This window comes from Coregonus clupeaformis, chromosome 9 (genome assembly GCF_020615455.1).
Source record: "Coregonus clupeaformis isolate EN_2021a chromosome 9, ASM2061545v1, whole genome shotgun sequence".
In the NCBI taxonomy this organism is placed as follows: domain Eukaryota; kingdom Metazoa; phylum Chordata; class Actinopteri; order Salmoniformes; family Salmonidae; genus Coregonus; species Coregonus clupeaformis.
In genome coordinates this window covers 3138770-3273851 of record NC_059200.1, presented here as the reverse complement: position 1 = coordinate 3273851, position 135082 = coordinate 3138770, and the positions used below count along the sequence as shown (strand labels likewise).

At 43.6% G+C, this 135082-nt stretch overlaps 7 protein-coding genes across 7 annotated transcripts; 4 read left to right on the top strand and 3 right to left on the bottom strand.

Moving 5' to 3' along the window:
- Positions 1-18888: 18888 nt before the first annotated feature.
- umodl1 (uromodulin-like 1) lies at positions 18889-41173 on the bottom strand. The gene is made up of 18 exons (XM_045222739.1): positions 41140-41173; positions 40644-40868; positions 39982-40224; positions 39588-39668; positions 38905-39014; positions 38603-38789; positions 37865-38005; positions 37711-37762; positions 37297-37388; positions 30636-30896; positions 28464-28576; positions 27994-28213; positions 27592-27729; positions 26825-27444; positions 26404-26564; positions 24069-24305; positions 23706-23869; positions 18889-19076 (listed from the first exon to the last, which is right to left on the bottom strand). Exons 1-18 carry the CDS (start codon positions 41171-41173, stop codon positions 18889-18891), a joined length of 3267 nt encoding a protein of 1088 aa, XP_045078674.1.
- A 1239-nt stretch (positions 41174-42412) lies between these two features.
- On the top strand, positions 42413-48202 carry LOC121573576 (zinc finger and BTB domain-containing protein 21-like). Its single transcript, XM_041885665.1, has 2 exons — positions 42413-42543; positions 43795-48202. Exon 2 carries the CDS (start codon positions 43800-43802, stop codon positions 46875-46877), a length of 3078 nt encoding a protein of 1025 aa, XP_041741599.1. The 5' UTR covers positions 42413-42543; positions 43795-43799; the 3' UTR covers positions 46878-48202.
- Positions 48203-59666: 11464 nt separating this feature from the next.
- On the bottom strand, positions 59667-61405 carry LOC121573575 (autophagy-related protein 101). Its single transcript, XM_041885664.2, has 2 exons — positions 60777-61405; positions 59667-60643 (listed from the first exon to the last, which is right to left on the bottom strand). The coding sequence occupies exons 1-2, from the start codon at positions 61026-61028 to the stop codon at positions 60242-60244; spliced, it is 654 nt and encodes a 217-aa protein (XP_041741598.1). The 5' UTR covers positions 61029-61405; the 3' UTR covers positions 59667-60241.
- Positions 61406-61636: 231 nt separating this feature from the next.
- LOC121573574 (C2 domain-containing protein 2) lies at positions 61637-82263 on the top strand. The gene is made up of 13 exons (XM_041885662.2): positions 61637-62844; positions 63591-63686; positions 64149-64268; positions 75685-75786; positions 76015-76131; positions 76409-76520; positions 77802-77910; positions 78104-78168; positions 78409-78524; positions 78688-78868; positions 79167-79411; positions 79540-79843; positions 81131-82263. The coding sequence occupies exons 1-13, from the start codon at positions 62527-62529 to the stop codon at positions 81391-81393; spliced, it is 2148 nt and encodes a 715-aa protein (XP_041741596.1). The 5' UTR covers positions 61637-62526; the 3' UTR covers positions 81394-82263.
- A 5544-nt stretch (positions 82264-87807) lies between these two features.
- prdm15 (PR domain containing 15) lies at positions 87808-101658 on the top strand. Its single transcript, XM_041885661.2, has 25 exons — positions 87808-87881; positions 89160-89196; positions 89627-89720; positions 89916-90069; positions 90192-90344; positions 90566-90668; positions 90828-90914; positions 91611-91838; positions 91961-92114; positions 92727-92848; positions 93053-93147; positions 93278-93365; positions 93596-93763; positions 94287-94384; positions 94490-94621; positions 94766-94906; positions 95397-95560; positions 95765-95844; positions 96060-96179; positions 96608-96739; positions 96957-97040; positions 97157-97332; positions 97878-97958; positions 98058-98261; positions 100330-101658. Exons 2-25 carry the CDS (start codon positions 89166-89168, stop codon positions 100861-100863), a joined length of 3423 nt encoding a protein of 1140 aa, XP_041741595.1. The 5' UTR covers positions 87808-87881; positions 89160-89165; the 3' UTR covers positions 100864-101658.
- Positions 101659-104434: 2776 nt separating this feature from the next.
- LOC121573572 (receptor-interacting serine/threonine-protein kinase 4) lies at positions 104435-118071 on the top strand. Its single transcript, XM_041885660.1, has 8 exons — positions 104435-104763; positions 110599-110890; positions 111961-112109; positions 112385-112434; positions 113310-113468; positions 115169-115275; positions 115873-116113; positions 116322-118071. The coding sequence occupies exons 1-8, from the start codon at positions 104582-104584 to the stop codon at positions 117626-117628; spliced, it is 2487 nt and encodes an 828-aa protein (XP_041741594.1). The 5' UTR covers positions 104435-104581; the 3' UTR covers positions 117629-118071.
- A 1066-nt stretch (positions 118072-119137) lies between these two features.
- LOC121574323 lies at positions 119138-120675 on the bottom strand. Its single transcript, XM_041886939.1, has 2 exons — positions 120585-120675; positions 119138-120178 (listed from the first exon to the last, which is right to left on the bottom strand). The coding sequence occupies exons 1-2, from the start codon at positions 120649-120651 to the stop codon at positions 119199-119201; spliced, it is 1047 nt and encodes a 348-aa protein (XP_041742873.1). The 5' UTR covers positions 120652-120675; the 3' UTR covers positions 119138-119198.
- Positions 120676-135082: the final 14407 nt, after the last annotated feature.

Below are 135082 nucleotides of genomic sequence, written 5' to 3'. Positions count from 1 at the left end.
CTAGCAAAATGTATAGCGCATAGAATTAAAAAGGTATTGTCGGATATTATTCATTCTAATCAGACAGGTTTTTTACATGGAAGATACATTGGAGATAATATAAGGCAAGTATTGGAAACAATAGAACACTATGGAAAATATGGGAAACCAGGCCTGCTATTCATAGCAGACTTCGAAAAGGCATTTGATAAAGTTCGACTGGGGTTTATATATAAATGCCTGGAGCATTTCAATTTTGGAGAATCTCTTATAAAATGGGTCAAAATCATGTATAGTAACCCTAGGTGTAAAATAGTAAATAATGGCTATTTCTCAGAAAGTTTTAAACTGTCAAGAGGAGTGAAACAAGGATGTCCACTATCGGCATATCTATTTATTGTGGCCATCGAGATGTTAGCTATTAAAATCAGATCCAATAATAATATCAGAGGATTAGAAATACAGGGCTTAAAAACAAAGGTGTCATTGTATGCTGATGATTCATGTTTTCTTTTAAATCCACAACTAGAATCCCTCCACAGCCTCATAGAGGATCTAGATACATTTTCTAACCTCTCTGGATTACAACCAAATTATGACAAATGTACTATATTACGTATTGGATCACTAAAAAATACAATTTTTACATTACCATGTAGTTTACCAATAAAATGGTCTGATGGTGATGTGGATATACTCGGAATACATATCCCAAAGGAAATAAATGATCTCACTTCAATACATTTTAATAGAAAGTTAGCAAAAATAGATAAGATCTTACTACCATGGAAAGGAAAATACCTGTCAATTTGTGAAAAAATCACCCTGATTAACTCTTTAGTATTATCCCAGTTTACCTATTTGCTTATGGTCTTGCCTACGCCTAGCGAACAGTTTTTTAAATTATATGAGAAAAAAAATATTCAATTTTATTTGGAACGGCAAGCCAGACAAAATTAAAAGAGCATATTTATATAATGAATATGAATTCGGAGGACAGAAGTTATTAAATATTAAAGCATTAGACCTATCACTAAAAGCTTCAGTCATACAAAAGTTATACTTAAATCCGAACTGGTTCTCAAGCAAATTAGTAAGATTGTCTCACCCAATGTTCAAGAAAGGCCTTTTTCCCTTTATTCAGATTACAACCTCTCACTTTCAGTTATTTGAAAAGGAAATAATCTCCCAAATGTCACTATTTCTAAAACAAGCCATAGAAAGTTGGTTGCAATTTCAATTTAATCCTCCAGAAACGACAGAACAAATAATGCAACAAATATTGTGGTTAAATTCAAATATACTAATTGACAAAAAACCTTTATTTTTTGACAGAATGTTTAAAAAAGGTATAATCTTCGTAAATGATATCATCGGTAGGACTGGTGGAGTTATGTCGCACATGCAGCTAATAAAAACATATGGAAATGTCTGCTCTACCCAAAATTACAACCAAATAATTGCAGCCTTACCGCAAAAGTGGAAGAGGAAAGTGGAAGGGGGAGAAAGTAAGGAACTTGTCTGTCGGCCTTGCATTAAAGAACATAATTGGTTAAGGAAAACTGTGATAAATAAAAAAGTATATCAGTTTCACTTAAGGACCAAAGGATTGACAGCCGTCCCATATAGATTACAAAATAGTTGGGAAGAGATCTTTGACGTACCGATCCCATGGCATAGTGTTTATGAACTGACACGCAAAACGACACCGGATTCAAAAATTAGAATCTTTCAATTTAAATTATTATATAAAATTCTTGCTACCAATAGAATGTTATTTATATGGGGGATACAATCTTCCCAGCTCTGCAGGTTTTGCTGTGAAGAGACAGAATCATTAGATCATTTGTTTTGGTTCTGTCCATTTGTAGCTTGTTTTTGGACACAGGTCCAGGAATGGCTAAAGGATTGCAATATTTACCTGGAACTAACCTTGCAGATAGCATTACTGGGTGATCTGAAAAGTCATAGTCAATCAATCAATAATATAATAATACTTTTAGCAAAAATGTTTATTTTTAATTCACAATCTGTAGAAGCAATGAGAATAGAAAGGTTCAGAATTTTTGTAAAACATCACAGTACGGTCGAAATATATATGGCAAATAGAAATCCTATATGGATGGTGTTAAGAGATAGATGGGAGGTATTGAATAGAGTTGAAGGATGGGACTAATAACAAATAACAACAAATAATAACAAAGATAGCTAATAATGTAAGCATACTGTGTCCATAATAAGTATATAGGTTGTATGTTGGGAGCTTTTGGGAAGGAGCACAGTTAGAAAGATATGGCAAACCGGATGGACACCATGAAAATGATCGGAGAGGTTGAGAGTAGAAGAAGTTCAGGAGCAAAAAATAAAAATAAAAATATATATATATATAATAGAATTATTGTAAAATGAACTCTGTCCATAAGGTGTAGATAGTAAGTATAGACCGGAAGTAGACGCCTGGGCATTGTTGTTCACTAATTTACTCCAAGTAGGGAAAGGATGGTGGGGTTGAAAAGTAATAAAGGGGAGTATATATATAAAAAATAAAAAAAACATGGGGGATTGGAAGTGATGCAGACAATTACATTGATAGAAGATACAATCTATCTGCAATATTAAGCTGATCCATTCCCCCCCCAAAAAAATAAAAAAATATATAAAAAATATATATATATATAAAAAATAGAGAAAAGATAGAAAAATAAGTTTAAAAAAAATATATTAATAATAATTATATTGAGCTCTACTCCCGCTGCCACCCGTGTTTACTTGTAACGGCGGTCATAATGCCCATGTTTACATTTCTTTGTCATGTTGCTTTTTCAAGGTGCAAATGGTAAATGGATTTACACACCCACACCTAATCTCAGTTCACACCTTTTATCATATTATCATCATTATTATAGGAGCACCAATGAATCCTCCCCAGTATTAGAGAGCACAGTGTTGACCCGTATTGACCACAGGATTGACCTCTAACCTAGTGACTGTATGGCAATCACCGTCTTCCCTTAAGCTTACCGTATGCTTCCCAGTCTAAACAGTTTGCGCATATATTATGCTGACATTTTGTGCCGTTTTTGTTTGTTTTGGTGTTCGGCAGCGTTCGGCAGGGGTATTTTCGGCTGTTGCCGAAGTCCACATGCTGTGGGTTGATGGAGGGAGCAGTCGTCGGGTGAGGTTGTGTCTCTCTCTGGCGGGAGGTAAGCTTGGCTTATATGGCTTATATGGTGTCGAGTAAAGCTTAAACTATGTAGTTAGATTGTAGTTAGGTTTTGTAGGTAGTTATCATAGGTTATTGTATTTAATTATTGTAGGTAAGTATTGTATTCGGCTGAGCCCGGTGAAGCACGAGGCTAGCTAACCCACTGCCTGGACTAGCTAGTGGGTAGCTACTGGTAACTATTAGCAACTGTGGATAGTTGTTTCACGCTTGAGAGTACCTGTAATTACGCCAGCTAGCTGCCTACCATTCAGCTGTTTTTCTAACCTCATTGTCTGAAGCGTTAACGTTAGGTAGTTAGTAGCTACTGTGCTCGAAATGTAGCTAGCTTGTTGCTACCTGGATAGCTAATAAACAATAGCTGGAACGACCTAGCGAACAGACGCGAACTGGCTGAGTCGATTCAGTGGCTAGCTTTGCACTTGGCTAGCTAACAGTAGCTGCTAGGGGTAAATTATAACCTACATTTGTATTTTGTTTTTACATACTGGTAACCAGAGTCGTTCAAGGGAAATCGGGACATGGGTGACTAGTTAACGTTAGCATGGCTCTCTCTGTGTTCGTGCCGTGGGAGGAGGGGTTTTTTTGTTGGCAGAAAGCAATGGCTAGCTAGTATGCTAACTATTCCAGCTAACTAACTGGCTGAATAAGTTGACGACGGACTCGCTCAAGCTGTCGGGACTAACCCACAACGTTAGACACGGACACAAATTATCTGTTTGGCGTGTTGACACACTGGTGGTTTGTTGCGGCCGAGTATTGGTGCTAAACCGTGTTGTTGGAGGCTGGCATGCTAGTTGGCTGTGGCGTCATAGGATTCGGTGCCCTGGACGGTTTTCACGGAAGAATACTGTACCAAGTAAGCTAGCTGAATAAACTAAGTTAGTCTATTCCTAGAAAACATTGAACCGCTGTAGTTTCCAACAATTATAGTTTCTGAGGGAGGCCCCGCTCTCTCGCTTTCCCAGATGTTTAGTTCATTTCATTCCGATCTCCTTTGCTGTATTATTATTGTAGCCATTTTCTGTAGCCTGTCAACTATGCATCTGTCTATCCCTGTTCTCTCCTCTCCGCACAGGCTATACAAACGCCTCACACCGCGTGGCTGCTGCCACTCTAACCTGGTGGTCCCTGCGCGCACGACCCACGTGGAGTTCCAGGTCTCCGGCAGCCTCTGGAACTGCCGTTCTGCGGTCAACAAGGCAGAGTTCATCTCAGCCTATGCTACCCTCCAGTCCCTCGACTTCTTGGCGCTGACGGAAACATGGATTACCACTGAAAACACTGCTACTCCTACTGCTCTCTCCTCGTCTGACCATGTGTTCTCGCATACCCCGAGAGCATCTGGTCAGCGGGGTGGTGGCACAGGAATCCTCATCTCTCCCAAGTGGACATTCTCTCTTTTTCCCCTGACCCATCTGTCTATCTCCTCATTTGAATTCCATGCTGTCACAGTCACTAGCCCATTCAAGCTTAACATCCTTATCATTTATCGCCCTCCAGGTTCCCTTGGAGAGTTCATCAATGAGCTTGACGCCTTGATAAGTTCATTTCCTGAGGATGGCTCACCCCTCACAGTTCTGGGTGACTTTAACCTCCCTACGTCTACCTTTGACTAATTTCTCTCTGCCTTCTTTCCACTCCTCTCCTCATGACCTCACCCTCTCACTGCCCCCCCCCCCCCTACTCACAAGGCAGGCAATACGCTTGACCTCATCTTTACTAGATGCTGTTCTTCTACTAATCTCACTGCAACTCCCCTCCATGTCTCTGACCACTACTTTGTATCCTTTTCTCTCTCGCTCTCCTACAACACTACTCACTCTGCCCCTACTCAGATGGTAATGCGCCGTCGCAACCTTCGCTCTCTCTCTCCCGCTACTCTCTCCTCTTCCATCCTATCATCTCTTCCCTCTGCTCAATCCTTCTCCCTCCAATCTCCTGATTCTGCCTCCTCAATCCTCCTCTCCTCCCTTTCTGCATCCTTTGACTCTCTATGTCCCCTATCCTCCCGGCCGGCTCGGTCCTCCCCTCCTGCTCCGTGGCTTGACGACTCATTGCGAGCTCACAGAACAGGGCTCCGGGCAGGAAAGGAGGAAAACTAGACTCCCTGCGGACCTGGCATCTTTTCACTCCCTCCTCTCTACATTTTCTTCCTCTGTTTCTGCTGCTAAAGCCACTTTCTACCACTCTAAATTCCAAGCATCTGCCTCTAACCCTAGGAAGCTCTTTGCCACCTTCTCCTCCCTGCTGAATCCTCCCCCCCTCTCTGTGGATGACTTCGTCAACCATTTTGAAAAGAAGGCTGACGATATCCGATCCTCGTTTGTTAAGTCAAATGACACTGCTGGTCCTGCTCACACTGCCCTACCCTATGCTTTGACTTCTGTCTCCCCTCTCTCTCCAGATGAAATCTTGCGACTTGTGACGGCCGGCCGCCCAACAACCTGCCCGCTTGACCCTATCCCCTCCTCTCTTCTCCAGACCATTTCCGGAGACCTTCTCCCTTACCTCACCTCGCTCATCAACTCATCATTGATCGCTGGCTATGTCCCTTCCATCTTCAAGAGAGCGAGAGTTGCACCCCTTCTCAAAAAACCTACACTCGATCCCTCCAATGTCAACAACTACAGACCAGTATCCCTTCTTTCTTTTCTCTCCAAAACTCTTGAGCGTGCCGTCTTTAGCCAACTCTCTTGCTATCTCTCTCAGAATGACCTTCTTGATCCAAACCAGTCAGGTTTCAAGACTGGTCATTCTACTGAGACTGCTCTTCTCTGTGTCACGGAGGCTCTCCGCACTGCTAAAGCTAACTCTCTCTCCTCTGCTCTTGTCCTTCTAGACCTGTCTGCTGCCTTTGATACTGTGAACCATCAGATCCTCCTCTCCACCCTCTCCGAGTTGGGCATCTCCGGCGCGGCTCACTCTTGGATTGTGTCCTACCTGACAGGCCGCTCCTACCAAGTGGCGTGGCGAGAATCTGTCTCTGCACCACATGCTCTCACCACTGGTGTCCCCCAGGGCTCAGATCTAGGCCCTCTCCTATTCTCGCTATACACCAAGTCACTTGGCTCTGTCATATCCTCACATGGCCTCTCCTATCATTGCTACGCAGACGACACACAACTAATCTTCTCCTTTCCCCCTTCTGATAACCAGGTGGCGAATCGCATCTCTGCATGTCTGGCAGACATATCAGTGTGGATGACGGATCACCACCTCAAGCTGAACCTCGGCAAGACAGAGCTGCTCTTCCTCCCGGGGAAGGAATGCCCGTTTCATGATCTTGCCATCACGGTTGACAACAACGTTGTGTCCTCCCCCCAGAGTGCAAAGAGCCTTGGCGTGACCCTGGACAACACCCTGTCGTTCTCCGCTAACATCAAGGCGGTGACCCGATCCTGTAGGTTCATGCTCTACAACATTCGGAGAGTACGACCCTGCCTTACACAGGAAGCGGCACAGGTCCTAATCCAGGCACTTGTCATCTCCCGTCTGGATTACTGCAACTCGCTGTTGGCTGGGCTCCCTGCCTGTGCCATTAAACCCCTACAACTCATCCAGAATGCCGCAGCCCGTCTGGTGTTCAACCTTCCCAAGTTCTCTCACGTCACCCCGCTCCTCCGCACACTCCACTGGCTTCCAGTTGAAGCTTGCATCTGCTTCAAGACCATGGTGCTTACCTACGGAGCTGTGAGGGGAACGGCACCTCCGTACCTTCAGGCTCTGATCAGTCCCTACACCCAAACGAGGGCATTGCGTTCATCCACCTCTGGCCTGCTGGCCCCCCTACCTCTGCGGAAGCACAGTTCCCGCTCAGCCCAGTCAAAACTGTTCGCTGCTCTGGCACCCTAATGGTGGAACAAGCTCACTCACAACGCCAGGACAGCGGAGTCACTCACCACCTACCGGAGACACTTGAAACCCCACCTCTTTAAGGAATACCTGGGATAGGATAAAGTAATCCTTCTACCCCCCCCTTACCCCACCCCCCCAAAAAAATAAAAATAATAATAAAAAAATAAAAAAATAAAAAAATAAAAATAAAAATATTGTAAAGTGGTTATCCCACTGGCTATAAGGTGAATGCACCAATTTGTAAGTCGCTCTGGATAAGAGCGTCTGCTAAATGACGTAAATGTAAATGTAAATGTACGCCCCCTCGTCTGTGATTGATCCACAGTAGGGATTCTTCATTGAAGTGTTTGTTGTCGTTCAACGACAGACGACTAGTTTTCATGCACATTTTCTTACTTGAGAAATACTAGACCAAACATGTAAAATTGCGCGACTAAAGGTGACAGCATGCTTCAGTTCGGCTGACGGCTAGCCGAACTCACAGACACGCTTAAAAGACCTTCGCTTGAAAAACTAGAAAAAAGCGGCAATAGTACTGTTTGTCAATTTTGAGACGGCGTAGCCAGCATACACTTCCTCAAAATAGTCAGAATTAATCCAAGAAAAAATTCAAGAAATTTGTCATTACGTTTTTGCCGAGGAGATCTTAGTCGCGCAATTTTACATCTAACTAAGCTGTTTGATGCAGTATTTCTCAAAGACAAATGTTGCATTAAAACAAATCGTCTCTCGTTGAATGACAACAAAGACTTTATTGAATAATCCCTACTGTTGACCAATCAATGACGAAGGGGTTGTGGTGTACCGTGGACAAGCCACCAGGTGGAGACTCGTCGAGGCCTGGTGACAGACGGAGTCTTCATCACACGGCGGTGGCTCCCTCTGCTGGACGTGCCAGGTCTCGACAGGTCCTCCGGCCAGGACTACTTGGGTCTGATTGAGGCTGGTGAGTTATCAAAGGGCTGATTGCTCACCAGCCGTACAGGGCCCATAAAGCTGCCAGGAGGGCAGCACACGGGAGGGTTGGAGGTAGTGAGAGGTTACTACCGGACAGACGTCCTCGCGGTCTGATAGAACCGAGGGGCTCGGTGTTCTACCCCAGAGGAGACAGCATTCACCGGAGCCCAGAAGGCTGTAACCTGGAAGAGGTCTCCTGGAGGAAACCGGTTTCTTTTATTTTTCTTTATTGTTTTAAATAAACACCCTTGAAACTGAGGTATCACACTTGTGTCTGTGTCTGATCTGTGTAAACATCTTGATCAAACCCCCTGGTCCGCCACAAGTGGTGGAGAATGCGGGCAAGTCTGACAACGTGGTCAGACCAGGGTTGACGTTTACGCAGAATCAGCATGGATGAGTTGATAGCTCTGTTTGTTCGGGCCCAACAAGCGCAACAGGACATTCAGGAACAAATGCTGGAAGAACAGCGTCTACAGAATGTCCGCCTGCTGGAGGAAGTCAGGAAGCTACGAGGAGAAAAGCAGACCGAATAGCATCCCAATCAGTTTTTAATCAAGTTAACGGAGGATGACAACATTGAGACCTACCTCTGCACGTTCGAACGGACAGCACTCCGAGAAGGATGGCCCAAGGTGAAGTGGGCGAGTCTGCTGGCCCAGTTCCTGTCCGGAGACGCCCAAAAGACGTGTTATGACCTCAACACCGACTGTCTCAAGAGGGATGTACTCAGCCGCTACAGGTACAACCTGGCCCATCAGGCCCAACTGGTCCACGACTGGAGGTTTGTGGCCGAAGCTTCCCCCCGAGCCCAGATGAGTGACCTACTGCGCATCACCAGGGCATGTCTCCTAACCGACGTGGGCCACCCTCCCCGTTATCGACAAAGTGGTCATGGATCACTTCTTACGGGCGCTACCACATGACATGAAGAGGGCGGAGACCTTGGAGGACCTCTTGGGAACCGTGGAGATGCACCAGAATACCGAGGCCCTGCTGAAGGGGACGCAGGCAGAGTCCGGGAGCCGTTGGAGGGGACGGAAGAACGACCCCACCACTGTACTCCCCAATCCGACAGTCAGCCAGGCTAAAGGACTGCAGACCCGTGGAGAGACAGCCGGGGGAGAGTCGATCCGCCGCCGACGACCCCAAGTGGATGAAGACCAAAGGAGGTGTTTTGAGTGTAGCGCCCGGGGACACCTCTCATGGAATTGCTCGGGTCGAGAGGCCCCAGAGATAAGCCGGGCCATGCAGTAAACTATGTCACATCCTGTTGGGCCCACAGCGAACCACCAGCCCCCATGGTCCTGGTGAAAGGTCACGACACCCACGCTTTGTTGGATTCCGGGAGTGTGGTAACGCTCGTACAAGCGCCTGCTGGCCCATCCGACCGACCGTGGTGAGGAGATGTCCGTCTCCTGTGTCCACGGCGACACCAAGCAGTATTCGACCGGGCATGCCACCATCGTGACGCCACAAGGGAGCTGCCAGATAAGGGTGGGTGCCGCACCTGAGTTGTCCACTGTTCGCGGCACTGTGGAGGCACAAGCTGGGAAAAAGAGTACGAGCCGGCGACCGACAAGAACGGGGACGGACTGTCGCCTGCGCGGCCCAGAAGCAAGCAGTTGCCAACCCAGTGTCTACAGACCCGGAGTTGGGGTCCGAGGGGGCGCCGGAACCAACCTCACCTGGTGAACAACCGGAGGAGGAGCCCAAGCGCCCCCTCCTTGATTTCGAGGGACCCTCTGAGATACCGGCCCTGAGCTCCTGAGGGGACAGTACGGGACAATCCAGTGGGAGGATCCGAACATGAAAGCCGCCGCGGCCCAAGTGATAGCGGTGGATGGCCAGCTTCTTCCGGCGGTGAGTGACTGGCGATACCCCCATTTCCAGATCAAAAATAACCTGTTGTATCAGTTGTCGCACAAACATCGAGGAGTCCCACAGCGCATGGTGCAGCCCCATCGTGTTGGTGCCCAAACCAGACGGTAGTCTGCGTTTCTGCAATGACTTCCGGGGGGTGAATGACATCAGTTTGTTCGACGCCTACCCCATGCCGAGGGTGGATGAGCTCATCGACCGGTTGGGAAAATCCCGGTACATCAGCACCCTGGACCTGACCAAGGGATATTGGAAGGTACCCTTTGCAGCTTCCTCCCGGGAGAAGACGGCGTTCTCGACACCGAATGGCTTATACCAATACCGGGTCCTCCCGTTCGGTCTCCATGGAGCCCCGCCCATGTTCCAGCGCCTGACGGACCGAGTCCTCCGACCCCACCAACAGTACGCAGCGGCCTATTTGGATGACATCATCATCCACAGCCAAGGTTGGGAAGAGCACCTGACGCTCCTCGAGGCAGTACTGGACGCGCTCAGGCAGGCCGGGTTCACCGCGAATCCCAAGAAATGCAAGCTGGGGTTTGAGGAGGTGGAGTACCTGGGGTGTTTCATAGGACGGGGGAACGTCAAGCCCCAGGAGAGGAAGGTCCAGGTGGTTCATGACTGGCCCGTTCCCCCAGCACCAAGACACAGGCCGGTTTATCCCCAACTTGCGGCTATAGCCTCCCCCCTTACCGATCTGACCAGGGCCCGCCTCCCAGGAAATAGTGAAGTGGTTATTTCTTAAATTATCTTAGATTAATTCCGATGATTTTGAGGATGTGTACTGGCTACCACATTTTAAGGGCCATGGCTAGAAGGGATCCAGCTTTTGTCAAATTAATGTCCGATTTGACTATTCGTAACAGGTTAGGAGAATTAGGTTAAAGTTAGGAAAAGGGTTACGGTTAGCTAAAACGCAACAAAAAAATGTACTTTTGACATTAATTTGACAAAAGCCGGATCTCACCTAGCCATGACCAGTCTCAAGAGTGATAAACAGTAATATTGCCGCTTTTTCTCGTTTTTCAAGCGAAGGTATTTATTTTAACGGAGTATGCGAGCACAGATGTTCACTTCGCCTAGCCAAGCTTTGCTTGGAGCAAACCGAACCTATATACAGTGAGGGAAAAAAGTATTTGATCCCCTGATGATTTTGTATGTTTGCCCACTGACAAAGAAATTATCAGTCTATAATTTTAATGGTAGGTTTATTTGAACAGTGAGAGACAGAATAACAACAAAAAAATCCAGAAAAACGCATGTCAAAAATGTTATAAATTGATTTGCATTTTAATGAGGGAAATAAGTATTTGACCCCCTCTCAATCAGAAAGATTTCTGCCTCCCAGGTGTCTTTTATACAGGTAACGAGCTGAGATTAGGAGCACACTCTTAAAGGGAGTGCTCCTAATCTCAGTTTGTTACCTGTATAAAAGACACCTGTCCACAGAAGCAATCAATCAATCAGATTCCAAACTCTCCACCATGGCCAAGACCAAAGAGCTCTCCAAGGATGTCAGGGACAAGATTGTAGACCTACATAAGGCTGGAATGGGCTACAAGACCATCGCCAAGCAGCTTGGTGAGAAGGTGACAACAGTTGGTGCGATCATTCACAAATGGAAGAAACACAAAATAACTGTCAATCTCCCTCGGCCTGGGGCTCCATGCAAGATCTCACCTCGTGGAGTTGCAATGATCATGAGAATGGTGAGGAATCAGCCCAGAACTACACGGGAGGATCTTGTCAATGATCTCAAGGCAGCTGGGACCATAGTCACCAAGAAAACAATTGGTAACAGACTACGCCGTGAAGGACTGAAATCCTGCAGCGCCCGCAAGGTCCCCCTGCTCAATAAAGCACATATACAGGGCCGTCTGAAGTTTGCCAATGAACATCTGAATGATTCAGAGGAGAACTGGGTGAAAGTGTTGTGGTCAGATGAGACCAAAATCGAGCTCTTTGGCATCAAGTCAACTCGCCGTGTTTGGAGGAGGAGGAATGCTGCCTATGACCCCAAGAACACCATCACCACCGTCAAACTTGGAGGTGGAAACATTATGCTTTGGGGGTGTTTTTCTGCTAAGGGGACAGGACAACTTCCCCGCATCAAAGGGACGATGGACGGGGCCATGTACCGTCAAATCTTGGGTGAGAACCTCCTTCCCTCAGCCAGGGTATTGAAAATGGGTCGTGGATGGGTATTCCAGCATGACAATGACCCAAAACAAACGGCCAAGGCAACAAAGGAGTGGCTCAAGAAGAAGCACATTAAGGTCCTGGAGTGGCCTAGCCAGTCTCCAGACCTTAATCTCATAGAAAATCTGTGGAGGGAGCTGAAGGTTCGAGTTGCCAAACGTCAGCCTCGAAACCTTAATGACTTGGAGAAGATCTGCAAAGAGGAGTGGAACAAAATCCCTCCTGAGATGTGTGCAAATCTGGTGGCCAACTACAAGAAACGTCTGACCTCTTTGATTGCCAACAAGGGTTTTGCCACCAAGTACTAAGTCATGTTTTGCAGAGGGGTCAAATACTTATTTCCCTCATTAAAATGCAAATCAATTCATAAAATTTTTGACATGCGTTTTTCTTTTTTGTTGTTGTTGTTATTCTGTCTCTCACTGTTCAAATAAACCTACCATTAAAATTTTAGACTGATCATGTCTTTGTCAGTGGGCAAACGTACAAAATCAGCAGGGGATCAAATACTTTTTTCCCTCACTGTATGCAGACGCCTTTAGACCTGCAATGACGCCTCTCAGCACAGATTTCAAAGTTCATACTGTATATAAATGTTCAGAATGGAATGTTGAGAATGAAATAATCTGTACTTCAGCAAGTAGATGATAATGATAACATACAGCGCAATTATCCCTGCCATTGATAATAATTATGGTATTAAACTAAATGCATTAATAAGACCTCTTACAGTAGAAAGTGGTGAATATCCTCACCACCAGCAGTAATTATGTAGTTGAGGTGCTTATTTTGCATTTGTATTTATTAAGGAGTGAGTGTCTATATGTATGTGTGTATGTACCTCTGTGTGTGTCTCTTCACAGTCCCCGCTGTTCCACAAGGTGTATTTTTACCTGTTTCTTTTATCTGATTCTACTGCTTGCATCAGTTACCTGATGTGGAATAGAGTTCCATGTAGTCATGGCTCTATGTAGTAGTGTGCGCCTCCCATAGTCCGTTCTGGACTTGGGAACTGTGTAGAGACCTCTGGTGGCATGTCTTGTGGGGTATGCATGGGTGTCCGAGCTGTGTGCCAGTATTCCAAACAGACAGCTCGGTACATTCAGCTTGTCGATACCTCTCACAAAAACAAGCAATGATGAAGTCAATCTCTCTTCCACTATGAGCCAGGAGAGACTGACATGCATGTCATCAATGTTAACTCTCTGTGTACTTTTAAGGGCCAGCCGTGCTGCCCTGTTCTGAGCCAACTGCAATTTTCCCAAGTCCCTCTTTGTGGCACCTGACCACACTACTGAACAGTAGTCTAGGTGCGACAAAACTAGGGCCTGTAGGACCTGCCTTGTTGAGAGTGTTGTTAAGAAGGCAGAGCAGCGCTTAATTATGGACATACTTCTCCCCATCTTAGCTACTGTTGTATCAATATGCTTTGACCATGACAGTCTACAAACCAGGGTTACTCCAAGCAGTTTAGTCACCTCAACTTGCTCAATTTCCACATTATTCATTACGAGATGTAGTTGACGTTTAGGGTTTAGTGAATTATTTGACCCAAATACAATACTTTTAGTTTTAGAAATATTCAGGACTAATTTATTCCTTACCACCGTTTCCGAAACTAACTGCAACTCTTTGTTAAGTGTTGCAGTTATTTCAGTTGCTGTAGTAGCTGACGTGTATAGTGTTGAGTCATCTGCATACATAGACACGCTGGCTTTTCTCAAAGCCAGTGGCATGTCGTTAGTAAAGATGGAAAAAAGCAATGGGCCTAGACAGCTGCCCTGGGGAATTCCTGATTCTACCTGGATTATGTTTGAGAGGCTTCCATTAAAGAACACCCTCTGTGTTCTGTTAGACAAGTAACTCTTTATCCATATTATAGCAGGGGGTGTAAAGCTATAACACATATGTTTTTCCAGCAGCAGACTATGTTCGATAATGTCAAAAGCCGCACTGAAGTCTAACAAAACAGCCCCAACAATCTTTTTATCATCAATTTCTCTCAGCCAATCTTCAGTCATTTGTGTAAGTGCTGTGCTTGTTGAATGTCCTTTTCTATTAGCATGCTGAAAGTTTGTTGTCAATTTGTTTACAGTAAAATAGAATTGTATCTGGTCAAACACAATTTTTTCCAATAGTTTACTAAGGGTTGGTAACAGACTAATTGGTTGGCTGTTTGAGCCAGTAAAGGGGGCTTTACTATTCTTAGGTAGCGGAATGACTTTTACTTCCCTCCAAGCCACATTCTAGTAGGCTTAAATATGGCAAATAGGAGTGGCAATATCGTCCGCTATTATCCTCAGCAATTTTCCATCCAAGTTGTCAGACCCCGGTGGCTTGTCATTGTTAATAGACAACAATAATTTGTTCACCTCTTCCACACTCACTTTACGGAATTCAAAATTACAATGCTTGTCTTTCATAATTTGGTCAGATATATTTGGATGTGTAGTGTCAGCAATTGTTGCTGGCATGTCATGCCTAAGTTCACTAATCTTGCCAGTGAAACAATTATTAAAGTAGTTGGCAATATCAGTTGGTTTTGTGATGAATGAGCCATCTGATTCAATGAATGATGGAGCTGAGTTTGCCTTTTTTCCCAAAATTTCATTTAAGGTGCTCCAAAGCTTTTTACTATCATTCTTTATGTCATTTATCCTTGTTTCATAGTGTTGTTTCTTCTTCTTTTTATTCAGTTTAGTCACATGATTTCTCAATTTGCAATACGTTTGCCAATCGGTTGTGCAGCCAGATTTATTTGCCATTCCTTTTGCCTCATCCCTCTCAACCATACAATTTTTCAATTCCTCATCCATCCCCAGGGATTGGGCCCTGGCTGGTAATAGTAAATAAACGGACAATGTGCTGAAAGTAAGAGGGAGAGAGAACATGAATTAGTAATGGTTTGAAAGCCCAGGGAGATGACATACAGACAGACAGACCAGCAGTTAGGGTGATAAATGTTGTCTGTGCTTCCTATCCAGCACAAAGACAGACAGACTCAGATAGATGGACTGAGGATGGAAGAGAGGAGGAGGAGGGGAAGGATGAAGGGGAAAAAGGAGGACAGAAGGATCAATTTGCAGCCATTACATGGATGTTTGGCTCAGCTGCCTCCGAGGATACTGTTTATTGGGATGTTAAAAAGAAAGACATTACTCTTCTGTGGCCCCGCCTTGTCCCCACGTTCCATGTAATATGTTTGAAAAGGACTCTCCAGACACTCATAGTGGTATTTAACGATTGGGGTTCTTTGGAAATTCAGTGCAGTGTTTTCTTATTCACTATGTGAATGTGATGGATGATCCAACACATCTGCACACCACGGGGGTGAAAGAAAACCCTGTCCTGATATCCCTAACAAGGTAGTCCAATGTTGTTAAAGTCAGATTAATTGCTAAAGGAATCCCTAAATAGTTAATTAGATCGGGGGAAGAACACCTACTTGTTAATTTTTGGAGTGAAATTAAATCAACAAAATTGCAGAAGTGGATAATTGGGAATCAAACCTATGGTGCTGAAAATCATTGGATGAATTTGATTGAAGGAGGATGTTATCATACTGGTGGGTATTTAATCTACAGTTCACTGAGCTTACAATGTGGGTATAACTGTAACAATCTAGTATTTTTGTTTTCTTTTGATGGGAGTTTGTTCCTTTGATACTTTGCCTCAGATCACTGTTTCACCCTCCTTCCTCCATCCCTCCCTTCCTCCATCCCCCCTCTCATCCTCCCTACCTCTGCCCCCCCCCCTCCCCCTCCTCCCTCCCCTCCCTCCCCCCTCCCTCCAGTGCACACTGAGGCTGTGCCAGAGTTGTTTCCATAGAAAACGGGTTGCCTTGCCAGTAAGAAGGTGGGGCTGGGGCGGCGGGGGAGGCTGTATGGGTTAATTGGGGGTGGGGTTTATATGAGTCCGCGTCCACACAGATTGTACCCCCCATCCCACCACCCTCCAGGTCTCCAGGGTACGCCTCTCAAAGAAACCAACCTCCTGTTTAACATTTATCCCTCCTTTGTGTGTCACAAAGGATTCACTTACTGGGATTATCAGCACTCATTACCAGAAGGCTCTGCGGTTTGAATTGAACTGGAAGAGATTTGATACTGTGAAGTGGTGGTGTGAAGTCATCATACACATGATGGGCCCGGCCTGCACATTTACACATGCACGCAGCACAGACATATAGACCACCAAGTCTTTGATGTATTTGATAAATGTGCCATACCCTAATGTAATGTTAGCTAATGTCAATCACCCAAAATGTTTATAGTGTGACCATATATAATTCATGATATCATAACACTGTGAAATCACAACATCTGTTGTCCTACCTATGTAAAGGGGCCATGTTTTTAAGTATTTTTATGCAATGACCCAACAGTGTCCTCTAGTGTATGGATCATTACAGTACTTATAATAATAATAATATGCCATTTAGTAGATGCTTTTATCCAAAGCGACTTACAGTCATGCGTGCATACATATTATTATTATTTTTGTGTATGGGTGGTCCCGGGGATCGAACCCACTACCTTGGCGTTACAAGTGCCGTGCTCTACCAGCTTCTTAGATTGGATCACAAACTCAACATTTCACCTCATAAATAAAGATTGGGGGAATATTCTCTCCCTCTGCTACAAATTCATTTTTATTTCTAGGGGTTTGTTTATTAACATATTTCACATATTTCAGCAGGTCAATATTTCAGGAAGCGGCAGCTATTGACTTTAGAAGACTTCAGGATATACTGATGAAATACATGCAATTTCCATAGATATAAATGGTAGATTTTCTCAGTTATAGAAAAATATCAGTTTAAAATAAAATGAAGTGATTGGAGTATATATTATGATATTTTTTAAATAAGATTCACTATACAAATCTGATCTTAACTAGACAACATGAATTTCCAAGGCAAACAGTGCTTTGTATACAGTACAGTGAGGGAAAAAAGTATTTGATCCCCTGCTGATTTTGTACGTTTGCCTACTGACAAAGAAATGATCAGACTATAATTTCAATGGTAGGTTTATTTGAACAGTGAGAGACAGAATAACAACAAAAGAATCCAGAAAAAACGCATGTCAAAAATGTTATAAATTGATTTGCATTTTAATGAGGGAAATAAGTATTTGACCCCCTCTCAATCAGAAAGATTTCTGGCTCCCAGGTGTCTTTTATACAGGTAACAAGCTGAGATTAGGAGCACACTCTTAAAGGGAGTGCTCCTAATCTCAGCTTGTTACCTGTATAAAAGACCCCTGTCCACAGAAGCAATCAATCAATCAGATTCCAAACTCTCCACCATGGCCAAGACCAAATAGCTCTCCAAGGATGTCAGGGACAAGATTGTAGACCTACACAAGGCTGGAATGGGCTACAAGACCATCGCCAAGCAGCTTGGTGAGAAGGTGACAACAGTTGGTGTGATTATTCGCAAATGGAAGAAACACAAAAGAACTGTCAGTCCCTTGGCCTGGGGCTCCATGCAAGATCTCACCTCGTGGAGTTGCAATGATCATGAGAACGGTGAGGAATCAGCCCAGAACTACACGGGAGGATATTGTCAATGATCTCAAGGCAGCTGGGACCATAGTCACCAAGAAAACAATTGGTAACACACTACGCCGTGAAGGACTGAAATCCTGCAGCGCCCGCAAGGTCCCCCTGCTCAAGAAAGCACATATACAGGCCCGTCTGAAGTTTTCCAATGAACATCTGAATGATTCAGAGGAGAACTGGGTGAAAGTGTTGTGGTCAGATGAGACCAAAATCGAGCTCTTTGGCATCAACTCAACTCGCCGTGTTTGGAGGAGGAGGAATGCTGCCTATGACCCCAAGAACAACATCCCCACCGTCAAACATGGAGGTGGAAACATTATGCTTTGGAGGTGTTTTTCTGCTAAGGGGACAGGACAACTTCACCGCATCAAAGGGACGATGGACGGGGCCATGTACCGTCAAATCTTGGGTGAGAACCTCCTTCCCTCAGCCAGGGCATTGAAAATGGGTCGTGGAAGGGTATTCCAGCATGACAATGACCCAAAACACACGGCCAAGGCAACAAAGGAGTGGCTCAAGAAGAAGCACATTAAGGTCCTGGAGTGGCCTAGCCAGTCTCCAGACCTTAATCCCACAGAAAATCTGTGGAGCGAGCTGAAGGTTTGAGTTGCCAAATGTCAGCCTCGAAACCTTAATGACTTTGAGAAGATCTGCAAAGAGGAGTGGGACAAAATCCCTCCTGAGATGTGTGCAAACCTGGTGGCCAACTACAAGAAACGATTGACCTCTGTGATTGCCAACAAGGGTTTTGCCACCAAGTACTAAGTAATGTTTTGCAGAGGGGTCAAATACTTATTTCCCTCATTAAAATGCAAATCAATTTATAACATTTTTGACATGAGTTTTTCTGGATTTTTTTGTTGTTATCCTGTCTCTCACTGTTCAAATAAACCTACCATTAAAATTATAGACTGATCATGTCTTTGTCAGTGGGCAAACGTACAAAATCAGCAGGGGATCAAATACTTTTCCCCCTCACTGTATGTATTTAAATGTATCAATGTTGAAATAATTGAAGAGACCTTGATGTCATCCAAATTAATAATGAATTCTGCCCTTCTGATACACTAAGTTGTTTAATAATATGCCTTAATTTCTATTAAACTATCTCTATTGACCTCTTCATTTCTGACTACTAGGCAACAGGCATTGCAGCTTGAAGAACTTAAATATCAACTTTAATATGTCTTTGAGTTCCCTAAATCTAGCATAAAAGTGTTCCAGCACTAAGTATCGAAAACATGATAGGTAAAGTTATCTTGCTTGGGTTTGAGGCTGAAGCTGTAGGTTCCAATTCGCTTCCTGTGGTAGAAGAACAAGGAAGAGAGACTCCCGATAAAGAGGAGGAATAGTCCTATTCCCAGTAAACTGTAGCCCACCAGACGAAGAGTATCAGCTCTCTCTTTGACGGACACTGTCAGAAAACATGTCAGAATACATTAACTCCACAATATGTACAGTTGATCATCCTATATATCATGTAGCCTCGTACAAACCATCCTGAGCCTTTTTGTAAAATGTGTTATAAGATTGCAGAACACATTCATTGACTATAGCTCAGCATTCAATACCATAGTACCCTCCAAGCTCATCATTAAGCTCGAGGCCCTGGGTCTGAACCCCGCCCTGTGCAACTGGGTCCTGGACTTCCTGACGGGCTGCCCCCAGGTGGTGACGGTAGGAAACAACATCTCCACTTCGCTGATCCTCAACACTGGTGCCCCACAAGGGTGCGTGCTCAGCCCCCTCCTGTACTCCCTGTTCACCCATGACTGCGTGGCGAAGCACGCCTCCAACTCAATCATCAAGTTTGCAGACGACACAAGAGTAGTAGGCTTGATTACCAACAATGACGAGACAGCGTACAGGGAAGAGGTGAGGGCTCTGGGAGTGTGGTTCCAGTAAAATAACCTCTCACTCAACGTCAACAAAACAAAGGAGATGATCGTGGACTTCAGGATACAGCAGAGGGTGCACCCCCCATCCACATCAACGGGACCGCAGTGGAGAAGGTGGAAAGCTTCAAGTTCCTTGGCGTACACATCACTAACAAACTTAAATGGTCCACCCACACAGACAGTGTGGTGAAGAAGGCGCAACAGAGCCTCTTCAACCTCAGGAGCCAAGAAATGTGGCTTGGCACCTAAAACCCTCACAAACTTTTACAGATGCACAATTGAGAGCATCCTGTCGGGCTGTATCACCACCTAGTACGGCAACTGCACCGCCCGCAACCGCAGGGCTCTCCAGAGGGTGGTGCGGTCTGCCGAACGCATTACCGGGGGCAAACTACCTGCCCTCCAGGACACCTACAGCACCCGATGACACAGGAAGGCAAAAAAGATCATCAAGGACATCAACCACCCGCGCCACTGCCTGTTCACCCTGCTATCATCCAGAAGGCGAGGTCAGTACAGGTGCATCAAAGCTGGGACTGAGAGAATGAAAAACAGCTTCTATCTCAAGGCCATCAGACTGTTAAATAGCCATCACTAGCACACTAGAAGCTGCTGCTGCCTATTGAAATCACTGGCCACTTTAAGAAATTGAACACTAGTCACTTTAATAATGTGTACATATCTAATCTCATATGTATATACGGTATTCTATAATATTCTACAGTATCTTAGTCCATGCCGCTCTGTCATTGCTTGTCCATATATGTAAACTCAGCAAAAAAAGAAACGTCCTCTCACTGTCAACTGCGTTTATTTTCAGCAAACTTAATATGTGTAAATATTTGTATGAACATAACAAGATTCAACAACTGAGACATAAACTGAACAAGTTCCACAGACATGTGACTAACAGAAATTGAATAATGTGTCCCTGAACAAAGGGGGAGTCAAAATCAAAAGTAACAGTCAGTATCTGGTGTGGCCACCAGCTGCATTAAGTACTGCAGTGCATCTCCTCCTCATGGACTGCACCAGATTTGCCAGTTCTTGCTGTGAGATGTTACCCCACTCTTCCACCAAGGCACCTGCAAGTTCCCAGACTCCCTGTAGCGCTGTCTTAGGCGTCTCACAGTATGGACATCGCAATTTATTGCAGTCCTCATGCCTCCTTGCAGCATGCCTAAGGCACGTTCACGCAGATGAGCAGGGACCCTGGGCATTTTTCTTTTGTTGTTTTTCAGAGTCAGTAGAAAGGCCTCTTTAGTATCCTAAGTTTTCATAACTGTGACCTTAATAGCCTACCGTCTGTAAGCTGTTAGTGTCTTAACGACCGTTCCACAGATTTAATTTGATTAGGAGGGATTTTAGACCTTTCCTCCATACAGAATCTTTCCAGATCCTTGATATCCTTTGTCTGCGCTTATGGACTGCCCTCTTCAATTCAAACCACAGGACTTCAATGGGGTTAAAGTCTGGATACTGAGATGGCCATTGCAAAATGTTGATTTTGTGGTCAATTAACCATTTCTTGATGTGTGCTTGGAGTTATTGTTTTGTCTTGCTGGAAGATCCACTTGCGGCCAAGTTTCAGCATCCTGGCAGAGGCAACCAGGTTTTTGGCTAAAATGTCCTGGTACTGGGTAAAGTTCATGATGTCGTTGACCTTCACAAGGGAATCACGTGAATCCCTCCGAATGTGTTCTTCAATCTCATAAAACATTTTAGAAAAAGACTCAGTGCCGTTATCCTCGCAAGGTGAGGTATTGAAAGGTATTGAAAACAGGGGTGCCAATCATTTTGACCCCTGTCTTTTTGAGAGAAACAAATATTACTAGTTAAACAAAATCTCTTTGTCTGAGCAATTGTATTAGTATAAAATAATATACTTTTCCATTTTTTTTTAGCATACAATATAGCTTAGTATTTTTATAATTTATTTTATACAGTCTTTTTGCTCATCTTTATCAAGGGTGCCAATAATGTTGGACTTGGCTGTATATGAAATTCTGGATATTCTGGATATTATCAGTAGCCTAGTCATCATGTTGTCACAGTATAGCTTATTTTGATGCAGTCACACTTAAAGAGCATTTACTGTACCTTTGTGTGATCTAAGGAATGGTCCACAGAATGCTTTTGCTGTTCCAATTAGATTGGATAATCTTTCTGTCCGCTCAAAGCAATCCTGACAAAGGAAAAGATTATGGAAAAAGAACAGCATTGAACTACACTTAACAAAAATATAAACGCAACATGCAACAATTTAAAAGATTTTACAGAGTTACAGTTCAAATAAGGAAATCAGTCAATTGAAATAAATTAATTAGGCCCTAATCTATAGATTTTACATGACTGGGAATACATATATGCATTTGTTGATACCTTAAAAAAAGGTAGGGGCGTGGATTAGAAAACCAGTCAGTATCTGGTGTGACCACCATTTGCCTCATCCAGCGCAACACATCTCCTTCGCATAGAGTTGATCAGGCAGTTGATTGTGGCCTGTGGAATGTTGTCCCCCAATGGCTGTGTGAAGTTGCTCGATATTGGCGGGAACTGGAACATGCTGTCGTAAACGTTGATCCAGAGCATCCCAAACATGCTCAATGAGCGACATGTCTGGTGAGTATGCAGGCCATGGAAGAACTGGGACATTTTCAGCTTCCAGAAGTTGTGTACAGATCCTTGCGACATGGGGCCTTGCATTATCATGCTGAAACATGAGGTGATGGCAGCGGATGAATGACACCGCAATGGGCCTCAGAATCTCATCACGGTATCTCTGTGCATTCAAATTGCCATCGATAAAATGCAATTGTGTTAGTTGTCCGTAGCTTATGCCTACCCATACCATAACTCCACCGCCACCATGGGGCACTCTGTTCACAACGTTGACATCAGATAACCGCTCGCCCACACAACGCCATACATGCTGTCTGCCATCTGCCCGGTACAGTTGAAACCAGGATTCATCCATGAAGAGCACAGTTCTCCAGCATGCCAGTGGCCATTGAAGGTGAGCATTTGCCCACTGAAGTTGATAATGAAGCCGATCTGCAGTCAGATCAAGACCCTGGTGAGGATGACGTGCATGCAGATGAGCTTCCCTGAGGTGGTTTCTGACAGTTTGTGCAGAACTTATTCGGTTGTGCAAACCCACAGTTTCATCAGCTGTCCGGGTGGCTGGTCTTAGACGATCCTGCAGGTGAAAAAGCCGGATGTGGAGGTCCTGGGCTGGCGTGGTTACACGTGGTCTGCGGTTGTGAGGCCAGTTGAATGTACTGCTAAATTCTCTAAAACGACGTTGGAAGTGAATTATGGTAGAGAAATTAACATTCAATTCTCTGACAACAGCTCTGGTGGACATTTCTGCAGTCAGCATGCCAATTGCACACTCAAAACTTGAGACATCTGTGGCATTGTGTTGTGTGACAAAACTGCACATTTTAGAGTGGCCTTTTATTGTCCCCAGCACAAGGTGCACCTGTGTAATGATCATGCTGTTTAATCAGCTTCTTGATATGCCACACTTGTCAGGTGGATGGATTATCTTGGCAAAGGAGAAATGCTCACTAACAGGGATGTAAACACATTTGTACACAACATTTGAGAGAAATACGCTTTTTGTGCGTATGGAAAATTTCTGGGATCTTTTATTTCAGCTCATGAAACATGGGATCAACACTTTACATGTTGCATTTATAATTTTGTTCAGTATAATTAAACCTTCTCTGAGTAGAGAATTTTTAAAGAGCCTTTAGGTAGTCATATCAAAAGGGTTGAACACAGTGGCTAAATTGAAATGGAGATACTCGGAGCCGGACTCCTTCACCTTGGATCAAAGGAAGAGCCAGGCTGAGCCGAGCTCCAGCACCTTACGGGTCCAAAGAGGAGTAGGATAAAAAGCAGGATAAAAGTAGTAACCCTAACCCAAACCCTAGAACAGTAATACATTGTACTTACAGCAGTTACCCTAACCCTAACTCTAACCCTAATCTTGGCATAACCCTAGCCTTTTATTCAACCCGCCAGGGCTTCCCCACCTCCGAATACCCAATTTAACCCCTGGTTGAACAGTAAATATAGACATCAAAGTAAATACTGTATACTTGAGTAGTACAGTATGAATAAAGCTGGACAGATACTCACAGGCTGGCAGGTGGCCGAGCCAGTCTCGATACAGATCTGAATCTGGCAGTGCAGGTAGATGACATTCAGGTTGACGTAGGAGAAAATGCGAAGAGACAGGCGAGACTTGCTGGAGTTGCCGTTCTCCACGACTGTGGTGTATGTGTTTGGGAGGGGACAGCTGATGAGAAAGAGAGAGACAGATTACTGGCAGAAAGCTTAGAAAGTACCCAAACATATCTGAATCTTCAAGCAAATGTCCATCCTCGGATGGACAATACATCTAAATTATATTCTATTATATTCCATGCCACTGAATGAAAACCTAGCATCTAAGCTAACTATGATAGGGCACTTTCAAAAGCAATTGTAGAACATACCTGTTTTCCAGGAAAACATAGGTTGTTGGTTCCAAGGAGTTGCTGCTCTGGGTGGCCCAGCACTTGTTGATGACCACTTTGATCTGGGCAACTGTGGAGTCAACGCTGACCTCGACCACAACGTCCTCCTCAGGAGACATGCTGTGGTTCTGGGGGAGGGGGGACATTCCACTCAGGAGCTGAATCATCACATGGAACGTCCCTGAGCCCATGACGGCATCTTTGATCATATCATACCTGTCAATACACCGTAAGATATTATGTAAATAAAGAGCAAAATATATAATGGATGCTGAATACTCAAATACACTGTATATCAATAAGAGAGATATTTGCAAGCATGTATTTGAGTAGTGATGTAAAATTGGGTTCTAGACATTTTTAGTCTAGCTGTGCAGTGATTTGTGGGAGTTAAAAGGTGGAGTGAGGTGGATGTGACATTTAACATTTAAGTCATTTAGCAGACGCTCTTATCCAGAGCGACTTACAAATTGGACCATAGTGATATACAGCACCAGTCAAAAGTTTGGATACACCTACTCATTCAAGGATTGTTCTTTATTTTTACTATTTTCTACATTGGAGAATAATAGTGAAGACATCAAAACTATAAAATAACACATATGGAATCATGTAGTAACCAAAAAAGTGTTAAACAAATCAAAATATATTTTATATTTGAAGTCTGGAATGCTTTTCCAACAGTCTTGAAGGAGTTCCCACATATGCTGAGCTGACTCATCCCAAACCATCCCAATTGGGTTGAGGTCCGGGGATTGTGGAGGCCAGGTCATCTGATGCAGCACTCCATCACTCTCCTTCTTGGTAAATTAGCCCTTACACAGCCTGGAGGTGTGTTGGGTCATTGTCCTGTTGAAAAACAAATTATAGTCCCACTAAGCCCAAACCAGATGGGATGGCGTATTGCTGCAGAATGCTGTGGTAGCCATGCTGGTTAAGTGTGCCTTGCATTCTAAATAAATCACAGACAGTGTCACCAGAAAAGCACTCCCACACCATAACACCTCCTCCTCCATGCTTTACGGTGGGAACTACACATGCGAAGATCATCCATTCACCCACACCGCGTCTCACAAAGACACGGCGGTTGGAACCACAAATCTTAAATTTGGACTCCAGACCAAAGGACAAATTTCCACCAGTCTAATGTCCATTGCTCGTGTTTCTTGGCCCAAGCAAGTCTCTTCTTCTTATTGGTGTCCTTTAGTAGTGGTTTCTTTGCAGCAATTTGACCATGAAGGCCTGATTCACACTGTCCCCTCTGAACAGTTGATGTTGAGATGTGTCTGTGACTTGAACTCTGTGAAGCATTTATTTGGGCTGCAATTTCTGAGGCTGGTAACTCTAATGAACTTATCTTCTGCAGCAGAGGTAACTCTGGGTCTTCCATTCCTGTGGCAGTCCTCATGAGAGCCAGTTTCATCATAGTGCTTGATGGTTTTTGCGACTGCACTTGAAGAAACTTTCAAAGTTCTGGAAATGTTCCATATTGACTGACCTTCATGTCTTAAAGTAATGATGGACTGTCGTTTCTCTTTGCTTATTAGAGCTGTTCTTGCCATAATATGGACTTGGTCTTTTACCAAATTGGGCTATTTTCTGTATAACCCCCCGACCTTGTCACAACACAACTGATTGGCTCAAACGCATTAAGAAGGAAAGAAATTCCACAAATTAACTTTTCAGAAGGCACACCTGTTAATTTAAATGCATTCCAGGTGGCTACCTCATAAAGCTGGTTGAGAGAATGCCAAGAGTGTGCCAAGCTGTCATCAAGGCAAAGGGTGGCTATTTGAAGAATCTCAAATCTCAAATATATTTTGATTTGTTAACACTTGTTTGGTTACTATATGATTCCATATGTGTTATTTCATAGTTTCATCATTTGTCATTTGTTTTATCATTTGTTTTTCAACAGGACAATGACCCAACACACCTCCAGGCTGTGTAAGGGCTATTTTACCAAGAAGGAGAGTGATGGAGTGCTGCATCAGATGACCTGGCCTCCACAATCCCCGGACCTCAACCCAATTGGGATGGTTTGGGATGAGTCAGCTCAGCATATGTGGGAACTCCTTCAAGACTGTTGGAAAAGCATTCCAGAATTTAAATATAAAATATATTTTGATTTGTTTAACACTTTTTTGGTTACTACATGATTCCATATGTGTTATTTCATAGTTTTGATGTCTTCACTATTATTCTACAATGTAGAAAATAGTAAAAATAAAGAAAAACCCTTGAATGAGTAGGTGTGTCCAAACTTTTGACTGGTAGTGTAGGTAAGGTAACCATGGCGCCTGGTAGAGCGTACCCTGTGGTGCTGTAACCAGAGGAGATGATGATGCTCCTCCTGAAGGTACATATGATGGGGACCTTCAGCCGTACTGTGGAAACCCTTGTAGTGTCGTCGGGCAAGAGCTGAGAGTTCATAGAGTTGTACAGATTCACCTGAGCAGTGTAGTGAGTGCTGTTCTGAAGTGCAAAAGTTAACAGGAGTATGGGTTAGTTATTTTATTTTCTAACAGACCATGAGGACAGTTCAATCTAGATTGGTCATCCAACACCTGCACCTACAAGAGACCATGGTCACAGGCTGCATGTTTTTAATGTATAGAATAAATGCTGCATAAATAATGGTCACTTTAACCTGTTAAATCCAGGTCTGTTCTGTGCATTATAGAATAACCTTTTATGTAGCCAAAACACACCAGAGACTATGCTCTTTGTGACACAGGGGGGCAGTAGGTAGCACCCTCTAGCCACTGGCTCACATGTAAAAGCTGTGTGTTACACTCATCCCAAGCCACCGTCAGCTGGACGTGGCTACTGTTCCCTCCGTTCACGCCACACTCCTGTCTCCCTAGGAACAGGGAAGAGTCCCCGATGTGCCCCGCCCACAGGAAGTCCCTGGCCACCGTCACTGTGATGGCACTGGGCCTGCACTCCACTGAGATGGCTTCCGTATAAGAGACCAGAGGAGCCAGAGATGTAGGAGTCTCAGGCTGCAGACTGGTTTTGATGAGACCGCTGGTCGTTGTTGTAGGAACTTCAGTGGTGGTTGAGGTTGTAACTGGGGCCATGGTTGTGATTGTGACTACAGTTTTGGTTGAAACTGTGTTGTTGATTCTAACTGTATTGTTGGCAGTGGTTGTAACTGGTGAGTTCATTGTAGCTGCATCTGTATTGTTGGTTGTAATTGAGGTTGTATTGTAGGTGGTAGTGGTTGAAACTGTATTGTTGGTTGTAACCGGAGTGTTTGTTGTGGTTGTGGTTGTGGTTGTAGCTGGAGCTGTGGTCGTCTGGACAGCTGTCGTGATGGACATAGGTGTGGTTGTGGTTGTGGTCAAAGGAGCTGTAAGGCAAAAAATATAAGACAATTACAAGTTGAACTGTAGTGAACTGATTAGGCAGTGAGAGAAGAATACTCTAGTAACCATATCCAGATACATCTGAATTTAGACTATCAAAAAAGTTAAAGCGTTTACTCCCTTTTGTCTACCTGAACAGCCCCGTCCCGGCCTGGAGGGGTTAGAGTCCGTGAATCCATCCAGACAGAGACAGCTGTAGGAGCCCCAGGTGTTAGTGCACATGGCCCATGGGGAGCAGTCCATGTCCCCTGTACTGCACTCATCAACATCTGTTTGAAACAACAACAAAAATCTGGTATTGAAAATCAGGTTAACCGTTTATGCAGATTGGTATCACTAAATGTGCTCTCCATTTAATGCTAACAGAGAGTTATCTTATTTCATACTCAACCTATATTTAACCAGGAAGTCCCATTACTACAAATAATCATTTTCATGGAAGGCCCATTGGAGACCTGGCACATTATCTTGTGCACATCCTTTTATCAAAATCAAAGTATTCTTACAACTGTACAAGGTTAAGACAGCGTTACCATCTATGCTGGTGTTGTTCCTGTCAACAGTGTATCTGGAGCTGTTCTGTAGGGCCTGCATCAGAGCAGAGGACCCGTTCAGGATGTCCTGGGACTGACTGGGTGTGAAGATTATGGTGAAGTTCACTACTACACTGCCAGGGGCCAGGCCTATGATCTGAAACCTCACATCTCCTGAGTTCACCAGGGCCAGAATATCAGGAGGGAGAGACTGGAGGATCTGTGGGACAGTTAGAGGTGACAGGGTGTTTGTGTCAGTGTCATTTGATAGAAACTACAACATTACAACATGTAACAACTACAACATGTAGGAACTACAAAACATGTTTAAGTGTCTTTATTTTTATTTTTGAAATCATTCATTCATTCCAGGTTCTATAAGTGAGGACAATGACAACATTCAAACATTCAACATTTGTAAACATTCAAAAAACATTCATCAAAGCATCTGTTGTGTGGTAGTCTCCTACCTCTTCCTCAATACTAGGACTAAGATTCTGATACTCCTGGCTAGTGGGGTCCAGCAGGGCATCAGTGAACTGCATATTGGTCAGGCGAGCTGTTGCTCCAAGTGTCTGTGCAGCTGTGAATGGGATACACACATCCAGTCAAAGCACCGCAGTAACTAGAACAGTTTCATATCTGCTATAGAAGTCAGCATAATGTGAAAGTGCTTTCGTAAGTACAACCAAATCATATTGCTGTGTCAGTGTCTAATGAATAATAGAGGGGTTTCCTCTTGTCCTTGTTCAGATGGCTTTGGCCAGCAGTTCACTATAGGGCACACCATATCAGCCTCCTTACGCATAAAGTACATATACAGTGCCTTCGGAAAGTATTCAGAACCCTTGACTTTTTCCAAATGTTGTTATGTTATAGCCTTATTCTAAAATGGATTACATTTTTAAAATTCCACAGAAATCTACACACAATACCCCATAATGACAAAGCGAAAACAGGTTTTTATAAATTTTTGCAAATGTATTACAAATAAAAAACAGAAATACCTTCTTTACATAAGTATTCAGACCCTTTGCTATGAGACTCGAAATTGAGCTCAGGTGCATCCTGTTTCCATTGATCATCCATTAGATATTTTACAACTTGATTGGAGTCCACCTGGGGTAAATTCAATTGATTGGACATTATTTGGAAAGGCACACAACTGTATCTAAAAGGTCCCACAGTTGACAGTGCATGTCAGAGCAAACACCAAGCCATGAGGTCGAAGGAACTGTCCGTAGAGCTCTGAGACAGGATTGTGTCGAGGCACAGATCTGGGGAAGGGTACCAACAAATGTCTGCAGCATTGAAGGTCCCCAAGAACACAGTGGCCTCCATCATTCTTAAATGGAAGAATTTTGGAACCACCAAGACTCTTCCTAGAGCTGGCCGCCCGGCCAAACTGCGCAATCGGGGGAGAAGGGCCTTGGTCAGGGAGGTGACCAAGAACCTGATGGTCACTCTGACAGAGCTCTAGAGTTCCTCTGTGGAGATGGGAGAACCTTGAAGAAGGACAACCATCTCTGCAGCACTCCACCAATCAGGCCTTTATGGTAGAGTTGCCAGATGGAAGCTACTCCTCAGTAAAAGGCACATGACAGCCCGGTTGGAGTTGCCAAAAGGCACCTAAAGACTCTCAGACCATGAGAAACAAGATTCTCTGGTCTGATGAAACCAAGACTGAACTCTTTGTCCTGAATGCCAAGCATCACGTCTGGAGGAAACCTGGCACCGTTTTTCAGTGGCAGGGAGACTAGTCAGGATCGAGGCAAAGACGAACGGAGCAAAGTACAGAGAGATCCTTGGAGGAAACCTGGCACCATCCCTACGATGAAGCATGGTGGTGGCAGCATTGTGCTGTGGGGATGTTTTTTAGCGGCAGGGACTGGGAGACTAGTCAGGATCGAGGGAAAGATTAATGGAGCAAAGTACAGAGAGATCCTTGATAAAAACCTGCTCCAGAGTGCTCAGGACCTCAGACTGGGGTGAAGGTTCACCTTCAAACAGGACAACGACCCTAAGCACACAGCCAAGACAACGCAGGAGTGGCTTCGGGACAAGTCTCTGAATGTCCTTGAGTGTCCCAGCCAAATCCCGGACTTGAACACGATCGAACATCTCTGGAGAAACCTGAAAATAGCTGTGCAGCAACGCTCCCCATCCAACCTGACAGAGCTTGAGAGGATCTGCAGAGAAGAATGGGAGAAACTCCCCAAATAAAGGTGTGCCAAGCTTGTAGCGTCATACCCAAGAAGACTCTAAGCTATAGTCGCTGCCATAGGTACTTCAACAAAGTACTGAGTAAAGTGTCTGAATACTTATGTAAATGTGATATTTCAGTTAATTTTTTATTATAAATTAGCAGAAATTTCTAAAAACCTGTTTTTGCTTTGTCATTATGGGATATTGTGTGTAGATTGATGAGGGAAAAAAACAATTTAATCAATTTTAGAATAAGGCTGTAACTCAACAAAATGTGGAAAAAGTCAAGGGGTCTGAATACTTTCCAAAAGGCACTGTAGCTAAAATATACTGCATCAGTTTAAGTATATACACATTTTAAGTGATATTACCATAACAAAACTGAAAAAGATGACAGAAAGTTGATATATGAAACACATTCTTCACATGGTACTTACCAGTCTTAACCAGCAGCAGCAGGCTGGCCCCCTGGCTCCCATAGGGACAGGGAATGACAGTAACGTTGTAAAGAACCCCAGGCTTCAACAATGTCACCTCCCAGACTGACAGCCCCGTCTCCCAGCGTCCCCTGACCTTTGACCCCTCCATTAGCACCACCAGAAAGCTAAGCCTGCTCTGGGATTGGCCAGTCATCCAGGACACGCAGAAGGAGGAGCCAGTGACATTGGAAGCCTGCAGGTTGGTGATGGGGGCGGGGTCTGGGGGAGAGGGGAGAAGGGAGACAGTAATCAATCAATCAATCAATTTTATTTTATATAGCCCTTCTTACATCAGCTAATATCTCGAAGTGCTGTACAGAAACCCAGCCTAAAACCCCAAACAGCTAGTAATGCAGGTGTAGAAGCACGGTGGCTAGGAAAAACTCCCTAGAAAGGCGAAAACCTAGGAAGAAACCTAGAGAGGAACCAGGCTATGAGGGGTGGCCAGTCCTCTTCTGGCTGTGCCGGGTGAAGATTATAACAGAACCATGCCAAGATGTTCAAAAATGTTCATAAGTGACAAGCATGGTCAAATAATAATCAGGAATAAATCTCAGTTGGCTTTTCATAGCCGATCATTAAGAGTTGAAAACAGCAGGTCTGGGACAGGTAGGGGTTCCATAACCGCAGGCAGAACAGTTGAAACTGGAATAGCAGCAAGGCCAGGCGGACTGGGGACAGCAAGGAGTCACCACGGCCGGTAGTCCCGACGTATGGTCCTAGGTGCTCAGGTCTCTCAGTTGGCTTTTCATAGCCGATCATTAAGAGTTGAAAACAGCAGGTCTGGGACAGGTAGGGGTTTCGTAACCGCAGGCAGAACAGTTGAAACTGGAATAGCAGCAAGGCCAGGCGGACTGGGGACAGCAAGGTGTCATCATGCCCGGTAGTCCTGACGTATGGTCCTAGGGCTCAGGTTCTCAGAGAGAAAGAGAGAACGAGAGAATTAGAGAGAGCATACTTAAATTCACACAGGACACTGGATAAGACAGGAGAAGTACTCCAGGTATAACCAACTAACCCCAGCCCCCGACACATAAACTACTGCAGCATAAATACTGGAGGCTGAGACAGGAGCGGTCCGGAGACACTGTGGCCCCATCCGAAGAAACCCCGGACAGGGCCAAACAGGAAGGATATAACCCCCACCCACTCCGCCAAAGCACAGCCCCCGCACCACTAGAGGGATATCCTCAACCACCAACTTACAATCCTGAGACAAGGCCGAGTATAGCCCACAGAGGTCTCCACCACAGCACAAACCAAGGGGGGGCGCCAACCCAGACAGGAAGATCACGTCAGTAACTCAACCCACTCAAGTGACGCACCCTCCCAGGGGACGGCATGAAAGAGCACCAGCAAGCCAGTGACTCAGCCCCTGCAACAGGGTTAGAGGCAGAGAACCCCAGTGGAGAGGGGAACCGGCCCGGCAGAGACAGCAAGGGCTGTTCGTTGCTCCAGAGCCTTTCCGTTCACCTTCACACTCCTGGGCCAGACTACACTCAATCATATGACCTACTGAAGAGATAAGTCTTCAGTAAAGACTTAAAGGTTGAGACCGAGTCTGCGTCTCTCACATGGGTAGGCAGACTGTTCCATAAAAATGGAGATCTATAGGAGAAAGCCCTGCCTCCCGCTGTTTGCTTAGAAATTCTAGGGACAATTAGGAGGCCTGCGTCTTGTGACCGTAGCGTACGTATTGGTATCAACTGTTCTGCCTGCGGCTACGAAACCCCTACCTGTCCCAGACCTGCTGTTTTCAACTCTTAATGATCGGCTATGAAAAGCCAACTGAGATTTATTCCTGATTATTATTTGACCATGCTTGTCACTTATGAACATTTTTGAACATCTTGGCATGGTTCTGTTATAATCTCCACCCGGCACAGCCAGAAGAGGACTGGCCACCCCTCATAGCCTGGTTCCTCTCTAGGTTTCTTCCTAGGCTTTCGCCTTTCTAAGGTTTTTCCTAGCCACCGTGCTTCTACACCTGCATTACTAGCTGTTTGGGGTTTTAGGCTGGGTTTCTGTACAGCACTTCGAGATATTAGCTGATGTAAGAAGGGCTATATAAAATAAAATTGATTGATTGATTGATGTACGGCAGGACCAACTCGGAAAGATAGGTAGGAGCAAGCCCATGTAACGCTTTATAGGTTAACAGTAAAACCTTGAAATCAGCCCTTGCCTTAACAGGAAGCCAGTGTAGGGAAGCTAGCACTGGAGTAATATGATCAAATTTCTTGGTTCTAGTCAGGATTCTAGCAGCCGTATTTAGCACTAACTGAAGTTTATTTAGTGCTTTATCCGGGTAGCCGGAAAATAGAGCATTGCAGTAGTCTAACCTAGAAGTAACAAATGCATGGATTAATTTTTCTGCATCATTTTTGGACAGAAAATTTCTGATTTTTGCAATGTTACGTAGATGGAAAAAAGCTGTCCTTGAAACAGTCTTGATATGTTCGTCAAAAGAGAGATCAGGGTCAAGAGTAACGCCGAGGTCCTTCACAGTTTTATTTGAGACGACTTTACAACCATCAAGATGAATTGTCAGATTTAACAGAAGATCTCTTTGTTTCTTGGGACCTAGAACAAGCATCTCTGTTTTGTCCGAGTTTAAAAGTAAAAGGTTTTCAGCCATCCACTTCCTTATGTCTGAAACACAGGCTTCTAGCGAGGGCAATTTTGGGGCTTCACCATGTTTCATTGAAATGTACAGCTGTGTGTCATCCGCATAGCAGTGAAAGTTAACATTATGTTTTCGAATAACATCCCCAAGAGGTAAAATATATAGTGAAAACAATAGTGGTCCTAAAACGGAACCTTGAGGAACACCCGAAATGTACAGTTGATTTGTCGGAGGACAGACCATTCACAGAGACAAACTGATATCTTTCCGACAGGTAAGATCTAAACCAGGCCAGAACTTGTCCGTGTAGACCAATTTGGGTTTCCAGTCTCTCCAAAAGAATGTGGTGATCGATGGTGTCAAAGGCAGCACTAAGGTCTAGTAGCACGAGGACAGATGCAGAGCCTCGGTCTGACGCCATTAAAAGGTCATTTACCACCTTCACAAGTGCAGTCTCAGTGCTATGATGGGGGTCTAAAACCAGACTGAAGCATTTCGTACACATTGTTTGTCTTCAGAAAGGCAGTGAGTTGCTGCGCAACAGCTTTTTCTAAAAATTTTTGAGAGGAATGGAAGATTCGATATAGGCCGATAGTTTTTTATATTTTCCGGGTCAAGGTTTGGCTTTTTCAAGAGAGGCTTTATCACTGCCACTTTTAGTGAGTTTGGTACACATCCGGTGGATAGAGAGCTGTTTATTATGTTCAACATAGGAGGGCCAAGCACAGGGAAGCAGCTCCTTCAGCAGTTTAGTAGGAATAGGATCCAGTATGCAGCTTGAAGGTTTAGAGGCCATGATTATTTTCATCATTGTGTCAAGAGATATAGTACTAAAACACTTAAGTGTCTCTCCGATCCCAGGCCCTCGCAGAGCTGTGCAGATCCAGGACAGCTAAGCCCTGGAGGAATACGCAGATTCAAAGAGGAGTCCGTAATTTGCTTTCTAATGGTCATGATCTTTTCCTCAAAGAAGTTCATGAATTTATTACTGCTGAAGTGAAAGCCATCCTCTCTTGGGGAATGCTGCTTTTTAGTTAGCTTTGCAACAGTATCAAAAAGAAATTTTGGATTATTCTTATTTTCCTCGATTAAGTTGGAAAAGTAGGATGATCGAGCAGCAGTGAGGGCTCTTCGGTACTGCACGGTACTGTCTTTCCAAGCTAGTCGGAAGACTTCCAGTTTGGTGTGGCGCCATTTCGTTCCAATTTCCTGGAAGCTTGCTTCAAAGCTCGGGTATTTTCTGTATACCAGGGAGCTAGTTTCTTATGACAAATGTTTTTCGTTTTTAGGGGTGCAACTGCATCTAGGGTATTGCGCAAGGTTAAATTGAGTTCCTCAGTTAAGTGGTTAACTGATTTTTGTCCTCTGACGTCCTTGGGTAGGCAGAAGGAGTCTGGAAGGGCATCAAGGAATTTTTGTGTTGTCTGAGAATTTATAGCACGACTTTTGATGCTCCTTGGTTGGGGTCTGAGCAGATTATTTGTTGCGATTGCAAACGTAATAAAATGGTGGTCCGATAGTCCAGGATTTTGTGGAAAAACATTAAGATCTACAACATTTATTCCATGGGACAAAACTAGGTCCAGAGTATGACTGTGGCAGTGAGTAGGTCCAGAGACATGTTGGACAAAACCCACTGAGTCGATGATGGCTCCGAAAGACTTTTGGAGTGGGTCTGTGGACTTCTCCATGTGAATATTAAAATCACCAAAAATTAGAATATGATCTGCTATGACTACAAGGTCTGATAGGAATTCAGGAAACTCAGAGAGGAACGCTGTATATGGCCCAGGAGGCCTGTAAACAGTAGCTATAAAAAGTGATTGAGTAGGCTGCATAGATTTCATGACTAGAAGCTCAAAAGATGAAAACGCCATTTTTTTTTTGTAAATTGAAATTTGCTATCGTAAATGTTAGCAACACCTCCGCCTTTGCGGGATGCACGGGGAATATGGTCACTAGTGTAACCAGGAGGTGAGGCCTCATTTAACACAGCAAATTCATCAGGCTTAAGCCATGTTTCAGTCAGGCCAATCACATCAAGATTATGATCAGTGATTAGTTCATTGACTATGACTGCCTTTGAAGTGAGGGATCTAACATTAAGTAACCCTATTTTGAGATGTGAGGTATCACGATCTCTTTCAATAATGGCAGGAATGGAGGAGGTCTTTATCCTAATAAGATTGCTAGGGTGAACACCGCCATGTTTAGTTTTGCCCAACCTAGGTCGAGGCACAGACACAGTCTCAATGGGTATGGCTGAGCTGACTACACTGACTATGCTATTGGCAGACTCCACTAAGCTGGCAGGTTGGCTAACAGCCTGCTGCCTGGCCTGCACCCTATTTCACTGTGGGGCTAGAGGAGTTAGAGCCCTATCTATGTTGGTAGATAAGAGGAGAGCACCCCTCCAGCTAGGATGGAGTCCGTCACTCCTCAGCAGGTCAGGCTTGGTCCTGTTTGTGGGTGAGTCCCAGAAAGAGGGCCAATTATCCACAAATGTTATCTTTTGGGAGGGGCAGAAAACAGTTTTCAACCAGCGATTGAGTGCTGAGACTCTGCTGTAGAGCTCGTCACTTCCCCTAACTGGGAGGGGGCCAGAGACAATTACTCGATGCCGACACATCTTTCTAGCTGATTTACAAGCTGAAGCTATGTTGCACTTGGTGACCTCTGACTGTTTCATCCTAACATCGTTGGTGCCGACGTGGATAACAATATCTCTATACTCTCTACACTCGCCAGTTTTAGCTTTAGCCAGCACCATCTTTAGATTAGCCTTAACGTCGGTAGCCCTGCCCCCTGGTAAACAGTGTATGATCGCTGGGTGATTCGTTTTAAGTCTAATACTGCGGGTAATGGAGTCGCCAATGACTAGGGTTTTCAATTTGTCAGAGCTAATGGTGGGAGCCTTCGGCGTCTCAGACCCCGTAACGGGAGGAGTAGAGACAAGAGAAGACTCAGACTCAGACTCCGACTCGCTACATAATGGGGAAAACCGGTTGAAGGTTTCTGTCGGCTGAATGAGCGACACCGGTTGAGCATTCCAACAGTATTTCCCTCCAGAAGCCATGAGAAAGTTGTCCGGCTGCGGGGACTGTGCGGGGGGATTTATACTAACGTTACTGTCTGTACTTACTGGTGGCACAGACGCTGTTTCTTCCTTTCCTACACTGAAATTACCCTTGCCTAACGATTGCGTCTGAAGCTGGGCTTGTAGCACAGCTATTCTCGCCGTAAGGCGATCGTTCTCCTGTATATTATGAGTACAGCGACTGCAATTAGAAGACATCATGTTAATGTTACTACTTAGCTTCGGCTGTTGAAGATGTTGACGAACCATGTCCAGATAAAGCGTCCGGAGTGAAAAAGTTGAATAAGGGAAAAAAGTTGCGATGGAAAAAAGGAAAATAAAGTAAAATTGGCAGCTAAAACGCACAGGAAAATGACTCTTCTGTCTCGGGATAAAACGTCCGGGGTGAAAAAGTTTAACGAAAAAAGATGAGTGAGGACAAAACTAAAAAGTTGGTAAATTTGTTGAACACAGAGATTGATTAAACGTTTATTAAAAGTAAAACGTGAATAGTTTGGCAGGTAGCCAAGTAGCAACAAACAGCACAGCAGCACGGAGACAATGCGGAAGCGAGACGGAAGTCACGTAATCAGTCTTGCACGAGAACAACAGAATCAATCTCACCTTCTATGAAATATCATTTTAGCCATCTTGAAATTAGGAATGACTTTGTGAGACTCTCATTTCTTAAAATTATGAGATTAAAGATGTATGTGGAGTACTTTGGAGAATATTATCCAAATAGCCTCAGGGGTTCATAGAAACAGCAGGGGAGTCATTGGGGGAAATTATGTCAACAAAATATTAGAAGTGATATTTAAAAATGTCCATATGCTTAAAACTGTTGCTGTTGTACAATGTATAATGGGTGTGTTATTGATTTACATACAGCATGTGGATGGAGATGGTGGTGATACACTCAGGGACACCATCAGAGTGGGCTCCAGGCTGGTTTGGGGCATAGTGCTGCTCTGCTGGTGATGTGTCTGCCATGCCGGTACAGAGGGGGCTGAGGTGGAGAGGGATGGGGTTGGAGAGTTGGGGTTAGTGGTATGCTGGAATGAGGTGGAACTACTCCAGGATGTGAGAGCTGTACTGATTTCAGGCTTGCTGGAGGTCAATCCAGTACTCCAGGGTGTCACTGTGGCACTGGTCTCAGACCTGTTGGAGCTGGCTTGAACTGGATTATGTGTGGTAGCAGGTATATGGGTGGAGCTCAGTATCATGCCCCTGTCTGTGGTTGTAGCTATGGCTGTTGGGTTTCAGTAAAGCTGGAGACCCAAGACTGATAGCTGGTGCTGTTGGGTGGCAACTCTGTAGCATTGGCCCACCGGAACATATGAGTGGCATTACTGGGCATGGCTGAGGTCACAGGGTCAGCAGCTGAAAGGAGAACGAATAGGTTGAGTGTTAGCTACAAACATTTAAATATTTACAATAATTTCATATAACCCAGAATAAGTACACACCACTCCCTGTCCTTACCTTGGCAGCGTACCCCTGTGTTGTTGAGGTTGAGATCAATGAATCCTGGATGGCAGGTGCAGCTGTAGGAGCCCTCTGTGTTGGTACAGTCTGCCTGACGTGAGCATCTGCTGAGAGCGGCATGGGTACACTCATTCATATCTGAAAGGACAGCAACATAATGTGTAGTAGATACTGTGTACAGGACCTACATTATACATGTGTGTGTGTTTGTGAGTGTGTGTGTGTGTGTGTGTGTGTGTGTGTGTGTGTGTGTGTGTGTGTGTGTGTGTGTGTGTGTGTGTGTGTGTGTGTGTGTGTGTGCGTGCGTGTGCGTGTGCGTGTGCGTGTGCGTGTGCGTGTGCGAGTGCGAGTGCGAGTGTGTGTGTGTGTGTGTGTGTGTGTGTGTGTGTGTGTGTGTGTGTGTGTGTGTGTGTGTGTGTGTGTGTGTCAATGACCAGTTTTCCATTCCAGAGGAAACATGTCACAAGTGAGTGTGAAGGGGAAGTGGAGGCAGAGTAGGTCACCGTGGTGTTACAGATTCAGCTTTTCCTGAGCAGTGTTCTCAGTAACACGAGTACAACTCTAACACATACATCATTATAGCCACCAGAAAACCTAACAAAGTCTAACAAACTAACTGACAGATGTGACCAGCGATATATGGCACTCACTTACAATAGAGATGTATATGGCCCTCGGTATTACAGAAAAGCCTGTGTATTTTACGCCCCACAGTACAGTACAGTCTCCCCTTACCTTCAACTGACACCGAGGTGACTTCTTCAATGTGTTTGAGAAGAAGGTGCAGCTTTGTGATCGTGTTGGACAGGGACAGAGTTTCAGGGGAACCAATCAGCAGAGAGGAGGTGGTTCTAAATGGTCCTATTGGCCAGGAGCTGATGTAGTATACAGAGACGTCATAGAAGTCCAGTGCTCCAGTCACCTGTAAGCCAATACTGAATGGTCAAGGCCTGTACTGGGCACATACAGTGAGAAATATAGGGACTATATAATGGACCGTCATTGAGAAGAACATAGGGAGAGATACAGTAACCTACCACAGAGTGCAACAGCCTTGTGTGGTTCAGGATTCCCCCATCCATGGATATCAGCCGCTGGTAATCTGTCTTCGCAGTCACAATGACGTGGAAGCACCAGCCTCTACTGCCTGAGTGAAATAATAAAGAATACTAGTATGTTTACAATATAATTTTCTGTGACTGTACTATACAGTGACTATACATATCATATCACTGTACTATATACATGACAATGCCCCCAGCCACAAAGCACGAGTGGTCACTGAATGGTTTGATAAGCATGAAAACGATGTAAACCATTTGCCATGGCTGTCTCAGTCACCAAATCTCAGCCCAATTGAACACTTATGGGAGATTCTGGAGCAGCGCCTGAGAAAACATTTTCCACCACCATTAACAAAACACCAAATTATGGAATTTCTCATGAAAGAATGGTGTCTCATCCTGCCAATGGACTTCCAGACACTTATAGAATCCATGACAAAGTGCATTGAAGTTGTTCTGGCTCATGGTGGCCCAACACCCTATTAAGACACTTTATGTTGGTGTTTCCTTTATTTTCGCATTTACCTGTATATCTTTGATCACTATAAAGTTGATCTGGGATGTGTACTCACCTGCAGACTGAGGGTCAGTACAGAGAGAGAGGCCTTCTCTCTGGCAGCACTTTTGCCAGCCTGGGCAGTCTAAGTCCTATTCACACCCTCCACTCCTGTGTGCCTCCACTACACCCTCTGGACAGGACCCTGGTTTAGCAGTGAACTCTCCACTTCTGTTCATAGCTTAATCAATGAGAGAGAGAAAGAGTATCAGATCAAATGTTTACAAAGAGCACTGTAAATAGCAAACTATAACTGTGTTCTTGGTCCACAGCCCCATCTAGTGTTCTTTGTTAGCTGCTCCATTTAAATGGGTTTGCATGACTACTGGTCCTTATTGTAGTAGGGCAGGCCCATGGTACTGATGTACTGTAAATTGTGAAAATGACCAAACTGTTAAATATATTTTTTACACTTTTTAGATACTTCTGTGCTCTCCTAAACATATTTTATTTTCATGTTAAATAAATCCTAAAATACAAGATAGATTTCTCACGTAAAGCACAGTAGCTGCCCACTTGTTCATAGCCATCACAACACCTCAAAACGTCTTTGGTGACATTCATGTACTCAGTCCGATAGGCCTTTTTGTAAAGAGTGACCTCACACATCTTCCAGGGTAGCCAGCCGCCACATGACCTCCTGTCCGCGTAAGAGGTCTTATAGGACAACACTTTACTCACCACCCTGCTCTCATGTCCAGTACACAGGTGGTAGCTGGACATAGACAGGTCATATCCTGAAATAAAGGAATAGTTATATTATATATCTAATGGAGACAATCCATGTTTTTTATGTTTGCAGAATCTAAGACAAATGTGCAGGGCATTCCAAAACAACAGTTACAAATACATAATATTGGAAAATAAGTATTTGCAGATCAATGTTGCATAAATAACAGAATATATGAACACGTACACATAACAGGTTTTCATTTCCACAACAGCGAGCATTCATAGGAGTGCCCGCAGCCAAGGAGTGCCCACAGTATCAATGCAGGTACAGTATAAGAAATTGAATAATTTGCATAGGGCATCTGGTTTAAGAATCACTAAAACATATTTACAAAGATATCATGGAACATGGTAATAAACAGTAGAGCATACACATTATCATATTATTGATTGTGTCATAGCTTCATTTTGCTTATTTTCCTACCTTCAAACAAAGTGTTGTGTCCCCTACAGAGGTCCAGAAAGGCTGCGGCCAGAAAGAGTGAGGACATCCAACTCATCTTGAATAAATGAAATACGGCACGTATTCTAGGACCACGCTGCACGTCCATTTTCAGAGCTGAGTTGTTGGTAACTGTTCTGAGTTTCTTTCCCCTCATCATCCACACCCCCTGATCTCCTCCTCCCTTGCTCCCACAGTCCCCAGAATCTAGATGGAGAGAATCTAGATGGAGAGAGTATACAACTACATGGAGAGGGTTTATTCATTCACATTTGGTTCAAGTGCCATTTCTGGAGTCAAACTTATCCCTTTGAATGTTCCTATGTTGACATAGCATTTCAGAGATTTAAAATGACTGATAATCCCTAACTGCATGCTTATCACCCCAACCAGTTATAATCAAGGCCTTCTATGTATAACCATACAAGGCTTTGTACACACTTGTAGTTTTGCTTTTGTGCACTAGTTGTGTTATGACCTGCCATGGCACTGTCAGTGCCAGCAAACAACATGTTAGTGATGCTAGAGGGGGAAAATGGTGGCTGTGAGTGGAGAGCAGCAGTGTTTGTCCCAGGTGACTTGGTTTCTACTCAGGTAACCATGGCAGTGTTTACTCTCATATCCTCACTCATTTCCTCACCCACAGCCTCCAACAGGCAGGCAGGAGGGGTATTGCTCAGTTGGTAGAGCATGGCGTTTGCAACGCCAGGGTTGTGGGTTTGATTCCCATGGGGGGCCAGTATGAAAAAATTATTTAAAAAATGTATGCACTAACTGTAAGTCGCTCTGGATAAGAGCGTCTGCTAAATGACTAAAATGTAAATGTAAATGTAAAAAATTCCACCCCTTCAGAAAAAGATCTCTATATCTTCTGGAATTTAAAAGGTTTACTCATCACAGCACAATCATTACCGGCTTGGGGATGTTCTACATCTTGAAATTCTAATGTGATGTGAAATTGAACCAAATTAAACAGCATCAGTAATAGGAATGAATCAATTATGATGTTGTGAGGCACTGGGCCATGTAGGCTGTGCTGGAGGGCGGGAGGGTGTGCTCTCAGTGAAGAGGGGTGGCTCAACCTGAGTGGCACAACAACCAAGGTGTCAGCATCACATTAGTTAGTTCCACAGATTATGGTACTGGCCCTAACTGCAGCACCACAATCACAGTGCCTCACCCTCAGTTTCAGGTTGTTCTATCCAGTTTATGCACATACAGTATATATACAAAAGTATGTGGACACCCCTTCAAATTAGTGGATTTGGCTAGTTCAGCCACACCCGTTGCTGACAGGCGTATAAAATCGAGCACACAGCCATGCAATCTCTATTGACAAACATTGGCTTTGATTTGATTTTCCTCAAATTATTGTTGTCATTCATTAGATATATATAAAAAAGAACTTGACCAGTAATAAGAGCAAAATACATTCTGCATTTCCATTCAGTAATTCCACATAATTCAACAGTAGGCTATCCATCTATGGTTTTAGAGAATCACATTCTCGCCAACAGAATATTGATACTTTGCAACTGAGACAGCAATGTTGACGTGATAGGAATATAATGTTTTTTATTTTATTTAATGTGAACTGGTATTGCTTCCCAATGAAATGTTTGAGTCTCAAATAACGAAAATATGACCTGTCACTTTAAGAGGTTTAAATCTTCCTGTCACATCCTACATTCCCGCCTACGGGGTATAAAGCAGCCTATCAGAACGCAGCGCACGTGACGAGCGTTCTATGTGATGACCTCATCCCTGGAGTGGGATGACGTCAAGTTCAAGATGGATGGAATCACGACTACCACACACTCAACAGAATTCTGATATAAAGTCTTGTTCGTGTGCTCCGTGGGAACAGAACGAAGACATAGGGGTAAGTTTAGAAAGCCACAAAACTATCTGGCGATAGTGCCTTATATTGAAGTCTTGTTTGTATGAAATGTTTTTTTCCTGACGTAACTCGAAGGGGGTTTCTTCTTCTTTTATAAACCCCACGAGCAACTGCCCTGTGTGTGCTGTAGATGCTGCGTCTGCGCTGTAACGAGGGAGAAAATAAAGTAGCGGGTGTGTGCGCGCACACTCACTGACGGGGTTTTGACTCTGTTCCTTGGAAAGCTCGGAATCATTCTCAGAATGCGCAGTTCTGATGCAACTTTTCTTTTTCGGAAACATTGTAACACAAAGTGATCATGTGATATCACCGCCAGCAACAGTAACAAACAGACCACGCACTGCGTTTTTTGTTTCCATTTTCACTCATCAATTTAGACCGTAACGAGGAGATACTTGCCAGAGTGATAAAACCAGTTTCAGTTTAACTTATGTGTCATCAGGAATTTTAGCCACGTCTCGCGATGATCTAATGCTTGCTTCCCTGACTTCCCATCAGACACATTCTGTGGATGCGCAGCGTTCTAAACTTTTCTGATATGGAACGTGTCAGACACGTTTATTTATCATGTGGAATTGATAGCCGTGTCCACAGTTGTGTGCGGAAAGGAATGAACGCTGCCTGCGTCCCTGCTAAATATGCCCCCATGGCATGCCATGTCTTCTGATTAAAGACATGATGTAATCGAAATAGAACCTATAAATGCGCATGCGTCATGTTATTTGTGCTTATACCACAGATAGGCCTAGATACAGTAGCTCCTACCAGTAGCTGATCTAAACTACTCAATTACATTTAACGTCCTCTTAGTCAAAATGCTGCTTTACAGAATATATATGTGTTTTGGTATTCTAAAAGGAAGGATTTAATAACTAGCTAAGTAATAGGCTATTTTCACTAATATATTTCTATCAATCAGTTGGCACAGACTGCATCGCAAAATAAATACAGTACTGACAAATATACATGCATTCATCTATATCCCATTCATTCATTCATACATTTCTCAAACATTGTCAAATATGAATTTAGCATAATGCTATTAGATTCTTATACTTTTAGCAACTTTTTTGCTGTTATGTATTTCTTCAGATTCTATTTATTTGTTTGATTTTATGTATAAGCCAATCCATTTTTAGGTAACTCCTTACTTTCACTTTTTTACTGAGAACACGTGAATCAAAATAGGTGCCTTGAAATAAAAATGATCTCCTTTTTGTTCTTGCCTTTCAGCCAGAATGGAGAGTCTGGTGCACTACAGTAATCCATCCCACGGCCTCTCTGTGCTGGGGGTGCTCAATGAGCAGCGCCTGAGGGGGCAGCTCTGTGACACAGTCTTGGTTGTGGGGGATCAGAGGTACAAGGCCCACAGGAGTGTGCTCGCCGCTAGCAGTGAGTATTTCCAATCCCTTTTCACACGGAGGGAGTCTGAGCCTCACAAAGTGATACAGCTGGACTTCTGTGAGCCTGACGCCTTTGAGATAGTGCTGAATTACATATACTCAACCTCTATCTTCGTGGACAGAGGCAGCCTTGCAGCCATCCAGGAGCTGGGCTACAGTCTAGGAATCCCTTTTCTAACCAACATTATGTCAACAAGACCGCATGTGTCCTACTGCGTCTCCAGAAAAAGGCTGTCCTTCTCAGAGGACGATAACGACAGCCAGCCGAGGAGTGTCATTGTGCGCCAGAGCCGAGGTGGTGATGCTCCCGGCCCCGGTCGCTACGGTTCAAATGATCAAGGAGAACAGACTCAAGCTTCAGGACACAGGAAACTAAACGAATCATCCAGGAACACTGCATCCAATCCCAGAAAATCAGCTGAAGCAACTGATGAGGGTTCTAATAGCAAGCCCATCAGTTCATATGCCTCCATCTTAAAGGGGAAGACATCATCACACACAGGGTCATCAGGAAGGCCACAGCTCACCTCCTCAGTCTCCTTCAGTGAATCTCCAACAGTCATGTTACAATCTGATCCAAGCACTAAAGAAGTGGAGGAGGAGCAGAGGCTCTACAGACCCAAACCACACTTTCAGGGCCAGGCAGGGGAGCCTAGCCAGACCATTGACAGGAGTGGCCCACTCATAAAAAGCCTGCTACGCAGGTCATTATCCATGGACAGTCCCGTCCCAGTCTTCTCCCCCACACTGGAGCTCAATAAACTGCAAGGCCGAGAACAGTCTGTTGTTAAGATGGTGGCAAATACAGAGGAAGGGACTCCGACAGAGCACAAACACAGTGTGAAAGTATTTCCGCCGCTTCTTCTCAAGTCAAGGCACCACAGTAGGTATGATGATAAAGATGAAACTCCAGGAAAGGAGTTCCATGTGAAGACCGAGCCTAGCAGCCCACTGTCTGACCCCTCTGAGATCATTAGAATCACAGTGGGGGATTCTCTACCAGTTAACCTCAAAAACATTGAAATGGATTTTGAACAAGGCCCTACTAAGCCATTTTATAATCTCCCTGGAAAGAGAAAGGTGAGGCGAGACAATCGAAGGTACCCATTCAAAAAGTCTAAAGGGGTGAACGAACATGATTTCCTATGTGAAGATGATGAAGACGATATGTCAGCATCTGTACCTCACAACTCCAACATGGACGACAATGATGAAGGCTGGACTGATGAGCCCAGGAAGAGCAAGATGTTTAAATGCTGGAACTGTTTGAAAGTGTTCAGATCCAACGCTGGATTGCACCGCCATGTTAACATGTATCACAACCCAGATAAGCCGTATGCTTGTGACATCTGCCACAAACGCTTCCACACTAACTTCAAAGTCTGGACCCACTGTCAAACCCAGCACGGAGTGGTACAAAACCCTGCTTCATCCTCCAGCTCGTTCCAGCTGGATGAGAAGTTTCAGAGGAAGCTGATTGATATTGTGCGGGACAGAGAAATAAAGAAAGCCTTGCTCATGAAGCTGAGGAGAAATAAGCAGGGTTCGCAGTCTCAGGTGTTTGCCAAAAAAGGTGGCCTGAGATCAAGGTCAAATTTGATATGCCCTTACTGTGGGAAATCGTTTGTGTTTCTGTATCAGTTCAAGCAGCATTTGAAGACACACCCTGCGGAGAGAGACAACCAAGAGACTGAGAGAGAGAGCAGTCTCTACCAAAAGGACCAGCCCAGTCAGAGAGAGAACACAGACACAGGGATTTACTCCTGCAGGCTCTGCAATGAGAAGCTGTCCTCTCTCTTTGAGCTGGGAGACCACGAGAGGGGCTGTCGACACGCAACCGTGTGCCCTTACTGTGGCCTCCGATTCTCCAGCCCAGCGGTTAAAAAAGAGCATGAAGCACACTGCAAGTACAAGAAACTGACTTGCCTGGAGTGCATGAGGACCTTCAAGTCCTCCTTCAGCATATGGAGACACCAGGTGGAGGTTCACAACCACAACATTATGACTGTTAAGGAGCAGCTGCTGAGCCATCGGGAGGAGAACAATGGAGAAGTATCTGACCACGTCGGAAGGCCTCTCCATACCCAGGAGTCTGTGGGAGCGGGGAGCTCCAGAGAGGAAATCATCTACAGTGACTCCTCAGGTCCACCTATGTTAGATTCAGAGGATTCTTTATCATTCGTGCCCGAGGACCTGAATGCTAGCCAGCGTCACAACGACCATCACGGCGAGCTGACAGTGAAGGACGAGCCCATTGAGGAGGCCGTGAGCGAGAGGGAGGACATGACGTCTAGGGCCGCCGTCGAGCCCGAGGAGCCAGGTGTGTGGCCATGCGAAAAATGTGGCAAGCTCTTCGGTGGCCACAAAGACCTTGAGCGTCACCAGGAGCTGCTGTGTCACATCAAACCCTTCATCTGTCACATCTGCAACAAGGCCTTCAGGACCAACTTCCGCCTTTGGAGCCACTTCCAGTCCCACATGTCCACCTCCGATGAACCTGGAGCGAGAGAGGTCGATGACAGGCGCCCTTCGTCTCCCTCCCCCTCACCACCACCGGCGGTCACACAAGCAACTGGACGTCCTGCCCCACAAGTTTCTCCACCTAAACCAGTGGAGGCAGAGCCAGTGGTAGCTAAAGCTGTGGTAGCGAAAGAGGAGGAGAAACCTGGAAGCTCATCGTCAATGCCCAGGACCAAAAGGCCAGAGATGGACAGATCACACAGTAGCCCCCTACCCAAGATGGATAGTGTGGATAATCCCCTCACCCCTCAGGAATCAGAAACCCTTTTTTACCACGCCCCCACTCTCTCTGCCCTCACATTTAAGAGGCAGTACATGTGTAAGCTCTGCCACAGAACATTCAAGACTGCCTTTAGTCTTTGGAGCCATGAGAAGAGCCATAGTCACATTTAAGTGTGTCTCACTCAAACACCTGTACTCTGTTTTGAGCCTCTGAGATGATACTTTATGCTCACAGCATCGTAAGAGATCAAATATAACTCAGCCTACACAATAAATATTTTGAATGTATCTATTGCTGTTGATAGTGGCTTGGCTTCATGTTATGTTTTCCAGTGGCCATGTGTCATAGAGGTGTGAAAGTGAATGTGTGCAATGAACTGCTATTTGCCTCATCGGCTCCATACAATGGTTACTTTGCCTTTGACATTAGGTTAGTACTGTGTAAATCTATTTCAGATAACCCCCTTTGAGTTGTCTTCACCTATAAAACTATTTTGATTCAAAAATTGCTGTACTGTACAATTCAAGATCAGTTACGTGCTTTTGGTTAAGTTGTGAATTTGTGTTGATTGATGCGTGAAGATGACATTATGAAGATGATATTAGTGGCCTCGAGCATCATGTTTATTGATATGCACTTTGCAATTCTGTTCAATATTTACATTGCATATAATGGTCAAATTACATTGATTTAATTGTTGTTATATGAATCTTTATTTTGGATCCTCTGCATTCCATTAACATTTCAGTTGTAATCTGTTTTGTACCATAAAATTATGGTTTTAATATTGTCTATTCGTGTTAATTCTTCTTCATTCAGATTTTGTCATTGCCTTAGTGATATTTCATGAAGATTATACACGAAAACAAGACCAAAGAGCAGTTAGATTAGCAGGGGAATAAGAACTTGGAACGCATGCAGTATTTCAACTGACACTATTTTGTAGATTCTGAGTAAAATAAATAATTTATCTTATTTTCTTCTTTAATATTAGATATCATTAAATTACAGATTATCATTAGTGGATTATTGTGTAAAGAATATGGAAAATATGTACTTTATTGGGAAAGGAGTTTTGTTTACCTTCTGCCCACTGGGTGTGGTGTATGGTAGATTTTGTTGTTGTTTTTTATGATTCATTTGGTACACAAATACAACAGCACACAAGCGACTTGTATAGTAGATACATAGACAGGAGTGAATTTGAATGGGCAAGAACATGGGTATATTGCTCTCTGTCGGCTCAATACCTGTATGATTAAGTCTGAAATAGTTTGTATGAGGTTGAAAATTACACAAGTAATCGTATGAATTGATAGCATAGACTTAGCATATGCATCCTGAGACAATGAAGCACAGTAAGAGTTGTTGCAGATAAAAAATATTTAACTTAGATATTTAGAATGATTTACAACCAAGAGCCAATAAATGTACACATATACAGTATATACAGTACCAGTAAAAAGTTTGGACACACCTACTCATTCAAGGGTTTTTCTTTATTTTGACTATTTTCTACATTGTAGAATAATAGTGAAGACATCAAAACTATGAAATAACTCATATGGAATCATGTAGTAACCAAAAAAAGTGTTAAACAAATCTAAATATATTTTCTATTTGAGATTCTTCAAAGTAGCCACCCTTTGCCTTGATGACAGCTTTGCACACTCTTGGCATTCTCTCAACCAGCTTCACCTGGAATGGATTTCCAACAGTCTTGAAGGAGTTCCCATTTATGCTGAGCACTTGTTGGCTGCTTTTCCTTTACTCTGCCGTCCGACTCATCCCAAACCATCTCAATTGGGTTGAGGTCGGGGGATTGTGGAGGCCAGGTCATCTGATGCAGCACTCCATCACTCTCCTTCTTGGTAAAATAGCCCTTACACAGCCTAGAGGTGTGTTGGGTCATTGTCCTGTTGAAAAACAAAAGATAGTCTCACAAGCGCAAACCACCTCCTCCATGCTTTACGGTGGGAACTACAAAGACACGGCGGTTGGAACCAAAAATCTCAAATTTGGACTCATCAGACCAAAGGACAGATTTCCACCGGTCTAATGTCCATTGCTCGTGTTTCTTGGCCCAAGCAACTCTGGGTCATCCTTTCCTATGGCGGTCCTCATGAGAGCCAGTTTCATCATAGCGCTGGATGGTTTTTGCGACTGCACTTGAAGAAACGTTCAAAGTTCTTGACATTTTCCGGATTGACTGACCTTCATGTCTTAAAGGAATGATGGACTGTCATTTCTCTTTGCTTATTTGAGCTGTTCTTGCCATAATATGGACTTGGTCTTTTAACAAATAGGGCTATCTTCTGTATACCCCCCTACCTTGTCACAACACAACTGATTGGCTCAAACACATTAAGAAGGAAAGAAATTCCACAAATTAACTTTTAACAAGGCACACCAGTTAATTGAAATGCATCAAAATATATTTTGATTTTTTTGGTTACTACATGGGTCCATATGAGTTATTTCATAGTTTTGATGTCTTCACTATTATTATACAATGTAAAAAATAGTCAAAATAAAGAAAAACCCTTGAATGAGTAGGTGTGTCCAGACTTTTGACTGCTACTGTATATATAATAATAAATAAGTGAAAGCAAGATTGTTGCTCTTGGGGAAAAAGTGAGATTTGTAAAATAATTCCCTGTCCTATAACAGAGTCAGAATTTAAATGGTATATTTTGGTTGTTTAAGTGTGTACTTTTTGCTGTTACACCTGGAAAAGGGGTTTTAAAATAAGATTAATTGTTTTTAAACAATGATTTGTTCGTTTCATGATAACTGTGACCTCTATGTACATTTATTGAGGAGACCACTGTAACCACAGATATTGATATTCAGATTTAAAAAATGTAACTTTTTTTATGTTTAAATTCGGTGGTTAGGTTCAAACAAAGTATGTATTTATATTTGTGCTCTGAATTTTATGCAAGATCATTAAAAAAAGAAATTGAGTGCAAATAAATGTAATATAATTTTGTGTATATGGCAGTGTTTGTATAATTGTATACCTATAATTTGTTTGTTTATGAAAATGCATACTTTTAGTATTACTGTGCTATTCCTGCAATAATTAATATTTGTATGGTTGCTTTACATGAACTGCAGCAGTTTTGTTTTTTTCTACAGTTCTTGTGCTTGAATTCTTTCTGTAATAAAGAGGTGATAATGCAGTAGCTGCCTTGGTATTGAGTGTGTATATTGTTTGGATTGCACTTATAAGAAACTAACCCTTGAATTAGGGCTGGGAATTACCAGGGACCTCACAATACGATATTATCACGATACTTAGGTGCCGATACGATATATATTGCGATTCTCATGATTCTATATGTATTGCGATTCGATACTGTGATTTTATTGCGATTAGATGTTCCAAACATATTGCTCACCATATGTCTGCTGCAGAGGGACAAGAGAGAGCCATGAGAAAACAAGTTTTTATCAGGCATTGAAATAAGTGCTGAAAACAAATTGGCTCCTTATTTAAAAAGAAGACGGAGAAGGAAAAATACTGGAGTTTTGGTGCAGGTACAGCCAACTAGTGCAAAAAATATATTGTTCTATTGTCAAAACTATACGATATATCGTCAAAAAATAATACCCCCCCATCACTACCTTGAATCATGATTGTTTTCAGGAGAAGTTGGTATGTGTTTAAATGAGTAATGTCTCTACTTGGCTTTGGTTTCCACTATGGAACGGTTGAAACTGCAATCATGTTTGCACTAGTTGCTCCATTATTAAGGCATGACCAAAGCTGTTACAGATAACAATGCAAAAGAGCTGAACATTCACTAATGTGACCAAGAGAAATGGTGCCAACGTTATTCCTTGGACAGATGGTCACTGCCATGGGTCACAGAGCTGTTTTCAAACTATTTAGCCACTTGGACAGTGGTGACAAATTTTTGGCTGTGAACCAGGAAGTGAATTTGCTGTCTGCTCTGTGGCCCTTGAGGATATAGAGACTGGAAATCCTTTGCTCTCCATTATTGTTCAAGGTCATCCTGTGAATGAAAAATACATGATTGGAGAGGAAACCTTTGCAACTTAGATGAGGAAAAACATCCACACAGCTGAATGACAAATAATGCTTTTGAATAAAGCATCTGGCCTCTCAACCTAAAAAATGCCCTGACTGTTTAGTTCCTAATTCTTTATTTGAAGATTTCCTCAACATCTTTACAACTTGACCTGTCTGATGCCACATGCTTGGTATGCAGTATAGCACAGAGTTTCTAAACCCAGAGGCGCAAAATGGCAAGACTTCCCAGAACGCTTGTGAAACAGACCTAACAGACCAGGTTTATATTGAAGGAGTGCCTATGATTTGAAGGCCTGCACATGTGCAGTTCGGCACGAGATGACCGTTATACCCGACGACGTGTTTCTGCGCATGAGCTTAACTAGCTAACATCGCCATGACATCATCTATAAGTGTGATCAGGGATTTCTATTATCAGTGGCGACCCGTCATTCAGGGCAGGTGGGGCTGTTTTGCATGTTATTTTGTCATTAATACGTGTCACATATCAGTTTGCAAACAATGTAAAACAAAATAAAAATTATAATTGAGTTAATAAAGCCGCATACAAACATGGTCTCTTTTTTGCTTTCTTGAGTAAGGCAGCTCCAAAATACAGGTGTTTCAGCCTAGCTCAGTGCTTTCTGTGGTGGTGGGGCAGCCAGCAGAAAATAAGAAGCGTAGGGGTTGGTAATGTTCTCTAGTTGCGCCATGATTAGCTCAGTGTTCTGTCACTCATAGGGACGCTACGTGATCGCAAAATCTATGGGGAGAGCTCAAAAATTCAAGCCCCTTCGGTGCTGCCATAGAGTTACATTAGAAGTGCCCATCCAAGAAGGCTCAAGGTCATTGGCCACAGATAAAATGACGTCAAATCACCTTATATCTACAGTAGCTTTGATTGGACTGATCATGTCAACATCATACATTTACATTTTACATTTTAGTCATTTAGCAGACGCTCTTATCCAGAGCGACTTACAGTTAGTGAATACATATATATATTTTTTTATACTGGCCCCCCATGGGAATCGAACCCACAACCCTGGCGTTGCAAACGCCATGCTCTATCAACTGAGCTACATCCCTGCCGGCCATTCCCTCCCCTACCCTGGACGACGCTGGGCCAATTGTGCGCCGCCCATGAGTCTCCCGGTCGCGGCCGGCTGCGACAGAGCCTGGATTCGAACCAGGATCTCTAGTGGCACAGTTAGCACTGCGATGCAGTGCCTTAGACCACTGCGCCACTCAGGAGGCTTACTTTCAAAATATTAGCAGTCATCATCATTTAGTCATTTTAGCAGACGCTCTTATCCAGAGCGACTTACAGTTAGTGAGTGCATACATTAAATCAAGTCGACAATCTACTGGCAAATCCTTTTCAATCCTTGTCATATGATAAAACGAATCGGTGCTCATCAGCCATTGGACATAACCATTACACAACAAGTTGGAAATCGCAAATTCAACAATGAGTGGTTTGGAAGGAATCAGTGGCTAACTGCAAGCATTGCAAGGCAATCACTAGTCTGCTATTCAGTGGAGTGGATGTGTGGTCCAAGTCTGTGTTTAAGGGTCTATTTTCCAAGCTTAAAAGGATAAACATTGGCCATGCTGTCAATCCAGCATGACTTTTGCCGCTTTCAAAACAACTGGAAACTCGGAACTGGGAAATCTCAGACTTCAGTGAGTTCAAGACAACTGGGAACTCTGGAAAAAAACGGTCATCCAACTCGGAAATTCCAAGTCGGGAACTCGGGCCTCTTTCTAGAGCTCCGACCTGAAGATCACTAACGTCATGATTCTACCTTATTTTTTTCCCGAGTTCCCAGTTGTCTTGAAAGCACCATAAATCCAGAGAATGCCAGACTTTGAAGACAAAATTTGCCCACAAAGGACCGCCGCACCACCTTCTTGTTCAAGTGAGCATAGCACCTTAAGGTGAGTCCAAAAATGTATTGTATGCTGCTGCATAAATAATGTAATATGCCAGGGAGATACAGTGAGGAGAACAAGTATTTGATACACTGCCGATTTTGCAGGTTTTCCTACTTACAAAGCATGTAGCGGTCTGTAATTTTTATCATAGGTACACTTCAACTGTGAGAGACGGAATCTAAAACAAAAATCCAGAAAATCACATTGTATGATTTTTAAGTAATTAATTTGCATTTTATTGCATGACATAAGTATTTGATCACCTACCAACCAGTAAGAATTCCGGCTCTCACAGACCTGTTAGTTTTTCTTTAAGAAGCCCTCCTGTTCTCCACTCATTACCTGTATTAACTGCACCTGTTTGAACTCGTTACCTGTATAAAAGACACCTGTCCACACACTCAATCAAACAGACTCCAACCTCTCCACAATGGCCAAGACCAGAGAGCTGTGTAAGGACATCAGAGATACAATTGTAGACCTGCACAAGGCTGGGATGGGATACAGGACAATAGGCAAGCAGCTTGGTGAGAAGGCAACAACTGTTGGCGCAATTATTAGAAAATGGAAGAAGTTCAAGATGACGGTCAATCACCCTCGGTCTGGGGCTCCATGCAAGATCTCACCTCGTGGGGCATCAATGATCATGAGGAAGGTGAGGGATCAGCCCAGAACTACACGGCAGGACCTGGTCAATGACCTGAAGAGAGCTGGGACCACAGTCTCAAAGAAAACCATTAGTAACACACTACGCTGTCATGGATTAAAATCCTGCAGCGCACGCAAGGTCCCCCTGCTCAAGCCAGCGCATGTCCAGGCCCGTCTGAAGTTTGCCATTGACCATCTGGATGATCCAGAGGAGGAATGGGAGAAGGTCATGTGGTCTGATGAGACAAAAATTGAGCTTTTTGGTCTAAACTCCACTCACCGTGTTTGGAGGAAGAAGAAGGATGAGTAGAACCCCAAGAACACCATCCCAACCGTGAAGCATGGAGGTGGAAACATCATTCTTTGGGGATGCTTTTCTGCAAAGGGGACAGGATGACTGCACCGTATTGAGGGGAGGATGGATGAAGCCATGTATCGCGAGATCTTGGCCAACAACCTCCTTCCCTCAGTAAGAGCATTGAAGATGGGTCGTGGCTGGGTCTTCCAGCATGACAACGACCCGAAACACACAGCCAGGGCAACTAAGGAGTGGCTCCGTAAGAAGCATCTCAAGGTCCTGGAGTGGCCTAGCCAGTCTCCAGACCTGAACCCAATAGAAAATCTTTGGAGGGAGCTGAAAGTCCATATTGCCCAGCGACAGCCCCCGAAACCTGAAGGATCTGGAGAAGGTCTGTATGGAGGAGTGGGCCAAAATCCCTGCTGCAGTGTGTGCAAACCTGGTCAAGACCTACAGGAAACGTATGATCTCTGTAATTGCAAACAAAGGTTTCTGTACCAAATATTAAGTTCTGCTTTTCTGATGTATCAAATAATTATGTCATGCAATAAAATGCAAATTAATTACTTAAAAATCATACAATGTGATTTTCTGGATTTTTGTTTTAGATTCCGTCTCTCACAGTTGAAGTGTACCTATGATAAAAATTACAGACCTCTACATGCTTTGTAAGTAGGAAAATCTGCAAAATCGGCAGTGTATCAAATACTTGTTCTCCCCACTGTATGTATACTGTAGCTAAGAAAGTAATACTAAGTGTTTGTTGTGTAGTAAGCTATTAGTAGCCCATGTGCCTCACCCTAATAATTTGGTCCCTTTCCCCTCATAATTTAGTCCACTGTTCTGACTTGGTGCTGCACATGTAGTCTATAGCCTGTTTTAGAGAAATGTCATCATCGAATATTGTAAGAGCTTTCATTGTCTGCTTATATGCCCCCTTTATTTATCCTATGGTTCTGACTTGGTGTACAGGGAGAATACTGTAAGAACAGCCCATGTTCTGAATTCTGTCGCTGTACATTTAAAAAGTGCTGAACAACTAGTTATATTGACTACCAGCTAGCCTGGACTATTATTCGGCCAGTCTGCACTGTCTGTACAGCACGTTATCGACCCAGAACATATCCGTTTTTCTGCCGGAATCACTGAATCACTGGATCTTTAACTCTGGATTCATCGCTACCAGCTAGCTGCAACAAAATGGACATTGTGGTTTGGCTAATCATCCTGAGCTAGGCCCATCTCCCGGCTATCTACCTCTCTGTCAACCGGACGGGACCACCTAGTGTTGACACGGAGCCCCTCCGATCCAACACGACTGGTCTGCCGACGAAATCGTCTGATGTGGTTACAACAGGCTTCCCGTTACGACGTCGACCACGAAGATTCCATCTGCTAGCCCCGGCCCGCTAGCACACGCTAGCCGTGGCCTCTTGCTCGCTAGTGCTTTAGCAGCCCCCGAACTACCTCCGAACTATCCTATTGCTGTTCACCAGACCTTATGATAACTCAGCTATACAGCTGATGCCTGCTGGACTGTTCCTTTTTACGGTACCGCATCCTGTTTATGTTTAGCCTCAGCCCAAACTGTGTCGCCATTACCAGCTGTTGTCTTAGCTCTCTCAAATTACACCTGTGATTGCTTTATGCCTCACTCCCATGTCAATATGGTTTGCTTATTGCTGTTTCGGTTATTTCTAATTGTACTATTTCACTGTAGATCCCCCAGCCCAGCTAAACCTGCCTTAGATAGCTCCTTTGTCCCACCCCCCATACACGCGGAGACCGACTCAATCGGTGCCTCCAGTGATGCTATCTCTTTCATTGTTACCCAACGCTTAGGTTTACCTCCACTTTACTCATATCCTTCCATATCCTTGTCTGTACATAATGCCCTGAATCTGTTCTACAACGCCCGTAAATCTGCCCCCTTTATTCTATGTACCCAACGCACTAGAAGACCAGTTCTTAAAGCCTTTAGCCGTATCCTTATTCTAGTCCTCCTCTGTTCCTCTGGTGATGTAGAGGCTAACCCAGGCCCTGCAGCCCTCAGTATCACTCCTACTCCCCAGGCGCTATCATTTGTTGACTTCTGTAACCGTAAAAACCTTGGTTTCTTGCATGTTAATATCAGAAGTCTCCTTCCTAAGTTTGAGTTATTCACTGCGTTAGCACACTCCGCCAACCCTGATGTTCTAGCAGTGTCTGAATCCTGGCTTAGGAAGGCCACCAAAAATTCTGAAATGTCCATCCCCAACTATAACATTTTCCGTCTAGATAGAACTTCCAAAGGGGGTGGAGTTGCAATCTACTGTAGAGATAGCCTGCAGAGCTCTATCATACTATCCAGGTCTGTGCCCAACCAGTTTGAGCTTCTACTTCTAAAAATCCCCCTTTCCAGAAATAAGTCTCTCACTGTTGCCGCTTGCTACAGACCCCCCTCAGCCCCCAGCTGTGCCCTGGACACCATATGTGAATTGATTGCCCCCCATTTATCCTCAGAGTTCGTACTGCTTGGTGACCTAAATTGGGATATGCTTAACACCCCGGCCATCCTACAATCCAAACTAGATGCCCTCAATCTCACACATATTATCAACGAACCTACCAGGTACAACCCTAAATCCGTAAACATGGGTACCCTTATAGATATCATCCTGACTAACTTACCCTCTAAATACACCTCTGCTGTCTTCAACCAGGATCTCAGCGATCACTGCCTTATTGCCTGCATCCGTAACGGGTCCGCGGTCAAACGACCACCCCTCATCACTGTCAAACGCTCCCTAAAACACTTTAGCGAGCAGGCCTTCCTAATTGACCTGGCCCAGGTATCCTGGATGGATATAGATCTCATTCCGTCAGTAGAGGATGCCTGGTTGTTCTTTAAAAGTAATTTCCTCTCAATCTTAAATAAACATGCCCCATTCAAAAAATACAGAACTAAGAACAGATATAGCCCCTGGTTCTCCTCAGACTTGACTGCCCTTGACCAGCACAAAAACATCCTGTGGCGTACTGCATTAGCATCAAATAGCTCCCGCGATATGCAACTTTTCAGGGAAGTTAGGAACCAAGATACACAATCAGTCAGGAAAGCAAAGGCTAACTTTTTCAAACAGAAATTTGCATCCTGTAGCACTAACTCCAAAAAGTTTTGGGACACTGTAAAGTCCATTGAGAATAAGAGCACTTCCTCCCAGCTGCCCACTGCACTGAAGCTAGGAAACACTATCACCACCGATAAATCTACAATAATCGAGAATTTCAACAAGCATTTTGCTACGGCTGGCCATGCTTTCCACCTGGCTACCACTACCCCGGCCACCAACTCTGCACCCTCCGCTGCAACTTGCCCATGCCCCCCGCTTCTCCTTCACACAAATTCAGACAGCTGATGTTCTGAAAGAGCTGCAAAATCTGGACCCCTACAAATCAGCTGGGCTAGACAATCTGGACCCTTTCTTTCTAAAACTAGCCGCCGTAATTGTCGCAACCCCTATTACTAGCCTGTTCAACCTCTCTTTCGTAACGTCTGAGATCCCCAGAGATTGGAAAGCTGCCGCGGTCATCCCCCTCTTCAAAGGGGGTGACACTCTAGATCCAAACTGTTACAGACCAATATCCATCCTGCCCTGCCTTTCGAAAGTACTTGAAAGCCAAGTTAACAAACAGATCACCGACCATTTCGAATCCCACCGTACCTTCTCCGCTATGCAATCCGGTTTCCGAGCTGGTCATGGGTGCACTTCAGCCACGCTCAAGGTCCTAAACGATATTATAACCGCGATCGATAATAGACAGTACTGTGCAGCCGTCTTCATCGACCTGGCCAAGGCTTTCGACTCTGTCAACCACTGCATTCTTATTGGCAGACTAAATAGCCTTGGTTTCTCAAATGACTGCCTCGCCTGGTTCACCAACTACTTCTCAGATAGAGTTCAATGTGTCAAATCGGAGGGCCTGTTGTCTGGACCTCTGGCAGTCTCTATGGGGGTGCCACAGGGTTCAATTCTCAACTCTATTCTCTGTGTATATCAATGATGTCGCTCTTGCTGCTGGTGACGCTCGGATCCACCTCTATGTGGACGACACCATTTTGTATACATCTGGCCCTTCATTGGACACTGTGTTAACAAACCTCCAAACGAGCTTCAACGCCATACAACACTCCTTCCGTAGCCTCCAACTGCTCTTAAACACTAGTAAAACTAAATGCATGCTCTTCAATCAAACGCTGCTTGCACCCGCCCACCAGACTAGAATCACTACTCTCGGCGGGTCTGACCTAGAGTATGTGGACAACTACAAATACCTAGGTGTCTGGTTAGCCTGTAAACTCTCCTTCCAGACTCACATTAAGCATCTCCAATCAAAAGTTAGATCTAGAATCGGCTTCCTATTTCGCAACAAAGCCTCCTTCACTCATGCTGCCAAACATGCCCTCGTAAAACGGACTATCCTACCGATCCTTGACTTCGGCGATGTCATTTACAAAATAGCCTCCAACACTCTACTCAGCAAATTGGATGTAGTCTATCACAGTGCCATCCGTTTTGTCTCCAAAGCCCCATACACTACCCACCACTGTGACCTGTACGCTCTTGTTGGCTGGTCCTCACTACATGTTCGTCGTCAAACTCACTGGCTCCAGGCCATCTATAAATCACTGCTAGGCAAATCCCTGCCTTATCTTAGCTCATTGGTCACCATAGCAGCACCCACCCGTAGTCTGCGCTCCAGCAGGTATATCTCACTGGTCATCCCCAAAGCCAACACCTCCTTTGGCCGCCATTCCTTCCAGTTCTCTGCTGCCAATGACTGGAACGAATTGCAAAAATCTCTGAAGCTGGAGACTCTTATCTCCCTCACTAACTTTAAGCATCAGTTGTCAGAGCACCTTACCGATCACTGCACCTGTACACAGCCCATCTGAAATTAGCCCACCCAACTACATCATCCCTATATTGTTATTTATTTTGCTCTTTTGCACCCCAGTATCTCTATTTGCACATAATCTCTTGCACATCTAGCATTCTAGTGTTAATACTAATTGTAATTATTTTGCACTATAGCCTATTTAATGCCTTACCTCCATAACTTGCTACATTTGCACACACTGTATATATATATTCTGTTGTATTTTTTGACTTTGTTTTTTTACCCCATATGTAACGCTGTGTTGTTGTTTTTATCGCACTGCTTTGCTTTATCTTGGCCAGGTCGCAGTTGTAAATTAGAACTTGTTCTCAACTGGCTTACCTGGTTAAATAAAGGTGAAATAAAAATAAATAAATAAAAAACTACGTCCGTCCTAGCTCGTTCATTAATGTCTTAATCGAAATTACGGATTGCCTTTTATCCGCTCGTTGTCTCCTTATGCCATAGTTTGTACATCTCAATTGTCAGTAGAAACCACAATTGTTTAAGCAAGTCAGCCATATCAGCTATGTTTTTTTAAAAGGCAGTAAATGAGGCTGAATGAACTGTTTCGCTGCCAGACAAGGCTCTGCTGATAGCCAGGTGTAACATTGGTAAGGTGTTGGGACTGCTGTTGGGACAGCTTTATGTAGGCCCTAACAGTTTGTGGACACCGTTTGTCACCGTTATAGTCAAATTAATGTATTGTTTAGTGTTGTGTTGTGTAGTGTAGTGGCTTTAATGGCAATCATCCCAAAAAACATCCCAACATTTACATGCTAAAATCGCCACTGTCTATTGTAGAAGCAGTTTCTGCCTATCTTCATACTGTACTGTCTTTGAATATACTGCACAAATTTGAACCCGTAAAGGACGAGACAGACCAACACGAATGTCGGCCATCTGCAGTAAATCACCTGCTGGGTGTGGAAGAAGCGTGGCGATTCAACGTGTAGAGTCAGGAAATTAACAGAAAATTACGACCGATGTTCTGTGGTCAGATGCAAAAGGACGGCAACCCACTGCGCACGGCCGAAGTTCGTGTTGGTCTGTCTTGTCCTTAATTAACATCAGTAAGCACAGAACCAGGTGGTTTTCTAGAATAACAATTGGGAATGTGAAATTAATTAGGATGACCCATTTTATTTTCAAAAGTGAAACATCTTTCTGCACATTATTTTCTTATAACAGAAGCAAATGTCAAACATAAATAAGATAGTTACTTTACAATTACTTAAAGCAGTTATTAAATGAAAACCTGTTTCAGACAGACTTGCTACTTTTGCAGCACTTTCTTCATACAAAAACATAAAAGCTCAAATTGTACTTGAATTTTATACTCTGTACTATCGGATGTGAAAGGTCATGTTTCAGTGTTGACGAAGGCATTTAGTGAAAGAATAGGGATAGATAACTAGGATCCTAAAATGACTGCTTACAAATGTGAATAAAACGGATTAGACATTTGATGGTGGTACTTCTAGCGTACTACCAGTGCTTCTAACATGAAGCAATTACATCCCATAGTCAATAAAGCCCACAGCCTGGTCCCTGATCTGTTTGTGTTGTTTTGGCAACTTCTATGGTCATCCTACGGTCACAACTATAGGAGTTGGCAAGACAGCACAAACAGATCTGGAACCAGGCTACCCAAAGCCATGTTTTAAGATGCAAATCATCTTGAGGCTCCCTCACAGTGCTAAGGTGTCTTTTATCAGCCTTCTCATGGTGGTGCTCACTGAGGTGCCCAGCGTATCAGTGATCTGAAAAGTGATTTTGTACAGGTAAGGCTGTACGTCTTTGAGGCTGGTGTCGAACACATTGTCCACTTCCGACTGGGTGGGCATCTTGGGTAGGTACTCGTGCTGGTTGATCACCTCCACAATGTTGATCACCTTCTCGCCCAGCTTCTCTCCCACTTTCTCCCGGCAGATCTGTCTCTCCTGCTCGTTGGCCAGGTTGACGACATTGACCTTGATGCTCCAGACCTCCCAGGGAATACACTCATCAGAGAAAGGCCAGCGAGACTTCTTTTTCTGGTAGAACTCCAGTGAAATTTGTCCCATTCCATCAGTCCCATTGCCCATGGCATCCTGTAAAGCACAACATAGATCCAGAGGTCAATGGATGCCAGTAAAAAACAACTACAGCTAGCTACATGTTTTAATATATAAGTTCAATATCAATTTCAATAGCCAAACAATCAGATTCATCTGAGAGGCCTACCTTGAATTCGCCCACTGCTTTCCTGATGACCCTGTCAAGCTCATCTGAAGAAACACGAACAAAACTGAAATCAATAAAGTCGCAGTCAATGTCCTGTGTGCCAACAGTGCCAATGGAGTAGGTGCCCTCTTTCTTGTAGTGAAATTTCCCAGTGCTGCGATGCAATAGGATAGTGTGCAACAGAGCCAACATAGCCTCGTCGACCTGTCTTCCCTCCACCGACACCTCCAGAACCTCTGAACGACAGTTCATGGTGATCTGCTTCCCCACAGCGGCAGATTGAATATATGGGGAAACTAGCAAGCTGTTGAAACACCCTTCAACGGTTGTTTACGTTGCATAAAACTGGCCTAACATCAAAATGAGCTAGCTAGCGGACGTTAGCTGCTACTGTTAGATAGCTATTGTGAGTAGCTAGCTATAACGCGCATCAAACGTTATTTCCCTCGAGCAAGTTCGATGGTTATCAAGAGAACGCGCAACTTTCAGACCCCCTTGATGAATATTGCAAAATATGTTGTTGCTAGCTAGCTATGTTCTTTAAATGTATTTATTCATAATAACTTGCTGACACAAAGTGTCATGTCGTCGTTCATACTAAAGAGGGGAGGAGCCATTTCTGTAAACACAACACTGAAAAATCTACGGATTGTAGTTTGGTCCAATCCGAGCCTTGTATCTCTGCAACGTAACAAAATGTGTAAAAATGTGTATCGATAATAGCTATGTAATTGCAGTTATTTCTGCATCAAAAAGCTGATTTTATTATATAAGAAAATGTATTTGAAGATATAATTGATAGTTTCGAAAGACCCACAAGAGGTTAAAACAAGGCGCACATGGGGTACTTTAAAATATCGCTATGCACTCTGGGAATAACAGTTCATGCCACAAATATTACATTCGCAAGTTTTCGATTTCGGTCATCGTTGGTATCGGAGGTGTTCTGCAAACTTGTGATGAGGATTTATAATTATCATTTGTTTTCCCGTCGTTTAAAGCTGGCAACAAATTACTTTCACTTTGTTTTACACCACGGACGTCAGAAATAATTCATGGATATTACATTTTGGACTACGTGTTATTAGGTAGCATCTATCTAACTTGCTAACTAAGTTAGCTAGCTACTGTACCTTACTATATAGCTAGCAATGTGAACGAGAGAAAGGTCTGAAGCTAGCTAACTGTTATGAAAAGCTCGTAGCTATGTGTAGCTAATATACTGTTGTTGGCTAGCTAGCCAAAGACAGGCATTTGATACAATGTTGTTCAGCTAGAGCTGAGTGGAACTTGCTTAGAAGCTTGGTCTAACTTAACGTACTCGAATAATACTCCGTTATTTTAGCTAGCTAACGTTACTTGCAATAACTTAAAGGAAACCATTTATATTGTTTGCTACCTAGCTAGCATTCTTCTGACTGCAGTTTTCAAACCAGATAGATAGCAAGATTACATCCTTGAGAAGTCTGTCGCCAGCCAAGTTGATCGTCTTAGGTATTTTCGTTGAAAGTTGAGCCTCAATCAGGAACCAGGATATTATTGACAAGAGGCTAACATTAGCTTGCATACTGTTTCAGTGGTTGAACTTGTGCTGTGAAGACTAGCTCCCATTGCTATAATAGCTGGATCTAGTCCTGACAGGGACTTTCTTGCAAAGATCATCATACCATGTTTTTCTACTGGTCTTACTTTCAAGGGGCCATTGTTATTAGCTAAATATATAGCTAGCTAACCAAGTCAGTTGCTGAGGATGCCTGACTCAGAAATGCGTCTTTCAAATGCTGGTTTGGGAGAATTGGACTCAGATAGTCTCCCTTCAAATTCCGGTTTGGGAGACTTGCAGTGGTTTTGCATTGTTACACTGTTCATTGCCTCCATCATTACATTGATACTGTATCTAGTACAGTATTATTACAGCGATCAACGGATACAGACGACTGAGCAAAACAATGTGGTTTCGGAGGAAGCGGACGCTCTGTTGGGATGGGCTCTTTCACTGAACAGTTGGGAAAGTAAATGGAGAGGGGCTTGGTGCAGAGCTTTGAATGACGAATCGAAGAAGTCTGGGGTAAGTCTAGCTACCGTTCGTACGCCAGATGTGTGATAAATATGTTTCCATTACCGGGCGTTACAGGTTAGCTTATACAAAACGCCGCCATGGATTTTTCAAATAACCTGTTGTTGATGCTACTGTGGATTTAAAATCTATCTGAGTTTTCTCTGGTTTTTGTAGAAGCAACTGGACACGGACATTTATAAGATACCATTTCCCCCGAATCGAGAACGAATAAAGTATCGCTAATAGCAGGTTAGTTGAAAAAATCAAGTCCCATGTCGACCAAAGGATTGTTTCACTTACCAAATTACTATTATAAAACTACAGAGCAGACTGTAGCTACACATTTTTTTTTTATTGTCCCTGACAGACGTTACAAAGAATCCACTGTAGCCAAACAAACAAGATATGATTACAGGATCTGTATAAACCTAACACGACCTAAGCACATAGGTGAGCATCGTGACAGCACAAGCTCCTTGTCACGGAATAGTGTCAACAATCTTGATTCCCATACATTGATGCTGTGCCTTGTTGAAACCTCCTCATCTCTCAAGCTACTGTCAAGACTTGAAGCCCCTCTACCTGCAAACTCCCAACATACGAAATTGAAAACGTGATCCATTTCTTCCATGTTCTCTGTCTCTTTACTTGAAACTGTCAAAATGAAGTGTAATGTTGAGATAATGGCAGTTGTTGGGGCATAGGTTATTGCTGATCACCTCCTGACCTGACCTGTGTACTCCTAACTCACACAGTGCCCAGTGCAACTAACATTAGAAGAGGATGGCCTTCAGTCATCAGAGCTGGTGGTTGGCCAAGTGTCCAGCTTCAAGAAGTCTGCTGGTCAGAAGGTAAGATAAAGTCCCTGTGTATCAGACTGGCTCTCATCCAACTAGGAAAAATTGTTTGAACGGTCATCCAACTCGGAATTCCAAGTGGGAAACTCAGGCATCTTTCTAGAGTTCCCAGTTGTCTTGAAAGCACCATAAGGAGACGAGTGAACCAATGACAAGGAGGGTCAAGCAGGGAGAATTGTACCTGCCTTTAATGAGATGCTTCATGTTTGAGATTTCTAGTTGATTGTTCTCACACACTGAATTGGTTCCAAAATAAGCAACACATAGTAACTATTAAGGAAGAAAACCAGGTTAACCAATTGAAATGTGAACCATGTATGCACTTTGCAAGAATACCACAATTATGGTTAGGCATGATTAGCACCAAGCACCTTTTTACCTCAAATACATTTTTGAGTTTTCCCTCGCTTATTGTATGGTACTATTGTAACTGTTTACTGTCTTGTCTTCCCCTAGGCTGCACAATGCAAGGTGATTGGGGACAAGCTTCAGTTCTCCCTCAGTGCCTCACCATCAGCCATGTCTCCAGGAGAGCCCTGTAGGTACAGCGTGAAGATATCTACACTTGAACTGCAGGTAAATGAACACAACAGTTCTGTTCACTACATCTGCAGCTATAATCTATCCCTTCCCATCTCTACTGGAGCAATGCTTAATACAAACAAAGGGAGAGCGAGTCAGAGGGGGCGGGGCTCCTGGTTGTCTCCCTGCGTTGTCTTAATGGAGGAAGCGCTGATTTATTGAACGTGACGCACTTCAGCATAGCTTCTCTTCTGCTACGAGAATCAGATTAAATGGCGAGGACCCAGAGGTTAATAAATGTCCTGGAGACCTTGTTTAGAATGGCGCCGGAGGAGATGGCTGCCGTTTTACGGGCTCCTAACCAATTGTGCTATTATGTGTGTTTTTTCACGTTATTTGTAACTTATTTTGTACATAATGTTTCTGCCACTGTCTCTTATGGCTTACCTGGTTAAATAAAGGTAAAATAACAAGTAACAAATTATGACCGAAAAGAGCTTCTCTATATCAGGACAGCGATTACTCACCTCGTACTGGACAAATATTTTTTTTTAAACGAGTCGGTCGCAAAGGATTTTCTTCAGACACCCGACAAGGCCCAAAACCCTGTCATTCGCATGAGAAAGAGACAGAGATATCAGGGACATAGGTCGGAGTGCCTTGTAAGGATCAGACGGCGAGTTGGTAATCTGCCTCTACTATCAGTCCTATTAGCCAACGTACAATCATTGGATAGCAAAATAGACTAACTACGATCATGGATATCCTACCAACGGGACATTAGAAACTGTTTCACCGAGTTGTGGCTGAACGACGACATGGATAACATACAGCTGGCGGGATATACACTTCATTGGCAAGATAGAACAACTGCCTCCGGTAAGACAAGGGGTGGCGGTCTGTGTATATTTGTAAACAACAGCTGGTGCACAACATTTTATATTAAGGAAGTCTCAAGGTTTTGCTCGCCTGACGTAGAGTATCTCATGATAAGCTGTAGACCACACTGTTTACCAAGATAGTTTTCATCTATATTTTTCGTAGCTGTCTATTTACCACCACAAACCAATGCTGGCACTAAGACCGCACTCAATGAGCTGAATAAGGCCATAAGCAAACAGGAAAATGCTCATCCAGAGGCGGTGCTCCTTGTGGCCGGGGATTTTAATGCAGGGAAACTTAAATCTGTTTTACCTAATTTCTACCAGCATGTTAAATGTGCAACCAGTGGGGGGGGGAATCGAGACCACCTTTACTCCACACACAGAGACGCGTACAAAGCTCTGCCTTGCCCTCCATTTGGCAAATCTGACCATAACTCTATCCTCCTGATTCCTGTTTACAAGCAAAAACTAAAGCAGGAAGCACCAGTGACTCGGTCAATAAAGAAGTGGTCAGATGACGCAGATGCTAAGCTACAGGACTGTTTTGCTAGCACAGACTGGAATATGTTCCGGGATTCTTCCGATGGCATTGAGGAGTACACCACATCAGTCACTGGCTTCATCAATAAGTGCATCAATGACGTCGTCCCTACAGTGACCCGTATGTACAGTACCAGTCAAATGTTTGGACACACCTACTCATTCAAGGGGTTTTCTTTATTTTTTACTATTTTCTACATTGTAGAATAATAGTGAATACATCTAAACTATGAAATAACACATATGGAATCGTGTAGTAACCAAAAAAGTGTTAAAGAAATCAAAATATATTTTATATTTGAGATTCTTCAAATAGCCACCCTTTGCCTTGATGACAGCTTTGCACACTCTTGGCATTCTCTCAACCAGCTTCACTTGGAATGCTTGTGGAGGCCAGGTCATGTGATGCAGCACTCTATCACTCTCCTTCTTGGTAAAATAGCATCCGTTCACCCACACTGCGTCTCACAAAGAAACAGCGGTTGGAACCAAAAATCTCCAATTTGGACTCCAGACCAAATGACAAATTTCCACTGTTCTAATGTCCGTTGCTCGTGTTTCATGGCCCAAGCAGGTCTCTTCTTATTATTGGTGTCCTTTTGTAGTGGTTTCTTTGCAGGAATTTGACAATGAAGGCCTGATTCACACAGTCCCCTCTGAACAGTTGATGTTGAGATGTGTCTGTTACTTGAACTCTGTGAAGCATTTATTTGGGCTGCAATTTTCTAATGAACTTATCCTCTACAGCAGAGGTAACTCTGGGTCTTCCATTCCTGTGGCGGTCCTCATGAGAGCCAGTTTCATCATAGCGCTTGATGGTTTTTGCGACTGCACTTGAAGTCTTAATGTTCCATATTGACTGACCTTCATGTCTTAAAGTAATGATGGACTGTCGTTTCTCTTTGCTTATTTGAGCTGTTCTTGCCATAATATGGACTTGGACAAAATAGGGCTATCTTCTATGTACCCCCCCCCCCCTACCTTGTCACAACACTACTGATTGGCTCAGACGCATTAAGAAGGAAAGAAATTCCAACTTTTTAAGAAGGCACACCTGTTAATTGAAATGCATTCCAGGTGACTACCTCATGAAGCTGGTTGAGAGAATGCCAAGAGTGTGCAAAGCTATCATCAAGGCAAAGGGTGGCTATTTTGAAGAATTTGTTTAACACTTTTTTTGGGTTACTACATGATTCCGTGTGTTATTTCATAGTTTTGATGTCTTCACTATTATTCTACAATTTAAAAAGTAGTACAAATAAAGAAAACCCCTTGAATGAGTAGGTGTGTCCAAACTTTTGACTGTTAGTGTACATACCCCAACCAGAAGCCATGGATTACAGGCAACATCCGCACTGAGCTAAAGGGTAGAGCTGCCGCTTTCAAGGAGCGGCACTCTAACCCGGACGCTTATAAGAAATCCCGCTATACCCTCCGACGAACCATCAAACAGGCAAAGGGTCAGTACAGGACTAAGATTGAATCGTACTACACCGGCTCCGGCGCTCGTCGGATGTTGCAGGGCTTGCAAACTATTAGACTACAAAGGGAAGCAAAGCCACAAGCTGCCCAGTGACACGAGCCTACCAGACCAGCTAAATTGCTTCAAGATAAGCAACACTGAAGCATGCATTCCGCATCAGCTGTTCCGGACGACTGTGTGATCATGCTCTCCGTAGCCGATGTGAGTAAGACCTTTAAACAGGTCAACATTCACAAGGCCGCAGGGCCAGACGGATTACCAGGACGTGTACTCCGAGCATGCGCTGAGCAACTCGCAAGAGTCTTCACTGACATTTTCAACCTGTCCCTGACTGAGTCTGTATTACCAACATGTTTCAAGCAGACCACTATAGTCCCTGTGCCCAAGAACACTAAGGTAACCTGCCTAAATGTCTACCGACCCATAGCACTCACGTCTGTAGCCATGAAGTGCTTTGAAGGGCTGGTCATGGCTCACATCAAGACCATTATCCCAGAAACCCTAGACCCGCTCCAATTTGCATACCGCCCCAACAGATCCACAGATGATGCAATCTCTATTGCACTCCACACTGCCCTTTCCCACCTGGACAAAAGGAACACCTACGTGAGAATGCTATTCGTTGACTACAGCTCAGCGTTCAACACCATAGTGCCCTCAAAGCTCATCACTATGCTAAGGACCCTGGGACTAAACACCTCCCTCTGAAACTGGATCCTGGACTTCCCGACGGGCAGCACCCAGGTGGTAAGGGTAGGTAACAACACATCTGCCACGCTGATCCTCAACACGGGGGCCCCTCAGGGGTGCGTGCTCAGTCCCCTCCTGTACTCCCTGTTCACCCATGATTGCATGGCCAGGCACGACTCCAACACCATCGCTAAGTTTGCAGACGACAAAACAGTGGTAGGCCTGATCACCGACAACGATGAGACAGCCTATAGGGAGGAAGTCAGAGACCTGGCCGTGTGGTGCCAGGATAACAACCTCTCTCTCAACGTGATCAAGACAAAGGAGGTGATTGTGGACTACAAGAAAAAGAGGACAGAGCACGCTCCCATTCTCATCGACGGGGCTGTAGTGAAGCTGGTTGAGAGCTTCAAGTTCCTTGGTGTCCAATCACCAACGAACTATCATGGTCCAAACACACCAAGACAGTCGTGAAGAGTGCACGACAAAGCCTATTCCCTCTCAGGAGACTGAAAAGATTTGGCATGGGTCCTCATATCCTCAAAAGGTTCTACAGCTGCACCATCGAGAGCATCCTGACTGGTGACATCACTGCCTGGTATGGCAACTGCTCGGCCTCTGACCGCAAGGCACTACAGAGGGTAGTGCATACGGCCCAGTACATCACTGGGGCCAAGCTTCCTGCCATCCAGGACCTCTATACCAGGCGATGTCAGAGGAAGGCCCTAAAAATTGTTAAATACTCCGGCCACCCTAGTTTTAGACTGTTCTCTCTGCTACCGCACGGCAAGTCTAGGTACAAAAAGCTTCTTAACAGCTTCTACCCCCAAGCCATAAGACTCCTGAACGGCTAATCAAATGGCTACCCGGATATTTGCATTGTTCCCCCCCACCCCCTCTTTTACGCTGCTGCTACTCTCTGTTTATTATCTATGCATAGTCACTAACTCTACCTACATGTACATATTACCTCATGTACCGGTACCCCCTGTATATAGCCTCGCTACTGTTATTTTACTGCTGCTCTTTAATTATTTTTATTTTGTAGTTGTTTTTTACTTCACTTATTTTTCTTAACTGCATTGTTGGGTAAGGGCTTGTAAGTAAGCATTTCACTGTAAGGTCTAAACCTGTTGTATTTGGCGCATGTGATCAATAAAATGTGATTTGATTTGAAAATACTGGAGGGGATTAGTTCCCAGCTCCCTCACTTCTTGGTTAAGGTGGCCCACTTTCCCTACTACCTCCACTTTCATAATTGGAGTACAATCACAGACCCAATCTCATACTAATGGAATTAAGAATTTTCCAAAAAGTAAAGGTCATGACGTTGAGTGATGGTCCCTCTTTCATGCAAAACAAAGTAGAGATGGCTTGATTCATCTATTTTAGTAGCACGGCCCATAACTGACGTGGCACGATTTACAGTCAAATCTCAGGCTCACCCACAATGTTTACGTAATCAAGCCTTTTTCTCTCTGCTTGAACTAAAGCTATTTTGAAACCAATAAGGTGCTTTACTTGTTGCCTCATTGTGGTCCTGATCGGATTCTGCCATAAATACAAGTCCAGTGAGTGGTTAATTGGATACTTTGGGGATTTTGGCAATGAGGCCCTTTATCTACTTTCCCAGAGTCAGATGAACTCGTGGATACCATTTTTATGTCTCTGTGTCCAGTATGAGGGAAGTTCTAAAATGGATTAAATTGTTTTTTTCTCCCTCATCAATCTACACACAATACCCCATAATGACAAAGCAAAAACAGGTTCTTAGACATTTTTTAATGGAAATATTACATTTACATAAGTATTCAGACCCTTTACTCAGTACTTTGTTGAAGCACCTTTGGCAGCGATTACAGCCTTCTTGGGTATGCCGCTACAAGCTTGGCACACCGGTTTCATCAGACCAGAGAATCTTGTTTCTCATGGTCTGAGAGTCCTTTAGGTTCCTTTTGGCAAACTCCAAGCGGGCTGCTATGTGCCTTTTTATTGAGGAGTGGCTTCCATCTGGCCATAAAGGCCTGATTGGTGGAGTGCTGCAGAGATGGTTGTCCTTCTGGAAGGTTCTCCCATCTCCACAGAGGAGCTCTGTCAGAGTGACATCGGGTTCTTGGTCACCTCCCTGACCAAGGCCCTTCTCCCCCGATTGCGCAGTTTGGCCGGGCAGCCAGCTCTAGGAAGAGTCTTGGTGGTTCCAAACTACTTCCATTTAAGAATGATGGAGGCCACTGAGTTATTGGGGACCTTCAATGCTGCAGAAATTGTTAGGTACCCTTCCCCAGATCTGTGCCTCGACACAATCCTGTCTCAGAGCTGTACGGACAGTTCCCTCTACCTCATGGCTTGGTGTTTGCTCTGACATGCACTGTCAACTGTGGGACCTTTTAGATACAGTTGTGTGCCTTTCCAAATAATGTCCAATCAATTGAATTTACCACAGGTGGACTCCAATCAAGTTGTAAAATATCTAATGGATGATCAATGGAAACAGGATGCACCTGAGCTCAATTTCGAGTCTCATAGCAAAGAGTCTGAATACTTATGTAAATAAGGTATTTCTGTTTTTTATGTTAATACATTTGCAAACATTTCTAAAAACCTTTTTTCGCTTTGTCAGTATGGGGTATAGTGTGTAGATTGATGAGGAACGTTTTTAATTTAATCCATTTTAGAATAAGTCTGTAACGTAACAAAATGTGGAAAAAGTCAAGGGGTCTGAATACTTTCCGAATGCAACATTACTTAAGTCCACTTGTACTGTGCTTTATGTAACACTTAGGCCTACACTGTTTCCAGTCTGACCTAAATCTACTTTTACTGATCAAACCGCTATCAATTTTGCTTAATTCAGGCATTTTAACAGGGTATTTCAGTGGTATCAGACAAAGCCTTTGTTTGGTAACACTGAGTTGGCTGTACAGCCAGAGCAGAGTCTAGGCGTTCTGGGACAGGATGGCCCAGGGCTGTGGCGGTCATGGCATTTTGTCAGCCGCTGAAACAAGCCACTGATGCAGACCTTTGGAACATCTACATTTTAAAAAAGTATATTAAATCCATTTAATATAGCCTACACCATCACAATAAATCCATTATTTATTTTAGACAGCTCTAAAGAAACCTGTTATGAAGAAAATGTAGTCTATTTCAGAAGAACAGCATAGCATACTCTGAGTTGTCCTTATGTTAAGCCCTGATCTGGCTATGCCATATGGCTGTGGGCTTCACTAGTTAATTTAGCAGACAAGATTTGCTTACAATTCCTTGGCATTATTTTATATTATAGTATGAAGAATACAATTAAACATGGCTGAATAAAATATAAATGATATTTTCTCCAACCGTTTTCCTTGGGAGTCCGCACATGTGGCTATTCTGTGTTGAGCGGTTAACAAAGAAACAGGTCCTCCTATATGCTTAATTTAGAGTTATTTATGCAACTTTAGTTGTGATACAAACATGCCCCCCAAAAATATCCATGTGTTGTGCCCTTGGGCAGAATATAATAATATAATTCCCTCCTCCCGGTTGTCAATCGTAGTGCTCCGAAGCACTTCTCACTCTCATGGCTCTCTCAGACAGTGTTGCCAACTCCTCAGTAAGGAAAGTAGCTATTGGCTGTCCTAAAAGTCGCTAAATGATGTCATCACCTAATTTGCATAATTGGCCATGTGCATGTAATTGTGATGGACTCTGTAGGAGAGAGGAATAACGCTGTGGGAGAGACAAAAAGTGAGTAAAAAAACACCCTACATTTACATCCCGCCCTGAATGTAAGCCAGGGCGGGATCAGCCAGCGGCGGCTTCCCGCATGCGCGATTCATTTGCAGTCTGGACGTGGAGGGGTGAACATCTCCTGCTCTGACTGCAGCTGGGAGGGACTGCTACGCGAGGACTGCGCCGCCTGTGAGTGCTTTGGGACGGGCTGCTCGTTGAGAAAAGTAGGAACGATACGTGCTTTCACGTCAGTCTCCAATAACACCAGAAAAAGTCGCTAGATAACACTTTTTAAAAAAAAGCGATGATAAACTATGTTGATAAACTATTAGGCTATTTCTTCACATAAGCGCAGCAATGCACACACAGCAGTAGGCTATAAGCGGGATTGTTCCAAAATGCAATCAATTAGCGGGAAAACACTGTTCTCAAAAGCGACCGCAAATGTGATTATGCATGTAATGCTTTATGCCCAGTCAAAGCCATTCACTGCTCTGGCACCCCAATGGTGGAACAAGCTCCCCCACGACGCCAGGACAGCGGAGTCACTGACCACCTTCCGGAGACACTTGAAACCCTACCTCTTTAAGGAATACCTGGGATAGGATAAAGTAATCCTTCTTCCCCCACCCCCCATATTTTTTTTTTTTTTTTTAAGGTGGTTGTCCCACTGGCTATCATAAATTGAATGCACCAATTTGTAAGTCGCTCTATAAAGGTGCATTTCTATGGTGAAAATGATATTCCCCAAACTTGAAACTCACGTGCCGCCTATGCATGCCAGTTAGGTTCTACACCAGTTGTAAAGTGGATTAATGTGCTTAATTTTCAGAAGTTATTTGGCCACTTTAGTTGTGATACAAACCTTATCAAAACATGAGGTGTGCGACTATGATTTGAAAAAATCCCCCAAAAAGGCATGCACTGTTTCTTGCCCTACTGCACACGCTGGGCATCATTCGCAAGTGATAATATTGTCACCCATCAGACTATTCTTAATTGAATGTCTCCACATATACTAAGTAATATACACTACCGGTAAAAAGTTTTAGAACACCTACTCATTCAAGCGTTTTTCTTTATTTTTACTATTTTCTACATTTTAAAATAATAGTGAAGACATCAAAACTATGAAATAACACATATGGAATCATGTAGTAACCAAAAAAGTGTTAATCAAATCAAAATATATTTTATATTTGAGATTCTTCAAATACCCACTGTTTGCCTTGATGACAGCTTTGCACACTCTTGGCATTCTCTCAACCAGCTTCACCTGGAATGCTTTTCCAACAGTCTTGAAGGAGTTCCCACATATGCTGAGCACTTGTTGGCTGCTTTTCTTTCACTCTGCCGTCCGACTCATCCCAAACCATCTCAATTTGGTTGAGGTCGGGGGATTGTGGAGGCCAGGTCATCTGATGCAGCACTCTGCCACCATCCTTCTTGGTAAAATAGCCCTTACACAGCAGGGAGGTGCAGACCACCATAGTCCCTGTGCCCAAGGACTCTAAGATAACCTGCCTGAATGACTACCGACCCGTAGCACTGACGTCTGTAGCCATGAAGTGCTTTGAAAGGCTGGTCATGGCTCACATCAACAGCATTATCCCAGAAACCCTAGGCCCACTCCAATTTGCATACCGCCCCAACAGATCCACAGATGATGCAATCTCTATTGCACTCCACACTGCCCTTTCCCACCTGGACAAGAGGAACACCTACGTGAGAATGCTATTCATTGACTACAGCTCAGCATTCAACACCATAGTGCCCTCCAAGCTCATCACTAAGCTAAGGATCCTGGGACTAAACACCTCCCTCTGCAACTGGATCCTGGACTTCCTGACGGGCCGCCCCCAGGTGGTAAGGGTAGGTAACAACACATCTGCCACACTGATTCTCAACACGGGGGCCCCTCAGGGGTGCGTGCTCAGTCCCCTCCTGTACTCCCTGTTCACCCATGAATGCATGGCCAGGCACGACTCCAACACCATCATTAAGTTTGCCGACGACACAACAGTGGTAGGCCTGATCACCGACAACGATGAGACAGCCTATAGGGAGGAGGTCAGAGACCTGGCCGTGTGGTGCCAGGACAACAACCTCTCCCTCAACGTGACCAAGACAAAGGAGATGATTGTGGATTACAGGAAAAAAAAGAGGACTGAGCACGCCCCCATTCTCATCGACGGGGCTGTAGTGGAACAGGTTGAGAGCTTCAAGTTCCTTGGTGTCCACATCACCAACGAACTATCATGGTCCAAACACACCAAGACAGTCGTGAAGAGGGCACGACAAAGCCTATTCCCCCTCAGGAGACTGAAAAGATTTGGCATGGGTCCTCAGATCCTCAAAAAATTCTACAGCTGCACCATCGAGAGCATCCTGACTGGTTGCATCACCGCCTGGTATGGCAACTGCTTGGCCTCCGACTGCAAGGCACTACAGAGGGTAGTGCGTAGGCCCAGTACATCACTGGGGCCAAGCTTCCTGCCATCCAGGACCTCTATACCAGGCGGTGTCAGAGGAAGGCCCACAAAATTGTCAAAGACTCCAGCCAGCCTAGTCATAGACTGTTCTCTCTGCTACCGCACGGCAAGCGGTACCGGAGTGCCAAGTCCAGGTCCAAAAGGCTTCTCAACAGCTTCTACCCCCAAGCCATAAGACTCCTGAACAGCTAATCATGGCTACCCGGACTATTTGCACTGCCCCCCCACCCCATCCTTTTACGCTGCTGCTGCTCTGTTAATTATTTATGCATAGTCACTTTAACTCTACCCACATGTACATATTACTTCAACTACCTCAACTAGCCGGTGCCCCCGCACATTGACTCTGCACCGGTACCCCCCTGTATATAGCCTCCCTACTGTTATTTTATTTTACTTCTGCTCTTTTTTTCTCAACACTTTTTTTTGTTAAAGAAATGTACTGTTGGTTAAGGGCTGTAAGTAAGCATTTCACTGTAATGTACCGGAGTGCCAAGTCTAGGTCCAAAAGGCTTCTTAACAGCTTCTACCCCCAAGCCATAAGACTCCTGAACAGCTAATCAAATGGCTACCCGGACTATTTGCATTGTTACCCCCACCCCCTCTTTTACGCTGCTGCTACTCTGTTTATTATTTATGCATAGTCACTTTAATTCTGTAAGGTTGTATTCGGCGTATGTGGCAAATAAAATTTGATTTGATTTCCAGGTGACTACCTCATGAAGCTGGTTGAGAGAATGCCAAGAGTATGCAAAGCTGTCATCAAGGCAAAGGGTGGCTATTTGAAGAATCTCAAAAAGTAACTTTTAACAAGGCACACCTGTTAATTGAAATGCATCAAAATATATTTTGATTTGTTTAACACTTTTTGGGTTACGACATGATTCCATATATGTTATTTCATAGTTTTGATGAAATAACATAGTACGTGTTCTAAAACTTTTGACCGGTAGTGTATGTGTGAAATTAGTTTGGATTTAGGATGGACCATTATCATGCAACTGTCTCGGAACAAAAAAATTAATGTAATCTATGCACTTAAATAGCGAATGGAGGATGCTTTTCCTGTGGTTCATTTTCATGCTAGCCAATTAGGCTATACTCCTGTTGTAAAGCGAAGCAATGTGTTTAATATTAGGAAAGTGGATAAATAAATATAGTAAGCCTATAGAAAGCTGATGAGATCCTCTTTTTAATAGAGGCCATCAACTATGTTTTCTCACACAATTGCGTAGCCTATAGAAATGTTGCGCAACATGAGCTCATGGGCTCTCATGAAGTGTTTGATTAGATTTCCGATCACATTTGCATTGATGTCCGAGTGATTAGAGGGACAATAGAGTACTGAGTACCAGGCAGTTAGCAAGTTTTGTAGGCTACTAATGAACCTAGTTACCGTGACTAAACGGTCATGTGGAATTTGACTGCAGTCATGACTCGTGACCGCCGGTTATACGGTCACCGTAACAGCCCTAGGATGGCCCAGTCACTAGTACACAGTCCTCCCTCTCTGTCGATCACCCCCACTCTCGCTCCCTGTCTCTCACTTACTCTCTCTGTGCTGGACTGCTCAATTACAGCTCATTGTGTTGGCTTGCACTCTGAGCAGTGTGTGTGTGACTGTGTTGTTGCTTATGGTGGTTCTGTTGCCCTCTGTTCCCCAGTTGAACTTGCAGATGAGGGAGGCTGAAGGTCAGGTCCAGGTGGGCTGGGGGGTGTCCCATCTGGAGACATGGGACCTGCAGCTCACCCCCATCTTCACACCGGTACGGCCCATAGCCCACTGTCTCAGTTGTAGTGTTAAAGAGGCAATACACATTTGAAAAACAAAGTAAGCGCTTCAATACTTCTTGTGTGTAAACTGCAAACCTGAACATAATTCTTTATGATGTATCCCAAAACCAGCAGTCCAGACAAGTCAAAGTGTAATGGAGATGATTGCTATTGATATGATGGGATCGTTGATCGGTTTGTTTGTTTTATGTCTCTGTCAGGACAATGCCACAGGCCCCAGTGTGGCTGCAGTAAAGGACAGGCTGAGACAGCTACTGTGTGTGGTGCGTCCCTCCGTGATGCTGAGTTGCAGGCCTGCTCAGGCCACAGAGGTCAAGGTGAGAGGAGGACATACGACAACAAAAACACCCCGTCAGCACATCGTGCTCCTGTCACCCAGTGGCCATCTCTATACCTCTCCATTGATAGATATGCCGAAGCGCTAGATAGCAACATAGATAGGTTGCTTAGTCTCTACACCCCATGTTCTTGAGTCAGGTGTGTTAGTGCTGGGCTGGAACAAAAGCCTGCACACCCTCTAGCTCTATATTTCTACTCTGCACTACATGGTATATGGAAGTGCGTAGTATCGGCATGTTCTGTCACCTTCTGTAGGAGGCCAATAACAAGGTGACATCACCGCCCAAGCCCCCCCGCGCTCATGACTGGAAGCTGCTGGTGAAGAATATCCGGGTGACGTGTAAGGAGCAGGAGGATGGTGCTGCAGGTGAGGGACACCACTGGGTCACAACCTGGTTCAACTATGGAAACGAGTGGCGCAGTGGTCTAAGGCACTGCATCGCAGTGCTAGCTGTGCCACTAGAGATCCTGGTTCGAATCCAGGCTCTGTCGTAGCCGGCCGTGACCGGGAGACATGGCGGCGCACAACTGGCCCAGCGTCGTCAAGGGTAGGGGAGGGAATGGCCGGCAGGGATGTAGCTCAGTTGGTAGAGCATGGTGTTTGCAACGCCAGGGTTGTGGGTTCGATTCCAGTATGAAAATGTATGCGCTCACTAACTGTAAGTCACTCTGGATAAGAGCGTCTGCTAAATGACTCAAATGTAAATGTAAAATGTGATCAAAACACTGAAGTGTTGTTACAGCTCCAAATGTGCCTCATCTTGAGGTGGCTGCCAGCAGAGATGACTGCATCATGCAACCCAAGGAGCCACTGAGACTTGTGTTCTTTTCTGACCTGTTTAACCCATTGAACCCGAATCACTGTGGTTCTACACTTTCCTACAGTAGCAAGGCTGTCATAGCTGCAGCTCATCACCCCACAGCAGGGGCAGAGCGTCTCTCCCTCACTCCCTAAATACATTATGGTTGATAAATTAGATGTGTGGTGTTCCCCACTTCTCTCCCAAGTTGCTTATTTTTCATTAAAGCAAAGAGGGTAATTATGCTGGTAGGGTTTGTTATGAAATTGGCTGTGGCCCAAAGCTAAGGAGGCAGCAGCTTTTTGGGGTGTGCTGTCTGAAAAGCTCTACCTAACTGTAGATATTTAATTAATTAAAGCAATCCAGGTCCCTTTCATTGAGTTTCAACCTGGCTTGTCAGTCACTAATAAAGTTTCCTGCTATCTTGTAATGGCTTTATTCCCCTTAGCTTAGCCTCAGTCCAGCCTGAAGCTGAGTGTTTAGTTAGCCAATAGCTAGGGCAACGTGTGTCTCTTCCAGTTGATGCATTATTCATTCCGTTATGAGCCTGATAGCCAGACCAATTTAGCTCATCCATTGACATGTACTAGTCACAAAGTCACTCAAAGTTATTAGCATGCTATTAAACTAAAGTGTTCAGACCATAGAAATAGAATGAACTCATTCCAGTTCTGTGGTTCAGATATCTAAAGTCAATTTGATCTAATGTTCAAAAATCATAATGCTCATAAATTGGGTTGTCAGTGTACTGTATTGACTGGTATTTCAATATCCCCAACCCCAATGTTTGATTTGTATGTGAACATGTATTTCTGTTCAACTCATCTTCTGTTGTTTGCACTTTGCAGGCAGTACGAATCCCCTGTGTGTGCTGCAGCTAGACGACCCTCCACAGAAATTCTCCACTTTAGTCCTACAGAACACAGCCAGCCCAGCCTGGGACCAGCCCTTCATCTTGTGAGTCCAGTCTTTACAGAGCCCTGTCTATAGGGAAAACAAAAATGAATTTGTAGCCTGTGAGCTCAATCGCTTAGTAAACACTTGCCACCAGTTGCATAATATCCAACCCACAGTCCTCCTCTCGCCTTCATTGTCTTTCTATTGCTCGTTTTCAGAGTAAATGTTCCTCTTTTTCTCTTTCTCTCACCAGTGAGCTGAATGGACGATCAAAAGAGCTCAATATTCAGCTGCTGGATGATGGGAAACCTCAGGAGAGTAAGTATGTCTTTGTTTTGTATCTCTTTAGGCACAAGGAGAGGGAATGACACTAATAATCTGTCTGATACACACCCAAAATAGTTTTACTTTGAAGTTGATTTTAAGAACAATGAAAGCTTTATATGTCTGACAGCCTTAAAATGTCCTCTGTTGTCTGTCATTTTACTCAGATATTTTTCCTGTATGTATGAAGTCTTGTAATGGCAAACTGATTGGGATGTGTTGTCTTCCTGACAGACTCCATACTGGGTCAAGTGTCCGTGCCTTTTGATCTGGTGAAGAAGCAGCCCAAAGGACCGCAAACATTTGCACTCATGACCAAAGACCAAGTGACTGGGTCACTTACTACTGAGGTAAGATCACTACCTTTTAACTTCTTAATGCATATCAAATGCATGTCTTTTCCAACACCTTCATGTTTTACACAATGTTTTAGAAGTTTTATTGAAATTCCAACCAGTTATACTTGAACACATATGATAATCATGTCTTTACCTCCTTTCTCTTGTACCCCAGTTTACCTACCTGGAACCCAGTGAGGTGCGGTCTTGGCAGCCCCCTACTCCAGCCCCCACTAAGAGAGTGGAGATGGACCGCACGGTCATGCCCTGCGGTACTGTGGTCACCACAGTCACTGCAGTGAAGAGTAAACCAGGACAACTACTACTGCCTGGACTCAGCATAAATACAACCCAGCGTACGTATTGAATTAACGTTTAAGATGGAACACCAAAAATATGGCAAGAAGAGACTCATTTGGAGGTAATATAGTCCTTCTTATCCACATACTACAGACAACCGTTCTCTGGGGCTTTGATGTTCAGGCTTTTTGACACATTACTGTCTCTAGTCTAGTCTTATCCTTACTATGAGATGTTTCTTACAGGAGATGGGCTTAGATTATTTCAAATAAAATGTATCAAAAATAAAAAAGATATTTGTATTAAGTTATTAGTTTATAAGGCAACTATCCAAGTGATCTTGTATGTTTTCAGAGACTCCCTCCAATCCTCCCAGCGGCACCATGTCCAAGGTGTCTGGACGGAGGGTGTCAGAGAAGCCGTCCATGCTGGGGACCATGGGGAGCAAGGCCTTGTCGTCCTCTGACACAGAGCTGCTCATGCTCAACGGGACCGACCCTGTGGCCGAGGCCGCCATCCGCCAGCTCCAGGAGTCCGCCAAGCAGAAGCTCAAGTCCCCGGTCAAGAAGAGCACCATCATCATCTCAGGAGTGACCAAGGTACCATAATAATACATAGGATTTGTATAGGGCTTTTCTGAAACCCAAAGACGGACCATACAGAGCAGCTAGGCAGTACACTCTCTACCTCCAACAGTGGGTTTTCTATTCTGTACTCCATTTCCCAGACTCCTCTGTCTCAGGATGATGAGATGGCTCTGATGGCAGGCTACGCTGCTGCGATGGACGCCTCTATGTCAGATGGGGGATCTCAGGAGATTGCTGTGGCAACTGCGTCAGTAGTAAAAGCCAGTAGCAACCCCCCGGAGGTGTCGTCGGACCCCCAGGAGGGCCCCAGTGGAGTGTCCCAGGCTCAAGCCCAGCAGGTCCCGGAGGACTGGGAGTGCCAAGCAGGAGAGGACACAGACAGAGATGCAGACAAAACCTCAATGTCACTCTGCATCTCAGAGTCTGGATCCAAAAAGAGCAGAGGTGAGATTTTATGGAATGTGCCCTATGCCAGCCCCGTGCAGACTTTCAACATCTCATTGCTGTGTCTATTTTTGGCCTTATTCTGTCATAAAATATTCTACTGGGCATATCACTTTTGTACCTATCTTACACTGTTCAATTCCTAATGATCCTGGTCAACACTCCTGTCTGTTATTTTCTGTCTTTCTCTCCCCCTCTCTCTTTCCATCTCATTTATGTCATTTCTCATCATTCCTTCCTCCTGTCACAATTTCTCATCATGTCTTCCCTTGTCACTTTCTTCTTTGCCATCTTAGAGGAAACTAATCAGAAATTATTTCCTGAAGAGTAAGTTACCTCACGAACAGCTGTTTGTAGCTTGGTACAGTAGTGACTAGATTAAAATGCTATCCATCTGTGAAGTGTGACATTCACATTTGCTTTCAGATGGTATAACATCCATTCAATTTTAGGCTGGAACAGTGCCTAGTTTGGTTGTAAGGAGCAGTTTTAGGTGCATTCTGTCAAGGTCGGTTCTATTTTTCAAGTCCAGATTTATTAGTTAATCCACTTTCTCTCTTTGACCTCTTCTTTGTCCGTGTTTGATTGTCCTTGTTTTCACCTTGAGACTTTGTCCTTGTTCAATGGTGTTTGTTGTTTACCCACTTACCCTAATTAACTCCCATTCATCAACATATGGTTTGCATAAAGATGTGGTCCACCTTTCTTCTCCTCCCAAGGTAAAATTATCGGTATCTGGATGTATCTGGCAAGGCTTTGTATTGAAGCGTGTGTCAAGTTTCCTAAACGCTCAAATGGAGCCGGGATTTTCCTCTGGGCTCAAAACAAGCCCAAAGGGTGAACGTTGGCCCACATATTCACAGTATCTCTTGCGTATAACTTGGCTCCAATTTATGAGGTGCATTGTGCAAACAAGAATTCATGTTTTTTGCATTATCGTATTAGTGAATATAGACTGTGGCATTATGAGGGTAGTAGAGGACACTATCTGACAGTTACTGTCAGCGAGGACAGCAGAGTCCCTGCCCATCTTCCCAAAACATCTCAAACCCTACCTCTTCAAACAGAATTTTAAATAATCCCCCCACCCACCCCTCCCTACTCTACTGATAGCTACGTTATTGAGGAAAAATGTACTTTCTGTCTGTGATATGTGGTTGTCTTAAGATTTAATGCACTAACTGTAAGTCGCTCTGGATAAGGGCGTCTGCTAAATGACTAAAATGTAAAATGAATTATATTAATTTAGGACAACCTTCTCTGGTTTCCTCCTCTCCCTCCCACCAGGAGGCAGCTTCCTGCACAGGAGTGCCAAGCTGTTCTTCCGCCGGCGCCGCCAGTGCAAGGACCCGGGGATGAGCCAGTCGCACAACGACCTGGTGTACCTGGAGCAGCCTGTGACGGTAGAACGGGAGAAACGCACGGCCACCTTCAGCCGGATGCTGAACCGCAAGCTGCTGCCCAAGAGCAAAGCCAACGGCTCCACCACCACCACCACCACCCAAACCCTGACACCCGCTCCTACCCCGGGGGAGCAGCATGCAGCATGACCCCCCTCCGATAGTCCGCCAGCCGCCCCCGCTACTGCCTCTACCCCCTCCTCTAGACCTCCAGCCCCCCACTCCACCACCCGTACCACCCTCTCCTTCCCCTCCGATAGTCCTCCAGCCCCCCACTCCACCACCCGTACCACCCTCTCCTTCCCCTCCGATAGTCCTCCAGCCCCCCACTCCACCACCCGTACCACCCTCTCCTTCCCCTCCTCTAGTCCTCCAACCCTCCACTCCTCCACCCCTACCTCTCTCTCCTTCCCCTCTGATAGTCCTCCAGCCCCCCACTCCTCTCCTTCCCCTCTGATAGTCCTCCAGCCCCCCACGTCGCCTCCACCTCTACCACCTTGCACTGACTAAGAGACCCCACTTCCCAATCCGTGAATCTTCCATTACTGGTTGGAAGGCAGTATGGAGGTAAAATATTCTCTTCATCGCCCTCCCTCCTGCTCTTCCTCAACTCTCACTTTTTTTTGGAGCAAAATATTTGATAAAGAGAGTGTGTTTTTGGGTAATGATAATTTTTTTAATGTCATGATAATTTTTTGGCAACATTCTTGCAACATATTCTGTATTTGTGGCCTTCTAAACCAGAATAACTACTGGTGGCCAACCTGCACCCTCATCCTATTAGAGAGGGTAGTAACACAGATAGAACAATGAGCCAGATATTTCACCGGATGTATAAATGTGAAGCATCTGGTTGGTGTTTCCACTCACTACCAAATATGGTGATGAGAGGAAGCTCAGTGGTCATCAGTGGGAGAAGATTTTGTGAGATGGATTTTGGCTAACATTCTGCTAATTTTCTCATGGAAGAAACATTTGATCTCCATACAGTTTTCTGTTTCCAAAACTAGAATCTGTAACAAACCGAGTGGACTGCATTTTGTAGACTTTACCCTTTGCCAAAGTTTTTAAAATTGCATTGTTTAGGAGTGCAAATGCAAATTTGGTTATTGCACACGCACACTTCACAGAGTAGGTGTTTCCCTAATGGAAATATTAAAATAAATGCTAGAACGCGCCAATAGGATCTCACTAGCTCGTGCTTGGCTCTGCCCACCTCCTTGCTTGTTCTGCCCACTATGATTAATTTGCTCTCATTGGAAACGACAGGCTCTGGTCAATCTTGGTTATAAAAATCTTTGGTAGTAAGGTCAACCCTGACCTTTGGAAGGTGGTCCAGAGGGACCAAAGAAGGAGAGAAGAGTGGTGTTGACATGATTTGTACACATTGCTAAATACATTTTCTAGGTTTTACACTCAAGGTTTGATTCTTAAGCTTTTTAAGAGCAATTACTTGAACTGCTCTTGTGATAGAGGCTATCTATATAAATAGCAAGCAGCTTGTGTAGGCCCTATATGATTGAGATAGGAGTTTGTGTTGACAAAGGGAGACAGTTTGTTCCTGTGCAAGGCTGATACTAGTGGGAGATGATAAAGCCTAACATTTTAATTCAAGACATCTTATCTAAAGTAAATTCACATACAAACTTCAGAGCTACTGTGAAAATCCTATGCCAGACTAAACATTTCAGACATGAACTGTTATGGCAGATCTGTGTAAATGACATATTTGATGTATGTCATTCACTGGTTATCTCATACAGTTTTGGAAAGTCCAAAATTATGGTTGGTAATAAAGAATTCATTGCGTTTTGGAATTTCCACCATAAACACTATTTCAAAACAGTGCAGTGACATCATGGAGAACATGAAAAGTGCAATTTTCTGTTTGATATTTACAACGACAACAAAAATGTTTTTGTATTATCACTTTTTCTTTTAAATATTGCAGTGTTTTAAAATTATATGCAATTTCCTCTAGTTTTCCAACCTAAAGATTCCCTACACTACAACTGCCTGGGGTTGGTGAGGTGGAAAATGGAACCCCAATGACATCGTGCTGAGAGAGGGAACTAACGTGACACTACCCCAAGGCACACTTGTGCAGTGTTCACTGTTCACTAAAAACGCAGTGGTCATTCACTCATACATTTCTGCTGAATTACGTGTTTTTGCTATGTTTTTTATTGTTTTAAAAATGAAATGTATCATAGAGCTTTAAAAATTGTCTAAACAGAAAGGATGATAATTAAAATCTTTAGGACATCTGAATGGTTTGACTGCTTTGGGATTTTATCTAGCTAATGATTGTACTTTAATTTAAACAGGTAAATGAAATGAGTTGTCTAAGATCAATTCCCTGCCAGCTACTGTTTTTCTTCTCATCTAATGAACCTACTGAGAGGACTGCTATACTCTTATGGACATGACGGCATTACTCAAGATGGACATGGTAGTCAGATGCCCTACTGTTTACAAGGCTTTTGAAAAGACTGGAGAACAGTTCTTCTACCTGTGTAGTAGTGACAAACTGTAGTGGGATTACCTCTTGGAAATTGTCAATTGTTCAGGTATGACCAGTCTTAGAATGACTTGGGACTCCCTGGCCATGCTATCTATACCTATCATCTGGTGTTTTCCGGAGTACTTGACAATGTTGCTGAATGGCTTTAAAATTAGATTGAGGGGCCAGTTCGATTTCCCCTCAACAACCCATATGAAAACTATAATCAATGAGCCCTGTTTTTATCATATCCATGGATGACTGACTGATTACACTGGGGTATGCCATTTATGTTTATTGAACAACCGCATTAACTAAGTTCTCTGTCTGTAGATACTGTATGGGTTATATGTGTCCAGATTATGCTTTATTTTTAACGGCCCTACTGTGAATTAGGAACCAGTGTCAAACGCCTCAGTTCCTGTAACAGGTCACATATTTGAACAGGGGTGGGTCAAATACTGACATAAGCTCCTGGTAGTGTTACCAATGACCAGACTGCAGCTTGTTTCAGTAAATAAGGTCTCTTTTAGAGCCATCTTGCAGCTTGAGATGTACAGTGCCTTGCAAAAGTATTCATCCCCCTTGGCGTTTTTCCTATTTTGTTGCATTACAACCTGTAATTTAAATGGATTTTTATTTGGATTTCATGTAATGGACATACACAAAATAGTCCAAATTGGTGAAGTGAAATGAAAAAAATAACTTTTTTAAAAAAATTCTAGAAAATACATAATTAAAAAGTGGTGCATGCATATGTATTCACCCCCTTTGCTATGAAGCCCCTAAATAAGATCTGGTGCAACCAATTACCTTCAGAAGTCACATAATTAGTTGAATAAAGTCCACCTGTGTGCAATCTAAGTATCACATGATCTGTCACATGATCTCAGTATATATACACCTGTTCTGAAAGGCCCCTGAGTCTACAACACCACCAAGCAAGGGGCACCATGAAGACCAAGGAGCTCTACAAACAGGTCAGCGACAAAGTTGTGGAGAAGTACAGATCAAGGTTGGGTATAAAAAAAACATCCAAAACATTGAACATCCCACAGAGCACCATTAAATCCATTGTTAAAAATGGAAAGAATATGGCACCACAACAAACCTGCCAAGAGAGGGCCGCCCACCAAATCTCATGGACCAGGCAAAGAGGGCATTAATCAGAAAGGCAACAAAGATAACCCTGAAGGAGCTGCAAAGCTCCACAGCGGAGATTGGAGTATCTGTCCATAGGACCACTTTAAGCCGTACACGCCACAGAGCTGGGCTTTACGGAAGAGTGGCCAGAAAAAAGCCATTACATAAAGAAATAAATAAGCAAACACAATTGGTGTTCGCCAAAAGGCATGTGGGAGACTCCCCAAACATATGGAAGAAGGTACTCTGGTCAGATGAGACTAAATTTGAGCTTTTTGGCCATCAAGGAAAATGCTATGTCTGGTGCAAACCCAACATCTCTCATCACCCTGAGAACACCATCCCCAACATTTAAATGTCTTGGAATGGCCTAGTCAAAGCTCAGACCTCAATCCAATTGAGAATATGTGGTATGACTTAAAGATTGCTGTACACCAGCGGGACCCATCCAACTTGAAGGAGCTGGAGCAGTTTTGCCTTGAAGAATGGGCAAAAATCCCAGTGGCTAGATGTGCCAAGCTTATAGAGACATACCCCAAGAAACTTGCAGCTGTAATTGCTGCAAAGGGTGGCTCTACAAAGTATTGACTTCTGTTTTTTTGTCTTATTTCTTGTTTGTTTCACAAGAAAAAATATTTTCATCTTCAAAGTGGTAGGCATATTGTGTAAATCAAATGATACAAACCCCCCAAAAATCCATTTTAATTCCAGGTTGTAAGCCAACAAAATAGGAAAAATGCCAAGGGGGGTGAATACTTTCGCAAGCCACTGTGTGCCGAAACCCAAAGTCATAAAATAATGTGGGGTGTTTTAACCTTGCAAACTTGATTCTACGCCTAATACAGTGAGGGAAAAAAGTATTTGATCCCCTGCTGATTTTGTAAGTTTGCCCACTGACAAAGAAATGATCAATCTATAATTTTAATGGTAGGTTAATTTGAACAGTGAGAGACAGAATAACAACAAAAAAATCCAGAAAAACACGTAAAAAATGTTATGAATTAATTTGCATTTTAATGAGGGAAATAAGTATTTGACCCCCTCTCAATCAGAAAGATTTCTGGCTCCCAGGTGTCTTTTATACAGGTAACGAGCTGAGATTAGGAGCACACTCTTAAAGGGAGTGCTCCTAATCTCAGTTTGTTACCTGTATAAAAGACACCTGTCCACAGAAGCAATCAATCAATCAGATTCCAAACTCTCCACCATGGCCAAGACCAAAGAGCTCTCCAAGGATGTCAGGGACAAGATTGTAGACCTACACAAGGCTGGAATGGGCTACAAGACCATCGCCAAGCAGCTTGGTGAGAAGGTGACAACAGTTGGTGCGATTATTCGCAAATGGAAGAAACACAAAATAACTGTCAATCTCCCTCGGCCTGGGGCTCCATGCAAGATCTCACCTCGTGGAGTTGCAATGATCATGAGAACGGTGAGGAATCAGCCCAGAACTACACAGGAGGATCTTGTCAATGATCTCAATGCAGCTGGGACCATAGTCACCAAGAAAACAATTGGTAACACACTACGCCGTGAAGGACTGAAATCCTGCAGTGCCCGCAAGGTCCCCCTGCTCAAGAAAGCACATATACAGGGCTGTCTGAAGTTTGCCAATGAACATCTGAATGATTCAGAGGAGAACTGGGTGAAAGTGTTGTGGTTAGATGAGACCAAAATCGAGCTCTTTGGCATCAACTCAACTCGCCGTGTTTGGAGGAGGAGGAATGCTGCCTATGACCCCAAGAACACCATCCCCACCGTCAAACATGGAGGTGGAAACATTATGCTTTGGGGGTGTTTTTCTGCTAAGGGGACAGGACAACTTCACCACATCAAAGGGACGATGGACGGGGCCATGTACCGTCAAATCTTGGGTGAGAACCTCCTTCCCTCAGCCAGGGCATTGAAAATGGATTGTAGATGGGTATTCCAGCATGACAATGACCCAAAACACACAGCCAAGGCAACAAAGGAGTGTCTCAAGGAGAAGCACATTAAGGACCTGGAGTGGCCTAGCCAGTCTCCAGACCTTAATCCCATAGAAAATCTGTGGAGGGAGCTGAAGGTTCGAGTTGCCAAATGTCAGCCTCGAAAACTTAATGACTTGGAGAAGATCTGCAAAGAGGAGTGGAACAAAATCCCTCCTGAGATGTGTGCAAACCTGGTGGCCAACTACAAAAAACAACCTCTGTGATTGCCAACAAGGGTTTTGCCACCAAGTACTAAGTCATGTTTTGCAGAGGGGTCAAATACTTATTTCCCTCATTAAAATGCAAATCAATTTATAACATTTCTGACATGTGTTTTTCTGGATTTCTTTGTTGTTATTCTGTCTCTCACTGTTCAAATAAACCTACCATTAAAATTTTAGACTGATCATGTCTTTGTCAGTGGGCAAACGTACAAAATCAGCAGGGGATCAAATACTTTTTTCCCTCACTGTAGATGGCTACTGACAAGTGCAAGATTATGCATTTCAGTAAGCAGTGGGCCTGTATATTATTAAACAGCTTGCTGACATTTTATATTGGCTCTGTGAAATGCACATAACCTGGTTGCCTGCTAATATTGAATGGAAGTCAATGCCATGCAGGGATTATTACTAATTATTGACATAAAAGGTGTAACATCTTGAGCAATAAATATTAACTGAATAACCACCCAAGTGTTCGGTTTTCTTTGAATCTCTGTGACAAAATGCTTATTGCCTTTCTCTGATTATTAGGGCTATATGTATTTTATGTTTGAAGGCCACACCTGTTTTAAGCAATTACATTTTAACGTAATATAGATCTAGTGCATTCAAAGAGGTGCGTTAATTGTGTAAAGCAATCGAGTCATGAATGAGATATTCCCATTGATAACTCGAGCGATTGAGCAAAACTACGATTCCCAGGGTGCACTTCACTGCATTTCCGGTCCTGCGCGGTTTCTGGAGCGGATTGCAACCCGGAGTCAGGATTCAATAAATGTGTAGTCGTTTGGAAAACAGGTAACGTGTTTATTTCTAACTTCTGCAGTTTTAACAAACAATAATTGTGCCAAGGTGCAGAAATATATATTTTTAGTGTGCGAGGTGCACACGGAATCTCCTGGAGAGGCCAGTATAACGCCGTTCTGACGTTGAAATTAACTGGCTCCAGATGGGGTTTGCGTCTCCAATCCAGCCGCCATGCCGATTGTTCTTTGTTACATTTGCATGACTGCAGAAGACGGAGTAGGCTGAGATCGGAGTTAAAACCCGGCTAGAGTTTGGAATCTGGTGAAATCCTGGATCCCGTTCTTTACTGGATCGTCTTTATTAATATGTAGCTACTCTGCTGAATTGTGATTAGCGTGGAATACACAGTGTAATTTTCATACTGGAGGAGAATGGCCTTTGCTTTAGTGAGGTCCCCATACATTTACCACACCACTGTTTTTGACCAGAATTTAGCTCCAGGTTGAGTTATCCACATTAGTCAAGAAGTGTAGGCCTCACATTTGCCACTCTTGGACTGCTTCAGAGGATTGCTCACATTCTTCAGAATTCATACATTTGACCAATCCATTTGGCATGTCTTAATGTATTTCTGTTGTAACTAACAGTGTCAACAAATATAGTAGTATCTATGATCATGTAGTGAAAATGTAATGATAATCTCTAAGTAATAATGTAGCTTGTAAATAACAAATCGGCAACTCCACCTTTTTGGTAAAAAGTTGAGGGATGGGCCTGAAGAAATGTAACCACTGCATTTCATAGAGCTATTGATGCAAGGACTGACCATCCAAGATATCAAAATAATACTATTAAGAATATCTTGAGGCTATACAGTGTTGTTTAGGCCCTACAGTTACAATGTTTACAAACATTGGCGTAAAACAAGCTTCTATTTAGGGTTCTGATGGAAATTTGCGCTAAGCCAGGGGAGTCAAACTCATTCCATGGAGGGTTTGTGGTTTTCCTTTCAATTAAGACCTAGACAACCAGGTGAGGGGAGTTCCTTTCTAATCCGTGACCTTAATTCATCAATCAAGTCCAAGGGAGGAGTGAAAACCCTGCAGACACTCGGCCCTCCGTGGAATGAGTTTGACATGTGCACTAAACTCAAGTTATATCCTTCAAGAATCAATGCATATACATTATTAATTTAAAAGTCCAGAAATTGATGTATCAACTGCGGATATCCCCTTTAAACTCTTAAAAGTTTTGATTTAGATAAAGCAAATGATACACAATACACACTTTACGAAGATTTGTAACAACGTCTCTTTCTTGAATGTGCAGATTGTCATGATGACGGAGCAACCAGATGAGTTTATCTGTGAGTATACTGAAAACTTCAACACCTTTGAAATGGCATCCGAGTTTATTTGTCACATGCTTCGTAAACAACAGGTGTAGACTAACTTACTTGCAGGTTCTTGTCCAACAATGCAAAGTTAAAGATAAAATATAGAAATAGTGACACGAGGAATAAATACACAGTGAATAACAATAACGAGTAAACATATCATGGCTATATACAGGTAGTACAAGTACCGCGTCGATGGTAATTGAGGTAGTTATGCACATATAGGCATAGTGCACATTGATTTACTATTGTAGCTCTCTTGCTCCCTATGTGTGCGTGCCTGTGGTGTGTATCTAGCCCTACACGCGTATGTGTAGGTATTTCACATTGCATGCCTGTGCCTATTTAGACATCAGAGTATGTGGTATCTGATATGTTACTTTTTGATGGTACCCGTCAGGGTGTGAGGACTGTGGGCAGTATCATGACTCTGAGTGTCCAGAGCTGGGACCAGTGGTGACTGTACAGGACTCATTTGTTCTCAGCAGAGCACGGTGAGTAAAAGTCCACCATGCAAGCTACCTAGTGAGAGGGTTACTGACACCAGTGTTGAGTGGGTTTCCACCTTAGCTGGTAATCTTACAAATAGTGTATTTAAAGCAGCAAATCTTTAACCTGATATTGGAGGAACAGGAATGGAGGAGGCTATGTATTGATAGAAGTTGTATTGTGTGTTTGTCATGGGTCAGGTCCTCTCTGCCGGAGAGTCTGGAGATCAGACAGGTGCCAGATGGGAGGGAGGGAGTGTTTGTCCTCCGACGTCTGGTCAAGAGGACTAGGTTTGGTCCCTTCGAGGCTAGGAGAGTATCCCACCTGGACAAAGAAGGCCTGTTCCCTCTGAAGGTGCATTCTCAACTTAGGCTGCTGTTATTATGGAGAAATATTTGTTATATGTTGTGTGTTGTTTGCGATGGTGTTAAAATCCCACTCTCTGTATTCTTTGGTTTTGTTTGTGACCTGGACAGATCTTCCAGAGAGATGGCCTGGTAGTCTGTTTTGACTCAGCCAATGAGGATGACTGTAACTGGATGATGCTGGTTCGGCCCGCCACTGACCATCAGCACCAGAACCTGACTGCTTACCAGCAGGATGATGAGGTCTACTTCAACACCTCACAGGTATCATATACCAACTCCCCCAAACAAAGCAACTGAGAACAGTTTTGGTCATTCTTTATTGGATATGTCCCGATATCCACACTAGCATACTATTTAGTGTTCATGGCCAATACATCACTACATACTAGGTGGTGTACAAATGGGAGAGAGATCTTCTCTTCCTGGAGACACATAGATGGTTCCCTCCTCTTTCATATTGTAACCCTCTGTCTTTTCCCCAGGATGTGCTGCCAGGGTCTGAGCTGAGGGTTTGGTATGGGGCCTTTTATGCCAAGAAGATGGAGAGGCCCATCCTGAAGGCCCCAGACCCTCCACCTCCAGCAGGTATGGAGCCCCACTGGCAGACTGGATTCTGCATCATTGTCTCCTGAGATGCAAACTGGTGTACTGTAGCTTTAACCCTGCTGTTCTATTGCTAAGCACATATTCAATATGAAATATGTGACAGCGTTGTCCTATTTTTGTCCCTCCCTTATCTCTCAGATGTGGATACTACCTCTACCATGCCAGAGGGGGCTTTGAGTAAAGCTGGTGCGTCACAGCCCCTAGTGGTTGGAGAGAATGATGCAGGTGAGCTCACTCCCAGGGATGCCACAAATATTTTCCGGGCATACATCAACACCTTCTCATGAAACCACTGTTAGATGAAATACCTCTGCTGTAAATAAGTGAATAATGAGCCGTTTCTGTTACAGTAACAGTTCAGCCACATATTATTAAGCCCCTTAACATTTGAGGAATAACTCTCCATCATAAACTATCATTCATATGAATGATATGATCAGAATACATTTCAGAAATGAACAATTGCCTCAGGGTTTCCAACAGCTGTAGTGGACAGTGAGTATGTTAGGTTTTAGAGAAACCACCACACGGCCCTACATTCCTTCTCTTGCTGGGTTGACCCGACCCATGCTTTGTGTCCAGTAGGCCAGGGCCAGGGCTGTGTTTGTGGAGCGACAGCTCCTGACCGGTCAGTGACTGCCACACCACCAAGACTAACCATAGAAAGACAGGGAAGGAGGAGTAGATGGTCTCATATTGTTATAACTGGTGCTGGAGCTGGGAAACAAAGTTCCTCCTCATGAACACTAGCACTTGCATTACATAGAAGGTAGCCATGATGGTTGATGGCTTCAGAGCTGGCTTAAGACAGGCGGCTGAATGGCTCGTTTTAATCAGGACAGTAGTGAAGAGGAAGAGGTGCTCTTCTCTATTTACATGAAAAGTTCAATTTCCCCATCCTTCCACCTGTCTTCTTCCCAGACCACCTTTTGAGCCACCTGCAGGAAGTGAAGGCTGTAGCCCCACCCCCTGATGACCAACCCCAGCAGCAGGAAGAAGCAGAACTGGTAACCCCTGATGACGGCCCCAGTGCTGAGCCCATCCCTGCTCCTCCTCTGCCAGCTCCCAAAAGAATGCTGGGCAGGCCGGGGAAGAGGGCCAAAGGAGGACGGAAACCTAGCACTGCAACTATAGCAGCAAAGAAGAAAAGTGAGACAGATTCCACCTTTTTTACATTGTTACATTATTGACTACCCCATCACATGCACTGTTAAGTTTCCACCACATTCTCTCCTCAAATGTGATTTTTATTGATACCTTCCTGCTTCTAGTTGCAGCCTTTTTAGAGCCAGCAGAGAAAGCCCTCAACATGGTCCCTGCAGACGGAGGAGAGGCCATGCTGGATGGCAATGACCTGGAGATCGGCCCTGACGGTGTGGCTGTCACCATGCCCAGGGTGACCCGCACCCTCCTCTCTGCTGGGATGTAAGGATCAACTATAATGTCATGACTTACATAGCCAAAGTAAATGCCTCTTAGTAGAGTAATCATTTTCCATTGCTATACTTCAACTGCAGTTCACCATTCAATTGCATGCTTTATTTACAGTACACATATTTTATTTTGAAGGACAATAAACATCAATCAATCAGTTATTCTGTAGACTTGGAAAGATACCATGCTCTCACTCTCTCCACTCTGTCCCTCTCCTCGCTCTCACTCCCTCCACTCTGCATTATCCCCCTTTCCTCTCACTCCCTCCACTCTGCATTATCCCCCTTTCCTCTCACTCCCTCCACTCTGCATTATCCCCCTTTCCTCTCACTCCCTCCACTCTGCATTATCCCCCTTTCCTCTCACTCGCTCCACTCTGCATTATCCCCCTTTCCTCTCACTCCCTCCACTCTGCATTATCCCCCTTTCCTCTCACTCTCTCCACTCTGTCCCTCTCCTCGCTCTCACTCCCTCCACTCTGCATTATCCCCCTTTCCTCTCACTCTCTCCACTCTGCATTATCCCCCTTTCCTCTCACTCCCTCCACTCTGCATTATCCCCCTTTCCTCTCACTCGCTCTTGTCCTTGTTCCCTCTTCCTCAGGCCTGGGTCGAGGAAGAGGTTTCTGAGGCAGGGAGGAGACCATAAGAGGCTGTACAAGTGCAACCTCTGCAACAAGGTCTTTCAGAACAGCAGCAACCTCAACAGACACATCCGCTCCCACGGTAATGCTCTCTCCACTCCTCCCTCCATCGTTTTTTTTTGTCCTGGTCTTTTTTTTGTGGCAGGAACAATTATGTAAGACTAATTCCATCTATTTTCTCTGAAGAGCGGTGTATATATGGAGATCACTGTGTTTACTAATCATGTCATATACACATAAACACAAAAGTGCATATGTTTTGATTTCTTTGTCTGTGCTCTCTTAGGTGATAAGCTCTTTAAATGTGATGAATGTGACAAGATGTTCAGCCGCAAGGAGAGCTTGAAGCAGCACATCTCATACAAGCACAGCAAAAACGAGGTAGGCGCACCTAGATCAATGCTCAACATTTTGGCCTTTAATTTTTTTGACCAGGATAGTCACTGTTTGTGTTGCAGTGGCTAGCTCCTTGATTCACTGTACATTGTGTGTGTGTCCGTCTCTCCCTCAGCCCGACGTGGAGTATAGGTACAAATGTAACACATGCGACAAAGCCTTCCGTGTGGAGAATGCATTAAAGTTCCACAACTGTCGGACAGGTAAGTGCAGTATGAATTAGAAAACACCATTTGTTTGGGTGTCCGCTATCTTTATCCATCTTTGAAATACTTCTGATGTTACTTTACTGTTGTCACTTGTTGTACTGTACAAACCGTACAGCATCTGCATTGTCCTGTCTGTGACTTTGTTGAAACAATATCCTATCCATTCATTATTTGTTTCATTGAATGACTAGTCAGATTGTTTGTTCTTGTTCCTGTGGTGGCAGATGACAAGACATTCCAGTGTGAGATCTGCTCGAGGTTCTTCTCCACCAACAGTAACCTGTCTAAGCACAAGAAGAAGCACGGAGAGAAGCTGTACGCCTGTGAGATCTGCAGCAAGATGTTCTACCGCAAGGACGTCATGCAGGACCACCAGAAGAGACATACTGTGGGTCAGTACTGGCAGAGGGACCAGGGGGGCATGAGCCATCTTTATTGATGACTATTTTGTTGATACTCCCCACAGGGCACAGACGTCAGTTCAAAGTCTAGTTTTGATTAAAATATGGTTGAGTTGTCAACTAACGTGAATTCAACGTGAAATAAACACATTTCACCATGTCATTGGATTTAGGTTAAAAGTTGGGTGAAAAAAATATTAAATTCCCTTACGTTGATGACTTTTTGCAAATCCAATCAGTTTTCCACATTGATTCAATGTCATCACATTACATTTTTGTTGTTGAAATGACGTGGAAATAACGTTGATACAATCTTTTGCCCAGTGGGTCTGGAGTTTATTATAAGTTTGAAGTATATTATAGTATATGATGTTCTTGATTAGTTTATATCAACAGAGCAGAGCTTGCAACTTTTACAAGTGCATGGCTCAGAATCCTGAAATAATGTGTTCTATCCCAACGCGTTAATCAACCTTCTCTCAGAGCTCAGCTGTACTGTTATTGTATGTCTCAGCAAACCCAAAGCACCTGAAGAGAGAAGAGCTGGAGGCCAATGGGGAGGAAGGGACCAAATACAGGAAGGAGCCTTCAGCATGTCCTATCTGTGGCAAGGTGAGGTGACGCGGATACCAGAAAATATAACTATTTTGGCATTGGATCAAATGAGTCAAAATAAAGACTTGAAAGAAGATATTTACCCTGACTGTGTGTGTCCAGGTGTTTTCCTGCAGGAGCAACATGAACAAGCATCTGCTTACTCACGGGGATAAGAAGTACACCTGTGAGATCTGCGGACGCAAGTTCTTCAGAGTGGACGTCCTGAGGGACCATATTCATGTGCACTTTAAAGTGAGAGAGATTAGTTCATGGTTCTTTTGAACTCTTACATAACCACACATTTGACTCGCACTCAAAAATGACAGAGAGAGAAAGAGATTGACACTAGGTCCATAGTGGTGTCGTTGCTCAACTTCCTGTGTGTGTGTTCTCCAGGACATAGCCCTGATGGACGAGCAGGAGAGGGAGGAGTTCATCAGGAAGATTGGCATCTCAGTGGACAGCAGCGACGACACTGATGAGGAGGATGAAGACTACGGACAAGAGACCCACAAGTACAACTGCAAGAAGTGTCAGGTCAGTCACAGACCACGCACTCGCACAAATGCCACATCCCAACACACATTCTGTCACGCAAACAAACTCACACCACTGTGGTGGTTAAACAAACATACTCACACCACTGTGGTGGTTAAACAAACAAACTCACACCACTGTGGTGGTTAAACAAACAAACTCACACCACTGTGGTGGTTAAACAAACAAACTCACACCACTGTGGTGGTTAAACAAACAAACTCACACCACTGTGGTGGTTAAACAAACATACTCACACCACTGTGGGGGTTAAACAAACATACTCACACCACTGTGGGGGTTAAACAAACATACTCACACCACTGTGGGGGTTAAACAAACATACTCACACCACTGTGGTGGTTAAACAAACATACTCACACCACTGTGGGGGTTAAACAAACATACTCACACCACTGTGGGGGTTAAACAAACATTCTCACACTCTCCATGGCCACTGTTCGAATCTACTGTCTTTGTGTTTGTCTAGGTGACGTTCTTCAAGGGCAGAGACTACCTGAAGCACATCATGGACCTGCACAAAGAGAGGGGTTATGGCTGCATCATCTGTAACCGGCGCTTCGCTCTGAAAGCCACCTACAATGCCCACCTGGTCATCCACAGAGAACAGCTCCCAGACCCTGCAGTGCAGAGGTGAGAAGGGGTGCAGAGATAAATCAGGGACATGGGACAGTGGTGGAGCGATGAGAGACCGTGACATGGGACAGGGGTGGAGAGATGAGAGGACCAGGACACAGAGATCTAGAACAGGGGCACTGTTGTACACTCTACTTCTTGGTTAGTTACTAGCACTCTGACCATAACCCTGTCTGTTACACTTTTCATTTTGCTCTAAAGGTACATCCACCCCTGCGAAATGTGTGGCCGAATCTTCAACAGCATCGGCAACCTGGAGAGACACAAGGTCATTCACACAGGTAGGAACCGAACCCTTCATCTCTACCAACATACTTTCTTGATACTGGACCACATTCAATGTTGTACTTTAACACACGAGTCACATATTTTGGCACTATGATATCCACCCAATATTTGTCTTGAAGGCATGATATGCATAATAAAGAATATCAGGTTTTTATGGGCTTATTATTTTAATTTTTTTGCTGTCTCCTCTGTAATGTTTTTCACCCAGGGGTGAAGAGCCATGGTTGTGACCAGTGTGGGAAGTCGTTTGCCAGGAAGGACATGCTAAAGGAACACCTGAGGGTCCATGACAACGTCAGAGACTTCCTATGTGCTGAGTGTGGCAAAGGTGAGGCCGTCACCATGACAACTATCCTTGTCAAATAATTAGTGGTACAGGCATTTGCATAATAGACTAGAAATGGAGACCAAATTGACCTACATTGGTGGTGGCATTTCCAACTGCTGTTTTTGCCTTTACCAAGCACTTACCTTGAGGTGAGCTGGGACAGTAGGGGTTAAACCATAGAGACAGTATATGCATGAGATCTACCACAACTTGAATGTAATTCTTGTCCATATATGTATATATTCTTAAATTCCATTCCTTACTAGATTTGTGTGTATTGGGTATATGTTGTGAAATTGTTAGATATTACTTGAAATATGTGGCTGTAAGAATTGGAAAAATATTCTGATCAAAGCATGCATGTACTTTTTTGGTAAACGTATCCACAAGGGGTAAGCTAAGAACTTCAGCCAATGTGTTCTCTGCAGGGATGAAGACCAAGCATGCGCTGAGGCACCATATGAAACTGCATAAGGGCATCAAAGAGTACGAGTGTAAGGAGTGCAACCGCAAGTTTGCCCAAAAAGTAAACATGCTGAAACACTACAAGAGACACACAGGTGAGACGGGCCCAGCAACAACTATACAAAACAACCCAGTGGCAGGGGGGGAAAAAGGCCACTTTAATTTATAAACATGGGTTTGGCACTGTAAACTGACATGCATTGCCAAACATTGGTCATATTTTACAGATACAACAAAGCTAATGAGAGTCTGTACAAAGGGCTTATTGGGTTATGGTTTGCACTGACAGATGTACCGTTTCTACTCTTGCAGGAATAAAGGACTTCATGTGTGAGTTGTGTGGGAAGACGTTCAGTGAGAGGAACACCATGGAGACGCACAAGCTCATTCACACAGGCAAGTTCCTGGATGAATACTCACCGTTTCATATTGTGTGTTTTTGTTTTGGACAACTCCATGAATACCTTCTGTTTGAGAACCGTTATTAGATCTCTCTCTCTCTCTCTCCCCAGTGGGGAAGACGTGGTCGTGTGCAGTGTGTGATAAGAAGTATGTTACAGAATACATGCTCCAGAAGCATGTGCAGCTGACTCATGAGAAGGTGGAGGCCCAGAGCTGTCACATGTGTGGCACCAAGGTGTCCACCCGAGCCTCCATGAACCGCCACATGAGGCGCAAACACCCTGAGGTGAGCTGGGACAGTAGGGGTTAAACCAAATAGACACCCTGAGGTGAGCTGGGACAGTAGGGGTTAAACCAAATAGACACCCTGAGGTGAGCTGGGACAGTAGGGGTTAAACCAAATAGACACCCTGAGGTGAGCTGGGACAGTAGGGGTTAAACCATAGAGACATTATATGCATGAGATCTACCACAACTTGAATGTAATTCTTGTCCATATATGTATATATTCTTAAATTCCATTCCTTACTAGATGTGTGTGTATTGGGTATATGTTGTGAAATTGGTAGATATTACTTGTTAGATATTACTGCACTGTCAGAGCTAGAAGCACAAGCATTTCGCTACACCCGCAATAACATCTGCTAAACACATGTATGTGACAAATAAAATTTGATTTTGATTTGATTAGTATCAGCTGAAACTGCCATTCTCTGTAATGTACTCCAGACCAGGCCGAATCTCTCTTTGAAACATAATTTCCTATCCCACCTGTTATTGATAGTGAAGCCTCAGCTTTCTTTAAACTTCTGCTCTCTCCTCCTACCCCAGGTGGTCACTGTGAGAATAGATGAGTTTGACGAGCTCCAAGAAGACTCAACAATCGATGAGTCAAGCATCAGCATAGTGCAGGTACGAAGTGCCATACAACGCATATGGTGGTGAGCTAAGTACAGTATATGCAGAGATGGAACTATTTTAATACTCTTGGTTCTCATACCCCCCTCATAGCCCACTCTAACCCTGGAGAAGGAGGCTCTTTCTGGGGAGAGGCCTCAGCGGACCCCCCGGCCGCCCAGGAAGAAGCAGAAACAGCTGGAGGAGCCGGCGCTGTCGGACTCTGATGAGTATGCTGACTTCACAGGCAAAGGAGTACAGTACACCACCACTGTAGTGGGAGATGAGACCAGCTCTGCTGTGCAGAGTATACAGCAGGTGGGTGGGTCATGTGTTTGTCTGATCATCTATGTTAGCAATTATATTAGGTTAGAGATTATATTTATTACAATTGGGTCCATCTGTCCATGATAAATGTCTTTAAATAGTGTTGTGGATAAGTGGTGTTTTTAAAGGTCCAATGCAGCAGTTTTTATCTCAATATCAAATCATCTCTGGGTAACAATTAAGTACATTACTGTGATTGTTTTAAATTAAAATGTTAAAAAATAAAATGGCTTCTTAGCAAATAGCAATTTCTCAAGCAAGATTTTTGCTAGGACTGTCTGGGAGTGGTTTGACTGGGGAGGGGGAAACTGAAAAGTAGCTGTTATTGGCAGAGAGGTTTGGAACTCACTTTCTTATTGGTCTATTAACTAATTTACAGCTTGGTGATGTCACCATGGAAGGCCAAAACTCCCTCCCACCAAAACAGGCTGAAATTTCAGGCGGTCTTTTCAAGCAGCTCGTACACTAAAAGGGACTTATCATCATTTTCACCATTTCACAGTATTATTCTAACCTCGTGTGGAAATATACACTGAGTGTACAAAACATTAGGGTCACCTTCCTAATATTGAGTTGCGCACCCCCTTTTGCCCTCAGAACAGCCTCAATTTGTCTGGGCATGGACTACAAGGTGTCTAAAGCGTTCTACAGGGATGCTGGCCCATGTTGATTCTAATGCTTCCCACAGTTGTCAAGTTAGCTGGATGTCCTTTGGGTGGTGGACCATTCTTGTTACACACGGGAAACTGTTTAGCGTGAAAAACAAAACAGCGTTGCAGTTCTTGACAAACTCAAACCGGTTCGCAGCAAATCTCTCCCCCTACAGAGGGGAGGGCAGACCTAAATACTCTTGCCTTATCTGTTCGCTGTTTCATCCTTCTGTGCCTGGTGCCAAAGCATTAAATCAAGGCTGAGACCTTGGGGTTGAATAGACTATACATTTGAAACATCTTTATCGCTTAAGGACACCATTGGCTGATTTTTATGGCTCAAGGGCATACATAGATACCAGTTAGTAAGACCTACTTTATGGTGACCTCTGGCATTAGAGAGGGTACCTAATGGCCAAATTCCAATAGGGAATAATCATCAGAAAATAGCATTCTTAACAACACACACACACCTCATACAAAAGCAGACTCCTATACTCACATATACACTCACACACATGCATACGCCTATACTCACAAACACACGCGCATACACACACATAGCCAACGCTGCTGTCCCATGTATATAGAGACATTAAACACTGGACAATTCCTGTTTCTTTTATACTGTTTTTCACTTTGTGTATTTATATACTGTATTCTTCAAATTGCTCATTCTAATATATCTACTACTGTACATTGCATTTTTGTTACTGTTTATACCGCTTATTTATATACTGGATTCTTTACATAGCTCACTGTAATACACTGAGTGTACAAAACATTAGGAACACCTTCCTAATATTGAGTTGCACCCCCTTTTGCCCTTAGAACAGCCTCAATTTGTCGGGCATGGACTAAAAGGTGTTGAAAGTGTTCCACAGGGATGCTTCCCACAGTTGTCAAGTTGACTGGATGTATTTTGGGTGGTAGACCATTCTTGATACACACGGGAAACTGTTGAGCGTGAGGAACCCAGCAGCATTGCAGTTCTTTTCACACTCAAAACAGTGCGCCTGGCACCTACTACCATATCCGGTTCAAAGGCACTTAAATATTCTGTCTTGCCCGTTCACCCTCTGAATGGTACACATACACATTCCATGTCTCAAGGCTTAAAAATCCTTCTTTAACCTGTCTCCTCCCCTTCATCTACACTGATTTGAAGTGGATTTAACAGGTGACATCAATAAGAGATCATAGCTTTCACCTGGTCAGTCATGGAAAGAGCAGGTGTTCCTAATGTTTTGTATTCTCGGTATATATAAAAAAACTGGAAAATCATGTTTTGGACTGCACTTGCCCTTAAAGTTTTCCATATTGTCCACAACATCATTTGTAGATTGTGTGAGTATCATACTGTTAGTAGTGAATGATCTGACCCAGTTTTAATGGTGCTGTTGTTGTAGGTGGTGGTGCTGGCCGACCCCAACGTGTCCTCAGCCTCCTCCCCCAACAGCTCAGTGGGGCTGACCAACATCACAGTGACCCCCATCACCTCCCATGCCCCTGCCCAGTTCACCAGCCTGCAGCCCGTAGCCGTAGGCCACCTGTCAGCCAGCGACCACCGGCCCCTCACCCTGGACAGCTCCATCCTCACTGTCACCTTCGACACGGTCAGCGGCTCCGCCATGCTCCACAACCGGCCCGCCGAGCTCACGACCGAGACGGTGGGGCCGGGCGGTGCCAGTACTGGGCAACAGTCGGTCGCCCACTTTATCAACCTTACCACCTTTGTCAACCCAATGGGCCACCCCCTGGAGACCCCCACCCTGGCCTGGAGGCCTGTCACGCAGGCTGAGGGGGTCCAGGTCACCCCTGTGGCTGAGGGGGCTCCAGGTGACGCCCAGGACTCTGAGACCCAGACCCCAGAGCAGGCTAGACAAGCCCAGGCAGCACAGCAACAGCAGGCCAACACAACACAGCAGATGTTCAGCTACTAGACTGGAGAGGGGAGGTGCTGGTCACCTCAGTCCTGGTGAAGGACAGTGGGTAGACTCCAGACACATGGAAGGACTGTGTGGACTAGAGGCCTTGAATGCTCTCACCCTAATGCCTATGTTACATTCCCCAAAATACACTCCTTGAATAAGAGAACATTAATGGAGGATGATAGCATTTACATGAACCAAGAGACACTTTCTCTTGAGTTGTTGTTTGTCAAAAACCCTGCAGAGGAAGTTGTTTTGAACTGTATAGTTTACTGAGATGCATGTACAGTTAAAAATAATGAAATTATTTGGGTGCATTGTTTCTTTGGTCAAAACTACACAGTTTGACTGATCAACAGATCAATGTAATAGTTATAAAATAAACCTAAGCAAGATATTGAATATTCCAATTTGTGAATTTAACATGCACGTCTCGCAATATTTACATATTTTCACTACAGAATTATTTAGGTTATTGAGATGCAAAAAAGTGTAATGATTTTTTGAAATTCTGTCATTGGTGGTTAAAATAAAAATATTAAATGATTTTGGCACACAACTTTGAATGCCTTGCACAAGAGGTTAATAGAAGCCAATTAGATGACAGTCTGAGCGTTTTTTATGAGTAGATCATGAGTGTAAAGCAGCCAAGACACAGCATTTATCCAGTAGAGAAAATCATATTTTATTTTTGAATGTCTGAAAGCATTGAAACTTAAGAGCATTGTTGAGCAATTGTCAAAAATACTGGAAGCCTTTTTTATTGCTGTTTTTTTCAATTAAATTTCACAAAAATGAAATGTTTTACCCCGTTTCTGTCTAAATATCAATGTTTAAATTGAGTAATACATTAGAAAATATGATGCATACTTGTTTTCTAGACTATTACTAGTGTTAGTTATGATTTATCCAACTGGGAAACTCGACTGGCATCATTGTAATCAGTCTAAATATCAATGTTTAAATTGAGTAATACATTAGAAAATATGATGCATACTTGTTTTCTAGACTATTACTAGTGTTAGTTATGATTTATCCAACTGGGAAACTCGACTGGCATCATTGTAATCAGTGTTGTTTGTCTGCTTACAGAATGGGGGTCATCTTCCCACAGCACTGCCCAAGGCTCCAATAGCTACCTTCATCTCAGATGTCTGTTATGTATGTATCAAAAGCACCAGTCAGTCTTTTTACATTTAGCAGATGCTCTTATCTAGAGAGATTTACAGGAGCAATTGGGGTTAAGTGCCTTGCTCAAGGGCACAGACAGATGTTTCACCTAGTCAGCGCAAACCAGCTGTTTCGAACCAGCGACCATTCGGTTATTGGCCCAACGCTCTTAACCACTAGGCTACGAACAGCCCACTTGTAGCTTCCCACCAGGAGTCAGAACCTAGATCAACCAGAAGGGGGCGCTATCTTCACAAATATGATTTATCTGAGAGACCCCTACAGAACATGGGTTACATATTTACATTTTAGTCATTTAGCAGACGCTCTTATCCAGAGCGACTCACAGTTAGTGAGTGCATACATTTGTTATTTATTTTTCATACTGGTCCCCCGTGGGAATCGAACCCACAACCCTGGCGTTGCAAACGCCATGCTCTACCAACTGAGCTACACGGGGCCCGTGTAGCTCTGCATCCTCCACTCTGTGGTGAATAAAATAAAGGGATATATGCATTAGTTTATGCAAATACATTGTCTAAGAATGGTGTTTGAAGGACTGAGAAATAGAGCAGTCTTTTGTATGTATGGTTCTTGCTATTGTCTCCTTCCACAGTCAGGGGCCAAGGTGTGTGTCAACACCCACAAGAAGGATAAACATCCACATTAAATTGAGGTGTGGACTAGATGGACCATCACCTCAAAAGACCCTCATTTTCAGGGTTGACACCTTCAACTGCTGTTAATGTTCCTATGTGAAGTGTCTGTGTTGTCTATTAGCCCCAAGTATTAAACACTGTCTCTGTGGTGATGTGCGTCACTATGGTGTGAAGTAGGCTGCCTCATAAACTGCTAAGATTTCATTATTGTTTCCCACATGGCCCATTTACACCCCTGTATGTTAATAGAAATCAGGATAAGAAGTGTTCTGTAGTTCGAGGGGGTCTGTGGAAGCGCAGGTTGAGGGATTATATTGTATTTCACTACTAGCACTAACGTTGCTGATAACTTCTTTATTGAGGAAAAATGTACTTACTGCGATTGTGATGTGGTTGCCTCACCTAGCTATTTTAAAATGAATGCATTAACTGCAAGTCGCTCTGGGTAAGAGCGTCTGCTAAATGACTAAAATGTAAATGTGTTGTAAGAAAAATCTGATTTTGGGGGGGATTTCCCTCTGAATATGTAAACCATAAACCAAGACAATCACATTTTCGAACCGCTCTCATTATAAATCGTACTTCTTAATTCATGGAGGAGCTTCTATAAACGTAATACTTTTCAATGGTGTAAAGTATTACGTTAAAATACTTTAAAGTACTACTTAATTAGTTTTTTGGGGTATCTGTACTTTACTATTTATATTTTTGACAACTTTTACTTCACTACATTCCTAAAGAAAATAATGTACTTTTTAGTCCATACATTTACCCTGACACCAAAAAGTATTTGTTACATTTTGAATGCTTCGCAGGACAGGAAAACGGTCCAATTCACGCACTTCTCAAGAGAACATCCCTGGTCATCCTTACTGCCTCTGATCTGGCGGACTCACTAAACACACATGCTTCGTTTGTAAATTATGTTGGAGTGTGCCCCTGGCTATCAGTAAATAAATAGATTAAAGGGTGCCTTCTGGTTTGCTTAATATAAGGAATTTGAAATTATTTGTAGTTTTATTTTTTATACCTAATTACATTTTAGCAATTACATTTACTTTTGATACTTAAGTATATTTAAAACCAAGTACTTTTAGACTTACTCAACTAGCATTTTATTAGGTGACTTTTACTTGTCATTTTCTATTAAGTTAACTTTTATTAAAAAGTATGTCAATTGGGTAGTTTTTCCACCACTGATACTTCTGAGGAACAGGTCTTCTCTACTTACAGTCATTGTTCATGTTTGCTGATATATATGACACCTGCTGAGTCACTGGCATGTCTCATTCAGTGTGAACAGGAAAGGAATCAGGCAGGTGGTTTTGGATAAATTTATACCAGTAGTATACCTCAAATGAATAGGCTAGTATACTTCCCAGATGAACACATTCCAAACCAGAGCCTCCTGGGCAATATCACGCAACAAACCATTGTTGAAGGATATTCCCAACGACTCCTCAGGGTATTTACAGGGTCTTTGGTAGTGTTAGGGTTCTCAAGAGGGACAAAGTTATTGGGTGATTTCCCAACATTTCACTGTTCTTGAATTCCATCTTATTTACAAATAAATAAATACATATTGCCAGAAATATGAGCGAGTTGGGGCTCAGGGGCTTGGATTAATGATAAACCTGGTCAGTGGCGTGCTACCTGGAAAGACTGTTATCTGTCTGTCTGGCCAGACCCAGGAAATGATGTCACAACTATAGGCTCTTCCCCTCCTTTCACCTGAAGAGAAGGAGGGGCAAGATTGAGTTAGGCAAGCGGGGAAAAACAAGGAAGGGAGCGCTTAGTAGTTAGGCAGGTGTGTATGTTTACGTCTTCTGAATGTGTGTTGAAGAGGGAAAAAATAAGGATTTGGAGATTTTAACACCACGCAAGCCTTTCTAAAGACGGATATGGATGTTCCGGACCCTTCCCATGGGAATATGGGGCTGCTGAGAACCTTTGATTCCTCTGAGTTTGGGAGCTGGGAGAAAATAGGCTCTGGCGGCTTTGGACAAGTATACAAAGTCCGACATGTACAGTGGAAAACATGGCTGGCTATCAAGTGCCCACCCTGCCCTCAGGTAGATGATAAGTAAGTTGGACAGCTGTTTTTATTCTGGGGTTGATGGTGTTAAAAGTGTGAAGAATGTTGTTTCAAGTATTTAAGCCTAGACTACATGTTATCTGTTTGATATCCTCCGTGGGCTTCAGAGTAAAAAGCTGTAGTTCTCTGTGATTATGAGTTTGTTAATCTATCAGAGGGTTTGACGTATGCTGGGAATTTATTCAGCCTTATGTCACAGACTCATCATCTTCTGGATTCTGGATATGTATGGGAGTACATTTCTATTATGTAAATGTTTTTGAGGTGAGCACTGAGCAGTCATTCACATGCGGTTACAATGGAGGGCCCTTGAGCAGTACACCTGTGAATGTTTGACAGTTCAAGAATGTTTGGATAGATTTTTTTTTTAATGTAATAATAATATGCCATTTAGCAGACGCTTTTATCCAAAGCGGTTTACAGTCATGTGTGCATACATTTATACGTATGGGTGGTCCCGGGGATCGAACCCACTACCCTGGCGTTACAAGCGCCATGCTCTACCAATTGAGCTACAGAGGACCGTGATGCCCCCTCATGCTCTGCTGTACTGTGGGAAAGAGGACCATTTCACCAATGGTGGCATCACCACCACAATTCCCTGGGGCTGAATTATGCTGTCCATATCAAAATGACCCAACAACAAGCCCAGTCACAAAGGCGGCTGGCTCCAATAAACAGATCAGTCTTCTTTACTCTAATGCCTGGCCCTTTCTCCAGGAGACCCTACTTGAGATTACACTATGTCTCTGGAATGTAACCGCTTCTTCAGTTTGGTGATGATGTTTTTGTATTGACTCATGATTATGAGAAGTAGTATGACTTTTATGCCATGTGTAGTACCAAGTGTGTGTGCGTGCATGTGTCATGGTGTGCTGGGGGGAAAAGTTCAACATTATGCTAGCACGTTCCTTCCTCTCTTACAACACCTCTCTGCCCTCCTGCGTGGTTCATGTCCTCAACAGCAGGAGGAAACAATCTCTCCCTCCAGAAACCTCAAAGAGGACTACCAAGTCTTAATTGACTTTCAACTTGATTTCAAAATGTAGCAGAGTGGATGTGCAAATGACATTATCTAAAGAATCTGTACAATATCCTTTAATTCCTTTGGCACAAAAAGTGTTATTTACATTCACCAGCAGTGGAAAATATTAGTGCATTTGGCATTTTTCAGTGGCATATCAAGTTAATGTTTCTAAAGGTGTCAGAGCATGAGGTTGGGAACATTGTATTCAAGAGGCTTACAATGTAGAGCACTTTAACCATTCTGACCCTCTGTCATTTTGAGAGCTTTTACAGCTTTGAAGACAATGATTGGATCAGGTTGCTCCTTAACTTCATTTCACTTGAGGCAATATACCCACAGACCAAAGGCTGAACTTTCTGCCGTTGACTTGTTGAGAGATTTAGTCACAGACACTTATACTGAGTGTACAAAACATTAAGAACACCTGTTCTTTCTGACATACTGACCAGGTGAACCCAGGTGTAAGCTATGATCCCTTATTGATGTCACTTGTTAAATACACTTCTATCAGTGTAGATGAAGGGGAGAAGACAGGTTAAAGAAGGATTTTTAAGCATTGAGACAATTGAGACATGGACTGTGTATGTGTGCCATTCAGAGGATGAATTGGCAAGACAAAATATTTAAGTGCCTTTGAACTGGGTATGGTAGTAGGTGCCAGGCGCATCAGTTTGTGTCAAGAACTGCAATGCTGCTGGATTTTTCACGCTCAACAGTTTCCTGTGTGTATCAAGAATGGTCCACCACCCAAAGGACGTCCAGCCAACTTGACACAACTGTGGGAGGCATTGGAGTCAACATGGGCCAGCATCCCTGTGGAATGCTTTCGACACCATGTAGAGTCCACGCCCCGACAAATTGAGGCTGTTCTGAGAGCAAAAGGGGGGGTGCAACTCAATATTAGGAAGGTGTTCTAAATGTTTTGTACACTCAGTGTATATTACATTTGAGTCATTCAGGGCAATTCCAGCATTATGGATATTACAGTTGCACGCAAAATCACAACTTAAATGTCTCAGAGAATGGACAAAAAAATTTAACGTTTGATGTGTGTGTGTGTGTCTATAGTACCCCTTGGGGGTAGTGTATACCCCAAAAAAGTGGACTTGTAAATATTGATATGTTGGAGAAATAAAGCAAATAAGAAGCGTTCTGGATGTTACATTAAATGGACAAGCTTTTTGGGGAGACTGAACATATTAGCAGAAGTCTGTGAGTTTGTAAGTCTTAGGTCAAAACATGGATTGCATTTTCGAAGGAAAGGCGTGGCTGAACACAAACTATAATTTTGAAAAGATTGTCATTTACATTATTACTTCAGAGAGGAAAATCAACCGTTATACAGTACCAGTCAAAAGTTTGGACACACCTACTCATTCCAGGGTTTTTCTTTATTTTTACTATTTTCTACATTGTAGAATAATAGTGAAGACATCAAAACTGTGAAATAACACACATGGAATCATGTAGTAACCAAAAAAGTGTTAAACAAATCAAAATATATTTTCTATTTGAGATTCTTCAATGTATCCACCCTTTGCCTTGATGATAGCTTTGCACACCATATAAAACCTTGATGAAAGTTGGCTTTAAAGAGAAAGTTTCAAGATGATCCGATGTAGTTCTTGTTTTTTTAAAAACTTTTCCTAAAAAAGGTTATGTATGTTACATAGTCCCAGTCACCTATCTTTACAAGACTGTAGAACACGCAAACAAAACTCAAGACACTTCAATTCAGTATATATTGCTTAATTAACATCTCATCTTCTTAACTAATACTGGGGGAGAGCTGTGAGTGGAGAAACAAAGACTGTGAGCCCTTTCTAAAAGTAGTTCAATATGATTGACTGAAAAGCCTTTTTTGAGACTTGGCCACCTACTCTGTAATGGTCAACATTTTTGAATAAAGCCTGAACTCCAACATATTTCCGAATGAAACCACATTCATAATTATCCTTAAGGTCTATAACTAACTTTATTTGTGCATGCTCAGGTTGACTTTTTTACAGGGAATCGTCCGTTAGCAGAAACTCACAAACACGACAGAGTTTATTGCCTCCTTTTTTTGTGTTTGATTGTGTTACTTCCTATGACCATTTATCTCACTTCTCTACCCTACTGCTTTTGCAAAACATTCACAGAGAAAAATATGTCATACACAGCACCAGGAGGAAGTTCTTTAGCTTTGCCAATGACAATCATTGACATCCTCCTCCAATCCATAGTAGCTAGACTCGTGGCACCCACTGAACCTGAACTAAAGATGCTATCTTCTCTCAACAACTGAAAAGTACATAAACTGTAATTTGCCTGCCTGCTCCCTGCTTCCACACAGTCCTCTGACTCAAAGCTAGCTAGCGAATTGTAACGGGCTAATGTGATGCTCCATTAGCCATTACAGGATAGGTACTGTTTGGCATAGCACAGATACTTTTTAACCAACCTTAAAGGTCCAATGCAGTTGTTTACAATTAAGTAACGTACTGTGATTGTTTTCCATTAAAATGGTCAAAAAGAACCCAAAATACACATAGCTTCATAGCAAAGAACAATTTCTCAAGCAATAATTTTGCTAGGACTGTGGGGAGGGGAAAACTGAAAACTAGCTGTTATTGGCAGAGAGGTTTGGAACTCTCTTTCTTATTAGTCTATTAACTAATTTACCGCCTGGTGATGTAACAAGGCAGGCCAAAACTCCATCCCACTAAAACAGGCTAACATTTCAGGCAGTCTTTTCAAACAGCTCTTACACTAAAAGGGCATTATCATAATTTTCACAATTTCACTGTATTATTCCAACCTCAGTATTGAAATATATGTAAAACACTTTTAACTTGGGAATACTATCTTTGTTCTCGATTCGGCCAAACATGTACCTTCTAAAATGTCAGTGTCCAGTTGCAGGTGGTTCGTTTGAATTTAGAAAATGCTCCGTTATTAAAATAAATGTTTTGCTCCATGAAGTAATCCAACAATGTGTATGCCGCCATCTTGTCTTTCAAATCTTCTCACATTGATCGAGACAGGTGAGCGTCATCATGACACGTGGCACTTTGGGGTGGACCCACCGGTCTCAACTTGTTTTATATATATTTACACACTATGATGTTGGAATAATAATGTGAAAATGATGATAATGCCCTTTTAGTGTAATAGCTGTTTGAAAAGACAGCCTGCAATTTACATTTGAGATTTTTAGATTTTAGTAATTTAGCTGACGCTCTAATCCAGAGCAATTTACAATTAGTGCATTCATTTTAGAATAGATAGGTGGGACAACCACATATCACAGTCATAGTAAGTACATTTTTCCTCAAAGCTATCAGCAAGGTCAGAGCTAGTAAGGGGGGAAAAAAGTCAAGTGCGAGTGTTAGTTCACGAAAGTCTTGTTTTATTGTTTGTGGGGTCGGGGTGAGGAGGTGGTGCGAATGAGACACTAGTGCCGTGTAGATGGTAACAGAAAAGGCTGAGCCTCTTGGATAAAACACTCTCCTAACTCCACACATTTACACAGATTTTTCATGCTTGTCAGATTTATTTGATGAAATGGCTTACACTTTTATTGAACTTGAATGATTTGATAATTTACCCCTTGGCAATTCCAAGATAACAGAATTACGCTGAGACTCCATACAACTCAATGCACAATGACACTTTTAACAATTTACACAGTAAATTAATAAAAAAAATCATTTACTGGAAAAACAGTACGGACGCAAAAGTTTGGTAATAGAATTGCGGTAAAATCTCCCTCAGTTTTCTGTTACACAACTTGTATCTGCACAGTTCTTCCAGTGTGTTTTTGTAAAATTTTCAGTGGAAATTGTTAAAAGTAGTGGTTGTGCATAGAGTTGTAGGGTTTTTTAAACTTTGAAGTCAATGGTTTTTGTTTGGTATACATCTTAAAGTAAAAAGTCTGAGTCTCTTCGTAATTCCGTTACCATGGAATTGCCCCCCTCGAAACATAAAGAAATGGCTGCCTTAGTGACAGAGAGACTACACTACATCGTTTATTTTACTTTTTACTTTTTAAGATCTTATCAGCATGCTGATTTAATATTCAATGAATCCTTTGAAAACCCAAGTTGTTGCTCATTGCCTTTGTAGTGAAGACACTACTGTATACACACACATTATTCATGATGATTAAGCAGTTTATCACCTCCCTTTAGATCTCTATGGTGATGGGCTACACGGCTCTTTTTGAGTCTGCTAGCCTAGCCGAGCTAACACTGATAAAGGTAATAATAGGTTATTGTTCAAAGGTTGAGCAACAAGGGCATAGGGAACAAGAGGTCTGTTGTGTTCATAACTCCAAACCAAGCTGGATGCTTTGGCTCTCTGAGGAATGTCGCTCGGACAGATCTGCCTGGCTGACATACTTGGAGAATCTCTGTCCCATAAATTCCTCATGTCTGCAGGGGGTTCACTGATTTAACCTGTCAGAGAGACAGGTTAATGCATGGGAAAGCCCATGCATCTCAGTTTGCTGTCTCCTTGTATTCCCTGGTGTAATTTGGGTCGATGGTAAAAGGTTTTTCAAATGGTGCTGTTTTAACAAGCCTTTGAATACCTGTGTAAGTAAGATAAAATAAAATAACAGCATTTTCTGAATTTGTTCTGTGGATCAAGGGACGTAGATGGATGGGTAGATTTAGGAAGACGGCTACATTTAAATTCTCTGTTATCTGTATGAGTTATGTAGTTCAGTCTAAACAGACAGGTATACGAGGCCTTTATGCCCACTTGGCGTGATGAAGTCGAAGTAAGTTAACAGACAAGCATGTCCTCTGTAGGGAGCGAGCGGTGCTACTGGAGGAGGCTAAGAAGATGGAGGCGGCTAAGTTCCGCTACATCCTGCCAGTGTATGGGATCTGTGGGAACTCCCAGGGCCTGGTGATGGAGTACATGGAGACAGGTTCCCTAGAGACCCTGCTGGCTGCTGAGCCTCTGCCCTGGGAGCTACGCTTCAGGATCATCCACGAGACTGCAGTGGGCATGAACTTCCTGCACTGCATGAGCCCACCCCTCCTGCACCTGGACCTAAAACCTGCCAACATCCTACTGGACGCACACTACCACGTCAAGGTGAGACACAACAGTTACTTGGTGTGTTGGTTGGAGTTCGCACAGGGCACGGTGTGGGCAGTGCTTGCACATTTGAGACCATTGGTCCTAAAATACACATTGCATTGGTTCTCAATGCTGAATCTGCCTGCCTGATGCGCCGGGTGAACTAAACCAAACACTCCTATTGCTACTGCTTCCGTAACTGTTACTACTGCTACTGGTTCAGCAGATTGGTGGTACACCTAGCCACAGTATTATGTCATAGTGTGTTATGTTGAATCATATTGAGCAGAGCTGATGTAGTAAAGGCCTGAGTCTCAGCTGCCAAAATATTTTAGACCATTTAATTAACATAAATATGTAAAAATCAATACACTGTCCAATAGAAAAGTCTGATTTTACCTTATGGTGAGCATTTAGCAAACCTTCACTCAAATTATGTAATTTCTACTACAGAATGACTCTTTAAAACAACAGCCCAAACTCAAGAGCTTTCATGTGGTACAGTGTGTCCTTTAATAGGATTTGTTCAGGCGTTAATTTCAGCTGAGAGGTATGAAGGGAGGAAATCTGTTATACACTTTCATTTTGCTTTAAACGGCCGCCCTGCTGCACACACATGCTACGGGCAGAAAGGTGTCTCCCTCCCAGCCTTCATCCCACTTGCTCTCCTACCTCACACTGGATGACTAATGGTTGGAGGTGGAGGAGAAATGGGTGGGAACCTCTTCTGTTTTAATACCTTCATGTAAACACGTAGCCTGGGCCTGTCTTAACAGGCTGAGTACAGTACTCTGCCAACACTGACTGAGTGTGTGTTCAGCTGCTCGCCCACGCATGTAACTCACAGTCAAACAGGGCCTCAACTCCTGACACGAGAGGTAAGGAAAGCACCCTCAGGCTGGGACAGGACATGGCTGCCACTGCCCTCATCATGGCTCTGGATGCATAGAATACAATAAGGGCTCAGCCATCAGGTTGAGGGTAAAGTTAGTCATAGGTAGCCATAGCCATGACAACAAATGGGAAAGGGAGAGATCAAGTAGGTTCTTGTTTTAACAAGATATATTCTGTATCTCCCCCTTCAGATATCAGATTTTGGTCTGGCCCGGTGGAACGGCCTATCCAGGGTTGATGAAATCAGCCGTGATGGTTTCTGTGGCACCATCGCCTATCTGCCGCCGGAGAGCATCATCGAGAAGGACAGGGTGTCAGACACCAAGCATGACGTCTACAGGTGAGAGTCTTCACCTTCACTTCTCTCTGTCCTTGTCTGCCAGAGGAGTGGAACGTTGTCTGTTTAATGCTTAGTCTTGATGTTAGTTTTTTTCACTTCTCCCCTCCATTGTTTGTTTTGACAATATTTGTTTTAATCACTATGAATATGAAATGGATGTATATTAACCAGTTATAAATTATGCTTGGAAAACACATAGTGAGTAGGTCATTCATTAATTGATCACTTTTATTAGTATTCCTTGATACTGACCTGTTGTTCCCTTCCTGTTACAGCTTTTCGATCGTCATCTGGGGAATTCTCACACAGAAGAAACCTTACCAAGGTGAGACATGTTGAGGAAATTGATGGATAGATTGAGGATTGGTGTGAGACACCTTGTAGTCCTTTAGGGTTTGTCTTATAAGATTCACTCCTAGTCTTTCTTAAACTCAAATGGCCAGGTTCCTGCACCGCGATTAAGCCCATAGACTCCTTGTGACATGACCACCCATGTTAGTTTGTCCGGCATCTCACTAAGTGAAGGTAACAGACATTTAGTCACAGTGCACATATTGACGGTGCCGTTGAGTGTTTACCTGGTGAATTCCAGGGCAGGCAGGCTGACAGGTGTTTTCCCCAGGCATATCCTTTGAATTGAAAGCTCTTGATCAGGGCAGTGACAACGTTGGCACTGGCACCTGTGTCCGCCATTAATGAAGCCCTAGAAAAGTACTTTTCCATCTCCTCCTCCCATGTTCCTCCTCCTTCTATTGAATGGTATTAAAGCTACAAAATAAGCCAAGGTGATCTGAGCTTAACTCCACTGACTGGCTGGCTGGCTGGCTGTCTGGCTGGTCCCAATGCTTGATAACAAAGAGACCATGACCAAGAAAGTCTGAGAGGTTTTTCCAGGCCTGGTGGGAGAGAGAAACAAAACATCTAAACGCCTTCCTTATCTGAGCATACAGAAAGATGATAATAATAAAGTGTACATACTAGAATCGGTCCTACCCAGACATTCGTTTATGTTGCTTTTCCATACTTTCACCAGCACGCGATCAAGGCATTATTCATTGATATGATCCAGGCTTTAAATAATGGGGCCTGGTACACCTTATGGACTGAGTTATCATATGAACAGTAGATCAATTAATTAAGTGTATCAATGTGTCTTATATTTTGTGTTGATTGTATCTCTATGTCCTCTATTTCCTCCAGGGGAGAACACCATCCTGCAGATCATGTTGAAGGTGGTGAGAGGGGTGCGTCCTGATCTCAATGTTGTGCCCCGGAGTCGACCCCAGGCCTGCACAGGGTTTCTGAGCCTCATGCAGCGCTGCTGGGCCCCCTTACCTGATGCCAGACCCAGCTTCCAGGGTGAGTAGAGACCCAATGGGGCCTATGTCTGTAAAGGATGGGTGTTTCTTTATTTTAACTATTTTCTACGTTGTAGAATAATAGTGAAGACATCAAAACTATGAAATAACACATATGGATGACAGCTTTGCACACTCTTGGCATTCTCTCAACCAGCTTCACCTGGAATGCTTTTCCAACAGTCTAGAAGGAGTTCCCACGTATGCTGAGCACTTGTTTCCTTCACTCTGCCGTCCGACTCATCCCAAACCATCTCAATTGGGTTGAGGTCGGGGGATTGTGGAGGCCTGGTCATCTGATGCAGCACTTCATCACTCTCCTTCTTGGTAAAATAGCCCTTACACAGCCTGGAGGTGTGTTGGGTCATTGTCCTGTTGAAAAACAAATGATAGTCCCACTAAGCCCAAACCAGATGGGATGGCGTATTGCTGCAGAATGCTGTGGTAGCCATGCTGGTTAAGTGTGCTTTGAATTCTAAATATATCACAGACAGTGTCACCAACAAAGCACCCCCACACCATAACACCTCCTCCATGCTTTACGGTGGGAAATACACATGCAGAGATCATCCGTTCACCCACACCGCGTCTCACAAAGACGGCGGTTGGAACCAAGAATCTCCAATTTGGACTCCAGACCAAAGGACACATTTCCACCGGTCTAATGTCCATTGCTCGTGTTTCTTGGCCCAAGCAGGTCTCTTCTTATTATTGGTGTCCTTTAGTAGTGGTTTCTTTGCAGCAATTTGATCATGAAGGCCTGATTCACACAGTCCACTCTGAACAGTTGATGTTGAGATGTGTCTGTGACTTGAACTCTGTGAAGCATTTATTTGGGCTGCAATTTCTGAGGCTGGTAACTCTAATGAACTTATCCTCTGCAGCAGAGGTAACTCTGGGTCTTCCATTCCTGTGGCGGTCCTCATGAGAGCCAGTTTCATCATAGCGCTTGATTGTTTTTGAGACTGCACTTGAAGAAACTTTCAAAGTTCTTAAAATGTTCCGTATTGACTGACCATTTACATTTTACATTTTAGTCATTTAGCAGACGCTCTTATCCAGAGCGACTTACAGTTAGTGAGTGCATACATTATTTTTTATTTTTATTTTCTTACCGCCCACCTTCATGTCTTAAAGTAATGATGGACTGTTGTTTCTCTTTGCTTATTTGAGCCGTTCTTGCCATAATATGGACTTGGTCTATTACCAAATAGGGCTATCTTCTGTATACCCCCCTACCTTGTCACAACACAACTGATTGGCTCAAACGCATTAAGAAGGAAAGAAATTCCACAAATTAACTTTTAAGAAGGCACACCTGTTAATTGAAATGCATTCCAGGTGACTACCTCATGAAGCTGGTTGAGAGAATGCCAAGAGTGTGTAAAGCTGTCATCAAGGCAAAGGGTGGCTATTTGAAGAATCTCAAATATTAAATATATTTTGATTTCTTTAACACTTTTTGGTTACTACATGATTCCATATGTGTTATTTCATAGTTTTGATGTCTTCACTTTTTTTCTACAATGTAAAAATAAAGAATAACCCTTGAATGAGTAGGTGTGTCCAAAGTTTTGACTGGTAGTGTACATACACAAAGTCATGATGTACTGTACATATAGTTTTCTGAAAAGGTGAAAATTAAACCACGGGATGCTATTCTATACATCAAACCTGACCTTTGTTGTCTTCTGTCTGCAGAAATCACATCAGAAGCCGAGGAGCTGTGTTCTAAACCCCAAGAGGAGTCCAAGACACAAACCCCTGAGCCTGAGAATAACCACTGCAATGGACTAACCACTGACCAGGTATAACCTCCACACATACCATTCACTTATATTCCCCTGCCTTCTCCCTCTGCCTTTTCTATTGATTTCTATCCTCTTCTTTTCCCTGACACCCCATTCTATATACTGAACTGTCAAAGTCTAGTCTGCTTTGGTGTTCTTCTATAATGTAATTAGAAAACCCTCTGGTACTGTATGTCTAAAATCTGTGTGATTGTTTTCCTGTGGACTGGACTTGTTATTGTTTCCATAAGACACACAGTCAATGTTTGATCCTGACAAATGGTTTCATCATGACATAAGAATGCCGTCCAGAAGCATTGTTTAACTAGGTTAACTCTTTGCTGTTTCACATCCTGGATGCCGGGTACTGGGTGTACGTGACGAACTGACTAGACATCCGTTTAGAAGAAATTACTAGTGCGATTGTGCAATGTGTAAAGATAATAAACGATCAGTGATGATTAGTGAAGATGATAAATGGACTAGGTTTGAGAGGAAAACTATTTAAGATACATAGCTACATAACTAGATGTTTTAACAACATAAAGGTTGTCAAAGAGCCAAGGAGTCAATGGGTTTGTTATTGTATTTCTAACATAGCTGTGTCTCCAACAGAATAAAGAGCAGAAGCCAGTCAGGCCCAGGTCTGCCATGTTGCCAGAGAAAGACTACAGCCTATCAGAGCTGCTGAGTCAGGTAGACTCTGGGATATCTCGGAGCTTTGACCATGTGAAGGAGGACTGCTGTCCCAGCAAAGACAACACCAGCAAGAGACTGTCAGGAATCTCCTCTGTAGACTCTGCCTTCTCCTCTCAAGACTCCATTACCCTCTCCTTTGAGAAAGAGAACACATGTGGTAAGGATGGCTGTGTCATGGCATTGTCTATGGTTTCCTTTAACAGATGACAGGAATTCTTGTTTCTCACGGTGTTATATCCTACATATAAGTAGTACAGTTCTGAATGACTTCTGGAGCATGCAGAGTGTTTCTTTAACTTTAGAACAGTTTCTTTGTGGTTTTGGCCCTGACTCTATACTGTGTCTTCTATCTCCTTGTTGTTTAGACTCTGGGGAGGTGCAGAGGAGGAAGCTGTGCGACGCCATCCGTACCAAGGACATGTCCAAGCTGATGAAGATCCTGCAGCCTCAGGACGTGGACCTCCTATTGGAGGGCGGCTACAGCCTGCTCCACCACGCCGTCACGCAGGCCAACGAGGAGGCCGTCAAGTTCCTACTCCTCAACCACGCCAACACCAACCTGGCCAACGCCCATGGCTCCACCCCCCTCCACCTGGCCACCGAGAAGCACCTGAAGGGCCTGGCCGAGCTGCTGCTGGGCCGCCGGAACACCAACGCCAACGCCCGGGACGAGGACCAATACACAGCCCTGCACTGTGCTGCTCAGAACGGGGATGAGGCCATCACCCGCCTACTGCTGGACCGCGGTGCCTCCATCAATGAGACGGACGCCCAGGGCCGTACACCCGCACACATCGCCTGCCAGCATGGCCAGGAGAACGTGGTCAGGGTGCTTCTGAGCCGCGGGGCAGACGTCCACGTGAAGGGCAGAGATGACTGGACGGCGCTTCACTTGGCTGCCTGGCAGGGCCACCTGGGCATCGTCAAATTGCTGGTGAAGCAGGCTGGGGCGGACGTAGACGGGCAGACGACTAATGGGCGCACGCCGCTGCACATGGCCTCCCATAGGGGGCATTACAGGGTGGCAAGGATCCTGATAGAGCTGGGGGCAGACATCCACGTGACCTCCACGGACCTCCACACCCCCCTGCATGTGGCGGCTGAAACAGGCCACACCAGCACCTCCCGCCTCTTAGTCAAGCATGATGCAGACATCCAGGCCCAGACTACCCAGGGTCTTACCGCCCTCCACCTCGCTGCTCAGCGCGGCCACCTGCCCACAGTGAAGATGCTGATCGAGGAAGGGGCAGACCCCTACTGCACCAACCAAAACCTGCGTACCCCCTGCCACCTGGCAGCAGAAGGGGGGCACTGTGAGGTCTTCGAAGAGCTTCTGGTCCACTGCCCTGAGGGTGCCAGTCTGTCAGACGAGCAGGGCCTCACCCCTCTGCACCTGGCTGTGATGGGAGGCTACACAGATATCACCAGCATGCTGCTGGCCCAGGGGGTGGAGCTATCACAGGAAGTACCACAGGACTCCATACCCCTACCACAGGAAGTACCACAGGACTCCATCCCCCATGACACACTGCAGCCAGCAGCAGAGGACTGCCCAAAGCTTCTGGATCGTCAGCCAAGCTCGTTGGCCAAGCGTCTCCAGAGAAAGGTTGTAATCTTGAAACTGACAGAGCGTGAAGGAAACGACTGTCCAGAGGAGGGAGTCACGCTGTGACTGGATTGTACAGAACTGTCCTGGAATTGAAAACAGTCAGGGATCTCTTCTATTCCCTTCCTCATGGATGTGATGGGAGAGGTGTCTCGAACTAAAGAGACCAGCAGTTGTATTAGATTTTTTTTGTACATAGTATTTTGATTGTGTCTTATTTTTATGGCAGTCTTTGATTGATCATTCATTGCCAGATGTTATGATTCTTTGGTTATTTGGGCCTCTCAAAGCCCCTGTTATCACCCATTATTACTTTGGTATCTTATCAGAGAAGGAAAGCTTTAATGTAAATATGTATACTGTATATAGAACCATGAGCTCATTTAAATCACTGACTTTTTTCCTTTATGTTAAATATAGACTCCATCTAACGTTTTCCCATAATAGTGTAACTTTTCTACTTTGCATATGCACATTCATGGCCCCCAATAAAAATAATGTTGACATTATCTGTGGAATGCCATTTGTATTTTCCTTTCCTATCTACTTACTCTAGCTGGTATGTTTAAACATGTCCATAAGCTATATTCTATAATAAAACAACAGTGTCAATACAAGTGTGTGTGTGTGTGCGCACCCACGTGCGCCTGTAAATGTGTGAATGAAAGAATGATGGCCATCTTCACTGCCAGGCAGAATGGGCATGTCTCTATCTGCAGCCGGCTTTATTCTTATCATTCCTGCCTGCCTCTCCCCCAGACCCTACAGAGCATGCTCAACTTGGCACCATCCATGGGAACTGCCCTCGGGGGGGATCACAGGCCAGGCAGATGGGTTAGTGGGAGGGGAGTGGGGTGAGGATGGAGAAACGTGCCTGCCTTTCCAGGCTGTTGGCTAATTCCTCAGACCATTTCAACTTTTCATCACTCTCCTAAACCAACGTTCCATCCTTGATGTTGACGCCTGCAGGGCTGGGCCTCTTGAGGACCCGAGTCTGAAGCCCTCTTGAGCTGAGCACTGGCGAGCCTCGTAATTGCCCTGGTTTCGTGATGAGTTCTGTGTAATCAGAGGCTTTGTGTGTGTGTGTGTGTGTGTCTGTCCTGTTGCTAAGTGATCCTACAAAAGCATCAGTGGTGTGGAACATCTACTACTCAATCTGGGGAAGATGGCGTTACTCAATCTTCCCTCTCGCTTATCATGGCATTCTATTATGTTCCTTCACTTTACCCTTTCTACATACTTTACACAGTAGCTTGTTATTCAAGTACACTCCCTATATTTGCACTGTGCCACCCTTATAGTGTTTGATGGATAAGTAAGTAGAGCATTTAAATGGATTTGACTCTTTATGCCTCTCATGGGAATAACACACACTGTTATGACTCATTGCTCCCTCTTAATGGCCCTCATCTCTACTTCATCTTTTGATTGTGTCAAGATTAATCACGTGTTAATGTGCAGAATGTTTTCCCACTCAAATATATAATCTACAGTACTTGATAGTTCAGTAAGGAAGCAGTCATGAGTCCTTTTGATTTTTCAACAATCCATTTTTTTTATAATGCTTTTGTAATGAAAAATAACATGTATAATACTATGCCTGGTAATGAAAATAAGGCTAAAAGATGTGGTTATTTCAGTTCTCCATGTTGTTGTTGGCACTGCCCTCCTCTGTGTTGCTGCTGGACACACACTGTCCAAACAGCTGGAGGTCACACAGGCTGCCCAGGCTGTCCACCTCATAGAAGAACTCCATGCCAGACTTCCCTGCTGCGGCTATGCCCACAGGCCCCTCTGATCCCTGGGACTCCAGCAGGCGCTGCATACAGGCCTCTAGGTCATCCTGGTCCAGGGAGTGATCCAGGGTGGAGGGACACTGACCCCTGCCTGAACCCTGCTGGGCGGGGCTGGACAACACTCCCTGTGGCACCAGAACACTCAGCCCAGCCTCAGCCTGCTGGCTGGGTTCATCTTCAGACCCACAGTGAAAAATCTTCATAGCCTCCTCCAGGGAGGTGACTGCAGGCAGGGAACTATCCCCTAACCCCTGCAGGGACAGGCTGGGACCAGTGACCTGGGTCAGAGAGACCTGGGAGACTCTTGCAGCCCTGAGGTTATAGCTCTGGAACTCGAACAGAGGGTGGTTGGTGCCTGCCTGGAAGGGACCTCCAAGCTGATGGTGAGGGGCCAGGTGAGTACTGCTGTCTCCGGCCTGAGGGAGGAGGCCAGTGGGGGCTTGTTGGGGCGGTGTGGAGAAGATAGCATCCATGGGCCATCCTGTGAGGTGTTGCCTGTAGGACCAGGGGACCCCAGCCTGGTAGGCCATCCTGTTTGACTCAGGCCTCCACTGTGTGGCACGCTGGTCTTGGTGTAGCTGGTGTTGAGGCAGCCAGCAGCGCGCACTGTGCATGTACTGGGCAGACACCCGCTGGGCCTGGGTGGCAGAATGGGATAGGTGGCCCTGGGTCCTCACTGTCCATGTCTGTGGGTAGTACAGCTGGGCAGGACTGTGGACCCATGTCCCCTTGGGCTGCTGAGGCCACATGTATGGAGCCTGCATCTGCATGCTAGTGGGGCCCAGCATGGCTGAGGAGCTCATTTGTCTCATGTCACACACTAGACAGAGATGAATATGGAATGTCAACAACCCACTGGGCAAAAAGTGGTTGAATCAACGTTGTTTCCACATCATGTGAACAAAAAATTATATGTGATGACATTGAATCAATGTGGAAAACGAATTGGATTTGCAAAAAGTCATCACCAAAAGAGAATTTTGTCTTTTTATCACCCAACTTTGGACCTAAATCCAATAACATGGTAAAATTTTTTGTTGATTTCATGATGAATTCACGTTAGTTGACAACTCAACCAAATGTAAATCAAAACTAGATGTTGAAATGAAGTCTGAGCCCAGAGGGAAAGTTTCTCCCTGAATTTACAGCACAACATTTTGGTTACCAAGCAAGCTACTTTCACTTGAATGACTATCAATTCAGTTCAAGAGATAGCTAGGTCTCACCTGGAGAGAGGCCATCAGTTATTCTGATAGGAAGAAGTTGGTTTTTCAAGGTTGGGAATTGAAACATGGCACTTTCTTTCAAGAGTAAATGGTGAGTGATCATTTGGTTTTGTTGTAATTCAAGTGTTTTCTGAACATTCTGTTTGGCATCATTCCTGGGGCAACCATGTTCTATGGATGAAGGCCCTTATGACATAAGAATATTCTAGTGGGAGAACTATTTTGTTTTGTTATGATTCAAATTATTTCTGAACATTGTCTGCTATTGTTCCTGTGGAAACCAAGTTTTTTTGATCTTTTGACATTCAAAAATTCTAAATGTGTGTTCATAAATTCACTCTGGAGTGCCAGAGTGCGCTCAGAGTGCGCTCTGGGCGTTTGTAAATTAAGAGTGTTTCGCTCTTGGAGCAATCAGAGCGCACACTGGATGCTCTGGCCAAGGAGTAGGGTTGATCCGAGCGTTCTGACCTCACAACAGCAGTCAAGCACCCAAAGTTGGCTAGCTTGCTAGCTACAGTGCATTTGAAAGTATTCAGACCCCTTTACTTTTTCCACATTTTGTTACCTTACAGCCTTATTCTAAAATGGATTAAATAGATCTTAAATCTACACACAATACCACATAATGACAAAGCAAAAACAACTGAAATATCACATTTACATAAGTATTCAAACCCTTTACTCAGTACTTTGTTGAAGCACCTTTGGCAGCGATTATAGCCTTCTTGGGTATGGCGCTACAAATAGCCATCCTTTGCCTTGATGACAGCTTTGCACACTCTTGGCATTCTCTCAACCAGCTTCATGAGGTAGTCACCTGGAATGCATTTCAATTAACAGGTGTGCCTTCTTAAAAGTTAATTTGTGGAATTTCTTTCCTTCTTAATGCGTTTGAGCCAATCAGTTGTTGTGACAAGGTAGGGGGGGTATACAGAAGATAGCCCTATTCGGTAAAAGACAAAGTCCATATTATGGCAAGAACAGCTCAAATAAGCAAAGAGAAACGACAGTCCATCATTATTTTAAGACATGAAGGTCAGTCAATACGGAACATTTTAAGAACTTTTAAAGTTTCTTCAAGTGCAGTCTCAAAAACAATCAAGCGCTATGATGAAACTGGCTCTCATGAGGACCGCCACAGGAATGGAAGACCCAGTGTTACCTCTGCTGCAGAGGATAAGTTCATTAGAGTTACCAGCCTCAGAAATTGCAGCCCAAATAAATGCTTCACAGAGTTCAAGTAACAGACACATCTCAACATCAACTGTTCAGAGGAGACTGCGTGAATCAGGCCTTCATGGTCGAATTGCTGCAAAGAAACCACTACTAAAGGACACCAATAATAAGAAGATACTTGCTTGGGCCAAGAAACACGAGCAATGGATATTAGACCGGTGGAAATTTGTCCTTTGGTCTGGAGTCCAAATTGGAGATTCTTGGTTCCAACCGCCGTGTCTTTGTGAGACGCGGTGTGGGTGAACGGATGATCTCCGCATGTGTATTTCCCACCGTAAAGCATGGAGGAGGAGGTGTTATGGTGTGGGGGTGCTTTACTGGTGACACTGTCTGTGATTTATTTAGAATTCAAGGCACACTTAACCAGCATGGCTACCACAGCATTCTGCAGCGATACGCCATCCCATCTGGTTTGGGCAATGACCCAACACACCTCCAGGCTGTGTAAGGGCTATTTGACCAAGAAGGAGAATGATGGAGTGCTGCATCAGATGACCTGGCCTCCACAATCCCCCAACCTCAACCCAATTGAGATGGTTTGGGATGAGTCGGACTGCAGAGTGAAGGAAAATCAGCCAACAAGTTCTCAGCATACAGTGGGGAGAACAAGTATTTGATACACTGCCAATTTTGCAGGTTTTCCTACTTACAAAGCATGTAGAGGTCTGTAATTTTTATCATAGGTACGCTTCAACTGTGAGAGACGGAATCTAAAACAAAAATCCAGAAAATCACATTGTATGATTTTAAAGTAATTAATTTGCATTTTATTGCATGACATAAGTATTTGATACATCAGAAAAGCAGAACTTAATATTTGGTACAGAAACCTTTGTTTGCAATTACAGAGATCATATGTTTCCTGTAGGTCTTGACCAGGTTTGCACACACTGCAGCAGGGATTTTGGCCCACTCCTCCATACAGACCTTCTCCAGATCCTTCAGGTTTCGGGGCTGTCGCTGGGCAATACGGACTTTCAGCTCCCTCCAAAGATTTTCTATTGGGTTCAGGTCTGGAGACTGGCTAGGCCACTCCAGGACCTTGAGATACTTCTTACGGAGCCACTCCTTAGTTGCCCTGGCTGTGTGTTTCGGGTTGTTGTCATGCTGGAAGACCCAGCCACGACCCATCTTCAATGCTCTTACTGAGGGAAGGAGGTTGTTGGCCAAGATCTCGCGATACATGGCCCAATCTATCCTCCCCTCAATACGGTGCAGTCGTCCTGTCCCCTTTGCAGAAAAGCATCCCCAAAGAATTATGTTTCCACCTCCATGCTTCACGGTTGGGATGGTGTTCTTGGGGTTGTACTCATCCTTCTTCTTCCTCCAAACACAGTGAGTGGAGTTTAGACCAAAAAGCTCTATTTTTGTCTCATCAGACCACATGACCTTCTCCCATTCCTCCTCTGGATCATCCAGACGGTAATTGGCAAACTTCAGACGGGCCTGGACATGCGCTGGCTTGAGCAGGGGGACCTTGCGTGCGCTGCAGGATTTTAATCCATGACGGCGTAGTGTGTTACTAATGGTTTTCTTTGAGACTGTGGTCCCAGCTCTCTTCAGGTCATTGACCAGGTCCTGCCGTGTAGTTCTGGGCTGATCCCTCACCTTCCTCATGATCATTGATGCCCCACGAGGTGAGATCTTGCATGGAGCCCCAGACCAAGGGTGATTGACCGTCACCTTGAACTTCTTCCATTTTCTAATAATTGCGCCAACAGTTGTTGCCTTCTCACCAAGCTGCTTGCCTAATGTCCTGTAGCCCATCCCATCCTTGTGCAGGTCTACAATTTTATCCCTGATGTCCTTACACTGCTCTCTGGTCTTGGCCATTGTGGAGATGTTGGAGTCTGTTTGATTGAGTGTGTGGACAGGTGTCTTTTATACAGGTAACAAGTTCAAACAAGTGCAGTTAATACAGGTAATGAGTGGAGAACAGGAGGGCTTCTTAAAGAAAAACTAACAGGTCTGTGAGAGCCGGAATTCTTACTGGTTGGTAGGTAATCAAATACTTATGTCATGCAATAAAATGCAAATGAATTACTTAAATATCATACAATGTGATTTTCTGGATTTTATTATTTTAGATTCTGTCTCTCACAGTTGAAGTGTACCTATGATAAAAATTATAGACCTCTACATGCTTTGTAAGTAGGAAAACCTGCAAAATCGGCAGTGCATCAAATACTTGTTCTCCCCACTGTACAGTGGGGAAAAAAAGTATTTAGTCAGCCACCAATTGTGCAAGTTCTCCCACTTAAAAAGATGAGAGAGGCCTGTAATTTTCATCATAGGTACACGTCAACTATGACAGGCAAAATGAGAGAAAAAAAATCCTGAAAATCACATTGTAGGATTTTTTATGAATTTATTTGCAAATTATGGTGGAAAATAAGTATTTGGTCAATAACAAAAGTTTCTCAATACTTTGTTATATACCCTTTATTGGCAATGACACAAGTCAAACGTTTTCTGTAAGTCTTCACAAGGCTTTCACACACTGTTGCTGGTATTTTGGCCCATTCCTCCATGCAGATCTCCTCTAGAGCAGTGATGTTTTGGGGCTGTCGCTGGGTAACACGGACTTTCAACTCCCTCCAAAGATTTTCTATGGGGTTGAGATCTGGAGACTGGCTAGGCCACTCCAGGACCTTGAAATGCTTCTTACGAAGCCACTCCTTCGTTGCCCGGGCGGTGTGTTTGGGATCATTGTCATGCTGAAAGACCCAGCCACGTTTCATCTTCAATGCCCTTGCTGATGGAAGGAGGTTTTCACTCAAAATCTCACGATACATGGCCCCATTCATTCTTTCCTTTACACGGATCAGTCGTCCTGGTCCCTTTGCAGAAAAACAGCCCCAAAACATGATGTTTCCACCCCCATGCTTCACAGTAGGTATGGTGTTCTTTGGATGCAACTCAGCATTCTTTGTCCTCCAAACACGACGAGTTGAGTTTTTACCAAAAAGTTCTATTTTGGTTTCATCTGACCATATGACATTCTCCCAATCCTCTTCTGGATCATCCAAATGTACTCTAGCAAACTTCAGACGGGCCTGGACATGTACTGGCTTAAGCAGGGGGACACGTCTGGCACTGCAGGATTTGAGTCCCTGGCGGCGTAGTGTGTTACTGATGGTAGGCTTTGTTACTTTGGTCCCAGCTCTCTGCAGGTCATTCACTAGGTCCACCCGTGTGGTTCTGGGATTTTTGCTCACCGTTCTTGTGATCATTTTGACCCCCCGGGGTGAGATCTTGCGTGGAGCCCCAGATCGAGGGAGATTATCAGTGGTCTTGTATGTCTTCCATTTCCTAATAATTGCTCCCACAGTTGATTTCTTCAAACCAAGCTGCTTACCTATTGCAGATTGTCTTCCCAGCCTGGTGCAGGTCTACAATTTTGTTTCTGGTGTCCTTTGACAGCTCTTTGGTCTTGGCCATAGTGGAGTTTGGAGTGTGACTGTTTGAGGTTGTGGACAGGTGTCTTTTATACTGATGATAAGTTCAAACAGGTGCCATTAATACAGGTAACGAGTGGAGGACAGAGGAGCCTCTTAAAGAAGTTGTTACAGGTCTGTGAGAGCCAGAAATCTTGCTTGTTTGTAGGTGACCAAATACTTATTTTCCACCATAATTTGCAAATAAATTCATAAAAAATCCTACAATGTGATTTTCTGGATTTTTTTTCCTCAATTTGTCTGTCATAGTTGACGTGTACCTATGATGAAAATTACAGGCCTCTCATCTTTTTAAGTGGGAGAACTTGCACAATTGGTGGCTGACTAAATACTTTTTCCCCCCACTGTAAATGGGAACTCCTTCAAGACTGTTGGAAAAGTATTCCAGGTGAAGCTGGTTGAGAGAATGCCAAGAGTCTGCAAATCTGTCATCAAGGCAAAGAATGGCTATTTGAAGAATCTCAAATATAAAATATATTTTGATTTGTTTAACACTTCTTTGGTTACTACATGATTCCATATGTGTTATTTCATAGTTTTGATGTCTTCACTATTATTCTACAATTTAGAAAATAGTAAAAATAAAGAAAAACCCTTGAATGAGTAGGTGTGTCCAAACTTTTGACTGGTACTGTATGTGTACATTTATTTTGCAACAGTCGCTCACGCAATGCAGCGGTGTGGTCAGCATGTAACTGTGTTGCTGGCAACAATTTAATTACGTTTTTTTGCTGAGGTTTATTGATACTGGTTATATTCAACGGGTGTTGCGCGTTTGTAAATTCCTCAGTTATTCTGCACTCTGGCACACGCAGATGAGAGTGCTCTGAAATCGCAGTGGATAGCCAGAGTGAATTTACGAATGCACCCAATGAATCATATTGTAGCGACCTGCTTGGACAATTATGTGCCTGTGTTCTGATGTTATTTTGTTGTGTGGTGATTAGGACACGTTTATCCCTTTGCTCTGGGTTTCGCAGAGAGCTTGATCCTATGTCCTGGAAATGTTGTTTAATCATGATCTATTGAGGTCATTACAATATAATCTCTAATGGTAACCTATTTAGTTTGTACAACTGATACATTCCTGAGGTGATTCCATCCTAAAGTGAATAACCCCCAACTGTATTTAATTGGAAATAAGACTGTCTGCCTTCTCTGTGTAGTCATCTGGCTAGCCCGGCCTTTACCGTTTGGGGTCTGTCTCAAAGGTAATGGGACTCCCACCCTGGAAGACACCCGTACAGGTTGTGCTCACCTGAATGTGTCACGTCTCCTCCCATTGCTCTGATTCGCCGGTCTACTGAGCCACCGGTCTGAGCGCACCACCTCGGCAACACCGGAATGGAAACCCAACGCACCCTAATCACTTCCAGCGCACCTGCACCTCATCATCTCATCACCACCCCTATATAGCCCTGGACTGTTTAGTGTTGTGTTGTGTGTGATTGTTAGTGTCATGTCGTGTACTCGCTCTTTGTTGTTCTCTTGCTCAGTGTTAAGTAAACCTTTACTTTCCTGCGTCCTACCTCTTCGTATCCTTAGTACTCGTCACAGGATGCTATTACAGGGACTTTTTGTGATGAGTGGAGTCATGACAGGAGACTAATGCCGCGTTCAAAACAACTGGGAACTCGTAAAAATACGAGGTCAAATCACGACGTCAGTGACCTTGCGGTCGGAAAATCTGAGCTCTAGAAAGAGGCCCGAGTTCCTAAGTTGGAATTCTGAGTTGGATGACCGTTCAAATCAATTTTTCCCAGTTTTCTCAGTTGTTTTGAACGCCACGAAGTCGGACGTCTGAGATTTCCAAGTTCCCAGTTCCCAGTTATTTGAACAAAGCAACATTCCCCCATGAGTCTAAAGGTTGAAATTATGCAAGCCTGTAGGCTATTTGTCATCTCATCAGACACTCTAGTTAGTAGTCAGTTACACAACTGTAGCATTGGCCATATAGACTGACCCGTTAAAAAAGAAAAAATACACCAAATTGAGAGACCTGATTTCAGAAGTGGGTTATCTGAAACAGTGGTAACATAACAGTAGCCTCACATCTATTACACACTAGAGCTAAAAATATCACATGATCACTGAAATCTGAGGACTGTTTTTCTTTCCTTTTTTTGTAACCTGACCGAGCTCGTCTAACCAGATCTGAGCTGGTGTCTCTGAAGTTGTGAACAAGCAGCAACCGGTAGACAAGAGATCGCCCCGGGGTTAAGATGTTGGTGCACTGAGGCAGACATGATGATTTCATGTAGATTAATGGCTGGATATGTAGACGCTAAAAGCAGGGTGTTGAACTCATGGAAAGTTACTCATTGACTGAGTCGAGAGGCAGAGAGAGAAGGGGGTTGGTTAGTGTGTGTAATCACAAGCATGACCAGGATCATATCCAGTGAATTGGAAAGCAAACAGTTTAATGGATATTATTTCTGTCGTGTCTAGATAAACAACTATGTTACTGTGTATCTTATTATTGATGTACCTATTTTCAATCTGTTATTATTATTTTACATTATTTACAGATTAAAATAGTACATTATGCCTCTGTAGTTGTATGCCCACATATGGTGCATGCCTGCATAAATCATTTGAGTTGTTAATCCTCTTCCAAACCAAGTGCTTCTTTATAGTGAATGAGATCCATTTGGGGAGCAGGGCCCAGATTCACAAAACCTTCTTAAGAAGAAATGTCTTCTTAACTGCCATTTTTTCCATAACTATAGACTTAAGAAGAAAGTTAAGCAAAGTTGCTATTCCTCAAAAAGGTTCTAGGAAATGTTCTTGCACTATTTCTTATGTTTCTCCTTAAGCAAAAAGTTAAGAAGAAATTAGATTCTTGAAAATAAAATTATTGGAAATGTTCTTAATTCCAAGATAGCTAAACCCTTGTCTTAACCTCAGGGCAGTGAGGGAAAAGGCTCATGAAAGCAATTGAACATGTTTAATTCACTCACAAATTTCATCTGAAAGTTTCAGTATTGATTATGTTAAACCCAAGAATATGTTTTAGAACAGTAATCTCTGTAGGAAATATGCTAACATGATTGCAATTGCTAGCAAGATAGATAGCTATATCGGTTGCCTAGCAACAAACATCTTAAGAAGATTCCTAAGAACATATTTGAGAAGTTTGTAAGAAAATAATCACATCTTAAGATATTGTTGAGGAATTGCACTTACGAATTATCTTATGAAATTTTTTTTTTCTTTTCTTAAGAAGTTTCTTCAGTTTTTGCGTAAGAAGTGTTTTGTGAATCTGGGCCCTGCTTACATGATTAAACATAAATATTTTTTGCTAACTTTTCCCCCCTAATATGCGGAGAACGAAAATCATCACCCCACCTGCTGGAGGTCATAAGAGACTTTGTTCAGGTTGTGTACCTGTAGCACTTTGTCTGACCAGGAGGTGTCTCTGTTACCCTGTCTTTAAGATGTGTGTTAATTATGATGATGATTTTTAGAGAACAAAGAGAATATTAGCGTTATGGTACAGTTCTTATGGTTCAAAACAATCTCAATTACACAAGTCTACTGAAGCTACAGCTGTTTATTTGTTTTAGTCCCTATAATAAAGCTAAAGGTGATGGCTACTGAACAAGCAATTCAACATAAATCAGATTTCTCTGATTTGAAATGGGGAAGGCATATATCTGGTTTGATCAAGCAGAATCATTCAGACCAAAACAGCTCTTTATTCTGGTGCCAAATTGGAGGTGCTGTGTGTTGTTTCCATGATGCTGGCATGAGATGAAACACTAGTACAGGCTGGTGCATGTCACGTTTTAACGACCATTGTCAACATGCCCTGAAATAGATACAGCAGCAGGCTGCAATGAATCAACGTACATTGTTTTAGAGGACAAATATGTTGGATTAAGGACATTTTCTACCTGAAAAACACATCTCTGTGGACCATCAAGCCACTTTCAAGATATTGTAATGACCTGACTAGATCATAAAAGAACAACTGTCCAGACAGAGGATTGAGTTTACGAATGGACGGTTTATTAAACCAACTTTACACAGGCTACTGTTTGGCCGTAGCCCACGCCAAATAAATGAAAGATAACCCACAAGCCAATCGTGACCTTCTCTTGTGAAGCCCAGACGTAAAGAGAGAGAACAAAGGCTAAACCTGGTCTTAACTTCCAATGCTCCATCCCCCTGCCCAACCCCCCTCCACGCCACTCCGCCAACCGCCAGGATGCCCGGCATCAGAACATTCCAGGCATTCCCGTGATTGGCAGATAGCAGGTTGATTGACATGTCGGACCCCGCGAACACTGGGTACTGGTAGGTACAACACAACCATCTACTAGCCTAACACATAACACACAGCTGTCTGTGCGGGTCGCTACAATATGTTGCTGCCATATAATCATTGAGCAGCAGTAGATCTCTGCATATGAAAGTCCATGTGTTTTGGTATTGGTAAAATGAGGGCTAAATCCGGAGAAATGACGGACCATGTAAAAAACTGTTGGTCACCAAATCCGTCCATGTAAAATCGGTTGGCTGGTATGCCCTCACCTGTCTGAGCGGTCGGCTGTGAATGCCCTCACCCGCTATATACTTATAACTGATTGGTTTGGTTCTGCCCACTATAGTGCTGTCCGGTTAGAACATGATGTTGAGGCCCATACTGAACACTTGGTCACCAACACACGCACACACGCACCCACAGCTGTTTCTATTTGAGGATGTTTATATGATTGTGGTAATCCGAATGACTTGGAATCTTATTGTTGTGGTTCTATAAAGCAAAGATATGAACACGTAAACAGTATTAGTTAAGGGTTATAACTATTCAATATACATATATGTACATGAATAAATGGCAAATGACACTACACTTACAACATGTCCAGGGACGGCCTGTTCAATAGGGCGATATGGGCGACGCACTGCCAAACGGGAAAAGGAAGGGATTTTTTTTCTAATCAATTATATCACGGCAACAGTAGTTATCAGTGTTGTAATCTATACGTCTGATCTGCCACAGTGCCACACTGCCACTAAATGTCGAATCAGGCTAAAGTCGTGCTTCAAATGGCTCCACCCCCTTTTGGGGCGATTTCAGTCAGATTGAAAATCGCCCAGAACTTCTGTCATAGACTCCCATGTAAAATCTATTTTTTTCAAATTTCAGAGCCTTCAATACAATCTCAATGGGTGTCTGTGGGCTTGCACTTACGCGCTTTACGTCATACGTTACGTAACCATGAACGTAACTGAGAAAAGAGTGGATTGTTTGAAAGAAGTTCCTTTTTGTCGGCGAACAAATGAAGATAAATTGGCAACGAAACAATTAGGACCTCCCAGACCAAATTTAATAATTCAACAGGTTTCTACTAAAGGCGGAAAGTCCTACACCCGAGGATTTTCCAAAAAATTGGTACGAACGAAAAAAGACATTGCCACTCACTCAACTGGATGACGAGGGATACAGGCTAGCTGTCCGCCGCCACAACGATGAGGTTAGTGTTGATAATCACAAGTTTACTGGATGTGGATATGGTGTAATAAAGGCAGTTTATTCAGAGGTAAATATATCTGGAATCGCGTTCACGGACCCGTTCGTCAAACTCTTAGGGAGCTATAAATTAAGCCCCATTACTTACCATATCAGATAAGAGAAATTGCTGCAGCTACATATATTTTACATCCTGGCCCTACATAGTTCACTATTTGCATCACTTACCAAAATATTACATGTGGTCATATATGCTTGGAAAGTGGAGATGCCATAGAACGTCAAAAAAGTAAACATTGCTGGAGACACATTGCCATTTTGGAGAAGACATCGCGTTTGCTAGCGAAGAGATTTGTTGTGGCAAATGAACTTGGGCTGGGAATTGCCAGGAACCTCACGATAAGATATATGCATCAGCATTGCGAGTCTCATGATTCTATACGTATTGCGATTCGATACTGTGATTTTATTGCGCACCATATGTCTGTTGCAGAGGGATCAGAAAGCCATGAGAACGAGTTTTGATCAGTCATGGAAATAAAAGTGCTGAAAACAAATTGGCTCCCAATGTGAAAAGATTGAGAACAAGCTATGAAGGAACAATAATGGTGTTTTGGTGCAGGTACAGCCAACTAGCGCTAAAATATTGCGATATTGTCAATACAGTATATCGTAAAGTATCACTATGTAACTCGATTTCTTTCACCCCAATCCCTCAAATTAACGGTAAATAACTGAATTGTTTGCCCCACATTTAGCTAAGATGATTAGCTAGCCAGCTAAAATGTTTTAGTTAGTTAGCAGTCGCATCTACAATAGTTTACTGTCAATAACATGTCTCCAAAAATGACGTGGTGTCTCCAATTGTGTTGACATTTTACAATTGCAATGCGCATCCATGAGTATCCACTTTCTGTAGCTCAGCTGGTAGAGCATGGTGCTTGTAACGCCAAGGTAGTGGGTTCGATCCCCGGGACCACCCATACACAAAAATGTATGCACGCATGACTGTAAGTCGCTTTGGATAAAAGCGTCTGCTAAATGGCATATTATTATTATTATTATTATTATTATTATTATTATCTGAAGAGAGCCCCGAAACATTGTGTGCAGACATTTTATGCAATAAATGAAGTAGGTTCAATCTAGTAGTTCTGATCTTCTGATTGGTCCTGATGAGTTGGGCGAGGTCCCCTGCAGGCTACTGTCACTGTTGCATTGGCTCTGAGTCGGGTTCTCTGTCTTCAAATGTTCAGCCTAAGAGAGGGGATTTTTGTGTGTGTGTGTGTGTGTGTGTGTTTAACAGTGATGATGTGTGTGTGTGTGTGTGTGTTTAACAGTGATGATGTGTGTGTGTGTGTTTGTGTGTGTGTGTGTCCTCAGAGCAAGAACTCGTGAGTTGGAAGAACTGAGAGGCCTATGGCGTGGGTGTTGTCCTTGGCCACCTGCTGACAAGGCTGACAAGATAGGACCCTTTTGTCCATTGTTATTGGATAGGAACAGAACTTATAACCAGCTCCTGACCTAAATAGATCTTAGCACAACATTTTACTCAACATATCATATTCCATATTCACTATAACAAATATATTTACTACGACATTAGCAAGAACCGCCACATCCTCAGCCGGCTAATCCAGTGTGTGAAGTTTTGCGGAGTGTTTGAGTTAGCTTTGCGAGGCAAAGATGAAACTGAGGGCTCCACCAACCCTGGTAAGCCAACACTTTTGAGATCAGTCAATAAATGCTTCTGGTATTGACTTATATGCTGCCCCTGTCTTCATGTTGTTGCTGGACATATCTCTTTTTAAATGTGTGTAGGTCACCTAAATCACCTCCTGAGAATTTTTTCAGGAGCCGCCACTGAACATGTCTATAAAGCATTATAAACACAGCATCAATATAAACATCAACTTAAACATTCACCTCTTGGAGAGAGAGAGAAACAAATTACTTTGATTGACATAGGGTCAAGATTTATGGCACCCTTTCTCTCCAACCTTGTGTGAGAATCTGCCAGGCTGAAACCTTATCAGATCTGCCCTGGCGCCACAGGGTTGTAAATTACTCTGCGCATGAGCAAGCTCCAAGAACTATCTGGGATGACTCTAGAAGCTCGCCCATGGCAGCGCAATAAAACACCTTAATAAAGGCCACTATGGAAAACGCGGTGGTAGCGTGTGCATGCAAAATACTATGTTTACCAATACAACAATTAAACCACTTCTGCAAAAGTACTTATGCAACCAATGCAATAACACTTATGGCAGTACGGAATAATACTACATATGATAAACAATAGGCAAAGCAGTTTTGGCAACTATAAAATTAAAGAATAGTAACAGCCATACAGTAGAACATCTGTCTGAAAGTTATCAAAGTAACAGTAAGTAATCAGTGGTAATTACCCATTATTACACAGCATGTAAAAACCCCAATAAACCCCCCTGCAACTTAACATTTTGATGCACGCACAACATTCAGACATTTGTATTACTGTCGACAACAAAAAGTCCTCAGAAACATGCGTCTTCTCCCTTCGGACGATGATAACACTCTGACCTGAGTGTGCCGGTGCGGTGTCCAGATGCGCATTTCCAAGCACTCTGATTGGTTGGGAATGGCAGGGCTATGATGGGTGCGGGATAACTTAGGTAGGCTGAGCAGCCAAACGAACGGGACTTAAGGGAAACTGAAGGGACTGTGAGGGGAAGTTAGGTAGAGAGGAAAGGAGCAGGACGGCCTTTTTTATAGGACTGCTTAGGAATACATACACTACCGGTCAAAAGTTTTAGAACACCTACTCATTCAAAGGTTTTTCTTTATTTTTACTATTTTCTACATTGTAGAATAATAGTGAAGACATAACAACTATGAAATAACACATATGGAATCATGTAAAAACATGTTAAACAAGTCAAAATATATTTTATATTTGAATTCTTCAAATAGCCACCCTTTGCCTTGACAGCTTTGCAAACTCTTGGCATTCTCTCAACCAGCTTCACCTGGAATGCTTTTCCAACAGTCTTGAAGGAGTTCCCACATATGCTGAGCACTTGTTGGCTGCTTTTCCTTCACTCTGCCGTCTGACTCATCCCAAACCATCTCAATTTGGTTGAGGTCAGGGGATTGTGGAGGCCAGGTCATCTGATGCAGCACTCCATCACTCTCCTTCTTGGTAAAATAGCCCTTACACAGCCTGGAGGTGTGTTGGGTCATTGTCCTGTTGAAAAACAAATGATAGACCCACTAAGCCCAAACCAGATGGGATGGCGTATTGCTGCAGAATGCTGTGGTAGCCATGCTGGTTAAGTGTGCCTTGAATTCTAAATAAATCACAGACAGTGTCACCAGCAAAGCACCCCCACACCATAACACCTCCTCCTCCATGATTTACGGTGGGAACTACACATGCGGAGATCATCCGTTCACCCACACAGCGTCTCACAACGACATGGCGGTTGGAACCAGAAATCTCAAATTTGGACTCCAGACCAAAGGACAAATTTCCACCGGTCTAATATCCATTGCTTGTGTTTTTTGGCCCAAGCAGGTCTCTTCTTCTTATTGGTGTCCTCTAGTAGTGGTTTCTTTGCAGCAATTCGACCATGAAGGCCTGATTCACACAGTCTCCTCTGAACAGTTGATGTTGAGATGTGTCTGTTACTTGAACTCTGTGAAGCATTTATTTGGGCTGCAATTTCTGAGGCTGGTAACTCTAATGAGTGGAAGACCCAGAGGTAACTATGGGTCTTCCATTCCTGTGGCGGTCCTCATGAGAGCCAGTTTCATCATAGCGCTTGATGTTTTTTGCGACTGCACTTGAAGTTCTTGAAATGTTCAGTATTGACTGACCTTCATGTCTTAAGGTTTCTCTTTGCTTATTTGAGCTGTTCTTGCCATAATATGGACTTGATGTTTTACCAAATAGGGCTATCTTCTGTATACCCCCCCTACCTTGTCACAACACAACTGTTAGGCTCAAACGCATTAAGAAGGAAAGAAATTCCACAAATTAACTTTAAAAAAGGCACACCTGTTAATTGAAATGCATTCCAGGTGACTACCTCATGAAGCTGGTTGAGAGAATGCCAAGAGTGTGTAAAGCTGTCATCAAAGCAAAGGGTGGCTATTTGAAGAATCTCAAATATAAAATATATTTTGATTTCTTTAACACTTTTTTTGGTTACTACATTATTCCATATGTGTTATTTCATAGTTTTGATGTCTTCACTATTATTCTACAATGTAGAAAATAGTAAAAATAAAGAAAAACCCTTGAATGAGTAGGCGTTCTAAAACTTTTGACCGGTAGTGTACAG

Excerpts from the sequence above, each read along its gene's own strand:
- umodl1 (XM_045222739.1), bottom strand. The coding sequence starts at position 41,173 with ATGTTGTTTGCTGGCACTGACAGTGCCATGGCAG. Across the intron at positions 37,389-37,710 it reads AATGCCACTCATATGTTCCG|CCCCCTCTGTACCGGCATGG; the intron begins GTGGGCCAATGC and ends TCTCCACCTCAG. Across the intron at positions 27,730-27,993 it reads GAACAACACCAGCATAGATG|ATGTTGATGAGTGCAGTACA; the intron begins GTAACGCTGTCT and ends TGTTTCAAACAG.
- LOC121573576 (XM_041885665.1), top strand. The coding sequence starts at position 43,800 with ATGGAGAGTCTGGTGCACTACAGTAATCCATCCCACGGCCTCTCTGTG.
- LOC121573575 (XM_041885664.2), bottom strand. The coding sequence starts at position 61,028 with ATGAACTGTCGTTCAGAGGTTCTGGAGGTGTCGGTGGAGGGAAGACAG. Across the intron at positions 60,644-60,776 it reads AAGCAGTGGGCGAATTCAAG|GATGCCATGGGCAATGGGAC; the intron begins GTAGGCCTCTCA and ends TGTGCTTTACAG.
- LOC121573574 (XM_041885662.2), top strand. The coding sequence starts at position 62,527 with ATGCCTGACTCAGAAATGCGTCTTTCAAATGCTGGTTTGGGAGAATTG. Across the intron at positions 63,687-64,148 it reads AGAAGTCTGCTGGTCAGAAG|GCTGCACAATGCAAGGTGAT; the intron begins GTAAGATAAAGT and ends GTCTTCCCCTAG. Across the intron at positions 75,787-76,014 it reads TCACCCCCATCTTCACACCG|GACAATGCCACAGGCCCCAG; the intron begins GTACGGCCCATA and ends TGTCTCTGTCAG.
- prdm15 (XM_041885661.2), top strand. The coding sequence starts at position 89,166 with ATGATGACGGAGCAACCAGATGAGTTTATCT. Across the intron at positions 90,669-90,827 it reads AGACCCTCCACCTCCAGCAG|ATGTGGATACTACCTCTACC; the intron begins GTATGGAGCCCC and ends CTTATCTCTCAG. Across the intron at positions 94,385-94,489 it reads CATGTCCTATCTGTGGCAAG|GTGTTTTCCTGCAGGAGCAA; the intron begins GTGAGGTGACGC and ends GTGTGTGTCCAG.
- LOC121573572 (XM_041885660.1), top strand. The coding sequence starts at position 104,582 with ATGGATGTTCCGGACCCTTCCCATGGGAATATGGGGCTGCTGAGAACC. Across the intron at positions 113,469-115,168 it reads TGCCAGACCCAGCTTCCAGG|AAATCACATCAGAAGCCGAG; the intron begins GTGAGTAGAGAC and ends TTCTGTCTGCAG. Across the intron at positions 116,114-116,321 it reads TGAGAAAGAGAACACATGTG|ACTCTGGGGAGGTGCAGAGG; the intron begins GTAAGGATGGCT and ends CTTGTTGTTTAG.
- LOC121574323 (XM_041886939.1), bottom strand. The coding sequence starts at position 120,651 with ATGTTTCAATTCCCAACCTTGAAAAACCAACTTCTTCCTATCAGAATA. Across the intron at positions 120,179-120,584 it reads AACTGATGGCCTCTCTCCAG|TGTGTGACATGAGACAAATG; the intron begins GTGAGACCTAGC and ends ATCTCTGTCTAG.